Consider the following 132,501-nt stretch of genomic DNA (forward strand, 5'->3'; position numbering starts at 1 on the left):
CAGCCCTGAATATGGGGAGAGCTGACTTCAGGCTGCTCAGGAACTAGTCAGCAAGGTTCCCTGGGAAACTGCTTTTGAAAACATTGGTGTCCATCAGTGCTGGTCAGTCTTTAAGCGCTGCCTCCTAACAGCACAGGATCAGGCAATTCCAGAATCCCAGAAGTCAAGCGGGCAGGGCAGAAGGCTGGCTTGGCTGACCAGGGATCTTCTTCTGGAGTTTAGGCATAAAAAGAAAGTGTATGGCTGCTAAAAGCAGCATCAGGCAACGGGGAAGGAATACAGGGACACCGTTCACATTTACAGGGAGAAAATTTGTGTGCCCAAAGCCCAATTAGAGTTGAAGCTGGCCAGCTCTGAGGGAGACAATAAGAAGTTTGCTTGTTTGGTTGTTTGTTTAGTTTGTCAACAGAAAATGGAGGACCAGAGAAAACATAGGTCCGCTATTGATGAGGAAGGTCACCTCACAGACAAGCACATGGGCAAAGCAGAGATGTTTAATGCCTTCTTTGCCTCTGTCTTCAACGCTGAAGATGGCCTTTGGGACCCCGCGTGCCCTGATCTGGAGGACCATGACAGTGGGAATGACAAACTCCCAACCAACCCTGAACGTGTGAGGGGTTTGCTGTTCAAACCTGGATCCACACAAGTCCATGGGTCTGGATGGGATTCATCCCAGGGTGCTTAGAGAGTTGGCTGACATCATTGCGGGACCTCTCTCCATTATTTTTCAATGGTCTTGGGAATCGGGAGAGGTCCCAGTACACTGGAAGCTGGCAAATGTTGTACCAATTTTCAGGAAGGGTTAGAAAGAGGACCCTGGCAACTACATGCCTGTCAGTCTCATGTCAGTGCCTGGTAAGATTATGGAGAAGATTATCCTTGAAGTTACCGAAGCGCACTTGAGGGACAATGCAGTCATTGGTCCCAGCCAACGTGGTTTCACGATGGGTAGGTCCTGTTTGACTAACTTGATTTCCTTTTATGATGAGATCACCCACCCAGTTGATCAAGGCAAACCAGCTGATGGGATCTTCTTGAATTTCAGCAGAGTTTTTGACACAGTTTCCCACAGGATCCTACTGGACAAAATGTCCAGCACACAGCTAAACAAAAACATCACACGATAGGTGAACGATTGGCTGACAAATACGGCTCAAAGGGTTGTGGCAAATGGGTCCACATCAGGCTGGCACCCAGTCACTAGTGGGGTCTTCCAAGGCTCCATTTTAAGGACAATTCTCCTCCAGATCTTTAGAAATGATTTGGATGTAGAACTAGAAGGTGTTTTGAGCAAATGTGCTGATGCTACTAAGCTTGGAGGAGCTGTTGACTCTCTTGAGGGTGGAAAGGCCTCACAGAGGGATCTGGACAGACTGGAGAGCTGGGCAATCACCAGCCGCATGTAGTTTAACAAGAGCAAGTGCCGGGGCCTGCACCTGCAAAGGGGCAACCCTGCCTATACGTACAGACTGGGCAACAAGACACAGGGCAGCAGCCCCACAGAGAGGGATCTGGAGGTTGTGGTTGGCAGCAAGCTGAATATGAGCCAGCATGGCAGCCAGGAGGGTCAACTGTATCCTGGGGTGCATCAGGCCCGGCATTGCCAGTCAGTCCAGGGATGTGTTGTCCCTGTCTGCTCTGCACCAGTGCAGCCTCACTTGGAGTACTGTGTGCAGTTCTGGGCATCACAGTACAAAAAGGACATGAAACTACTGGAGAGTGTCTGGAGGTGGGCTACAAAGATGGTGAAGGGCCTAGAGGGGAAGATGTATGAGGAGCAGCTGAGGTCACTTGGCCTGTTCAGCCTGGAAAAGAGGGGAGACCTCATTGTGGCCTACAGCTTCCTCACGAGGAGGAGTGCAGGCGCACGCACTGATCTATTCTCTTTAGTGACCCGATCTATTCTCTTATAGGACCCGAGGGAATGGTGTCAAGCTGTGACAGGGGAGGTTTAGGCTAGGCATCACGAAGAGGTTCTTCACCAAGAGGGTTGTCACACACTGGAGCAGGCACCCCACAGGGACATAGTCACAGCACCAAGCCTGTCGCAGTTTAAGAAGTGTTCGGACTGTGGACAGAGTCACATGGTCTGAATCTTTGGGTAGACCTATGTGGAGCCAGGAGTTGGACTCGATGGTCCTTGCGGGTCCCTTCCAACTTGGAATATTCTATGATTCTTTACTGTGGGGGTGACTGAGCAACAGAACAACTTGCCCACAGGGACTTTCCCACCAGCAACAAGGGATGAGCCCTTCTGGTGAGTCCCATTGACAGCCCTCAGAGGAGCCGAGTCAGTGCGCTCTGTTTGCACCCAGGACATCACCAGGGTTCCCTGCCTGCATTGCTGGAGCATGGAGCTCCGCAGCCTGCCACCACAGGACCCGACATGTCGGAGGTTAGACAACGCCCCTAGGCTGTGACAAGATGGCAAATGCCCAGCAAAGCAGCAGGCTTTCCCCTTTGGAGGGGCTGCTGTCCTCACTGGGCAGCGTTTGGGGGCAGCCCCAGAGGCCTCTGTGATGTCACAGAGCAGCATCTGTGACTGCTCCAACCTCACCGCTCTGCCGCGAGGTGCATTTGGTTCAGGACTCCTAAGAATTCAGACGCGTGGCGTGCAGGCTCCAGGAGCATCCCGGGCTATTCTGAGTTGCGCCTTTGTGCATTCTCGTGTGGTGGGGTACTGCAGGTCCCCACAGCACCTGTCCCGGAGCTGCGGGCACAGCGAAGGTGCCAGGGTCCTTGGCACCATCGACAGCGCCCAGACAGCTCCTCTGCGTTCTTGGACCTCCTCCTTCAGGTACCATCTGCTAACTCCAGCCGTGCTGCTGGCCTGGGAGAGTGAATGGGGGGCTGAGATTAGGGAGCCAAGGCAGGTGCCGAGAGCAGCCCTTGTGACGGCTGGCCCACGTGGCTGAACCTGGTGATGATGATGATGAGGAAGAAGAATTTCAGCCCACAAGAAGGCCCTTCAGGAGGCCCTCACCTCCCTGCAACCTCCACTCTCCTGGGCTCTCTGTGCTTTCCCACTCCTCCTAGCATGACTCTCTTGACAGGCAGGACACTCCATCCCGTGCCGAGCAGGACCGGGAGCAGAGCGGCTCTACAGCAACAGCCGGCAGTGGCCAGATGCAGCAGGCGGGGCCATCCGAGGCAGCGGCAGGGGAACGGTGCCCCATCTGCCTGGGCACCACAAGAAACACCGCCTACACCTACACCTGCTTCCACGCCTTCTGCTTCCGCTGCATCCGGCGGTGGACTGCCAACAGCTCCGCGTGCCCACTCTGCAGGCAGCCCATCGACCGCATCCTGCACACGGTGCGAGCGGACGACGACTACCAGCAGTACGTGTGCAGGCCGTCCGCTCACGGCCGCAGGAACGCCGCCAGGGAGAGGGTCCGCAGCAGATCCCCTCAGCACCGCTACAACCTGCGCCCACGGCCCACCAACAACGGCCCCGCAGCTGGGAGAAGGGGGCCGCAGGGGATCGCATGAGCAGACGGGGCCGGCGCAGCTCCTGGGCCCATCAACGCCGCCCCCCAGCAGGCTGCAGGGCAGCGCCTCACCAGCCCCGCCAACGGACCCATCCTCCGCATCGGCTCGCTGCTGCTGCGGCCCCGGCGCATCCAGCTCCCTGACACCAGCGGACGATGAAAAGCAGGGCCCTCACAAGCACCCGTGTGGGCCCTGCTTTTCCCTTTCCTTCAAATATCGAGTTACCGATTTTCCCTCAAGAATTTCTTTTCCAATTACTATTCCTTTAAATAAATTATCCTTATCTCAACCCATCAGTTGTTTCTTTCCTTTTCTTCTTCCTCTCCTCTTCCTAGTGAGGTAAAACCACCCTCATTGAGTTTGCCCATGACACCAGCTTGGGCGGGACTGTTGATCTGGCTGAGGCTAGGAAGGCCCCGTAGAGGGATCTCGATAGGCTAGATCGATGAGCTGTGTCCAGCTGTATGGCATTCAACAGGGCCAAATGCTGAGTACAACACTTGGAGCATAACGACCCCTTGCAGCTGTGCAGGCTTGGGGAACAGTGGCTGGAAAGCTGTCTGGCAGAAAAGGACCTGGGGGTGCTGGTCAACTGCCCGATGGACACAAGACAGCTGTGTGTCCGGCTGGCCAAGAGAGCCAGCAGCCTCCTGGCCTGCACCAGAAGCAGTCTGGCCAGCAGGAGGAGGAAAGGGATCATCCCCTTCCTTGTCTGCAGCACTGGTGACACACAACGCACCTTGCGTTCTCTGGTCACTTTGGTGCTCCTCGCTACAGGAAGAACACTGAGTTGCTGAAATGCATTGCAAGAAGAGCAGCAAAGCTGCTGAAGGGCCTAGAAAACAAGACCAATGAGGAGAGGCTGAGGAACTGGGGTTGTCTCCTCTGCTGAAAAGAAGGCTGAGGGGGACACCTCATAGCTCTCTGCAACTACCTGAAAGGGAGTGGTAGCAAGGTGGGTGACCCTTAGGTGACAAGTGAGAGGATTTGAGGCGACAGCTTCAAGATTCTCCAGGGGAGCTTTACATTCAGTATCAGGAAGAATTTCTTGACAGACGGGCTGCTTAGGCATTGCAATGAGCTGCCCAGCAAAGTGGTGGAGTCACCATCCCTGGAAGTACTTGCAACATGTACGAGGTGGTGCTTAGGGACAAGGTTTTGCGGTGGACTTGGCAGTGTTAAGTTAATGGTTGGACTTGATGATCCTCAGCGTCTTTTCCAACATACGTCATTCTAAGAAAAGGCCGCAAAGGGGATGCAAGAACTGGAGCATATCTCCTCTGAGGAAAGGCTGAGAGAGCTGGCACTGTCCAGCCAGAAGAGCAGAAGGCTCAGGGGATCTCATCAAGGTCTACAAATATCTCAATGGAGGGCGCAAAGAGGACAGAGCCCGGCCCTTTTCAGTGGTGCCCACTGACAGAAGGAGAGCCAGTGGTCACAACTGGAACACAACACATTCTGTATGAACATCAGCAAATGCTTCTGCCCTCCTCCATCTGTTGCTGGAGAACAGAGGGAGGAAGACATAGCAATTGGCGACCGTCTTGGTCATAGTGATCATGAAGTGGTTGAGTTTAAAGTTTTTGTTGACAAGAGTTCAATTGCCACCAAATCTTCAGCCCTGAATATGGGGAGAGCTGACTTCAGGCTGCTCAGGAACTAGTCAGCAAGGTTCCCTGGGAAACTGCTTTTGAAAACATTGGTGTCCATCAGTGCTGGTCAGTCTTTAAGCGCTGCCTCCTAACAGCACAGGATCAGGCAATTCCAGAATCCCAGAAGTCAAGCGGGCAGGGCAGAAGGCTGGCTTGGCTGACCAGGGATCTTCTTCTGGAGTTTAGGCATAAAAAGAAAGTGTATGGCTGCTAAAAGCAGCATCAGGCAACGGGGAAGGAATACAGGGACACCGTTCACATTTACAGGGAGAAAATTTGTGTGCCCAAAGCCCAATTAGAGTTGAAGCTGGCCAGCTCTGAGGGAGACAATAAGAAGTTTGCTTGTTTGGTTGTTTGTTTAGTTTGTCAACAGAAAATGGAGGACCAGAGAAAACATAGGTCCGCTATTGATGAGGAAGGTCACCTCACAGACAAGCACATGGGCAAAGCAGAGATGTTTAATGCCTTCTTTGCCTCTGTCTTCAACGCTGAAGATGGCCTTTGGGACCCCGCGTGCCCTGATCTGGAGGACCATGACAGTGGGAATGACAAACTCCCAACCAACCCTGAACGTGTGAGGGGTTTGCTGTTCAAACCTGGATCCACACAAGTCCATGGGTCTGGATGGGATTCATCCCAGGGTGCTTAGAGAGTTGGCTGACATCATTGCGGGACCTCTCTCCATTATTTTTCAATGGTCTTGGGAATCGGGAGAGGTCCCAGTACACTGGAAGCTGGCAAATGTTGTACCAATTTTCAGGAAGGGTTAGAAAGAGGACCCTGGCAACTACATGCCTGTCAGTCTCATGTCAGTGCCTGGTAAGATTATGGAGAAGATTATCCTTGAAGTTACCGAAGCGCACTTGAGGGACAATGCAGTCATTGGTCCCAGCCAACGTGGTTTCACGATGGGTAGGTCCTGTTTGACTAACTTGATTTCCTTTTATGATGAGATCACCCACCCAGTTGATCAAGGCAAACCAGCTGATGGGATCTTCTTGAATTTCAGCAGAGTTTTTGACACAGTTTCCCACAGGATCCTACTGGACAAAATGTCCAGCACACAGCTAAACAAAAACATCACACGATAGGTGAACGATTGGCTGACAAATACGGCTCAAAGGGTTGTGGCAAATGGGTCCACATCAGGCTGGCACCCAGTCACTAGTGGGGTCTTCCAAGGCTCCATTTTAAGGACAATTCTCCTCCAGATCTTTAGAAATGATTTGGATGTAGAACTAGAAGGTGTTTTGAGCAAATGTGCTGATGCTACTAAGCTTGGAGGAGCTGTTGACTCTCTTGAGGGTGGAAAGGCCTCACAGAGGGATCTGGACAGACTGGAGAGCTGGGCAATCACCAGCCGCATGTAGTTTAACAAGAGCAAGTGCCGGGGCCTGCACCTGCAAAGGGGCAACCCTGCCTATACGTACAGACTGGGCAACAAGACACAGGGCAGCAGCCCCACAGAGAGGGATCTGGAGGTTGTGGTTGGCAGCAAGCTGAATATGAGCCAGCATGGCAGCCAGGAGGGTCAACTGTATCCTGGGGTGCATCAGGCCCGGCATTGCCAGTCAGTCCAGGGATGTGTTGTCCCTGTCTGCTCTGCACCAGTGCAGCCTCACTTGGAGTACTGTGTGCAGTTCTGGGCATCACAGTACAAAAAGGACATGAAACTACTGGAGAGTGTCTGGAGGTGGGCTACAAAGATGGTGAAGGGCCTAGAGGGGAAGATGTATGAGGAGCAGCTGAGGTCACTTGGCCTGTTCAGCCTGGAAAAGAGGGGAGACCTCATTGTGGCCTACAGCTTCCTCACGAGGAGGAGTGCAGGCGCACGCACTGATCTATTCTCTTTAGTGACCCGATCTATTCTCTTATAGGACCCGAGGGAATGGTGTCAAGCTGTGACAGGGGAGGTTTAGGCTAGGCATCACGAAGAGGTTCTTCACCAAGAGGGTTGTCACACACTGGAGCAGGCACCCCACAGGGACATAGTCACAGCACCAAGCCTGTCGCAGTTTAAGAAGTGTTCGGACTGTGGACAGAGTCACATGGTCTGAATCTTTGGGTAGACCTATGTGGAGCCAGGAGTTGGACTCGATGGTCCTTGCGGGTCCCTTCCAACTTGGAATATTCTATGATTCTTTACTGTGGGGGTGACTGAGCAACAGAACAACTTGCCCACAGGGACTTTCCCACCAGCAACAAGGGATGAGCCCTTCTGGTGAGTCCCATTGACAGCCCTCAGAGGAGCCGAGTCAGTGCGCTCTGTTTGCACCCAGGACATCACCAGGGTTCCCTGCCTGCATTGCTGGAGCATGGAGCTCCGCAGCCTGCCACCACAGGACCCGACATGTCGGAGGTTAGACAACGCCCCTAGGCTGTGACAAGATGGCAAATGCCCAGCAAAGCAGCAGGCTTTCCCCTTTGGAGGGGCTGCTGTCCTCACTGGGCAGCGTTTGGGGGCAGCCCCAGAGGCCTCTGTGATGTCACAGAGCAGCATCTGTGACTGCTCCAACCTCACCGCTCTGCCGCGAGGTGCATTTGGTTCAGGACTCCTAAGAATTCAGACGCGTGGCGTGCAGGCTCCAGGAGCATCCCGGGCTATTCTGAGTTGCGCCTTTGTGCATTCTCGTGTGGTGGGGTACTGCAGGTCCCCACAGCACCTGTCCCGGAGCTGCGGGCACAGCGAAGGTGCCAGGGTCCTTGGCACCATCGACAGCGCCCAGACAGCTCCTCTGCGTTCTTGGACCTCCTCCTTCAGGTACCATCTGCTAACTCCAGCCGTGCTGCTGGCCTGGGAGAGTGAATGGGGGGCTGAGATTAGGGAGCCAAGGCAGGTGCCGAGAGCAGCCCTTGTGACGGCTGGCCCACGTGGCTGAACCTGGTGATGATGATGATGAGGAAGAAGAATTTCAGCCCACAAGAAGGCCCTTCAGGAGGCCCTCACCTCCCTGCAACCTCCACTCTCCTGGGCTCTCTGTGCTTTCCCACTCCTCCTAGCATGACTCTCTTGACAGGCAGGACACTCCATCCCGTGCCGAGCAGGACCGGGAGCAGAGCGGCTCTACAGCAACAGCCGGCAGTGGCCAGATGCAGCAGGCGGGGCCATCCGAGGCAGCGGCAGGGGAACGGTGCCCCATCTGCCTGGGCACCACAAGAAACACCGCCTACACCTACACCTGCTTCCACGCCTTCTGCTTCCGCTGCATCCGGCGGTGGACTGCCAACAGCTCCGCGTGCCCACTCTGCAGGCAGCCCATCGACCGCATCCTGCACACGGTGCGAGCGGACGACGACTACCAGCAGTACGTGTGCAGGCCGTCCGCTCACGGCCGCAGGAACGCCGCCAGGGAGAGGGTCCGCAGCAGATCCCCTCAGCACCGCTACAACCTGCGCCCACGGCCCACCAACAACGGCCCCGCAGCTGGGAGAAGGGGGCCGCAGGGGATCGCATGAGCAGACGGGGCCGGCGCAGCTCCTGGGCCCATCAACGCCGCCCCCCAGCAGGCTGCAGGGCAGCGCCTCACCAGCCCCGCCAACGGACCCATCCTCCGCATCGGCTCGCTGCTGCTGCGGCCCCGGCGCATCCAGCTCCCTGACACCAGCGGACGATGAAAAGCAGGGCCCTCACAAGCACCCGTGTGGGCCCTGCTTTTCCCTTTCCTTCAAATATCGAGTTACCGATTTTCCCTCAAGAATTTCTTTTCCAATTACTATTCCTTTAAATAAATTATCCTTATCTCAACCCATCAGTTGTTTCTTTCCTTTTCTTCTTCCTCTCCTCTTCCTAGTGAGGTAAAACCACCCTCATTGAGTTTGCCCATGACACCAGCTTGGGCGGGACTGTTGATCTGGCTGAGGCTAGGAAGGCCCCGTAGAGGGATCTCGATAGGCTAGATCGATGAGCTGTGTCCAGCTGTATGGCATTCAACAGGGCCAAATGCTGAGTACAACACTTGGAGCATAACGACCCCTTGCAGCTGTGCAGGCTTGGGGAACAGTGGCTGGAAAGCTGTCTGGCAGAAAAGGACCTGGGGGTGCTGGTCAACTGCCCGATGGACACAAGACAGCTGTGTGTCCGGCTGGCCAAGAGAGCCAGCAGCCTCCTGGCCTGCACCAGAAGCAGTCTGGCCAGCAGGAGGAGGAAAGGGATCATCCCCTTCCTTGTCTGCAGCACTGGTGACACACAACGCACCTTGCGTTCTCTGGTCACTTTGGTGCTCCTCGCTACAGGAAGAACACTGAGTTGCTGAAATGCATTGCAAGAAGAGCAGCAAAGCTGCTGAAGGGCCTAGAAAACAAGACCAATGAGGAGAGGCTGAGGAACTGGGGTTGTCTCCTCTGCTGAAAAGAAGGCTGAGGGGGACACCTCATAGCTCTCTGCAACTACCTGAAAGGGAGTGGTAGCAAGGTGGGTGACCCTTAGGTGACAAGTGAGAGGATTTGAGGCGACAGCTTCAAGATTCTCCAGGGGAGCTTTACATTCAGTATCAGGAAGAATTTCTTGACAGACGGGCTGCTTAGGCATTGCAATGAGCTGCCCAGCAAAGTGGTGGAGTCACCATCCCTGGAAGTACTTGCAACATGTACGAGGTGGTGCTTAGGGACAAGGTTTTGCGGTGGACTTGGCAGTGTTAAGTTAATGGTTGGACTTGATGATCCTCAGCGTCTTTTCCAACATACGTCATTCTAAGAAAAGGCCGCAAAGGGGATGCAAGAACTGGAGCATATCTCCTCTGAGGAAAGGCTGAGAGAGCTGGCACTGTCCAGCCAGAAGAGCAGAAGGCTCAGGGGATCTCATCAAGGTCTACAAATATCTCAATGGAGGGCGCAAAGAGGACAGAGCCCGGCCCTTTTCAGTGGTGCCCACTGACAGAAGGAGAGCCAGTGGTCACAACTGGAACACAACACATTCTGTATGAACATCAGCAAATGCTTCTGCCCTCCTCCATCTGTTGCTGGAGAACAGAGGGAGGAAGACATAGCAATTGGCGACCGTCTTGGTCATAGTGATCATGAAGTGGTTGAGTTTAAAGTTTTTGTTGACAAGAGTTCAATTGCCACCAAATCTTCAGCCCTGAATATGGGGAGAGCTGACTTCAGGCTGCTCAGGAACTAGTCAGCAAGGTTCCCTGGGAAACTGCTTTTGAAAACATTGGTGTCCATCAGTGCTGGTCAGTCTTTAAGCGCTGCCTCCTAACAGCACAGGATCAGGCAATTCCAGAATCCCAGAAGTCAAGCGGGCAGGGCAGAAGGCTGGCTTGGCTGACCAGGGATCTTCTTCTGGAGTTTAGGCATAAAAAGAAAGTGTATGGCTGCTAAAAGCAGCATCAGGCAACGGGGAAGGAATACAGGGACACCGTTCACATTTACAGGGAGAAAATTTGTGTGCCCAAAGCCCAATTAGAGTTGAAGCTGGCCAGCTCTGAGGGAGACAATAAGAAGTTTGCTTGTTTGGTTGTTTGTTTAGTTTGTCAACAGAAAATGGAGGACCAGAGAAAACATAGGTCCGCTATTGATGAGGAAGGTCACCTCACAGACAAGCACATGGGCAAAGCAGAGATGTTTAATGCCTTCTTTGCCTCTGTCTTCAACGCTGAAGATGGCCTTTGGGACCCCGCGTGCCCTGATCTGGAGGACCATGACAGTGGGAATGACAAACTCCCAACCAACCCTGAACGTGTGAGGGGTTTGCTGTTCAAACCTGGATCCACACAAGTCCATGGGTCTGGATGGGATTCATCCCAGGGTGCTTAGAGAGTTGGCTGACATCATTGCGGGACCTCTCTCCATTATTTTTCAATGGTCTTGGGAATCGGGAGAGGTCCCAGTACACTGGAAGCTGGCAAATGTTGTACCAATTTTCAGGAAGGGTTAGAAAGAGGACCCTGGCAACTACATGCCTGTCAGTCTCATGTCAGTGCCTGGTAAGATTATGGAGAAGATTATCCTTGAAGTTACCGAAGCGCACTTGAGGGACAATGCAGTCATTGGTCCCAGCCAACGTGGTTTCACGATGGGTAGGTCCTGTTTGACTAACTTGATTTCCTTTTATGATGAGATCACCCACCCAGTTGATCAAGGCAAACCAGCTGATGGGATCTTCTTGAATTTCAGCAGAGTTTTTGACACAGTTTCCCACAGGATCCTACTGGACAAAATGTCCAGCACACAGCTAAACAAAAACATCACACGATAGGTGAACGATTGGCTGACAAATACGGCTCAAAGGGTTGTGGCAAATGGGTCCACATCAGGCTGGCACCCAGTCACTAGTGGGGTCTTCCAAGGCTCCATTTTAAGGACAATTCTCCTCCAGATCTTTAGAAATGATTTGGATGTAGAACTAGAAGGTGTTTTGAGCAAATGTGCTGATGCTACTAAGCTTGGAGGAGCTGTTGACTCTCTTGAGGGTGGAAAGGCCTCACAGAGGGATCTGGACAGACTGGAGAGCTGGGCAATCACCAGCCGCATGTAGTTTAACAAGAGCAAGTGCCGGGGCCTGCACCTGCAAAGGGGCAACCCTGCCTATACGTACAGACTGGGCAACAAGACACAGGGCAGCAGCCCCACAGAGAGGGATCTGGAGGTTGTGGTTGGCAGCAAGCTGAATATGAGCCAGCATGGCAGCCAGGAGGGTCAACTGTATCCTGGGGTGCATCAGGCCCGGCATTGCCAGTCAGTCCAGGGATGTGTTGTCCCTGTCTGCTCTGCACCAGTGCAGCCTCACTTGGAGTACTGTGTGCAGTTCTGGGCATCACAGTACAAAAAGGACATGAAACTACTGGAGAGTGTCTGGAGGTGGGCTACAAAGATGGTGAAGGGCCTAGAGGGGAAGATGTATGAGGAGCAGCTGAGGTCACTTGGCCTGTTCAGCCTGGAAAAGAGGGGAGACCTCATTGTGGCCTACAGCTTCCTCACGAGGAGGAGTGCAGGCGCACGCACTGATCTATTCTCTTTAGTGACCCGATCTATTCTCTTATAGGACCCGAGGGAATGGTGTCAAGCTGTGACAGGGGAGGTTTAGGCTAGGCATCACGAAGAGGTTCTTCACCAAGAGGGTTGTCACACACTGGAGCAGGCACCCCACAGGGACATAGTCACAGCACCAAGCCTGTCGCAGTTTAAGAAGTGTTCGGACTGTGGACAGAGTCACATGGTCTGAATCTTTGGGTAGACCTATGTGGAGCCAGGAGTTGGACTCGATGGTCCTTGCGGGTCCCTTCCAACTTGGAATATTCTATGATTCTTTACTGTGGGGGTGACTGAGCAACAGAACAACTTGCCCACAGGGACTTTCCCACCAGCAACAAGGGATGAGCCCTTCTGGTGAGTCCCATTGACAGCCCTCAGAGGAGCCGAGTCAGTGCGCTCTGTTTGCACCCAGGACATCACCAGGGTTCCCTGCCTGCATTGCTGGAGCATGGAGCTCCGCAGCCTGCCACCACAGGACCCGACATGTCGGAGGTTAGACAACGCCCCTAGGCTGTGACAAGATGGCAAATGCCCAGCAAAGCAGCAGGCTTTCCCCTTTGGAGGGGCTGCTGTCCTCACTGGGCAGCGTTTGGGGGCAGCCCCAGAGGCCTCTGTGATGTCACAGAGCAGCATCTGTGACTGCTCCAACCTCACCGCTCTGCCGCGAGGTGCATTTGGTTCAGGACTCCTAAGAATTCAGACGCGTGGCGTGCAGGCTCCAGGAGCATCCCGGGCTATTCTGAGTTGCGCCTTTGTGCATTCTCGTGTGGTGGGGTACTGCAGGTCCCCACAGCACCTGTCCCGGAGCTGCGGGCACAGCGAAGGTGCCAGGGTCCTTGGCACCATCGACAGCGCCCAGACAGCTCCTCTGCGTTCTTGGACCTCCTCCTTCAGGTACCATCTGCTAACTCCAGCCGTGCTGCTGGCCTGGGAGAGTGAATGGGGGGCTGAGATTAGGGAGCCAAGGCAGGTGCCGAGAGCAGCCCTTGTGACGGCTGGCCCACGTGGCTGAACCTGGTGATGATGATGATGAGGAAGAAGAATTTCAGCCCACAAGAAGGCCCTTCAGGAGGCCCTCACCTCCCTGCAACCTCCACTCTCCTGGGCTCTCTGTGCTTTCCCACTCCTCCTAGCATGACTCTCTTGACAGGCAGGACACTCCATCCCGTGCCGAGCAGGACCGGGAGCAGAGCGGCTCTACAGCAACAGCCGGCAGTGGCCAGATGCAGCAGGCGGGGCCATCCGAGGCAGCGGCAGGGGAACGGTGCCCCATCTGCCTGGGCACCACAAGAAACACCGCCTACACCTACACCTGCTTCCACGCCTTCTGCTTCCGCTGCATCCGGCGGTGGGCTGCCAACAGCTCCGCGTGCCCACTCTGCAGGCAGCCCATCGACCGCATCCTGCACACGGTGCGAGCGGACGACGACTACCAGCAGTACGTGTGCAGGCCGTCCGCTCACGGCCGCAGGAACGCCGCCAGGGAGAGGGTCCGCAGCAGATCCCCTCAGCACCGCTACAACCTGCGCCCACGGCCCACCAACAACGGCCCCGCAGCTGGGAGAAGGGGGCCGCAGGGGATCGCATGAGCAGACGGGGCCGGCGCAGCTCCTGGGCCCATCAACGCCGCCCCCCAGCAGGCTGCAGGGCAGCGCCTCACCAGCCCCGCCAACGGACCCATCCTCCGCATCGGCTCGCTGCTGCTGCGGCCCCGGCGCATCCAGCTCCCTGACACCAGCGGACGATGAAAAGCAGGGCCCTCACAAGCACCCGTGTGGGCCCTGCTTTTCCCTTTCCTTCAAATATCGAGTTACCGATTTTCCCTCAAGAATTTCTTTTCCAATTACTATTCCTTTAAATAAATTATCCTTATCTCAACCCATCAGTTGTTTCTTTCCTTTTCTTCTTCCTCTCCTCTTCCTAGTGAGGTAAAACCACCCTCATTGAGTTTGCCCGTGACACCAGCTTGGGCGGGACTGTTGATCTGGCTGAGGCTAGGAAGGCCCCGTAGAGGGATCTCGATAGGCTAGATCGATGAGCTGTGTCCAGCTGTATGGCATTCAACAGGGCCAAATGCTGAGTACAACACTTGGAGCATAACGACCCCTTGCAGCTGTGCAGGCTTGGGGAACAGTGGCTGGAAAGCTGTCTGGCAGAAAAGGACCTGGGGGTGCTGGTCAACTGCCCGATGGACACAAGACAGCTGTGTGTCCGGCTGGCCAAGAGAGCCAGCAGCCTCCTGGCCTGCACCAGAAGCAGTCTGGCCAGCAGGAGGAGGAAAGGGATCATCCCCTTCCTTGTCTGCAGCACTGGTGACACACAACGCACCTTGCGTTCTCTGGTCACTTTGGTGCTCCTCGCTACAGGAAGAACACTGAGTTGCTGAAATGCATTGCAAGAAGAGCAGCAAAGCTGCTGAAGGGCCTAGAAAACAAGACCAATGAGGAGAGGCTGAGGAACTGGGGTTGTCTCCTCTGCTGAAAAGAAGGCTGAGGGGGACACCTCATAGCTCTCTGCAACTACCTGAAAGGGAGTGGTAGCAAGGTGGGTGACCCTTAGGTGACAAGTGAGAGGATTTGAGGCGACAGCTTCAAGATTCTCCAGGGGAGCTTTACATTCAGTATCAGGAAGAATTTCTTGACAGACGGGCTGCTTAGGCATTGCAATGAGCTGCCCAGCAAAGTGGTGGAGTCACCATCCCTGGAAGTACTTGCAACATGTACGAGGTGGTGCTTAGGGACAAGGTTTTGCGGTGGACTTGGCAGTGTTAAGTTAATGGTTGGACTTGATGATCCTCAGCGTCTTTTCCAACATACGTCATTCTAAGAAAAGGCCGCAAAGGGGATGCAAGAACTGGAGCATATCTCCTCTGAGGAAAGGCTGAGAGAGCTGGCACTGTCCAGCCAGAAGAGCAGAAGGCTCAGGGGATCTCATCAAGGTCTACAAATATCTCAATGGAGGGCGCAAAGAGGACAGAGCCCGGCCCTTTTCAGTGGTGCCCACTGACAGAAGGAGAGCCAGTGGTCACAACTGGAACACAACACATTCTGTATGAACATCAGCAAATGCTTCTGCCCTCCTCCATCTGTTGCTGGAGAACAGAGGGAGGAAGACATAGCAATTGGCGACCGTCTTGGTCATAGTGATCATGAAGTGGTTGAGTTTAAAGTTTTTGTTGACAAGAGTTCAATTGCCACCAAATCTTCAGCCCTGAATATGGGGAGAGCTGACTTCAGGCTGCTCAGGAACTAGTCAGCAAGGTTCCCTGGGAAACTGCTTTTGAAAACATTGGTGTCCATCAGTGCTGGTCAGTCTTTAAGCGCTGCCTCCTAACAGCACAGGATCAGGCAATTCCAGAATCCCAGAAGTCAAGCGGGCAGGGCAGAAGGCTGGCTTGGCTGACCAGGGATCTTCTTCTGGAGTTTAGGCATAAAAAGAAAGTGTATGGCTGCTAAAAGCAGCATCAGGCAACGGGGAAGGAATACAGGGACACCGTTCACATTTACAGGGAGAAAATTTGTGTGCCCAAAGCCCAATTAGAGTTGAAGCTGGCCAGCTCTGAGGGAGACAATAAGAAGTTTGCTTGTTTGGTTGTTTGTTTAGTTTGTCAACAGAAAATGGAGGACCAGAGAAAACATAGGTCCGCTATTGATGAGGAAGGTCACCTCACAGACAAGCACATGGGCAAAGCAGAGATGTTTAATGCCTTCTTTGCCTCTGTCTTCAACGCTGAAGATGGCCTTTGGGACCCCGCGTGCCCTGATCTGGAGGACCATGACAGTGGGAATGACAAACTCCCAACCAACCCTGAACGTGTGAGGGGTTTGCTGTTCAAACCTGGATCCACACAAGTCCATGGGTCTGGATGGGATTCATCCCAGGGTGCTTAGAGAGTTGGCTGACATCATTGCGGGACCTCTCTCCATTATTTTTCAATGGTCTTGGGAATCGGGAGAGGTCCCAGTACACTGGAAGCTGGCAAATGTTGTACCAATTTTCAGGAAGGGTTAGAAAGAGGACCCTGGCAACTACATGCCTGTCAGTCTCATGTCAGTGCCTGGTAAGATTATGGAGAAGATTATCCTTGAAGTTACCGAAGCGCACTTGAGGGACAATGCAGTCATTGGTCCCAGCCAACGTGGTTTCACGATGGGTAGGTCCTGTTTGACTAACTTGATTTCCTTTTATGATGAGATCACCCACCCAGTTGATCAAGGCAAACCAGCTGATGGGATCTTCTTGAATTTCAGCAGAGTTTTTGACACAGTTTCCCACAGGATCCTACTGGACAAAATGTCCAGCACACAGCTAAACAAAAACATCACACGATAGGTGAACGATTGGCTGACAAATACGGCTCAAAGGGTTGTGGCAAATGGGTCCACATCAGGCTGGCACCCAGTCACTAGTGGGGTCTTCCAAGGCTCCATTTTAAGGACAATTCTCCTCCAGATCTTTAGAAATGATTTGGATGTAGAACTAGAAGGTGTTTTGAGCAAATGTGCTGATGCTACTAAGCTTGGAGGAGCTGTTGACTCTCTTGAGGGTGGAAAGGCCTCACAGAGGGATCTGGACAGACTGGAGAGCTGGGCAATCACCAGCCGCATGTAGTTTAACAAGAGCAAGTGCCGGGGCCTGCACCTGCAAAGGGGCAACCCTGCCTATACGTACAGACTGGGCAACAAGACACAGGGCAGCAGCCCCACAGAGAGGGATCTGGAGGTTGTGGTTGGCAGCAAGCTGAATATGAGCCAGCATGGCAGCCAGGAGGGTCAACTGTATCCTGGGGTGCATCAGGCCCGGCATTGCCAGTCAGTCCAGGGATGTGTTGTCCCTGTCTGCTCTGCACCAGTGCAGCCTCACTTGGAGTACTGTGTGCAGTTCTGGGCATCACAGTACAAAAAGGACATGAAACTACTGGAGAGTGTCTGGAGGTGGGCTACAAAGATGGTGAAGGGCCTAGAGGGGAAGATGTACGAGGAGCAGCTGAGGTCACTTGGCCTGTTCAGCCTGGAAAAGAGGGGAGACCTCATTGTGGCCTACAGCTTCCTCACGAGGAGGAGTGCAGGCGCACGCACTGATCTATTCTCTTTAGTGACCCGATCTATTCTCTTATAGGACCCGAGGGAATGGTGTCAAGCTGTGACAGGGGAGGTTTAGGCTAGGCATCACGAAGAGGTTCTTCACCAAGAGGGTTGTCACACACTGGAGCAGGCACCCCACAGGGACATAGTCACAGCACCAAGCCTGTCGCAGTTTAAGAAGTGTTCGGACTGTGGACAGAGTCACATGGTCTGAATCTTTGGGTAGACCTATGTGGAGCCAGGAGTTGGACTCGATGGTCCTTGCGGGTCCCTTCCAACTTGGAATATTCTATGATTCTTTACTGTGGGGGTGACTGAGCAACAGAACAACTTGCCCACAGGGACTTTCCCACCAGCAACAAGGGATGAGCCCTTCTGGTGAGTCCCATTGACAGCCCTCAGAGGAGCCGAGTCAGTGCGCTCTGTTTGCACCCAGGACATCACCAGGGTTCCCTGCCTGCATTGCTGGAGCATGGAGCTCCGCAGCCTGCCACCACAGGACCCGACATGTCGGAGGTTAGACAACGCCCCTAGGCTGTGACAAGATGGCAAATGCCCAGCAAAGCAGCAGGCTTTCCCCTTTGGAGGGGCTGCTGTCCTCACTGGGCAGCGTTTGGGGGCAGCCCCAGAGGCCTCTGTGATGTCACAGAGCAGCATCTGTGACTGCTCCAACCTCACCGCTCTGCCGCGAGGTGCATTTGGTTCAGGACTCCTAAGAGTTCAGACACGTGGCGTGCAGGCTCCAGGAGCATCCCGGGCTATTCTGAGTTGCGCCTTTGTGCATTCTCGTGTGGTGGGGTACTGCAGGTCCCCACAGCACCTGTCCCGGAGCTGCGGGCACAGCGAAGGTGCCAGGGTCCTTGGCACCATCGACAGCGCCCAGACAGCTCCTCTGCGTTCTTGGACCTCCTCCTTCAGGTACCATCTGCTAACTCCAGCCGTGCTGCTGGCCTGGGAGAGTGAATGGGGGGCTGAGATTAGGGAGCCAAGGCAGGTGCCGAGAGCAGCCCTTGTGACGGCTGGCCCACGTGGCTGAACCTGGTGATGATGATGATGAGGAAGAAGAATTTCAGCCCACAAGAAGGCCCTTCAGGAGGCCCTCACCTCCCTGCAACCTCCACTCTCCTGGGCTCTCTGTGCTTTCCCACTCCTCCTAGCATGACTCTCTTGACAGGCAGGACACTCCATCCCGTGCCGAGCAGGACCGGGAGCAGAGCGGCTCTACAGCAACAGCCGGCAGTGGCCAGATGCAGCAGGCGGGGCCATCCGAGGCAGCGGCAGGGGAACGGTGCCCCATCTGCCTGGGCACCACAAGAAACACCGCCTACACCTACACCTGCTTCCACGCCTTCTGCTTCCGCTGCATCCGGCGGTGGACTGCCAACAGCTCCGCGTGCCCACTCTGCAGGCAGCCCATCGACCGCATCCTGCACACGGTGCGAGCGGACGATGACTACCAGCAGTACGTGTGCAGGCCGTCCGCTCACGGCCGCAGGAACGCCGCCAGGGAGAGGGTCCGCAGCAGATCCCCTCAGCGCCGCTACAACCTGCGCCCACGGCCCACCAACAACGGCCCCGCAGCTGGGAGAAGGGGGCCGCAGGGGATCGCATGAGCAGACGGGGCCGGCGCAGCTCCTGGGCCCATCAACGCCGCCCCCCAGCAGGCTGCAGGGCAGCGCCTCACCAGCCCCGCCAACGGACCCATCCTCCGCATCGGCTCGCTGCTGCTGCGGCCCCGGCGCATCCAGCTCCCTGACACCAGCGGACGATGAAAAGCAGGGCCCTCACAAGCACCCGTGTGGGCCCTGCTTTTCCCTTTCCTTCAAATATCGAGTTACCGATTTTCCCTCAAGAATTTCTTTTCCAATTACTATTCCTTTAAATAAATTATCCTTATCTCAACCCATCAGTTGTTTCTTTCCTTTTCTTCTTCCTCTCCTCTTCCTAGTGAGGTAAAACCACCCTCATTGAGTTTGCCCATGACACCAGCTTGGGCGGGACTGTTGATCTGGCTGAGGCTAGGAAGGCCCCGCAGAGGGATCTCGATAGGCTAGATCGATGAGCTGTGTCCAGCTGTATGGCATTCAACAGGGCCAAATGCTGAGTACAACACTTGGAGCATAACGACCCCTTGCAGCTGTGCAGGCTTGGGGAACAGTGGCTGGAAAGCTGTCTGGCAGAAAAGGACCTGGGGGTGCTGGTCAACTGCCCGATGGACACAAGACAGCTGTGTGTCCGGCTGGCCAAGAGAGCCAGCAGCCTCCTGGCCTGCACCAGAAGCAGTCTGGCCAGCAGGAGGAGGAAAGGGATCATCCCCTTCCTTGTCTGCAGCACTGGTGACACACAACGCACCTTGCGTTCTCTGGTCACTTTGGTGCTCCTCGCTACAGGAAGAACACTGAGTTGCTGAAATGCATTGCAAGAAGAGCAGCAAAGCTGCTGAAGGGCCTAGAAAACAAGACCAATGAGGAGAGGCTGAGGAACTGGGGTTGTCTCCTCTGCTGATAAGAAATTTTATAATAATTTATCTACTATTTTAATAGATTTTTTTTTTCCCCATTGACTCTTAGGTTTAGATCTCTGTTCTTTTGCATAATGAAATATCTATACAAAGGACATATGAAGGCTTATTTGGAAATTACAAATGCTAACAGCTGTGCAATACACAAACATTCAATAAAGGAAGAACAACAAAAGTGAAGAACAAAGTAGGGTAGGCAGTTCCCACACTCCACCATAGGTAAATATCCAAGTATTTACCGCTACATTCTTCTCAATATGGCAATGTGTATTATGTGTATTTTTACTATAGAAGTACATACAAAGATCTGCAGAGCTTTTATCTTTTGGTCAACAAATAGGGAGTCTGCTCATTCTAGAGATACAAGGTTTAATGAAAATAACCTTTACTCTACAAGCTGTTTGGGGATAAACTCAGACACATACTATTTTTCTTTCCTGTTTGACCCAGCTTTTACTGGCTGGAGTGAAGACATCCTTGTTATTTGTTCTAAAACACCTTATTTTGTAGGCATAGTGCTTCTCAGCCCTGTGTGTTTGTGATAATTGAGCAAGCCCAGACATACTTCTGTTTTTTCCAAACTTATTTCCAACAGAATTTTCCAACTTTATCGTATCCATAGCCTGAGAGATTTTTATCCTTCTCTATTATAAGGAACTTTTTTTTTTCTTTTTCCTTTTTTTTTTTTTTTTTTTTTTTTTTAAAGGCACAATCATCTGGAAAAATATTTTTCCACCAAGGGAATTATCTCTGTCAAACAGAGAATGGTAGGCACTTTCTTAAGTTGCTTGTCTTAAATGGGGAAAATAATAGAAAAACAGGGGACGAAAATAATAGAAAAAAATGGGGATGATAATAGAAAAACAGTAAAAGACACTAAGGAAAGTATTCAGAAACATTATTAGACTGACTTGGCATGGTCCTGGACAAGCTGCTCTACGTGACCTTCCTTTGAGCAGGTTAGACCAGATGACCTCTAGAGGTCCCTTCCAAACATAACATTCTGTGATTCTATCTACTGTAATTAAAAGGAAACAGAGGATTGTTAGACACAGAATATGGTCTTTTTTCCTGAATTTAAATTGCACATAATACTTTCTCGTATCATAAGGGCTGGTCAGATGTTCAACAACAGAGATATTCTCTTAAGCATTTAAAAGAACTCTGTCTTTGTTTAACTAAACTATTCTGTTGTCTTTCACCATACACATGGTACTGAAGCAGGATATAAAAAAATATTCCATGTTTTTTTCTTAGCTTATTTTTAAACAAACATAAACTAATTCAAATTCAATAAAAAAATAATTTCAAATTGAAATATCAAATTAATAGTACTTAACATTTACATAATTTCCATAACATTACCTTAAGAAATCTGGTGTAATAATGCCCTAAACCTTCCATTTTCTCTGAAATACTTGTCCAAAGTCTTGCAAAATGCTTTAAATACACATCTGAATAGGAAGAACCATGTTTTTATTTGAGCTTTTCCAGCAAATCTCTAAAACAAAACCTAGATTTAAAAAAAAATTACACGTTACACAGTTTAAACTTTAAAACTTTAAAACTTTTTTAAACTTTACACAGGTAAAACGTTGTTCTTTGTACAGAATCTGCTCTGTACATATCAGCAACATATTTCTCCAAAAATGGGATTAAAATCAGAGTGTGAAGCAGAGGGGAATTCTAAGCCTTATTTGGAAAGAATCATAGAGAAATTCAGGGTCCAGATGGTCAGCTGTATCTCAATCCAGGCTAATGCTGGTGGTACACAGATGTGCTTTTTCAGATGACAACACACCTGTAGTGGTTTAGGGGCAAACATGTAAACCAGCTCCCATCTACAAGAGCAAGTGAAGCACAGAGGCCATCATTTCATCACCCTGAAACTGGCCAACAAGCCTAGCACCATCATGTCTGAGTGATGCCAGGTCCTCCTCTTCTCAAAGGTCTCTGAAGTGAGCACCTGTCTCATTGTCCTTGCAGAAAAATGGCACATCGGATAAAGGCTACTAGGTACCCTCAAACTACACCTCTTAGATAAAGTTTCTTTACCACTCCTCTTATGTGAATCTATTTTATTCTGCTGATAAATTTTGCCAAACGTAATCTGTTTGGAGTGAAATTTCGCTTAACAGATTGTTACTTCAAACTGAATTTTGGGATACAGGTTGGCCATAGTGTTTAGCGAATCTGGAAAATGCAATGAAAGGAAAATTTGGATAAATTAAACACATCAGAGATGTGCTTTCAGCTAGCCCTGTAAATATTTCAAAGTAATAAAACCTTGTGGCAGGTCAGGGAGGAACAACAGATAACTTGACATATGCACTATAGAGACCAAGTCCTGCTGCTGAGTTTTCAGAAGACTTGGATTAAGTGATCATCTTCTGTCCTATCTCAACTTCTGTAGACATGATATCACTGTATCACACAAAGACTGAGAAGGATATGCAGTTGACACATGTACAGACAGAGTTATAATGGACTGACATCCCAAATACAGACCAGGTATATATTTCCATAACCACCAGGACTCTCCTCTGCAAGACTGATACTGATTTTGAGACATGGTGAGTACTAAGGCATAAGCAGCCACAGCAATGCATCAGGGAGTCAAAGTGCCTGCAGAGAAGAGAGAAGGACTGACACAGAGAAGTTAACAGGAAGGGGAAATGGAAGACAGTCAGAATGGAAATTGGCATGGCTATTGAGATAAGAGAGTGCAAAAGCTGTGGTAGGTTGACACAAGGAAGTATAGGAGATGTTGCCAAAGGTGAGGACTGGATTAGAGTACAGGAAGAAGAGAGATACATGGACAGAGATAGCTATAACCGGCAGATTAAAATCCCATAGAAAAAGATAAAATTAAACCCAGAATTCTGCAGGGGACTGCCCTTGAGTCACAAAATGCAGCTGAAACTGCTGCCCAGGCCTGTACTCTTTCCCTTACTGAGTCATCTGCACAGTAGGGACTGGCAGTACTAGCTCTAAAATCTTCCCACAGTTGCACATTTTCTGTGACCTGCACTTTGGTTTCAGAGATCCAAACCAAAATCAGGGACCAGGTGCACAACACATGTCACAACACAATGGTGATTTATATTTGTTTCCTTTGAATTTAGTATGGTGTAAATTCTTACCATTGCTTTAAATCTAGGGCTCTTGGAATGATCAAGCTTAAAATGCAATTTCATGAATGGATTAATATTATAAATGCTTTTAGCACTATGCTGCTTTTAAAATAAGCTATTTGCAGCTTGATTTACATGGTTTTATATAAGCTATTTCACTGACTTTTATTAATAAAAAGTGTAATTGAATTCCAAAATTACTGTTTGACAGCTGATCACTTACAAATCTGATGAGAAAATGAATTTAAGTAGCAACTAGGAGGGAAAAAAGGAATAATGATAAAACCAATACTTTATTATAAATTGCCATTCTATCATAATTGTATGATTTGCTTCTCAGTTCAGCTGTCTTAGTTCAGTCATTAGTCAATATCTGATCATCACAGAGTATAGCACACTAAAATATTTAGTGCATGTATCAGCAAGATTTTACACACAAAGCAGCACCTGTAAATCTTTACTGTTCAATAGTAGCTTCAGGGCCAGAATTATTTTGCCTGGTGACATGTATATACGTAATGCATATTATATATGTATAATACATTTTATCAGTCAGAAACAATTTTCTATTCACAGAATGTCTGTTCATGGACTAACTCCCAGAAGCAACACCAATATGTTACTTCAGATTTCTCGAGGAAACTGTTCGAAAATTTGGACATCTGACTTTATATGCATATCAATTAACTCCCTGAAGCAGCACAATAAGATTTTTATTTTTATTTTTTTGACCAAGAAGGCAGAAACTTGACCCAAATTAAAGTACATGTGTACTACTGGATATACTGATGTTAGACATACTGCAGTGTAAAGCAAATCAATGAAAATACTCTACACAAATACAAAATGCTTAAAAAAAATCCCTGCCTTTTAAGCTGGCTATGGATTATCCTGATCAACAGCAAAAACTAGCGAGCTTTAATATAGAAAGAGTGCAAACTACAACGTAGGGGAAAATTACATTCTCAGCCTTTTCATTTTGAATCTGTGAAATGCATTTTTAACAGAAGACAACAAGGCGTTGCACTATTGCCTGATTTCAAGTACATGCTTCCACTGAAATCATTAGCTTATTTCTTCCATGCTTTAAAACATTGTGTTCTTTCTTTGGGATGGCAATACACTGTAAATATAAACTTCTCAATGAGCCTAGACACAAACACCTGTGGAAAAGTCTCAATTTGTGTTGTTCAACTTGAAGTTTTCTCAAGTCTTTTTGTGAAAAAAAAAAAAAAAAAAAAAAAAAACTCCCAGAGTACTTGACAGCAATACAACTGAATCAGGAAAGGGAAGCTGGTCTAGAGCTGCACCCCCAGGGTCATTTAGTGACCCCATTTGAATGCTACAGTCACAAAGCCACTGTCACTGGGTGCTGCAGAGAGCATGCATCCAACAAGAGGGAAAGCACACACAGTCCCTAATCTGGAAAGAGGAATTCCTCTTACCTGCCAGGTTTTCTTTGTGGAACTGCATTAGGCAAACAGAGGTCAGTTGGTTGGTGAGAGCAGAGAGCCTGTCAGGGAGCCAGTCAGTTAGTATAGGCTGAGAAGTTACCCAAACAAAATATGACTGTAAAATGAAGAGGAAACACAGCTAATAGACCTGTACTCCTGAAAGCCAAACAAAATGTGGCTGGGGTGTAAGCTTGAATCCTGGGCCACTCATCTTCCATGGGAACAGCAAACAGTTTGCTGGCATGGTAATGACTGTGCCAGCTTGCATGGTGGGATGACAGCCAGGCTCAACTGGAAGGGTGGCACGTCACAGGAGTCATTTCCATCAGGAGGAAAGGACAAGGGTTCACCAGGTCTGTCTCCCTTAACCTTTCAGCTGGCTTCATACCCTCAGATATGCCCATCAAGTGCTCCTGCCAGACTCCGGAGCACAGTGGACACATCACATTTTGTACTACAAAAATTTCACCTGCAGGAAATTTTCTGCAAGAAATCATAATTTTATCATCATTTCATATGTTTTCCTCCAGAGACAGAGAGAGGTATATATATATATTTTACCCTAAAAAAAGCCTGAATTATATTTTAGAGCCATGGGACCTAGAGCCGCATAAGATGAGTGCATAGACTCAGGACCAGTGTGTAGTTCATCTCTACTTTATTAAGGATTCTGACACAGCAGTCTTGCAAACAGCTACCTTATCAAATAAATAAATAAATAAATCCCAATAACAACACAGACTTTGCTTACTATCGGAAAAGCACATTCACCTTGCAGTGAATTTTGATCTCAGAAATATCATGAAAAACAAACAAAACAAAAAAAAGAAAAAAGAAAAAAGAAAAAAGAAAAAAAAGAAAAAAAAAAAAAAAAACAGATTTGAGGGAGGACAAATATAGAAGAAAATAAGTGCTTTTTTTTTTTTTTTTTTTCCCAGAACAGACCATCCTAACACTTACACAGACACATGGTAAATTGCTTAATATCTCTGAATGTGACAACTGCGATGAGCCATGAAAACCTTCTGAGGTTGAAAAGCTTCAAATGAAGAGAGAATTTTTAAAGAAATGCTTCACATAGCTGAGACGGATCAAGACTATCTGAAACCAGGGATTATGTTAAAAACCTTAGAATCTTAGCCAGCACTGGAAAATATTTATAATGATTTTATCAGACATTAATAACAGACTTAGAAGGTGATATTTTGCTCTTAAGCTGCAGTAAGACTCACTAAGAGATAGAATTAAGAGACAGTAGCTGAAGCTAGGGGAAAATAAAAGCCAAAACTATGAAATTCTTCTTCTGTTAAAAACAGCACGTAAGTGCAGCATTTCAGAAAGAAGCCAGAACAAGACATCCAGAAAAATCTTCAGGCCATAAAGCATTGCCTTCAAATCTCTCAGTCCAATTGGTAAATGCATTCTTAAGTGAGGAAGACATTTCCTGGCTCTTCAATTAATGGCTTCTGAAAGGGTTGTTGTATGCATTTTTCCAGACTCTTTTCCCCATACTACCAACTACACCAACAAATGTTGCTAAATGCCCTGCAGAAAAATAGTATTGTTGTTGTTGCTGTTTTTCCTTCTTTCCGCTATTGCTGTTTTTTCCTATTACACTCCAAAGCTGGAAATAGAAGGCCCTATAGCCCCATTGTATTGATGAAACTATTTTCTAGTGCTACTTTTTTTTGTGTGTGTGAATTTTAAATGCTATCTTTCATAATTTCTCTTGCACAGAAATATTACTAGAAGATTGCTGCTTTGAGGGGAATGCCAGCAGTATCACTCTCTTCCTGTGGGTTATCCTATATATCAATATCCCCACAGCTCGACACATGACCAGGCAATTGAATGTGAATGTTTTCATAAAGAACCCTAATATTATTTCTGTGAGAACACTTCAGGAAATGGCTATAATGACTGAGGTTTATGTTCTCAAACTCTGTTTTGCCATCAGGAGTAGCTGGCTTCATCCAAATAAACTTGGACAGATGATTCAGAGCAACAGATGTTTTTCAAACAGTCTTATGTTTAAATGTTTAAAAAATAAAAATAAAAAATGTTGATTAGTAAGGCATCAGATAGATGATCTGATACCTTTTCATTTTAATTAAATACACAGCTTATCAATAACTGGTCATTTCAGGTCTCAGCTAATTGTTTTATTTACTATATACACACATGCTGTGCTATATCCACTGTATCAGAATCCCTCATAAAACAAGTCAGTAATTAACAAATACCCCCCTGTCCATAATTAAATGTCTTCATAGGAAACACCAATGTGGAGATAACAGAGGCAAATAACAGATTTCACGTCCCTCAAGTCTAAGGGAAGCATGCAGCTAGAAATTTCATATACCAAATGGCTGGAACAAGGCCAGACTTTTTAATGGCCAAAGATAGGTAGATGTATAAACACACTTTTGCCAGACGCTGCAAATGCCTGGGACATCACAGATCTTGCCATCTGTTTAAATGGATGGGCCACAGATGTTCAAGCCTCCATGTGAGTTCACTCCAGAAGCTGTATAAAGTATTCAGACTCCGAAAAGTGGAATATTAAAAAGCAAGCCCTCAATTTAATTTTAAGACCAGTTACGCATCTAATTTGGATTTTATAGTGTTTCTCTGTGTAATGAAGATTTATACACATAGGGATCTAACAGTAATTTTATGTCTGCGTATGCATCACAGGCTGTTGTGGTTTGGCCCTGACTCAGCACCACCCAGCCACTTGCTCACCCTCCCCAGATGGGATGGGGGAGAGAATCAGAAAAGTAAAAATGCAAGAACTCATGGGTTGAGATAAAGACAGCTTGTGAGGTAAAGCAAAATTGATGTGTGCAAGCAAAGCAAAACAAGGAATCCATTTACTACTTCCCACCGGCAGGCAGGTGTTTAGCCACTCCCAGGAAAGTAGGGCTCATCACATGTGATGGTTTCTTGGGAAGACAAATGCCATCACCCCTCCTTCTTTTTTAACCACAGTTCTTATTGCTGATCACAGCACCACACAGTGTGGGACATCCCTTTGGCCAGCCTGGGCCAGCTGTCCTGGCTGTGTCCCCTCCCAGCTCCTGGGGCACCCCCAGCCTCACTGGCAGGGCAGCACGAGGAGCTCAAACATCCTGGGCTCTGTGCAAGCACAACTCTGCAACAATTAAATACATCAAGGTGTTATCACCAATATTTTCATCAAATGTCCAAAACACAGCATCAGACAGGCCTTTAGGAAGAAAATTAACTCTATCTCTGCCAAAACCATGACAGACTAAAGGAAAAAAACACTTTCTCATACACATATATCTTATCTTCCATATTGCTATACTCATGAGGCAGGAAAGAAGAGGCAGAAGGTTAGAAATTAACACAGACTTGTTATCTGTAAATTAATGAATCTACAACCCTTCACATCAATACCCAGATCTCAAAGAGCTTGGGAAGGATCAGACTCCTAGATAGTGAAATAAAGAATAGAAAGATTACATTTCAACTTCTTAACTATTAAAGATTAATTTAAAAATACCAAAACATTTTGGTATGGATTGAATGAAATCTTACATTTAAAAACATTAAACAAAGTCAGCATCAAAATTCAATTTTAAGCTGTGCATGTATCCTTTTGTATGTGTACAACACCACACTAACTCTGTTTTGTGTGTGTGTCATTATAAATAACACATGCAAAATAAAACATTTATGCTGTAGAAATAACTATGCTAAGGAGCTTAATGTTAAGTAAGGGCCTACATTTTCAAAATTGTAAGACAATATGCAACTAGGGGAAATACAACTCACCGAAAACTTCTTGGGTCACATATCAAAATTCAGCTATTTGAGCAAGATCAATTGTATTCCTCTCTCCTATTGAGTAAGTTATCTACATACAGTGGCCAATTGCAATTATTTTCCCTTTTTTATTATTTTTATTTTCTTTTATTTATTTTTTTTTTTAACAATGACCATAACATTTAAGATATAAGATAGTTGTTTGGGATAAAGTAACAATCTACACAGAGAAGTGTAGATTTGATTAATTTGGTTTTGTTGCATTCACATCCCTTACATTCTCTAAACTCTGTTTTTCTGATGAAACTGAGTACTAAATATTTTTCAGGCTGTGCCGGCTCAGTTTAGCAAACAGTTCAGCAGCCCTGCAGGTCCATCTAGATCCTTTTCTGTTGCAGGCCATAAAGCCACCTTTCTTTTTGTCCTCCACTTCAGCTTCTAACTTGCCCTCTGGCAACTTCCAAACACACATCAACCCTTCATGCATCAATCCACAGCTGGTTGTATACACAACAAATTCTATACAGATAATGCACAAAGCAATTTCTCTTCTTTCATCATCTTTCCAAATCTATTGCTGAGGTTGAATCATTTCATTTTTGAGTTTGGCAGCCTCCATACATTATGCTTGCAGAGTGACTCTAATAATGAAAATTCAAGAAAAGTTTTGGTTTGTATTGGTTTGGCAGAACTGGAGAGAGAAATGAGAACACGATGCATCAAGAAAGTTAACAGAATATGTGTGTCCTATAATTTAGATCCTAGCCTATAGCACGCCTGATCTTTGATAGCTATCCAAGCCATTCTGGCAGGTAAAGCTCCTCAGCAGGTTATTTAATGCAGAAGACACTCATTTCTAATATGGTGAACAACAAGATCCAGTGAGCCCCTGAAGGAACAGCAAGTTCTCTGCACAACAGCCAGGAGCACTGGTACTTGGGGAGAATATTTGTGTTGCTGCCTGAAAACTGAAATATATCTGTATTCTCCTTTGTGCAGCAATACTTTCATTCAGGAAAAGCAAGCTGGGACACAAGAACAGATTATTACTCTTCCAGGTACACGAAAGGAAGCTAAAGCAACCCTAACCTTGACCCTGAGACTGTAAATACATGCAGAGAACCTGTACCCCTTTTGCTTAAGGCATTTTCCTCATATATAAAAACCGTAAATGCTCACCTGTTATGAACACCCAGCCATGCAACTTTGAATTGTATTTTGGTACATGCACTGCATGACTGTTTACAGAAAGCAACTGTAATGATAAAATTATACAAGGTTGCCAAGAGCTGCCTCATTAATAATACTCCTGAAGATTTTCTTATTCCCCTCTGGGCTAAATTGCATCACATGCTTCATTTAAGAGTATATAATTTATTTATTTATTTATTTTTGAGATGCTTTGGAGATCTTCATTTGAACAGCTAATTTTATCTTTAACTTTCCCACTTCTTCCCTTCTGTTTCCTCCTATCAAACTCTTTTTTTTCCTTGTAGATTTTCTTCTCCTCTCCTCTCTTAACATGCTCAATAGCTTTGAATACGACAAGAGATCTCTCAACAGACACATACCACAAATACATATTTATGCTGTCTAAAGAGGATATAATATATTATTGTACTAATGTTATTACATTTTTTTCTTTTCCAATATTGTTGTAAATCTAAATGATCAGCCAGGAAGGAAGCAATACTTGTCCCATTTAAAAAGAAAAAAAAATGTTCCTGTTAATTTTCAGCTATTTATTTTTTTTTCAAGCTCTAGAATAATCTTATATTATGCAGAGGTAATTCAGAAATGTATACTGGCCACCACAAACAAATGAGAAGTGCAGTACACTTTGGACAACATTTTTTTTCCTGTGAACTTTGTGTGTTTTGCACAAAAGGTTAGCACATGAAACCACAACAACCCAGCCATGTCAATATGTTTCTTCTGTGAAACCAAAGTATTTTAAATCTCTAAAACTGAGGAACACCGGAGTATTTCCAGCACAAGCAGTGCCAGACTTAAAGTTCCTTAATGTTGTAATTCAAGCGATACTAGATAGCCACAGTGGCATAAGGCCCTGTCAGATCCTCTGCTTAAGCAAACCTCTGCTTAATTCCCAAAGCTGCCATGAATTATTAGCAGAAGCAAGGGCTTGCACTAACTGCCCTACTAAGCAATGTTCATGCCTTCCTGTGATTTTGTAGGATCACTTCTGTCAGTTGTTTATATGAAGGGCAGTGGCTAAGTTGGGCACATTGTTTTTGGAAGACAAAAGGAAGGTTTTTGTTTTGTTTTGTTTTGGATTGGTTTGATTTTAATTTGGGGGTGGGGGTTTCTTCCCACAGCTGACATCTGGCACAGAGGCACAACTGGAAGAAATGCTTCTACTGGCTGCAAATGGCTTAGAATTAACTGCCCATCAGGAGGCTTTGACACAGAAGCAGAGCAGGACTCTAGCGCAGGACTGAGCAGATAGTTCTGAAAATTCATAACCAAAATGTTTAGCAGAGTATTTTCCAAAGCATACCAGAGTTTTCACATAAATTATGCTGCTGCAGTGGGCACCTGAGCTTTACACTGATAGTTCACTAGCAAAGTGTGAGACCTTCAAGTTTTAAAGAGGATTTTAGTTCTTTTTATAAGCTCATCCAAATTATGTATAAAAGTGTTTATTCGTATCAATCTTACATTTAAGCAGACAAACATGCATGAATTTTATCCACTTAGGTCAAATACCAATGCATACAACACAACCAGTAGGGCTCAAGGTAGGGGCTGTACACAAGCTATAACTTGGGCCACCTTTCCTTTAATTTACACAGAAAGCCTCTGGCTAGTTCTAAATATGAATGCAAATCTGAGCTTCTACTAAAGAATTGTGGAAAACTTAGAAAATTTCTGAAAAATCCATCTGTCCAGATTTCCTAAAGTGGATGCAAAATATTGGAATATTTAATGTAATAGGGTACAAAAAGTTTCCTTTGAGAAATGTCTGTTTAGTCCAGGAGGCACTGAACTCTGAATTAAGGAAACCTCTTTGTAGGAAGTAGTACAGTGTTCGGTCCTAGTCCAGAAAAAGCCCTAATTACCCTTCTCACAACATACCTTTGCTGCTTCTAGGATCAAGCAGATGTTCTGTTGCGGACCCCCCAGTGCCCCGCTTCTTTGCTACAGGTATGTCTAATACAACATGATATTGCAGATATATCCCAGGATTTCATTCCTTCTTGAGTTACTGACCTGCCATGACTTGCCCAAGGTTATGTTTAAACTGTGTGTACTTCCATCCTGTGCCTACCATCCTGTTTGGTTTATAATCTCACAGGGGCAGGGACAACCTTTTAATACTTGTTTGAACAGCATCCAGCACAATAGGGCTTTGATCCAGGCTCTAGGCACTGCTTGCAGTACATTAGATTCCAAATCTCACCTATAGAATTCTGTATCAGTAAAGGTCCAGTTCCTGGAAACATGGTATTAACAGTATTGAAACAGCTACAGCAGAAGACTGATTTTCCACCTTACTCCTCTTGAGATCACAGCATACATGTTGCTTTAAGAAACTCACTCTAAAACTTGCATTTTTTATCCATAAGTTCATGTCTCTCACTTTTCTGAGCTCAAATAAAGTAACAATACTCAGAGTTAAATAAGCAGACTAGGTTTGAAAAAAAATAAATAAAACGTTCATGGCAGAGATAACATTCATTCAAACGAGAAGTGACAAGTCACGTGGCCGTTCAGACCACAGCACCACATTCTCCAAGTTAAATGCCTCACCAAGTTGTTTCCCTCTGTTTTGCATATGTCACAGAGAAACTATGCTGGTCCAGCTTTTCCCTTCTGAAAGAACTACTTCAGATTTCTTATTTTAGAAATATACATAGCAAGTGGTAATTCATGCTACAATTCGTTGACTCACTAAATGAATACCGTTTCAGCCAAATGAATTTCACTGTGGTTTAGGTTTTATATTACATATATAAATAGCGTATATATTTACTATACCTGACCACTACAGCAGAGCTGGCAGAAGTTATCTCAAATATTACCTGCATGAACAAAACATGTTTTTGTTCAACTTCATAAAGCAACTTAGAGGAACTAAACAGTTTGTTTTGCTGATCCACTTCTAACAAAAATACTTTCAACAGTATCACAGCAGAATTAACTTTCATTTTGTGATCGTCTGCTTGATTATATGCATTACAATGCAAGAGGTACAAACAGCAATATTGCATTCACCCCAGGACACAATATGTGTAACTGACCCTTTGAAGTAACACACACAAACACACATTCTTTACAAAAAAGAAGTTCAATAAGCATAAAGACACTAATAAATTGTTTTACTTCAATGTTAAACATAAATTAAACAGTTAATTCTTTTCTAACTGTTTTGAAAGTCGAAAATGTAGCCAAACACTACGTGAAATTATAAATTTACAATAAGGATAAATGAAATTTCAAAACTGCATTCTTATTTTTCATGTTCAAAAGATAATATCTTTGCTGATGAAATGCATTTACAGAAGTTTTGCAAATGCATTTTATACCCCTGGAAGCTATAATATTCAGTGCAAAGAGCAAGTCACCTGTCTGAAGAACTTTTACTATTTTAAAATTTTTTACTCACACAAATCCATCTGAAAAGCTACAGCTTCAAGAAGGAAAGCTATTAAGAAACAGTGTAGGCTTATATCCTGCTTGCAGAAAGTATGCACTTCTTAGTATAACCCAAGCTATTTACCCACAAACGCTAGCTTTATTACACCACACAATGAAATGATGTTTCCAGTGGAAAAACAAGCAATGTGGAAAGTCCTTTGCATGAACTAATGCATTTGTAGCAACGAATATGACCTTGTAGCATTTACCAGAGAGGTGTAGTGCACTAGCTTGGTAGCTTTCTGATTTCTGATTTCAATCTGCTGCTCCATTGTTTTAAACCCCAGTCGCACAGAGGTAACACCCGGCTATCTCAGGAAACCAACAAGGGAGTCACTGTGATAACTCCATCTGATTAAACTGCAGATCTTGAACAGCATTTCCCACTGGTTTCTAATTCACTGTGAGTAGTTTTTTGTTTTCAAAATGTGTGAACTCTAACATGCTGGCATTTAGCTGGCTACAGAAACAACCCCTACAGATTAGGAAAAGTGCTATAGCACCATGTGAAAAAGGGGTTAATTAAGCTATACAGTTGTTTAATATACTGGCTGTTAACACAGCTTTTTTATTTTTTTACCAGTATGTCTGTTCTTATTTAGAGAATTTTTTCTTTTTTGGGGGGGGAGAGAAGGGGGTATTTATATAGTATGCTGAGAATATTGTGCATTCCTTCAATAGTTCGACTACAATTGCTCCTGTACAACATACAAACAGTATAGAAGCATGACAGCAGCAGAAGACACGCAATATGCATTGATTAGGTAAAGCAACATCATTATATTTGACTACAGGAGCACAAAAACATGAAGATTAAACACAGCTGGTTTCAGAAATGAATGAACCCCAACACAGCATCGTGAAGCTGCATTAGCCCTGGCAGGAGAAGAGCTACAAAGTTAACTGTACCTGAGCTGATACAGCACAGAGTCTCAAAGGTTAGCTACTAATGAACTACTTCCCAAACACAAGCATTCTTGTTTACAGTACTTAATTAACAAAGTTGAGAAAGTCAAAATTACTCACAGAGTCCTGAAGATGCAATAGCAAGCTATCTAAGACAGGAAATTCCAGGGCAATATTATAAAACAAGTAGAAATAAACATGCATAAAGTCAGGAACTGACAGGCCTCTGGATTACTGCAACTGTAGGAATCATGCTCATGCATGCTGGGCTATAATTTATGAAACGGAGCCCAGGAAACAACCAATCAGTTAGCTCCTCCTAACAAGTCCAACTGGCTACAAAAAGCTGGAAGTGCGGCACAGAACAATGAAGAGGAGCTATCCCACGTATTAATCTGCTTATCTGGGATTGCTTTCTGTGTAGAGAGAGGGGAGCATGAAACAAGGGGTGGGGGGGGAAGAGCAAAATCACAGTTTTGCTGTGGAAACAACAGGATAAATTTCAATCAATGGGAAAATCTTCCGTTAAATTCAGATGTCTAGTATTATATTCAGACACGTGTGATATCGGCTAAAGCTTTTCAGAAGAGAACCATCCTCCTTATGAGCTGACTTTTTTTTTTCTTTTCTAACATTATTGACAGAAAGCTATGCAAACAGAATTCATATTTCCTATGCAATTGTTTCAGTGCTCTCCTGCTCTTAATTTAAATATAATGTTACTGCTTAATATGAAATGTCCTTCCACAAAATCTGATTACAGTAGGGTTTTTTTTCAGACCACAGGTGGCTGTTCATTGCATTAATGAGCAGCCCTTACCGGAAAGCCATCTGCATGCTCCTAGTTTAAAGAAATGAAGGGCTTAAGATTTAAAAGAACATCATTTTCCAGAGAGATAAGGAAAGGAACAAGAATGTCTTCAATAAATAACCAAAACCAGAAACACTTGAAGCAATCTAGGACAGGACAGGATTTACACACTACAGCATATGCAGACCAAGTTGTCCCTCCTGGGAAATTCCATGGTTTTGAATTTCAAAACTGGGGGGCTGACCAATGTGAAATAAAACACACAACACTTTGACATTTTCTACTGAATAACTTTTCTTGAGTGTTTCAAGCTAACATAAAACATTTCACTTTCAATTTCAATTTTATAAAAATAAAAATTATATATATATATATATATATGTATATGGTTTCACCTAAGGAAAAATACTTAGGGATCTGACAAGACAGAATCAAATTTTGTTCTTACAGAACTATCTTCCTGTACACAAGCCCACTGAATTCTTCAAGTTGATTAATTTCTACTTACTCTCAAAAGACGCACGAGACATATTTTAATACAGGGAAAGCTACATTTTTTTAAAGGAGCTGTCAGGCTGTTTACACAGAAATCCTAATGTTGAATGAAAACAGAGATACTTTGGGATGAGTTAGCATGAACTTTACAGGGGTAGAAGTCGTATATGTTTGCTTGTTTCATCTTTAAATCCTTTTTATGTACAGTTATTCTCCACATTTCTTCCCTTTTCTCCTTCTTCTTGTAATCCGTGCTTTAGAATCATTTCAGAAATCTACTAGGCAAAACATCTTTGATAAAATCCACTCCAGTGTTTGCACTCATGACATTCAAATTTGACAGTTTCTACAGATATTTTGCAGCTTTAGATATCTACCCAGGAAACAGCTAGTAGCTGCAGATGACCATCTGGACCCCCTTGTCCTGCTGGGCATCATTACTTGAATTAGAGAAATGGAAGCCTTTAATCTCATGAATCAGGTCTTTTTGCATACCTAAGCAGTCTCCTCCCCAGGTCTCCAGTATATCACTACATGTAATAATCATGAGCTATTTTAGCACTGCATCCTTTTAAATAGCTCTTGATGAAAAATTACTATAAAAAACACATACACACACACAAGGTAAAATTCAACATTTAACAAATTAAACAAGTATTAAAAATTTATAAAGGCTTCTCAGATTTGGAATTTGAGATGACCACCTTTGCAAGCCAGGTATCTAATTGGAAAAGGAAAAGAAAAAAAGAAAAAGAAAGAAATAAAAAATGAAACAGAAACATTAAGTTTCAGTATCAGCGTACTGGTGCCATAACATGAGGAAAACAAAGCAATTACCATCTGGTTTCTTTCCACAATAACTGAGGAACAGCCTTTTCCAAAGAAAAGGATTCAGTAACCAAAGGGATAGGTGAATATAGAGAGACATATGCAAAGGTGTTTTTTGTTTGTTTGTTTGTTTTTCAGGCTAATTCAAATAGAGCACTGCCTTTCTCACACATATAGACTTTATAGTCCCCCTTCTATCTTACTGTCCACTGAGACCACAGCAGGGAGGAGGGACAGTTCTTCCCACACCTCTCTGCTGAAAACACCCCTCTTACACCTTCTGCTTCCTTTTATGAGCCCCCCCCCACTTCAAAAGGGAAGGTGCTAGCTGCAGTTCCCTATCTCAAAAAAGAAAAAAAAAAAAAAAAAACAACTCTCACCTACACCTTAAGAGGATGGCAGTCTTTGGATTTTCTTCTCAAGTTCACAAAAAGCATTACCTCCATTTCCACCAGTGCAGGAGATGTACAGCCTGACACCCACACTCAGTGTTTTGAAAACAAAATCACTGCAGTACCAAAATAAATTGGTACCGATCCCTTATTTACTCTGTAACTCTACAGAGTATCACATTGCCAGTTTTCTGTAGTTACATTTATAACCAAATAATTTACTGAAATGAAATCTGCAGCAAAGAAAAAACTTTCACTGAATAACTGGAATGTGAGAGCTAGGGCAATAAAGTTAATCCTTCACTACTTAAGATATCGTATCCTTGGCATTTCATTTTTTCCTATCTTGTTAAATTATTCACCTCCATAATAGGCACTTTCTGTGTGTAATTCTTCCTGTCTGTCAGAACTCCCTGATTTATTGGTCTTCTGGGCCTGCCACACTGGCATTAATGTCATATCTACTTGGAAAGTCAGCAACCTTAAAAATAATGCATGCCTCTGCCTTTTTTTTTTTTTTTAATAGTTCACCCATAAACCATTTCTCTTTGTCAATATTTGAAATACTTCTGTTAGCTGAAAACTTTTTAAACACTATAGCACGCAGCTTGAAAGGAAAGCATATCAAGTAGGAGCTTCAACACTTATCTGCCTGGAGGTTAGTCTTTCTGGCAGACTGAAGGGAAATCCCATTTTCATACATGGAAGTGTCTAGGCACAGTAGACTTTGAATGCTTAACTGATTGGAAGAGGCAGGCACACCTAGGCATGCATGAGGCAGCCTGGCAATTGCAGCTGGCTGCATGGGAAAGTGTTCACTGTGTCTGCTTCCTTCCTCCTCTCTCCTCAGCTAAGCTGGAACCCATGAAGAAAAGGCTACTCATGTCAGTGGCTATTAGGTTGTCTAGGAGAAGAGTGCAAAATTATATATTATATATACTGTGTTTTAGTTTTCTCAACATACTTCCAACTTCACTGTTGGTCATGCTGCTCATCCTTTACGTTTCACATTCCATTATCCCTGCAGTTCCAAGAGTGTCTGAACTTTAGGCGAACTGGTACATACAAGCTGGAACACCCACAGCATTCACTTGGTTCTGCAGAAAATATTTGTGCTTAGCTTTGCTTAGCTAGGGTTACTTGCAGTCCACGAAGTTCATATGGATGTGATGGTAATTATTTCTCTGCATGACGTAGCTATACACACAGTAACCATATAGGAAGTAAGGTAGGTAACTATAAAGTCATCCCTTGCCATTCAAACTTAAAAAATATATGGAGAAAAAAGCATATTATGAGTATACCCAGCTCTAAAAATGGCAGGGAGATTCTACAAAATACAACAGCATTGAAAACAGAAGGTATGAACAATGCAAGCAGTGATCTGCAGCCAGTCTACAAAAGAAACTGTTTACTCATCTGATTAATCATCAGGTATAATACACTACTGAACATAATTTGAAGAGTAAGGTTACTCTGATAATATTATGAAACAAGTGTGACTTGAGGTATAAACAAGCATACAATAGTTTAATAAACAAAACTTATTCACATCTACAGACACTTATTTTACTTAAAACAGCAGCAACGTCAACAAATAGATCATAAAAGATAATTGTACTCTATATGGTAGTTTTGTGCAGGAAATCTTTTGAACAGTGCACAAAAAACATGGAAAATATGCAAGGAATGGAACATATGATCCATGAATACACTTCCTACGTCAGAAGGAGAAGGACCTCATCCAACATGTAATTGCGATGATTTAGCAAAACAGTGTGTAAAAGAATTTGAAACTCCTGCTTACAGTAAGCAAAAGTAACCTCTAGTTAAGATTACACTGTGTAGCTACAAAAACAAGTAGAAGAGAGAATTCACTTGGCAGATTTTTTTTTTTTTTTTTTTTTGGGGGGGGGGGGGGGAATCCTATATGCATACAGTCATTTGTATCTCAGGCAGTCATTTTTACTAGTTGTTCAGAGGAATATTAACAAGCCAAACCAGTACTAAACTCACTATTAGTTGCAGAGTTAACTGACAACTTTAACACAGAAGTAATGCAAGCAATTTTCATAGATAATCAGCTTTGCATAGAGGAAGAACAGTGTTGTACAGTTTGTCTGTACCACTGGTACCTTAGTATGTAAGCCTGCTCAATATTTCGCTGTATTGTATGGACTTCATACATACTTCATGGTACTGTGCTTCAGATGGAGACGCTTAAAAACACCAAGGAACTTCTAAGACAACACAATATTTAGTAATGATTTTTATTTTTTGCAGTTAAAATAACTACCTATTATTGATTTTGTTAACAGAACTGCTGTATCTAGTAAGAGTGCAAATTAATTCAACCCAGAGTCCCCACTTTAAAAGTAAATTGAACTGGATGCTTAGTGGGAAACATTCCCACCAAAAAACAAATAGGAGGTCGGGGGAGGAAGAAGAAGGAATAGAAAATGAATAGAAAAAATAGTCTTTCTTATTAGCATTTATTTTTTTTTAAATAAAGCTTAGATCTCAATCAGACTCTCTAGGACTCATTTTGTTTATAAAGAAGGGAAAAACCTATGCAGCACTTACTAAAAAAAAAAAAAAAAGATGGGAGTGAAGAATTAGATAATACAATATTAAGCAACTTTCCCATGATCACTGACTATGGAAAGGAATCCATTTCTTCCAGGACTCACTCCAGGATTTAAGCCACAGGCTGCCCATCTCCATCACTATTTACTGCAGTGAGTTATAGCTTTTAAACTACCTGTGAAGACAGGAGGTTATTTAAACTGCTACTGTATGACTGAGCATCCTGCATTTCTACAATCAGCTTACTGCTAAGTTGTATTACCTAGATCCCAGGCCAGCAGTGATGGAGAATTGTTAAATCTCAGTGGTCTTCTACAAAACAAAGTCGTGTTCAGACCAAGGAAAGTCCAAAGTCAAGGGAAATCAGTCTGCCCACATTGTCTGGTCCATAAATGGAGAAAGAGAATTATTCTAGAAATAGAACAAGATACTGGGACATCACTAGGAGTCTCATTAACAAGAGAAATATACAAAGGAAGCTTGATCCAAGGGATGGAATCACAGGAGACAAACATATCAAAATACAACATGTATTGTCTCTCCCAGAGAAGTAAGAAATTCAGATGAATAGCAGGAAGAGAGATTCCTTGATCTGGATAAGTCTTCATAAGAAGGGGTTCCTTTTCTCCATAGGAACCACTGACACCTGATCAGGAATGAAACAATCTCTGAGAGCCTAAGACAGCATGCCTTTAAAAGGATGATAAACCTCATGTTCAGACATGCCAGATAAAGAAAGGAACCATCAAGTTCAGAAGCTATAAACCCGACGCATTTACAACCCTATCAATAACCCTACTAAGCGCCTAGCTGGGGAAGCCTTACAAAGCTTACAGCTTTGTTCCTAGACAAATCTGATTCAATTAAAAATATAAAAATAAAAATAAAAATAAAAATAAAAAATAAAAAATAAAAATAAAAAAGTTGTTTGCATTGTGAACACAAGCATTAGAAAGTTTAAAAATGCTAGCTCTGTAGTTGCACACAAAATTGATGCATTCAGTCACAGCAGTAAGTTTGGAGTTCTTTGAGCATAGACAGCAACTCTGGTAGAAACCATCTATAAAGCCTGGCATTTCCAAATTCTGAACACTAGATTTCAGAAACAGTGTAGCATTTTGCAGAGGATTTGCAGGGGAAGTTTTTCTGGAGGGGAAATTGGTGATACACGTTGAGATACATATTGAGAAAAAGGGTATGCATGGTATCTGCCACTCGAAGGCTTCAGTGTTGGCTGGGAGGATCTGATGCCTGCTGGCCCATAAAACAGATTAAGCACTGGCACATACAGTCACTATTTAAACATGTTACTGACAAGCCCACAGACTTGGTAGCCTGCTGGTGTGGATCACTGGGGCCAAGCACTGGCTCCCAAGAAGAGAGAATAAATGGATCCTCCTGTTACCTCTCTCCCCATCCTAACTTGGGAATCTCAGGCTCTTCTTTCATTGCTCCCAGTTGCAAAAAGTAGACATATTCAAACTATTTATTGGATCTTGGTCTCCTATAAATAGAACTAGGTACAAAACAGAGAAAACAGAGTGGGGAAGATTAAAACAACACGTTTCCTGCCTAGTGCAATTCTCAGAGGTGCTGTGAGTCAAGAGATCTGTGCAGAGTGATATTAACAGCAGAAAAAAAAACAAGGCATTTGGTGAGACATGCACACACACCAAGTTACTAGGAAAGGGAGAAGAGTGCAAGGCTGTTAGGAAGAGGAGCATTAAAAAACAAAACCAAACAACAACAAACAAAGAGCAATTAAAAAAAAAAAAAAAAAAAAAAAAACACCACTGAGCCTGCACTTTACCTTTTTTGGGGATCTCCATAAGTTCAATGGTACTGATGGATCTGCGTGGGGCTGGACTCTTGCCCCGATCTTCCCTCTCACCCCCTCTGGCAGTCTCAGATGTTCTTAGTGAAGCAGCAGCTGTCACGCTGGCAGCAGCAGTGTGAGCCCAGCTGAGTTCATATGTGCAGTTATTTTAGCACATTGCCTTTTTCTTTCTTCTCAGAAAAAAAAATCTGGCAATTTAATACTTTGGATAGTTCAGCTAGAACTGGATAGGACCTCACTCAGTAGAGAAAAAAAAAAAAAAAAAAAAAAAAAAGCCCTAAACAGGACAGCTCTTTCAGACCTGAAATTCTTTTTCTCAAACTGTTGTGAACAAAGGCACAAGAGATTTAAGAGGGAAGAGGTTTTTTTTTTTTTTTTTTTTTTTTGGGGGGGGGGGGGGCGGGGAGGTGGTGAAGGGGGATGGTGGTAGAGGGAAGGGGGTGTTTCTTTTCTTTTCCTCTGGTAAGAATTGTTAAGCAACCAAGTTGTAAGCAGAGCTGGTCACAATTTTGGTTGCAAAATGCCAACTGAAATACTCTTAAGAATATGAAATAACCATTTAAGAACTGTCAGTGTCATCTCTAGACCACAACCAACTTGTATAATGTTGCTACAGGAAAAACCACGTTAACTCTTCCTTTTACACTCTCTTCCCTGTTGCTCTTCTCGTAGTAAGCAGTAGCCTGGAAGCTGAGCCATCGTTTGAGTCACATTTCTGTCCAATTCATTTTCTCTAAAGTCACAGTCTATGCACAGGTTATCAACAGCCATTTCTTGTCACAGGTCTTCCACTCTTTACATTCTATTCTATTCTTTACATTCTATTTTAGAATAGGAACAGTTCGGAGTGGACTCTTGATCAGCCTATGTCTTCTTACTACAGGGGCCATACCTTTCTGTCTTCATAAGTAGTGTCATAACAAATTAATAAATATTCTTGTATTGTACTGAAATATCACCAACAATGGGCAACCACATGGTAAAAATGACCACACAGGTGAAATCTAAGCTTCGCAGGCTCTAGGATTCTCTCACATTGGCAACCAGAAGATCCCAATCAAAGAGCAAATGCATAAAAAAATGCCTTGCAAACTTCAAAGAGCTGTGGGGATCAGCAACATACTGAGACAAAGTTGGTATCTTAATTTATAACAACTCCCAACTAACTCTTTTCTTCCATTAATTTCCAGTCACTTCTTGAACCCATCTAAGGCTTCAACATTCATAGCAAGTTGCTAGAAAGAAATCCACATCTCAACTAGAAAGACGATAAAAACCATATCTTTTAGTTCCAAACCTGAAACCTGTCCTAGGTTCAACTGATGATTCCAAGATTTTGTATTTGATAATACAAGTAACAGATTCCGTTTTTTGTTGGTTTTTTTTTTTTGTTTGTTCTCATTATATCACAGACATCAATTTTCCCCTCTATTACATTTTCTCCAGGCTGCAGATTCTTCGTCTATTTATTCATTTCTTATGTGGAAGCCTTTCCAGTATGCTGTATACAGCTACCAAACTAACATCTACTCTGGCATAAAAACGTAACCTTGACATTGTAACATAATCTATGTAATTTCTATATATTCTATAGTGACAGTAAGAACCCTACATCTCAAACAACTGTCATCTCATTATTGAACTCTGTGCAGAACTGGAAAAGTTTCTAGCACTGTCCGTTCTCCTTCTCTTCTACCACACTGCAGAAAGGGACAGATTCAAGATTCTCCTACAGTAATGCAATAATGCAAAAGCCTCTAGCTGCATTGTATGATTAAGGACTTTCTATGTGCTTTAGAAGACCAAAAATGTGCATCATATATGATTTTAATCTCTGCTGAAGGTAGTTTCTTTCAGTAATTCTTTTTAGCTCCTTTTTTTTTTTTTAAGCTTACATTTGTTAAGTCCTTTAAAAGCTACATTGTGTTGTTAATACTGTTGCTGAATCTGATATTTAAGTATTTAAGTATTGTTTAAGTAATTTCCAGTATTTTTTATTATTTTTCCTATTAGCAAAAGTTGCTTTGGCAGGCAAGGCAATCGGTATAACAGTTATCTTCCTTCTGCTATCTATTTCTCAACCACTCACATGCACCATTTTGTTTTTAAATGTTATTAAAGTTATCAAAGGCTATTAGCTCCTGGCTCCAGCATTGTTCATTTTGAGATATTGCACTTGCTAAACTTCTGGAAAATATATATTCCCTGAGATTTACTTACCTCATTGTTGGAAATGAAATTTGTTCATACCGTTTGAGATGCAGAATAATGACTGGTTTTGTTTTACTGTCACATACAATGAGAACTTGACCTTTTGCTTTTAAGCACATGTTGAGTAGAAGAAATTATTCTTCAGGGCATCTGTGTATTCAGGCCCTTAATGAAATCTGAAGCTTTAGTAGTAAGGGAGACTATTGTTTAAGTCTAGTGCTAAATAATTAACCCTATTTCACATCCACATGCATGATAAGCTCTTTGGCAGCAGGCATTAAAAGAGCAGACACCAGTTTGACCTTTAAAAGTTGGTACAAATGAAAGAATTGCTAGTTCAGTTTCCCTTACTGGAAGAGTAAACAAGTTGAGACGTGATGAAAACCTTTTCAATTTCACATAATTAACACAAGGCTTACAGCTCAATTTATGAAAATACCATAAATCCACACATATTCATTAAAAACTACATTGGTTTCTAAGAATTATCTGTTGTTTAAATAATCATTTTTTCTTTAAAGTATATCTGCCTGACTTGTTCAAAATGGCCTCTCTCCATTGCAACTTCTCTCTCCTAGGTAAATATGTGAAAATAGCTCTTATTCCTTGAGAAAATTATGATACTTTTGGAATTGGTACCATTTTCTTATGCACATTTTTAGCTTCATGAAAGTGTTTGAGAAATTCCTGTGAAATTATTTCTTATTATGCTATGCCAGATCTATGAAGCAAAAGTGATCAAACACGTTAGGAGACAAAGCAGCCATTCTAATTTAATCATATCATGTTTGCCTGCAGTATTGTTACAGCTGGAGAAGAGGAAGAAATATTTATTTTCATTTATTATCATAATGCCAATAGAATTTCCTTTTTCTTCCCCCCACCTTCTCCCCTCTTTTTTTTTTTTTTTCTCCCATTTTTAAATAATTTCATACTGGGACAGTCCTCTCTATCCAATTTATATCTAAAGAACTGGGGATGGTGTAGTCAATAAATATTGTATTGGAAAAGTAAAATGACCTGACTTCCAGGCTGAAAATATATTTCAATATCAAATGAAGCATTTCAGATTTAAAAGTTCTGCAGAGTCGGGCAGCTGGTATTCATATATTTAGCTATTTAGTCAATGAATGTGGAGCAGCAATCAACTTAACTCAGACCCTCGGTAAAGTTGCAAAAAAACTAAAATTTATAGTGACCTTTTAGGTGTTGTGAAGTTTTTGGCGAACTATCTACAAAGGGTGAAGCAACAGAGGGTGAAGATTATGTACATAAACTGAACAGCCATTCGGTCTCATTACAAAATACCACCTCCTAATCTTTCCTCCTAGCAGAAAACATCGTGCTACACAAACACAGAAATATTAAACAATATTGTAATTTCTAAGGTCTTAATATGAGCTGAAATACTCACACTGTTCTATCAGTGTTAATTATCATATACTACTAAAACATCAATTTCAGCAATCACCAGCATCATCAACCATCTTTCTGTGACTTGTTTATGTTATGGCAAGAGAAAACAGAAGAGCACTACCGTAGTCTCCTTAATACTAAATGGGTACAGAGTGGAGAATGTCACCTGAGTACCCTCAGGCAGTGCTTCAAGCACTTCAGCTACAATACCTACAGTTTCTCTGTGACTTGGTAAAAAGTAAGAGTCCTTCCTAGTCTGACTACTCAAATTGAATACTTAAATTAAATGCAGAATTCATAATACTTTTTAATCCACTATCTGCAGCAATGAAAGCTACTGATATTTGGAACATATGTTCAAAAGCCCAGACAGTATTTCCTTCCTGTCTTCAGGCATTCATATTTTTTGAGCTACAAAGCAAACAGGTTCCAATCACTCCTGAGAAATGCCTCAGAGATCTGTCATCTGGTAATTATTTTTTCAGTTTTCTTTCCATTAACTCACACATATTAGTGCAGACACAGAGCACAACTTGTAAGTAGCTAGACAGTTATTTAGGTTGACTAAACACATCAAGCTGCATATAATAGTAGTCTGTAGTCATTCAGTCATTTTTGTTACATCACTAATGAACATTTTCAGGGAATCCTTGGGAAGAAGCCCACTGAGGAGGGCTGGAGTGGAAAAGTATAAGAGAAGATTACAGAAGTTCTGCATTAAAAAAAAAAAAAAAAAAAAAAAAAAAAAAAAAAAAAGCATGATCTAGATTTTTATTTTTAAAGCAGATTCACTTGTCATGTAGATTCATTTGAACAGTCAAGAAGTGATGAATGGATAGCCTAGGACAACCAGTACTCACCCCGAGCTAACAGGAACAAAGCCATATATTTTTTAAAAGTGAAAAATACTAGGACAAGTTTTGAAAAGTTTTCCAAAAAAATAAACTGTTCTGTGTTTCTAAGAAAGCTGTATTTCCATGGCACCAAGCTGGGATAAATACTAGTAAAACACTGCAAGCCAAGTTAAGTTTTGTGGTAGTTAGCTAAAAATAAATAATAATAATAATAAAAAAATCAAGTAAGGTTTAAAGTTACATGATAAATTTCATGTGATAGTTCAAAATGTTTCAGTTCACTCAGGCCCACATTGCCCATGCAGTATATTACAAGTTGCAGGTGAGGACTTGCAGGGAGAAATAACTGGGTAGTCCTTGTATCTGTTTTGCAAGGAAAGTTAACAAAATCATCTCGTTCCAACAGAACTGGTCCAGCTAGAGTCTGTAGGCTCAGCCTGTCAGGAAGAATTTCATGGTCACATCTGTGTATTCTAAAAAGCTAACATTGTGACAACTTAATGAAATAATTGGCACAAAACAGGTAAGCTGTCAAGTAGCAGAAAGTTGCTTTTAGAAAAGGACAGGGTAAGAACTGAAAATGTTATAACACCATTATGCTTACTCATCTCTTAATTGTGGTCACTTGTTACCCAGGAGAACAGAGGATAAATAAGAAATGGGAAAGGGCTAACAAAGAGTTCAGAAGTACCAGAAAAAAAAAAAAAAAAGAAAAAAAAAAGTGATTCAGAGAAATCACGACAAGAATTCTCCTTAGAAAACAGAAGACACTTAATTTGTCTCAAAAACACCAGAAGCAGTGGACATGCACTGAAATTAAAGGGCAATAAAGTGACAAAAGTGGTTTTAGTATTTTATTAATACATATTCTAATTTAATAAATATCAGTAAAGTTATTGTATGCCCAAAGTAAAAATGTACACTACTTGCCATTTTTTATATTCAGGAAAATGACTTTTCAAGTCAATTGATTACCCAAGTAAGGAAGAGATTCCCTTTAATACATACCTCAATATATGAATCATACTGGCAGCCTATTTGAAAATACCTTTCATTTCTGGTATAGAGAAGTAGTTTTTTGGTTTGTTTTGTTTTGTTTTTCATTGGCATCAACTATTACTTTAAAAAAAAAAGTATGGTAGAGCAGCAGCATTCAATATGCTTCTGAGTATTTACATGAGATGAATACTGTAACCTTTTTAGGTGTCGCAATGGAACAGCACTAATTCTTTTCCTCTTAAAAAAAAAGTTGTTCAAGTCAGTTGACAACAAAAAAGTTAGTCTCTATTCTAGCTAACTGACCTTTAGAGTATTTGTTTGGCTATCAAGCAGTTTTTAATAAGTATGGATCTGGCACTGGTCACATTCTTGCATAATTCCTATTTTCATAATGCATATGATGGAGTTCAAAGACCTATTAAAGAGGAAAAAAAAATCAACAACATACAAAGTAGCTTTTGTCAATAGCTGAACCACAACTTTCCAGTTACTGAGTTTCCTGTGTCCCACCTTAATGCCAGCAAACATCAACACAAAGGAGTCCTTCATTCCACCAGGCTAACAAAGAGCTGGTACCACTCTTTTGAACCTGCTATGCATGTCTGTTCCCTCAAAAGGATTTAATAGCTCAAACTGGTCTTGCCCTACGAAGCCAGTGTCAGAGTATGCATTGCAGGGAGAGTTTGGGAAGTCAGTAACACTGAAAGGGTTAATATTGTAGGTGGTCTAAATAAAGAGGCACTTACTTCACTTTGTAAATAAAAACAATCTCTGAAAGTGGTTGTTCATAAACTTTGTAGGCAAACATTTAAATGCTTATATATCAAGTATATTTATTGATGTATTGATTGCTGTAGAGTCTGTAATATGAAATGTCTCTCATATTAGACCATTGAATTATAGTAATAAGCCATGCAAAAGGCTGTTAGACAGTCCTGAATAGAAAACAATGTCTAATTTGAATAAAACAAATCTTGTTTTAGTAAGGGAGAATGGTCACCTGTCTCCTGAACAGTAGAGAGGAATTTGAGGTATGAAGACTAAAACTCCAAAGACTTTTCAAATGCTATTCCACACAAATTTTAATATTCTGACTGAAAATCCACTGTAAGAACTTTGTAAGCAGTTTTAAATTATTTTTTCTGCTACTATAATAAATAAGTGGCTCATAATTTCTGATTCAGATTTGTCAGAATTCAGTTTCTAGTTGCTTTTGTCTGTTGTGTTTCATCCAGTAGACAATGAAGTTTCTATTAATAAATTTTCTCTCTTCATATTGACAGAGTAATGTCTTAAAATCCTCTGAACATTATGCAACTCTTTTGCTGGGGACATCATTACTAACTATGGCAACAAATTGAAAGATGTGTCCTGTCTGAAGCCATAATAATTAGGCACAGTAAAAGAAAATACCAACCCTCACATAATACAGAAAATAAGCATTTTTTGATGTTTTAGCTCAAAGAACAAATGCTTCAAGTTCTTGGACAAGCTACCTAGGCTGAAGTCAGAGAATCTGAAACTCTGTAAACATGCCCGACCTTATCTATGTCAGTTTGTTGGCATTCTTAAGACTGCTTGCCAAGAAAGGTGTTAAACTAGGCAGCAATTAGGAAACAGCTATCAAGAAATACAGTAGCTGAAGACAAAAGTGTTCATGGAAAAACAGAAAGGATGAAATAATTCAAGAAACTGCAGTCAGAGAAGCAAAGATGGTTTTGGCTTTTAAGATGGTGGAGGTGAGGAATCTGTGGGCTGGCAGGTCAACATTGGACACTGCAAGGTGAGTGGTGTGGCACACAAAAGTTAGTGATGAATAACTGCAGCTGGTGTAAGCTATGATGCCTGAACACTTGCCTAGAAGCTTGGACCATACTGAGTGTAAGGCTCTGGTGAAAAGTTCACTTATTAACTGAAAGAAATGTAGTAGAAAGCAGAACCTGGAAGCGCATTCGTGTGGTTTCAAGAGGTGTGGCTGATTGGCAAGCCTGTCACATACTGGAGGGCTGGCAGCCCTGCAAAGGCAACTGCAGCATGGTGAATCGTGCCAATTTAGTGAGATTCATGGACAACTGTTCCAAGCAGAGGAAAACTAATTTCTCAGTGGAAACCCAAAGGATGATTAATGTGAGGCTTTTCAAGCATTACTAGTAATGTGTATAAGATAAAAACATTATGCTTCTTCACCATCTGGGGCAATGCCTCAGAAGAACTTTCTGCAGCATAAGGACAACATGCAGCGCAGCAAAATTACAGCTTTCCTGTCCCTTTATCCAAGTACCAGGCTCCAGACACAGGGGCCCTCTAGAAGGGGGCATCATATCTTCAAAGTTACCCTAAAGGAAGGAGACTCGATGAAAGGGAATTCCAAACATAATGTATTCCAGCAACATCAAAGAGACTAGAGCTGCACTAAGCATCAGAAGCTTTGCATGGTCCTCCCAAAGCACAGGCAGTGAAACTGGCTCACTGACAGAGGGAAAGAGAAGGTGCAAGAGGGTGTGTTTAAAAAAATTAAAATCTTCAATGCTAACAGATTGCACTAGTGTAGTAAAGTAGTATACTACTACTATGTACTAAAGTAGTATGCTACTATAGCAAGATAGCATACTTTAAAGAATGACAAAAGTACTAAAGCACAAAACGCATGCAATTTATTACATATATATATACACACAGATCATTCTAGCGATAATTTTTTTACATAAAAAAGGAAAAAATACTGCTATGTCATATAGTTTGGACTCCTACCAGTAATAAAACATCCTCACATGTTCTTTGCAAAGGAATGGCAATTAGAGATTGGATTGATTTTTGTTTGCTTACAAGAATTTGTAATCACCAGCTACAATTACAGGTCTCAACACCTTAAAGCTTTTTAAACAAAGACTATAATGACCTTGTTTAGACCTTAGGAATGTGCCTTGCATTATCTACATGATAGAGTATTCAGTCTCCATACTTTTTTTCATGCAACTATGCAGTAACACCAAAACAAGCCTGCCCACATACTCCCCAGACACCAACAGGCAGCTATGAGTAAATAAATGGTGACAGAGATCCTAATTTAACCTACCAGTTTGTACCTCCCAAGGATATAATCAAAAAATAACTTAACATAAATAATCAACACTAAGATTACAATTAACACCTGTTAAGTTTTTAAGGCAATATAAGGAAATGTCAGTCCTACTACTCTGAAGAGTCCTATGCTTATCAGGGACCAAGATAAAAGAGCATCTCTGTGCTTATGGAAGTGCTGCAGATGCAGAAGCTTACCCATCAGTCTCTTCTTGAAACCCATAGCAGTTAACTGCAGTTTAAACTACAGCACTGTACTATGAAGCAAGCATCCATATGGAAAAAATATTGTCTGGAACACACAGAGAGGAAAATACTAAGAGGCTAAAAGCATTCTTGATGACATATTTCAAGTTTCCTCATGTTATTTAGTTAGGAAAATGTCTGTAATTTATGCTTTTATTGTAATTTATGCTATTAATAATGCTTTGGTGAGACCAAAGCAAAGTGGCAACAGTGGAGATATGCCTCTCACTCCAAAAGACGATATACATGTATAACCATTCACAGTTTCATTCTTTGCTCCCGAAGCTGCTTAGTGGTATTTCTGTTTCTCTCTTCCAGTAAACTTGCAAGGGGTTTTCTGAATAAAGAACACTCTTACCATTTATTGCAAATTAACAGTCTTTTAAAAAGCTGTCTGAAAGATCCTTTCCTGCCTCCTGAGCACACATTAGCTTTCAGCATTTCTTCAGAAAGAAATGTTGAATGCCTTTTTTCTCCCGTGTTTTTATATCTCATTTTGGTGAAGATAGGAACATGTCCTCAGTGTAAAATAACTCAGCCAACTACAAGCCTTCAAAGCAGTCTCCAGAAAGTAGAAAAGGGTCTTTCCTCCTCCCTGCTAAATCCCTGCCTACCCAGAGGTAACCATCTCTAATTTTTAAGTCTTCCCTAAATTTAATTTTCCCGAAGAGAGTATCAAGCTAAGATAGTCTCATTACTGAATCATTTCGATTACCCTCCTGTGCATTATATTCCTTTCTGTTGTTTGTTTGTTCATGTACAAAGCTGAATGAAACCATATTAATTACTAATTGTGCCAGACGATTCATGGGGGGCTATAACAGGCATCTTGACAATTAGAGAAGGTTCCACCCCCCTTCCAACAACATCACTCCATTGATTTTGTCCAACCAATGCCTAATGTCATGGCTCACCATACTTCACTCATCTGCTTTTTTACCACATCCTTCTCTTTTTCTACCCTGTACTATTTAACTTCTCTTATTCTGCCAAAAATTTGCATACTGGTCTTGTGCAGGCTAACACTAACAAGGTCTTGCCGCTGTTGGATGTAATTACAAGTGTAATTATGACCCTAGATGGGGAACAGGGTTCATGAGTCATGTGTGGAGCTAGGTTTGTAGAGGCCATATACAAAACCCAGTCCTTACTTTGGTAGCAGAACTTGTCTAAGCTTAATATATCAGCATTAGTAAAAAATGTACGAAAAGACATGCCTCTGCAGGCGTTCTGCTGAAGTAATTTCCAACAAATTGTCAACTGTGTTAGGGCAAGGACTAAAGACACAGGAAGCTGACTGTGACATCGTCTTGCTTAATGCTTACCTTGCCATAGAAAATTAACTGACAGAAACTTGTATTAATAGAGGCTGTTCTTCTCTGAGCAAAGACGTATGTTGAAAAGTCTTTCCTTCTGAAAGCAAATACCTTGGAGGATAAGTGTATAAAAACAAACAAGCAAAATGCCTTTCATGAAATGGGATTATTCAGTTTGTATCTTACTAATGTGGATAGCATTCAGCCTCAAGTTTGCTCAATGCAAGTCTCAAGAGAGATGCTATTTTGTGGTAAGCCTTTAGAACTCTATAAGTAGGCATACTTTTATCCAGTCATTGAGACAACCCATCTGTATCAGTAGCAGTAGCCATTATTTTTTTCTGCTATGCCCCATGACATCCTGCAGCATCATTATCAAGATACCTGACCCCACAAGCCGTAGGGTGATTTCTTTATCCACAGCGGATGGCAACAGACAATATTCTTCTCCGCTTTATAAATAAAAATGTAAATTAAGCACGACAGAAATTCTTCAAGTAACACACCACAGATAATGCAAAAGAGATCCACATGTCATTTTCTTATCCATTTATTGTCCACAGAGGGCTAGAAAATTAAAGTCCTTATGATTTCCCTGTCCTCTTGGGGTGACATATCCCTACCCTCTCAGGCCAAAGTGGCTCTGTCTCTGGCTTGAAAAATTCTTGAATGATGAATCAAACTGAAGGTTAGAACAATGTCTCTCCTGTCTCTTTGGCTTTTTAATGTTGCCTGTTTCAACAGAGGTGATATTCGATATTTATCCATTTTTTTATTATTATTTTTTATTTTATTCTTGTTTCTTGCCTGGGTATCCATCTTACAATGATCCTATGTCAAGTTGCTTCCCCACTAATTACCTTGAAAAAATGCGTTTCGTACATGAACTTTTTTTCATAGTTAAATACTGGAGATCGGAAAAGAAATCAGTATATGTAATTTCTTTCCAAATATAAGGTTACCACTCAGCATAACACTATTCAACAGAAGCCAGAATTTTTCATTCTTTATCTTGTAACTCATGCAAGATTATAATTGCTTTTCTTTAAATATATATTTACACTTCAGTTTTACTAACCTGTATGACACTTAACTATGCAAGTTAGCTCATTTAATCTATATTTTATACAATACTTTGTTAAACCTGTATTTGGATTCATGAGCTCTTCAGGTATTCTCCCAAACATGTATTCAACACACCTGTGTATGAGGACACAGGCATAGCTATGAATTAAGCTGGCAATAACAGTCCCAAGAAAGGTCATGAGAGTTAGGACTTCTGAGTAGGCCAGAGACCAGAGCACATCACCATGGCTTCAGGCAGGTTTGCAAGCTGCACTGAAAGCTGTTTCTTCACTATTAGCATCCATGTTACCACATCAAATTACATTCATCATGTTATAAAAAGCTGCAGTCTTACCTACGTTTGGCTTCACAAACTTTAGGAAAAAATAGCATGATCCAGTTGGGATTAATTCTTTATGTAGCTGAATTTGCGTATAACAACTCCCATCTTAAATAATAATAATAATAATAATAATAAAATAAGCTGGCCAAGCTTTCTGTATCACTCTTACAAATTTAAAATTCATTTTCAGGTTTTCATGGTTTGAGGCAATAACTGCATTCATTAATACAAACCTGAACATTTATTGACAAAATGAGGTGAGAAGTACAAAGAAGACTGCAATACTTGGTATAAGGGAATTTTTCTTGATATTTAAAGCTTGACTTCCAACCAAATCTCAAGGCAGAAAAACATATTTCATACCAATATTACAGAATTGATGTTACACCTGAGTTTCATTAAAATCTAGATTTAAATGTCTAAACAAAGATGTTTTCTTAATGCTGCAGTGTTTTTCAAAATAAATAAATAGATTATGTAAAATAAACTTCCTAAATAGTTTATAAATTGTGAAGAAATTATTTTCCTAAGTTCATTCTTGCCTTTACTCGTATATTTTGCATTGAAGACTTTAAAACTTCTCTTGCTTTGATTCTATTTCCTGACACAATGAAAATCTACCAGAAAAATAATTGGTGGTTTCAGATACCTGTGAAATGAACAAATAGGCTGTCTTGAACATATCCTTAATTATATCTTATCAGTCAATATTTTGCAGATATTTTGAGCATGTACATATACAATACTGATCATATATATAGAAAAACTTGGCAAATCATGTAGTAAAGCAGGGTGCCAGGTTCAAAGCTTCACTCTTTTTTTCTTTTATTATGTTAAGAAAACAGACACTATCGTGGTACAAACATTATTATTCTACACACAGATGAATCTACGCATCATCACAGAATAGCAGATGAACCTGGCTACAGATGAACAGAAAAACAACAGCTGTTCTGACTGAAAAGAAGTCATGAGAGGAAGTGAAGCAATTAAAATTTGAGTCTTTTTGACTCTTAAGCAATGAAAAGGAAAAAAAAAAAACTTAGTAGTCTGTCTTGTAATGAGCTTGAGTTAAAGAAACTCAGGTGGCTATTTCCCAGATGAGCCTATTAAAACACTTCACAGGTAAGCACATAGCCTAGGGAATTCAAATCTGATTTGTCTAGTTCACTCCATACTCTTAGGTTGGTTGTTTGGTTGTTTTTTTTTTTTATTTATTTATTTAAAGAAAAAAAGAAATCCAAGCCTTTATGAATTTTGAAGTGCACACTAGTTAAATATCATAGCACATGCTGTTCTCCCAGGCTGAGGTGTCTGATATCTAGTGCCCCACATTCAGGAGCATGCGGTACAGCTTCTCCATACAGATTTACACATTTACTCTTGCATTTTTTTCAAGTTATGTAAATCACTCCTCACCCCTAGCAAGGGAAAAAAAAAAGAAAGCATTACCAGAATTTTTGTTTTGCTTTTGTTTTAAATATTTATGTTGCTAATTTGCCTTATAAACCACTATCCTCAGTTTGAAAGGACAGAAATTGCCTGTTTGTTCCTGTTTAATTCAGATGTGTGGAATTCCAGGAGTAACACATCCTGGGTAAAAGCACTTAGATCTTTTAAAGACTCATGAGGTTTGTAGACAGCATCCTAGAAGAACCTGAGCATTGCTGTGTACTTCCATTTGCCCAAATTATTTCTTTGATGAAAGCTTATGCATCCTTACAGATGTAGATGTCTGAAGAGGTTTTAGCTGAGGCTTACATACCTGTGTGAAGCTTTGAAAAGCAGGTTTCTCTGCCAAAACCAGACCAGGCATTCCTGTGCTGTATTCTCAAACGCAAGTGTGGTACAGAGCACAGTGTAAACATCTCAGTGATTTTGCGCTTCAGTAGTCTATGTTCTGTTGGGTTAATAGGTTTTGGCACACCTGGACCCAAGCTGATTCAATTCAGAGTACCGGTCTCTGCACCTACTTTTGTTTCTCAGTGTTTAAGAAAGGCTTCCTATTTTGGATCAAAGAGTTGCTTACATCCCTGGGTTTTCTATATAACAAAAAGTGGCTGGCAAAAGCCAGTGTGCAGAGGACAAAATATGCTTTCAAATAAGAGATTAAGACAGAGGCAAGAATTCAAGAGATGGTGTGCATGACATAGTGACAGTTACTTGTGCAACATTCACAATATCTTTCCATTAAGTTAAGGCCTAAATACATAAGCACATACTATCAGAATCCATAGGATGCCCAAATCATACAACATTGTTTTCATTTCCATGGTATGAGTGGACAGGAACAAGAACAATAACATACACCGTGGCTGATTAACATTAAATGGGGTTCTTCATCTTCAGACCTTGGCTTTCTTATTCTCCGACTAACAAACATTAAGTGTCCTCAATAACCTGCTCAAAAAAGAACACACTACAGCATTCTGGTCACAGCACACTAATACGAGCTTCCATTTCAGGAAAAGCTTCCATTTTAACAAAGTTATTTTATAAACATGTTCTTGAAATAGAGATAAAATAATGCTCTCTGGCTGGCAGTTTCTTGGAGGGTTTGTAACCATCTATTGCAAAAGAGAAAGAAAAATGTAATAGCTGCTATTGCACCAAGCTGATCTCACCTCCTTGAAGGCAAATTAAAGAAAAAAAGGAAAAACAAGAAAGCATTAAAAAGCAGTCTCTATTCCTGAGGCTGATTTTGACTTGCAGCCTTGCTGCTGAAGAGACACTGAATGTATTTTTATTAGCTATTCCAGAAACTCAGAATATTGTTCTCTTCTCAGTGTTTTTTATGTTTAAAAACAACTCCAGAGCATTAGTAGCCCTATTTCACAGATTAAAAAAATAGTACAGTAACAATGAGGGAATAAAACATCTTTGTGACATTCAGAAGACAACCAGGATGTATGAAAAAGGCAACGTGTTTTCTCAGTTTCCAATGTCATGCTCTAGTCATTAAAGCAAGTTCCATTGCAGAAGACTCAGCTGCAGCTTTGACAAGCCTGTTATTGCATATTCACTTCTGCTGCCTAACTGGATAAAACTACTTTGGACCTCTCTCAAGTTCCACAGAAAATTGTGTTCAAGCTAGGCAGAGCAATTTTATCAGCTGTTGTTGACTTTGCCAGTTGAAACTGAACTTATAAATCACGTAGTCAGACAATTTAAGACAAGATTGCCAATTTAAGACAAGATTGCCACTACTACTGATGAGGACTAAAATGTGAATTGTCAACGCTACATGCAATTAGAGTGTTATGCTTATTAATACCAAAGAAACTACCAATGCGTATTCTAGTATTGTGATAAAAAATAGGAATGGTATTTTACAGGGTGAACAAAACCTTTATGCTTCAGAACTGGTCCTAGGGGTTGAACCCCTCCTTTTCATCCTATCTTTCCCCTAACTTTGTTTTTTAAGCATCAAAAATGAAAACAAGATTTTTTTATGGAAAGGAAAGAAAACCTTTTATTCTTATGCACTGTTAGAAAGAAGTGTCAATATCTGCCTATTCTTCCCACCTCCTTCCCCAACTTTTCTTCACATCTGCTTACACCATTAATGTTATTCAGAAATATCACTTGAAGACTTCATCATGAAGCATGCAAAATTCAAACAACAGTTCCATGTGCAGCTCAGTGAAACAATATTAAGAGGGAACACAACCAACTCTGAAAATACAATTATATTGTTTAGTCAAATCAGTAAGAAGGTATATTAGTACACTAACAAGGCTAACATTTGAGAGGTAACAATTTTACAAAATGATAGAGCCCTAGTATGTAAAGACAATTTACAATGAGGTATTTAAGAAACCATATCTAGCTACAACACAGTAACATCACTCAATTCTAATTAGCAGGAATATATTTCATAAAATTCCAAAGGCTTTTATCATACCTTTACTTATGCTCCTTTTCTGTGATTATATGCCTTGAAAAATGTCACAAGGCTGACCTCTGCTGGGTCATAAATTACCATGCATCTAGAAGGATACACAATACATTAAACTATACAGTTATCAAGGAGAAAAGAAATTTTTCATAGGATCCCCAAACAGTTTGCATAGATTCCAACATGAAAAAGACATTCTTCACACAGTTTCTTGAAACAAGAAAGCTAATATTTTGCAAGCCATTGTATCAGACAAGAGACTAGCAAACCCACTACTCATTCTCTCACCACTATTTGAACACAAAATCATCTACAGAGAGGACTGCATATCATGAGATCAAATTTAAAAGCTAGCACTGCACATCAGCTTTGAAATAACATAGCAAATCTTAGTCATGCACAAGGCCAGATCCTCATGCAGATAAGTACTTAAGCAAGGAAACAAAAGAAATATCTGCAAACATGTAAATGCATTAAATTATGCCTTTTATTCACCGTCAGAATCAGTCTAGAAGTGCCAAGGTCAGTCCATCCTCTCTTCAGCAGGCAAGCTCAGGAAACACTGCCAGAAGCTTCTCTTATATTGCTAAAGTTTCAGGGAACCTTGCAGTTATTTCAAACCACAATTATAGAAACAGTGTAAAAAAAAAAAATCATAAGAAGAGTTAGCTATAGACAGATATAGGCTAGTGTTAAGACAAAAGACACTTCAGGTTGCTTTGGATGTTCGAGAGTTGTCTTCCCTAAACATGATTTGATCAGTTCAGCACCATATAAATACCAGGCTGAAAAATAGAAGATTAAGACATACATTTTAGAATGCCTACTTAGATCACAGAGCAACAATGAGTGTATTACTGGAACTCATACCAGCCACCAGACCACATTTCTATGTATCTTATCCTCTCTCATTCCCAGTGAAAGCAACTGCAGTACAGAGACATACCTCACTCTCCCTAACCAGAGTGCTGTGCAGAGCAGAGCTGATTTTCAATATCCCCATAAGCAGCCGTGCCCCAACAACACAAAAGGTGATGCCTCTTTGCCTATATTCGCTGAGGTTTGGCTGAAAACCAAAAGTTAAAAGTACTGTTTTCTTTAGTTGCCTTAAATAAAATTTTAAAAAATAAATCAAGAGAGTTAACTGTTTTACATCATTTCCTGAACTCGGTGAAGCTGATGACTTTGAACAGATGGGGGACTCCTGTAAAAATCCTTAGCACACAAGGACTGATGAGCCCTGAGATTTTGTCTGGTCTCCCATATATTAAGTCATAATGCTTCTCCTTTGCTCACCATGCCCTCAGCTCAGTGGTTGCAGTAAACATACACCAAAAAGAATACCTCTGAGAAACCAAGCAAAAGTTAAAATCACCACATTCAATCATTCAGTACCCTCAATGTCAAAATAAAACCACAACCCCACCTCCCTATTTAAACATAGCTAGCTCCATTTTCCAACCACTGAGTATTGTTCCCTTCTCAACTCATGTCTTCATTCCTTACCAATATATGTACTTCTTTACGTGAATGTACTTCCACGAGCTAATCAAGTGACCTCTTGTTCCTGTTTCTCATGAATGGAAAAAACTGAAATAACGTAAATCCTCACTTTAAGGAAAGTTATTTTGAATTCTCATCTTGCATCATATACAGTTTTTCAAAAGCCTGCAAAAACTGCAATGTTTCAATGTCAGTCACCCAGTACTGAGCACGGAGGTCACACGAGAGATGACTCAGCTGATCTTATGTAACATCCTCCAATTTAGACCTCCAAGAATTACATTAGCCTTTTGCCTCAGTATAATGTTGGAAAGTCTTGTGCACTGGGGGATTAAACCCTTACACAGGGGTAGTTCTCCAGAACACAATCTCTACTGAACATTTTTCTTTTTTTTTTTTTTTTAAATGTCCTACATTTCCTCCTTTTAGATAATTTTGATATGACCATGCTTGAATTAATTTTTAACCTGCACTGTTCCATACTAATGCCCCTATTATTACTGCACATTCTAAAAACACCGATGAGATTACCTACAGCAGCAACAGCTTTTTTAATATATATTTTCATACCCTGTTTCCTGTCCAGTGAAAACACTGACAGAAGAACCTAGTACTGATTTCCTGCAAAAATCATTAAGAGCATCTCCATTAGTAACTATACCCTTGTACTTGTATTTATGCAGTTCTTAATCACTTAAACTATTACTGGCTCATGTCAGTATTTTATCAGATGCTACTTAGTGGCATGCCATAAAAAGCCTAATGTGCCCAAAATTTTCAGCCGTATCTGTGGCTCCATAACTACTTATGAGGAATCCATAATAAAACAAAAACTAGGTCTCTTATCAGTTTACCTAAATCTGACATACTGCTATCTTACCCCCACTGCAAAATTTTTCTGAATTAAAAGCTGAAACACACTTTAACGAACCTGCAGACCACAACCCTAATAAAACCAAATTCACCATCCAAGACAGTGTACTTTCCATCAAGAATTAAAAACAACATATTGACTAAACATTGTATTACTCAGCATTAGATTTTTGCCACTGAAATTCTGTATCAGTTTTTTCATTCTTTTACCCAGATTTGCTATCAGATGCAATCCCATGTTCTCTTGAATAACGAAGTGTATTTGGTACTCTTCTAGTCTCCTGCCAGAATGAGCAAGAAATTTCTCTATGCAGCCTTGGCTATCCAAAGTTCCACCCAAAAATCAATGAACTTGAAAATGACAGCCCCTAAAAATATTGTTTAAAAATCCTGCCTCTTTTAATTTCTTCTAGAAAGGACTTCACATCCATGTATCAGCTTCCTCTCTTCTAAAGAGATGTAAGCATATCTTTTATGTTACATAGTTATGTCAGTAAAATCACATGAGAGTCAGGCACCCAAACAGAAACTCATGAATGGGACCTAAATTCACCTGTTTATAATTAAACTTGTCAACTCCTTTTACAGACAGCAGAATGCAACACCCATTTCTCAAGTATGACTCACATCAAAAGGTAAGATAAATCCAGCCTACCTGGACTTGTGCAAAGCATTTGACACCATCCCCCATGATATCCCTGTCTCTAGATTGGAGATAAATGGGTTTAATGGATAGACCACTCAGTGGGTAAGGAATTGGCTGGATAGGCACACTAAGAACTGCAGTCAATGGCTCAGTGTCCAGGTGGAGATCAGTAACGAGTGGTGTTCCCCAGGGAGTCAGTATCAGGGCTGGCACTATACAACATCTTTGCCAGTAACACGGACTGTGGGATCAAGTGCACCCTCACCAAGTTTGCCGATGACACCAAGCTGTCAAAAACACTGGAGGGAAAGGATGCCTGGGCAGGCTTGAGAGGTGGGCCCATGTGAAGCTCATGATATTCAACAAGGCCAAGTAGATAGCGGATCTGGGTCTGGGCAATCCCAAGCACAAATACAGGCTGGGTGGAGAAGGGATTTAGAGCAGTCCTGAGGAGAAGGACCCAGGAGTCTTGGTTGACGAGAAGTTTAACATGAGCTAGCAATGTGCACTTGCAGCCCATAAAGCCAACGGTACCCTGGGATGTATCAAAAGAAGCATGGCCAGCAGGTGGAAGGAGGGAGGTGATTTTGCAGCTCTGCTTTGCTCTCAAGAGACAATACCTGGAGTTCTGCATTCAGCTGTGGTGCCCCAACAAAACAAGGACCTGGACTCATTGGAGTGAGTCCACATAGATGGCCATGAAGATGATCAGTGGACAGGAGCACCTCTCCTGTGAAGACAGGTTGAAGGAGTTGGGGTGGTTCAGCCTGGAGAAGAAAAGGCTCTCCAGGGAAACATTACAGCAGCCATCCAGTACCTACAGGAAAGGTACTAATAAAAGGGGGGCTACAGGAAAGCTGGGGAGGGACTCTTTGTCAGTGAGTGGAGTGACAGGACAAGGGGGAATGGCTTTAAACTAACAGAGGGTTGTCTTAGATTAGATATAAGAAAGAGATTCTTTACCATGAAGATGGTGAGGCCTTGGGACAGGTTGTCCAAAGCTGTAGATGCTGCATCCCTAGAAGTCTTCCAGGCCAGGCTGGATGGGGCTTTGAGCAACCTGGTCTGGTGGGATGTATCCCTGCCCATAGCAGGGGAGGTTGGAACTGGGTGGTCTTTGAGGTCCCTTCCAGACCAATCTGTTCTGTGATTAGCAGCTAACAATGGAAGCTAATACTCCAAGAGTGACTAACATCAGAGGATCAGAGCAGAAACAGAGACATGCAAAGCAGAAGATTTTTCAGATGATTTATAGTTACCTTTGGAGCTGTAGTGAGCTGTGTTTGTCAAAGGAAAGAAGCAATGTAGCAAACATCAACAAACAGGAACGTTGAGCAAAGTCCCAGCTCCCCTCCCAAGAAAGGAAGATCAATACTTTATCTCTTTTAGGAAATGGTTGAGCAGAGCTTTCACAGCTGTAGAAAGTAATAGGTTAGCAAAAAAGTTATGGTCAAGGTGATGCTGGAGGAAAAGGGATTGCTCTGCTGGGGCAAAACTTAGCATAGAAAAAAGATAGACACAAAAGCAAACCAAAATAAAATATAAAATAAAATAAAATCTTTAAACCCAAGATTTTGGTTCTTGTCCAAAAATCCTAACAGTAACTTGACACCTAATTTCCTTACAGTTTAAGGTTTAGTACTAAGGAGTTAAACAGCATTGTGCAAATCTAATGACAAATTAGCTCCTCTTTACATATGAACTTAAAATTAGATATTTAAGATAATGCTCTTAGATGACAAACATGAATTTATCATCCTTAAATAGGAAAAAAGAAGCGACTAAACCAATAACATTTACCTTTGAGTCTTCCTCCTGCTATGTTTGAAAAGGGTGCCTACTAAGACTTCATTTAGTGAGCCTCTTCAGTAAACAGCCACTGAGATAAGCAAAAGAATGTCTGGCCTCACAGTGCAAGGGAAATAAACCTAATAGATCCCAGGTTGTTCAGTATTGGCAACATCAAGACACTGAAGGTTTTAATACAGCAGTAAAAGTTAAATTCCTGAGAACGTTAATATGAAACTGAAGTTTCTATTGACTATGGTTTAGGGATATGAAGTGTTGCGTTTTTTTTCTTAGACAGTGAATCAAGGTCAGGCTTCTCTCAGCTAGCTTTCAAGAAGCCTCCTACACAAGTGCAGTTGACCCACAGAAAATGTCATATCTTCAACTTCTAACAGTGGAGACTAATGAGTGAACTCTAATTGCTGTTTAGAACAGGTTAAGGAAGGCTATATGAATAGTAGGAGTGGAACAGTGGGGAAACAATTCAATGTGACACTAGAAGGCTTATCAGCAAGCAGTGAGATTACTTCCAACAAATAAGATAGAATCCTACCCCTCCTTTGCAGAGAAGAACAAATGTCAGATGACTTAGGGTTAGCTTCCTCTTTTTTAAGCAAGACACTTTCCTAATAGCTGTTCTTATGCTTCGTGCGTTACTGTTGTAACCAAATGATTATACAAGTAGTCTAGTCAAAGATAACTGCACATAATCATATACAGCACACTATCACAAATTTGAGGTTATGTCACCTTCAGAGACCTAGAACAAAAGGTAAGAAGTGGCCTCAGTCTAATTTTAATATTAATATTTTCTTAATATCAAACAAGAACAAAGTTCTTTTGTATCACTCTTGTTTAAATAATGATTACTGATATGAAGTCCAAGTATGAAGACAGATCATGGAAAAACACACTGTTCATCAAAAGCACTATACCTGAGAAACATTGCAGTCTGCTAAGTCAGCAACCTCACAATATACATCTTAAAGCTTATTGACTGATTAGGGGGTTAGCAAAGTGAAAATGCTCACTGTTTCATTCCACGATAACCACCTTGCTGCTTATTAGAATTTCAGACATAGTTTTTGAGATGTCAGATATCTTCTCTACTGCATAAACTTTGTGACATGCAGTAAGGTATGATATATTGTTCTTTAGAACTCTTATGGATAACCTGAAACTATCACTAAGTAAATACCTGAAAACATTAATGCTTTAATTGCTCAGAGGTGCTGTCACAATCAAGGTATACACAGTACAATAGGTTTCATAATGTAAAACAAATGAAATCATTAAACATAAGAAATGTAAGGCTTCAGATTTTTCTCTGAAAATGTGTTCTATTGGACCGGCATCAAATTTTTGTCCAGCAATATTTAGTAAGAGTTATGGAAAAGAGTTAAAAGACTGGGTTGATTAACAGACTAGGTCTGCAATAGTGAAATCCATGGAACTTCAACAGGAGTTGGGTCAAGCTATAATGCATCATAAGAATTAAAATTGAGTCTTTACAGTTTTCTGAAATAAACCTTACATATTAAGAACACTAGGCTAGCGTACACATTATCAAAAAATCCAGTGTTTCATACTTATTCACTTCTGTACATAATATGAATTTCTCAAGCTACTCGTGAATAAAGGCCAACTAGTTTACATAAGAGATTCATCTTCAGAAAAAAATGCTGCTCACTAACAACAATATTACACAAATACATTTAGACCTTGAAATAGACTACTGAAAGTGTACCTTATCACCCATGTAAGTTAATCATCGAGTTTTTAAAAAAATACAAAACATTTTAAAAGTGTTTTACAAAAATACTGATATTGGTTCACATTTATAACTCCTCAATACTTTCCTCTTCTTTTGACCTTTTTTTTTTTTTTAATACAGTCTCAACAATATCCCCAATACTCTTTTTTTTTTTTTAGTGAGTTAATTACATGTTGCTTAGGCTCCTTTTGCATAAGATTGCCTGATATGTTCTGACTCAGTTCGATGATGTATTACAAACCGTTCACATCCGAAAGCTTCTGGTTCTGTGAAATGGTTGAAAAGGCTTTTTTAAGGCCCACATCAAAATTGGTGGTTTCTGTTTAGATTTTTCAGGAAATAGTACTGCTTCAGTTTCAGGGGTAGGAAATCGTTCTTTATACACTTCAGGGTAAGATTTCTGAAACTAGAAAAACACATTAATTTAAAATGAAAAATTCACTAACACTTGGCTTATTAAACAATGTCACCTCCATTTACAGAGCAAGAAAATTCCTCTATCAGACTCTCTATACAGAAAATTAACTGATATTTTCCAATATGGCTTGATTCATTACAGTACCTCTATTAAAAACAATTAAACAGCAGTTTAATTGCCCAAATATCTATTATTTTCAACCTCTATATTTGCCTTCAATACTTTACACCTAAGTCCTCATAAAGAAGTTTTAAAAAGTCAGTAAAGACTGAGGAAGAATTATTTACTTGTTTGAGCTTCTTCTTCTTGTCTTTCACAGATATTTCTTTGTTCATTGCTATTTCTTCCAATAAAGCTGCCAGTGGTTCTTGAGAGCCAGTAGCCCTTTGGTATTCAAACTCATCTGTGCTGATTTGGTGACAAAAAGATGGAGCAGGAAAAGTTGCATCAGTGTCAGCCCCAGTATATTTTATCTGTAAAAAGAGGAAAAAGAGCTGTTCTCTGCAAATTTGCAAAAACCGGCCTAATCAAGTTGTCCATCATTTATGGATTAATAAAGTCATTTTGGTCATTAAAGTCATTAAATGTTATTCACAGACATTAAATGGAAAAGGACAAGACACAACAAATTCTACTTATCTCCTGCACTACTTGAGCGAGTGCTAGCAAGTCAAAAAAAATAACAACATACAACAGAAGTCCATGTAACTCTGAAAAAGTCACAAATGACTTACTATTTCAGTAAAAAAAAATGGCTGAACTAGAAAGCAGATTTAAACAAAACAAAATATGGCACCAGGAAAAAGAAATAAAGTTATAAAAAAGTTGAGCAAGTATGGATGGCTCTACAAGATTGGGATTCCATTCCTGGAGAAGATGATGCAGACCAAGAAGACCAAGATAGCAACATATTTAAGAGTTTTTGTCTTTTAGTCATTGCGTCATTCAGGATCAGCATAGTTTCATTTAAACATGTTGTTATGATTGAGTATCAGCATTCTGAATTAATTAGCTCTTCAAATGCTAGCAGAGACAGAACAAAGCGTTAGATCTGTCTTGTTGATATATAAGATCAACTGAAGACCAGAAAGCATAAGCACAGAGACAAGATTTTTTTTCTACTTGACACCTACTTGGACTCTTTGGACATGTACAACATGTTCCTCTATAGATGATTTCAAGGAAGAAGGAACACTTAAGATCTCCTGATAATTGTCCATGAGAAAAGATACTAGTTTAGCAGCAAGCAGTTCATCCAAGTCCATTTCATCTTTAGAGCAAAGAATGCAACGGGAAAATGCCTGAACCATCTGGAAAAAAACATCATTATTGTATATTTTTCTGTTTACGGAGAAAAATAAGTTGTCTTAAAAAAGAGATATTAAAAAAAAAAATTAAAAGCACTATGCTTACCATACTTTTAATGCATCAGTTAAAAAAGTGCATTATGTATTGAGACGCTGTGTGGACTGAAAATGGCTCTTGCCCCATAAACATAATCTAACTCTTGATTTTTGGCATAAAATGGCTGAATTCCATTTTATTCTCAAGACTTCATCAAATAGGCATTCCACACTGCTTTTCCATTTAGACAGAGCAAATATATTTGCAAGATTTTAACACAGCAATTGAACAAAAGTTGCACACCATAAGGAAAACCTGATGCCATTATTTTCAAATCCAAACTTCATATCCAGCTTAGTACATGTAATCTCATACCAAAGTGTTCAGTTACAAGTCTTCTGGCTATGCACCAGTCACTTGACCTTTTAAGCACTGCCAGCACACAAGTTGTTCTGTATTGTGTCATAGATTACACCACTAAATTAAAACTTAATACAAAGTACTTGTAAAGGATTGTAAAGGATTCACTTCTAAAAATAACATTTAGATTATAATGTAATTATTTTAATCAAGTACAATTTAAAGTTAATTAAATTATAACTTTAGCAGTCAATAATTTAATTATTTTAATCAAATACCATTCATTATTAAACTCTTAATTGCTATGAAGCAAATTTGGATTTCTGAATGCTACTATAGGATTTTTATGGACTGGCTCTCCAGCCAAGTTTTCTGTTGTCCTACTCCATGTAGAAGACTTGAAAGTTAGCAAAAAGACTAGAAAAATTATTCATCAAATAAGCAAGCTGTCCTTTGTACATACTCTCTAGTAAGAATATTTTATCTGTTCTATTTCAAAAGCCTTTTCCAACTTTCTGCCTTCCACTATACTTACCAAGGTTCTGGTCCTCACTGATTCAGAAAGAGGTGGCAAATCTTGGTTAAAGCTAATTCTTGCCATCATCCTCACCAACAGCTGTAGTTTCCTCCGATTTTCCGGTGGCAGCAGGAGACAAGATATTTGGAGAGCTTCTACAGCCTTGCTGTGTTTTTGCAACAGACCTGGTTTATTCAAGATCAGGAAATATGGAAACATTTCTCAATTACGATTTTCCTTAAAATTTAATACAGCACTTTCAAATCCATCTCTAAATTCCTTCCCCACATACTCACAACTCCATTCCCCAAATAGTCTAGAAATATATTCCTAGAACTGGACTCACTTCACACTACTCACTTTAAGTATTTACAAGACTACATTCCGATACATTAGAAAATATTAATTATCATAACCCAAAGCTGCAGATACTAGCAAATATGAGCTACAATGTTTTAGTTCATCCTTTGCTTATTTATGACACTGAGATCTGAATATGGCTGAGATGTATGCACAGATGTAGCAACTGTATAAAAATAGTTGTCTGGTGCAACAACCTGCAAAGCCAAACAAAACATGTTTTCATACTTCATTAACAACAATGATGATACTGGCATGTCCCTCAGACCTGTATAAGTTGAATTTGTGTTCTAATTCTACTTAAACTCTTGTGAAAATTGTGAAAAAAATAGTGTAAGCACACAAGATAAATTTGAAGATTGGATACACGTAGTAAAATCTGGAGGTAGTTTATGCACCTATAAATAGGTTTTAACTTCAAAATATTATCCTCTTTTGGGTTTCTAAGGCTCATTCCAAGGCTCAGTGAAGGAAGCATGTACTAGACATTTGCTTAAATAGAACTAGTATCAGATTAGAACAGCTGTCAGAAGAAAAACATCTGATTGACTGTGGTTTCACACTGATAGCTAGCTAGGCTCCACCACATGGCTCTCTCACTCCCCCTCCTCAAAGGAAGAGGAAGAGAAAATACAGTGGAAAGATAAAACTTAAAATAAGGACAGGAAGATCGCTCATGAATTACTGTCACTGGCAAAACATACTCAGCATAAGGGAGATTAATGCAATTTATTGCCTATTACTAACAGACTAGAGCAGTGAGAACTAAAAGCAAACTGAAAACATTTTCCTGCCCCTCCATCCATTCTCTTCTATGTCTTTCCCCTAAGTGGTCCAGAAGAATGGTGGCTGCAGTCAGTCCCTGATGCTTCGTCTCCTCCACTCCTTCATGGTCCCTCTCTGCCTGTGCTCCCCATGGGGTCCCCCTCCCATGGATGCTGTCCTTCCCCAGCTGAGCCTGTGGGGGCTGCCCACAGGCAGCAGCTCTTCAAGACCTGCTCCCACACAGCTCCGTCCCACGGGGTCCATCCATCCCCCAGGAGCAAACTGCTCCAGCACGGGTCCCCCACAGGTGGGGGCAGCTCCCCCCAGACCCCCTGCTCCTGCGGGGGCTCCTCTCCACGGGCTGCAGCTCTGGCCCGGGGCCTGCTCCTGCGGGGGCTCTCCATGGGCCGCAGCCTCCTCCAGGCCACATCCACCTGCTCCACCGGGGGCTCCTCCACCCATGGGGGGGCTGCAGCGTGGAGATCTGCTCCATGTGGGACCCATGGGCTGCAGGGGGACAGCCTGCTCCACCAGGGGCCTCTCCCTGCACAGCCCGCAGGGGAACTGCTGCTGCCTGCCTGCAGCACCTCCTGCCCTCCTGCTGCAATGGCCTGGGGGCTGCAGAGCTGGTTCTCAACCCTCTCTCCCAGCTTCTGTTATGCAGCAGTTGTTTTTCCTCCTTTCTTCAGCCTGATCACCGAGAGGCCCAACCAGTGTCTGGCCAGCAGCAGGTCCCTTTTGGAGCCAACTGGAGCTGACTCTGCTCTGACATGGGGTAGCTGCTGGGCTCTGCTCACAGAGGCCACCCTGGCAGCCCCTCTTGCACCAAAACCTTGCTATATAAGCCCAGACTGAAGACCAACACTAATTTTCCATAAAAAAAAAAAAAAAAGGAATAAGACAACAGAAATGCACCTTTTCCATATAGTTATGGAATAGTTGATACTGGGTGGCACATGGCACCTGTGGAGATTTTCTAGACCTCTCCTTCCACTAAAAGCAGGGTCACCTACAGCATAAAGCCAATGATTACAACCAGTCAGGTTTTGACTCGCTTCATAGCTTGAAGTTCCACAGCCTCTCGGTGAAACTTTTGCCACTTAGACACTTCTTTCAGATTAAAAAAAGCTACGTTCACAAGTATAAGTGGAATTTCCTAAATTTGCATTTGTGCCCATTGTCTAATTCTTCTATTGGATATCACTAATAAAAGCCTGGTCCCCTCTTCTTTACCCCACCCTACATCAGGGTTATATACACATTAAGAGAAGGCTTCAGGGAGGGATCTTATTCAGTCCTTGCTCTCAGCCTTCCCAGTATAACAGATGCTTCAATCCCATAATCAGTCGTCTTTGTGGACCGTCACTGGACTCACTCACCAGTGATGACTATAGAGTAAAAATCGGCTTTTTCAGCCTGATAGCAGCTCTTAATGCAGCTAATACTTTGCCACAAGGACACGTTGCTAGCTCTTGGCCACATTGATATCCACCTGGACTACCAAGTCCTTCTCTGAAAACTTGCTTGGAACCCAGTTACCCACTGCATGTATCTGGCACATAGTTAATCCTCCTCAGAAGACCACCAGGAATTTCCCTTTCTTGATCATGAGATATTTCTTCAGCCTGCTGGGCCCTTCAGAGTGACAGTACAACCTCCTGCTACATTAATTGCTCTTCCACATCATATGCAAACTTGCTTAGGGCATATGCTGTCCCAAACAGGGACATGCTGTCCCAGGTCATTAATGAAGTGTTAATAACCACTACCAGCAGTGTTCCAATTCCCTGCCCTCCCACCGCAGTGTACTGCCTAGTGACTGATCCACAGGTAGACTTCATGCCACTGATCACAATCCTTTGAGCCAAGCAATTTAGCCGGTTTCAGATCTATTCTACTGTAAACTTATTAGCCTGTACCTTGTCAATTTACTTAATGATGTGATGGGATACACTGTTGTTCAATATGAACAACGTTCACTGCTGTCCCCTCATGTACTGTGCCAATCATTTCCACACAGTGTAAGAGGAAGTTGTTCATTATTTAAAAATGAAATATACAATAGAATAAACACATTAAGCAAAACAGACAGTATTTCCAACAAAGAATGGTAAGTTAACTATAGTTAATTGCATTTTCAAAGCAACTTTTTCTAAATTCAAAGGAAGCTTTGGCATATACACTGGTGCCTACATTTAGAAGAGGAATCCAAGGAATAATAGTGATCACAATGAGATTTATACATATAGAATCATACATACAGAATCATTACAACCTATGCAGAGTAAGTTTAATCTCATTAAATTAGTTAAATACCTGATGATCACTGACAATGACCACCGACACCTTGGTCATATTTCCTTAGTTAGTTTGAATGCTATTTCAGCATTCATCTTGGAGAATTGCTCTAGACAGTCACTTCACTCAAAATGAGCAGTGAGTGAAACACGGTCACACAAGACACCTGTGACTTCTACAAAGAGTTCTCAAACTTTAACATAAAGCTTTTAAACATATACAAAAAAGTCACTTCATAGCTACATCAATGACTAAAAATCATAATCTGCTAACAGTAGTTTGGCTAGATGAAAAAGTCTTCCATTAAACAAAAAATTTACACACTGAAGGAAGAACAATAAACCTTGTAGAAAGGCTGCAATTCTATTATCAATTCCAATATCAAAAATCAACAATTTGAAGACTGAAATCCTTGCACATAGATTTCTTAAGACTGAAAATTATTGCCAGTTTTGAAAGTCATGCTACATTAAAGAATACAGTCACAAATATGGATCTGTTTTTCCATGATTTGTAAATGCACAGGTTGCTAAGCAATTACTGCTTCAGAGGCAGCACTCAATACTAGCAAGTCACCACCGACGCTTATACAGGAGAGTACTGTGCAGTGTGCATTATCCTCTACACCTTCCTACAGCTTCGTAAGGGTCCGTACCTTAGCCTCACTGCTGAGTGAGGACTGTGTTATGTAGTAGGCAGAACCCCAAACTCCCCTCTCTCTCAGCTCAGAAAGAATATCCCTCCTCACCCAACCAAGAAACCCAGCTCTAGTCTCAGAAGAATGCAAGTCATTAGAGATAACCTTGTTAGCAAGATAAATCACATATTTTCATCTTTTACTTCACAGAATGGTTTGGGTTTGAAGGGACCTTTAAAGATCCCAGTTCTGACCTACCATGGGAAGGGACACCTCCATCCACACTAGGTTGCTCAAGGCCCCATCCAGTCTGGCCTTGAACACCTCCAGGGATGGGGCATCCACAGCTTCTTGGGCAATCTGTCCCAGTATTTACCACCTTCTGAGTAAAGAATGTCTTTCTTATATCTAATCTAAGCCAACCCTCAGTTAGTTTAAAGCCATTCCCCCTTGTCCTATCACTCCACTCCCTGACAAGGAGTCCCTCCTCAGCTTTCCTGTAGGCCCTCTTCCAGGTATGGAAGCTATGATGTTTCCCTGGAGCCTTCTCTTCTCCAGGCTGAACCACCTCAACTCCCTTAGCCTGTCTTCACAGTAGAGGTGCTCCAGCCCTCTGATTATCTTCGTGGCACTCCTCCTGAGCTCACTCCAATGAGTCCATGTCCTTGTTTTGCTGGGGCCTCAAAGCTAACACAGTACTCTAGGTATGGTCTCTCAAGAGCAGAGGAAGGGGACAATCACCTGGGGCCCCTACTGGCCAGTTCTTTTGATGCAGCCCAGAAAGCCATCTGTACCCTGGGCTGCAAGCAGACATTGCTAGCTCATTCATGTTCCATTTTTCTACCAACCAACACCCCCAAGCCCTTCTCAGGGCTGCTCTCACCCCATTTTCTATCCAGCCTGTATTTGTGCTTGGGATTGCTAGGACCCAATGCAGGACCTTGCACTTGGCCTTGTTGAACCTCATGAGGTTCTCGCAGGTCCACCTCTCACATCTGTCCAGGTCCCTATGAATGACATCCACATCCCTTTCCTCCAGTGTGTTGACCACACCACACCGCTTGGTGTCATTGGCGAACCTGCTGAAGATGCCCTCCATCCCCCGTCCACATCAGTAACAAAGATAATACCAGTTCCACCACAGACCCCCGAGGAACACTATTTGTCATTGGTCTCCACTTGAATATCAAACTGTTGAGCAGAACTCAGTGTGACCATCCAGCCAATTCTTTATCCAGAGTGTTCCATCCACCAAATGCACCTCTCCCCCACGTGGAGACAAGGATGTTGTGTAAGACAGTGCCAAGTTCTTTGCACAAGTCCAGGTAGATGACATCAGTTGCTCTTCCCCTATCCACCAATGCTGTAATCCTGTCACAGAAGGTCAACAAGTTTATTAGACATGATTTGCCATTGCTGACATGAAGCCATGCTGGCTGTCCAGCAACCTCTGTTCTAAGCGTGCCTTAACAGTTTCCAGGAGGATCTACTCCATGACCTTGCCTGGCACAGAGGTGAGACTGACAGGCCTGTAGTTCCCCCAAGTCTTCTTATTTTCCCCCTTTTAAAGTGAGTTATGATTTTGCCTTTTCCAATCCCTGAGAACAACACCAGACTGCCATGACTTCTCAAATATGATAGACAGTGGCTTGGCCACTACATCCACCAGTTCCATCAGATGCATCTCATCGGGTCCCATTCACTTGTGCACCTTTAAGTTCCTAATCTGGTCTTGAACCTGAACTTCTCCTGCAGTGGGCAGTTCTTCATTCGCCCAGTCCCTGCCTGTGGATTCTGTGACTTGGGTAGTGTGGCTAGATAACCTGGAAGTGAAGATTGAGGCAAAGAAGTCATTCAGTACCTCAGCATTCTCCATATCCCAGGTAACCAAGTCCCAGGTAACCCAGTCTCCTGTTTCCTTCTTGAGGGTGCCCACATTCCCACTAGTCTTCCTTTCCTGACATACCTATAGATTTTCGTGTTACCTTTGACAGCCCTGGCCATATTTAATATCACTGCTTCATCTTTCCTAACCTGATCTCTGGCTGCTTAGATAATACCGCTGTACTCCTCCCAGACTCTGTCCTTGCTTCCACCCTGTATAAGCTTTCTTTTTGTGTTTGAGTTTGGCCAGGAGCTCCTTCTTCATCCATACAGGCTTCCTATCATTTTTACCAGACCACAGCCCAGCAATTATATGCACGCCTCCAGTTCACCTTATTTACTCCCTGTACTATGTGCATTTCGTAGAATCAAATCGCTTGGTTTAGAAGGGACCTCAAAGATCACCAAGTTTCAACTCCCCTGCCATAGGCAGGGACACCACCCACTAGATCAGGTTGCCCAGGACCTCATCTAACCTGGCCTTGCACACCTACAGGGATTGGGAATCCACAACCTTTCCAGGCAACCTGTTCCCATGCCTCACCACTCTCTGAGGGAAGAATTTCCTCTTAACCTCTAATCTAAATCTCCCCTCTTTTAGTTGCAAAGAAGTCACTCTGGAACCCTTACTTCTGTAGACTGAACAGCCCCAGCTCTCTCAGCCTTTATTTGTAGGAGAGGTTCTCCAGCCCTCTGATCATCTTTGTGGCCCTACCCTGGACCCACACTAACAGATCAACCTCCTTCTTGTGCTGGGGGCTCCAGAACATACATTTGCATAGAGGCATTTAAGTTGGGCCCCTTACTTGGTTTCTTACTGCTAGTTCCAAGCAGTTTTGAGTGCAAAAAGGAGAGTTAGGCTCCACGACAGGAAGCTGAATTGTCTTCTTGACCTCCCTCTATTGGCTAAATAAGGAGCCTAAACAAAACAAAGTAGGCTGGAAAGAATTTTTAAGGATATTACCAAGAATATCTATTGTCTAATATGAAAGTCAAACTATATTCAATTTGAAGCAAGATTGTCAACTAGATACTAATAAAGTATTAAAACGCAAACCACTTTAACAATAACTGACAAGTCTCTGTACTTACTGAAAGAGTGGTATATAACCTTAGCAGTTAGTCAACGCAATTATTCTGAATTTTTTCAACACCAAAGTTTATTAAATGCAATGTTATTCCCTGATTACTATAAAAGCTCAGAAAAATGGCATGCTACAAAGTATGTTTCCTTTTTAACTCAGAATTTGTTCTTTCCTGAAACACAAACAAAATGTAATCAAATATTTTCGTATTTACTGTGTCTCATTGGGCTACAGGGTAGGTGAATCTGCTATGTCAAGCCTTAAAAAGTTGTAGTTAAAAATTACACTGTTCTTTCTTTAAAGCACTAGAGTGAGTTAATGTCTAAATTGAAGCATTGAAGGATGCTAATTTCCCTCACGTATCACATTGCTAGGGTTAAAAACAGTCCTTATAGCCCTAATTTTTAATCTAAATTCCATCATTTAATCAATATTTATCTGTTAGGTGTGGCAGTGTTAAGCAATGACTAAAGGCCTTTAAAAATTGGTTTAAGAGTCTTTATAATGTAATCAAAAATAGAAGAATAAACAGTTTTGGGATATGAAATCACTTTAAATAGTAAACTGTTTTATATGTTGAATGGACAGGTTCTAGCGAAATAAACTGTGATGCTATTTTGATTATGGCAAATTAATCTCAGGGTGTTAATTCAAAAGAATATATTTTTTGTTAAAACCAAGACCACTTACCTAACACACAAACAAAAATATCAAAAAAATTAAATGTGAGAAGTGGTTCTTTCATCTGGCCAAAGTAGTCCACTATAGTCTTGAAGACATCTCTTTCAAATCCTGAATATGTAGGCTGCTTCAAATCTGAGCAGCTTGGCCCTAAAAAAAAGAAAGACAGTTAATTTGCAGCTACCAACCAGGTCAGTAGTTTCTATTCCAGACCATATAAATGCAAATCCTAGCAGAAAAACAAAAGCTTAAACAAGCTATTCAAGAAAACTTTTTCCTTATATTTCCAATAGATCTAGTGAAAGTACACATAAAAGAAATATGAGTAGATATGAAATAATATAAATAGAATCTTTACACATTTCACAGAAATAAACTGCATTGTCAGTAGAAAATATGCTCAATATTCTTTTCCAACTTCGCTTTCAAGGCCAGGATCAGAGCAAATACTGACTGTGAATATAAATTATATATGATAAAGTGGTAAAGGAACAGTCAGTCAGTTCAGTTGATTTTTTTAATGGGCTTTTAATATTTTTCCATTTTACTTGTAATTTTCCCATTTACTTACAATTTGCTAGGCATTTCATTGCTGACAATATCCAGTGAGGTAGGTCCTCTGCATAGGTGGAAAGACACAGAGAAATAAAAAGGTTAAAAAATCTGAGACACTTGTTAAACTCTAAGATAATAGTGAAACTGAAAATTCATTGTGTTACTCCTATACGTAGATTGATTGCAAAAGTATATTATTCCGGAATATATAAATATGTCCATCATATAGTTTGAACTGGATCTGTACTATAGCACTTTCAGTTCTCAGTATCAGTTACACTACTGCTTGTACAGCTCAATCAGCAAAACCAACCACATATTAACTCCTTACTGTGCCTTGTAAAAAGTTAGACAAACGCCTTCAAACTACATCTTCACTACTGCATTACAATAAGTTGCTTATTTAGCACTGCAGATGGTGAATAGCACTTACACATTCAGTTCTGTCATTTCTGACAAGGGGAAGATAGAGGATAATATCTTGAAGTGCTTCAATTGTTTGGAAAATGGACATGTATATGCTCTAGAGTTGTTTATTTCCACAAACCAAGTCAGGTTCCTACCTGATACTTCACTTCTCTCAAGATCTCATGGAAAACAAGGTGGTAATATTTTCAGTAACCTATCACAAAAGAAGTGCTTTCATCTCTCCCTGATGAGCAAAGTAGTTTTAAACTTGGTGCTAGTTTCAAAACACATTGAATGAAAGCTCAAAAATGAAAAGGTCTAAACTCCTCTGTGTGTATTTTGATGCTTTCTCAGTTTTTACTAAACATTGCCTTTATGTAGACACTCCAATTCAGGTTAGACTTCATACACTCCATACAAGGTCAGAGTTCTTCAGCCTAGTTTGACAAAGTTGGCTTCAGATGAAAAATATCCTTACTCTTGTAAGTGAAAACTTGCTGCTCTTTCATTCTTTCAATGCTGATGTGGTGGTTTCACACAGGTAAGTAGTTAAGCTCACCACATGACGCTCTCACTTCCCCCTCCTCAAAAGGAGAGGAGGAAAATATACAATAGAAAAGGGATCAAGGGTTGAAATAAGGACAAAGGAGATTGCTCATGGATTACCATCACAGGCAAAACAGCCTCAGATTAAGGGAGATTAATGTAATTTATTGCCTATTGCTAATAACAGACTAGAGCAGTGAAAAATGAAAAACACTTTTCCCCCCATCCACCCTTTTGTACCTCCTTTCCCCCCCACACACACAGCGGGACAGGGGAACAGGGGCAACAGACCATCGTGCTTTGTCTCTGCCACTCCTTGCCCCGACTCTCCTTCTGCTTTACCATGGGGTCTCTCACAAGGCATGCTGTCCTACTGAAACTGATCCTACATGTATGTGGGCTTCCCACAAGCAGCAGCTCTTAAAGAACTGTTTCAGTATGGGTCCATCTTTCAGTAATGAACCACTACAGCATGGGTCCCCCATAGACTGCCACTCCCACTAGACCTCATGCTCCACCAAGGGCACCTCCATGGGCTGCAGTGTGGAAATATCTTCCACTGTGGTACACCACAGTGGGCAGGAGGACAGCCTGCTCCACCATGGGCCTCTCCACTACAGGATACCAGAAAAATTCTGCTATAGCACCTGGAATACATACACCTCCTCCTTGGTGTCTGTGGGGTTGTTTCTCTGGTTCTTACTCCACTCTCCAAGTGGTGGTAGCACAGCAGGTGTTTTTTTCTCTCCTTTTCCTAAATCTGTTCTCCCAGATGCCCAACCAGTGTCACTGACTGGATCAGCTCTGGCCAGCAACAGGAACCTTTTGGAGCCAACTCTTGGCTAACATGGGGCAGCTGCTGGGCTTTGCTCTCACTGGCCACCCTGGTAGCTCCTCTGCTACCAATGCATTGCCACATAAATCTAATACAACTACTAAAGCAGGGATATGTTCAAGAGTAAATATGGAAGAATAAACACTGATCCTTATTATTTGGACAATAGCATAGTCAGTAAAAACTGACTATGTAACTCAGTAAAAAGTATGTTTGTATAACCACTTCTAAAGATGCTACATGTTAGTATAGATTAGAATTAATGTTGTTTCTTTCCTTAAACCAATAAACTACAATATAAAAGAGTGAAAGTTTCTAAAATACTCACTTGACTTGTCTTCTAAAATGACAATGCCTTGCTTATTGACATTGTATGCATTTTGGACAATATGCTTTGAATTGACAAGCTTTGTGTCCAGCACTTCATCCAGCGAATTCAAACCCAAGACCTTTTGTAGTCTGCAAAAATACATAAACACATAGTATGTACGTCTGATCTGAAAGAGGTAAACATAGTATTACAATATATGTACATCTGATCTGAAAGAGGTAAACATAGTATTACAATATATAGTTTTGAAAGGGTATTCTTTCCATTGTCTTGATCACGAACATGTAGAGGATATAGAATTTAGACATCTATTCTCCAATCACTTAAATTTCTATGCTACTGCACCAGATCAGGTTTGTTACAGAGATGGTGTGCCAGGCCTCGATAAAAAGAACACATTAGTAAAGACTCAACTGCAGTGTACAAATAATTAATGTATATTTTTGCAGGAGGAAAAATAATATTCTAAAGTAAAGCCCTCAATTTTGCATAAGATATTCATTCTGAAATGTTTAACAAATATTTGAAAGCTTTCTGTACTCAGATGCTATGTTTCTTATATTGAGTATTATATTTGTCATTAAATGGTGTCATGGTATCATACCTATACAAGAGTGTTTCAGTTGCACGAAAAAAAAAGATTAGCAAAAATGTGATTAAACAAAACAAGCCCACACAATAAAAGGACTTATATACTACAACAGGAAAGAAAAATTCAGGAAGTATTAAACAGTTTCCTTATGGAAGTTATCTGCTGAATTTGATAGACAAATAACAGGTGGTATAGTTAGTCTAGCTACTATGACTTTAATGACATTAATGAAACGTCAATGGATGAAACTATAAGTACCGCTAGAGAAGGCAAACAATATACTATACTATACAGTCGCATCCTGTACATCGCATGCTATACAGTCTTACTCTATCAGCAAATGACTAACAAGTATGCTCACCTTGACAAAGTCATAGACTTCCATATCTCTTCTATATGTGCTTGTGTTAACTCCCTACGGAGAACAAGTTTGCATGCTGGTACTTCCCCTATAGCTATACTGTGACGCTTGTACCACATTTCAGAGTTCTAAAATCAGAAGAAAAAAACACTTCTCATTAGCTGATGATTTTTCAAATATTAAACAGTATAACATTCGTGGTAGAGCATGTTTCCTATTGCAAGTGATCTAGTTATTCTTAAGTTCTAGCAAAATCTCCAGAATGCAAGTATTTAGGTTTCACTGATGTTCAACATATTTTCTCTTTTATATAAGATCTCCAAAGCGGAAAAATCACATCACTGACCATTAAAACTCAGGAGTCAATAGTGCCTAGTCCTCTCTTCAGAACCTGGCCCTGATTAAAACCAGTTCAAGTCACTTGTTTTTAACCACCATTCCACCATTATAACAGGAAAGTAAAAACAAGAATGAAAGCCTGTGCAACTCTTTACTCAGCATTCAGATCCCAGCCTGAAGCTTGAAGATTGACATCCATGCCTCATTGTGTACACACACAATACAAATTGTGTCAGCAACATACCTTAAAGCAGAGCTCTGGATCATTCCTGGTTAATGTGCTTTGACTTGCATCACAACCATCCTAGATCACATTAACAGTATTCCTTGTGATTACAACTAAGCCACAAAATGCACTCCAGGAACACGCCTAATTACTCCAACCACTAGTCGTGTCATGAAGTGACAGACAAGAGCTAGTTTGAAATAACACCCTCTGAAATTGATATCTGGATTTCCATATCAGAATTTCACTACCAAGGTCTATGTCTATCGATTCACATGTAGACAATAAGTGCTCTGATTGATGCTGCAGCAATTTATGATTTGCTTAAACCACGTCCAATTACCTGACCACTTCACCCTTCTACTGGAAACTACACCTTTTTTATAAGGCAGCCAGCAGAAGCAACCTTATTCCTCTGCCACAGTTTCTTCAAGTTATAGTCCTGTGTATTAACCAAATCTGCCAATGAATATGCTCTTTTGAGCTATGCCAGATTTCATGCTGTCATATCCGAAACAGGTGTAGATAGGCATACCTTTGCTAACTCTTATCAGGGCAATAATCCTTTTCAGGGAACAGACGTTTATTCAGGACCTCTAGATGTCCAGGAGAATAGTAGGAACTACTTTTCCAAACAGATCTCCAAGAAATCCAAAGCTAAAGCCCTGCACTGAATAGCATTAATAAAAAGGCCAAGGTTATAAAAGAAATCCCAGCAGTTTACAAAAAGGATGTGAACACTGCTTTAAACTGGAAGTTTAAAGCAAAGGTAACGCTGGAGGCCTATACTTTTAGGATGTCAAATTAGTAAGAAGTTATACAATTTTATTTTACTCATAAAAGCAAATTTTTTTCAATAACTTTGCAAAAGCTGCAAAATTTGGTTTGGATCAAACCAAATAAACACAGAGTACAATGATTCTCCAATTTCAAAAAACGCTGACAACAAAACTGTATTTCTTTTTTAAAAAAAAAGAAATTGAAGTTGTTGAATTACCAACAACTTTACAGTAGCTAGAAAGGGAGTAATACTGTATATATTCTGCTACATGAAGAATTTGAATAGGAGTTACATTGTAGATGATGTTAAAGGAACTATTTTGTTAACAGATGCTTAGATGTGTTACTGGAATTAGAGCAAACTGAGAGGTAAACATATTGGTAAATGCAACAGTGCTGAATTGAGGATGCCAAGGATATTACAGTCTGTAGCAGAAAGAAAACTTAAAACCAACATCCTGAGCAAATAATTAAGAACAACTTCATTTCACATACATTTAAAATAAAAGTATTTTACATTTAAATCTATAACCAAATAGTCTGTGCCACAATGAAGAAATCATTGGTTGAAATTGCTTTCCAAACATGCATATGACTGGGGAAATGAAAACTGAATATCTTACCATTGTGACAGATTTCACCGGGATGTGTTCTTGGGAAACGCCAACCTTCGTTTCATTCCAATCTGGAAATTTGATGACTTCCTTTCCATATGAAGGTTTCTTTGGGTATGGCTTCAGAGGTGAGGAAGGAGGAAATCTGTAATTAGAGAACACTTTTAAAGCTTCTGAACTCCACACTATTCAGTATTTATCAATGTAAAACCATGTACTAGACCTTCACATGTGTAAACACAGCAAAAGCCTTAGAGATGCACAATGCAACTTACTTGTCTCAAGACAGGTGTTGAATAAAAGTTCAGACACCTTAAGATATCTCATTTAGCCTCCCTGTGTTGCTCCAGAGTAGTTCAAGTCCTTTGTACAGCCCATGACATATCTGAAAGACTTGGGTGGACATTTGATCTCCCAGCATGTCTTAAGTAGCACCAGCTGCTTATACTTCAACAACTGACCCTGGTCTTACCTAAAAGGTGCTGATTCTGCTGAAAAAGCAGTAGATAGATTTCCCTCACATGATGTACACTGCTAGCATGTATGTCCTAAAGCACATAAGCAAGGCCCAGGCAGGATGGCACTTTCTGCAACCTGGTCTAGTGGGAGGTGTCTCTGCCCATGGCAGAGGGGTTGAAATTAAATGGTCTTTACAGTCCCTTCCAACCCAAACCATTCTGTGATGACTAAGTCATCTGATTAACACTTGGATTTAATTAGAATGCATGCAAGTGTCTATACAAAGTTTTGTCCACATTACCATGTTCTTCTATGTCTACATGCTTTCTATGCAAAGACCATATGCAGCAGTTCTGGAGTATTTTTCCAGCTGTTTGTGCAGGAAGATCATTTGCCATTAAAGGCAATTCAAGAAGTAACTTGAAATTGGCAGAAAAAAAAAATAAGCTAGCTCTTGCAGATATTGGAAAATAAACAACTCCAAATCACATTAAACTCAGCCACCATCTTCAACTTGACCAGAATTAAATTACCTCCAAAACTAGGCCAGAGCACATACAAAGGAATAAATGGCAACACATCAGAAAGAAAAATCTGTTTCATAACATTCTTTATAAGCAGATCTCATTTACCTGCACTTCTATGTTTTAGAACCTGAGTTTCCTCACGCTTCAAGAAATTGCTTCTGCCTCCCTCATTCCCTTGATCAGAATGTAAAGGATGCTTATGACAACAAGAGCCTGTATACCACTGCATAGCGTACATTCATATCCTAACAGAAAGCTTCCCATGCTCAAAATCTCTCTAAAATTTAACCCCAGTTCTCTCAAGGCAGTTCCAACATTCTATTAGTTTTCAAATTAGATTTGTCTTGTAGTTTTATTAGTCCAGTAGCAATATACTGCATGGGTTAAACTCCTTATGGTTTTAACTACACAACACTGAGCCCATTTGCTATGTTCAACAAAGCTCTTCAAGAAAATCTCTGTATCACAGGGAGGTATCACTTATGAAAAACCCAGAGGCAGGGTAGGAAGCATCTTTCCTGGAAATCTACTTTGTCTTTTAAAAGTACATTACAGAAGATGTTCAGTTGTGTTAATTTTTTTTTTTTAAACAGTTATTTGTTAGAGTTTAAGGCTATAACATCTGTTGTCTTTTTCCTTTGCTTTACAGTATTCTCAGTAGTTTCCTCTTTTCCTTCAAGTTCATTGTAACTTCTAGCTTTATCACTTGCTACCCCACTTCCTCAAAGAATCATCAGTAAAGGAATGAGTTCTTACAACCAGAAAAGTATGTGCATTCCTCTTTTTCAGGTATGACAGCAAGGTGCAGATAGAGCAAAGCTTTTGGACGCCCAGTGAAAAGCCTCTGGTTTTATGTTTAATAAAATAACATTAGCTAAGAGCTAATACCTGGGGAGCATGCCGAGATTGACATGTTTTTCATCCAGCAATACTAGTCTTATAAGTCTAGAGAAGGAAGAAATAAAGCTACTTGTTTGTGTCTAGAGTAAAGGCAATGTCAACTAACCTTGAATTGATGGCGTAACATGCCACAGATGAATTCCCAGAGGTTTACTAGTAGTGCACATGTACTGACCCGTTTGATTTTAATACAATTGCTCTGATTCCAAGAAATGTAAAGCCTGAAAGCTTCCAAAACTGTAGCGTATCATTGTTATAGACTATACTGAGCCAGTAGGTCAGACTCACAGACAGCCTTCACTTATTTTAGAAGCCATAATAATTTTCCCACTTGCATTTAATAGTTTTCTAACATTCTCAGCCAAACATTTGGCAACATCTGTTTTATGTTTTTTTTTTTTTTAATGGAGTGAATAACAAAGGACAACCACAGTTGCACAAGAAATTAAGGAAAGATTCAACTACCTTGTTTCCAATGACACATCTCTGCAGAGTACAATTGCAGCTACAGTCAATTAGCATAGAAATATAAAGAAAAGATGTTGAGTACATCAAGCTTTAAAGAGTAAGGATTACACCGACAGAACTGAAAGCTCCTTGCATTGCTACTGAGAACATGGTGAGACACGCATTTAAAAAATTAACATTGGGGATGTCCACCAGAGGGAGCTGCCAGGACATTCAATAGGTGAGTAAAAGCGTTCTGGAAGAATGATGTTTAGTTCCAAAAACAGGAAAAAAAGCATGTTTTAATACTTAAACACAGAAAGATCAAAAATATGATTAGCTTACATATTTTATTTATGCATCATGAGTGGTGGGAAAAAAAAGCTGGCTTCTATTCAAAATGCATGAAAGGTATACAAATTTATTTTTAAAATATCTTACTATTCAGTTCGTCACTTAGTTGCCTTTTGAAAGGGAAGTGGAGAAAAAAGTTAAGGTAGTTATCACCAAAGAGCTCTCTTGTCTAATAGCAGAATGTTAGGCAGAACATAGAATGAAAGGCGTAGAGATAATTCACCCAACTCCTACAGTGACCTCATAGAAGTCATGGCTGAAAATACAAAGAAGAAATAAACAAAATTTGAATAAGTCATGATTATATCACAAAAAAAAAAAAAAAAAAACACCACCATCCATTACACAGGATGTAGATATATAGCAAAATACAGTTGTATATATAAATACAATTAAATTCAGAAAAAAAATGAATTTTATCTTTTGACAAAAGGGAGTCAAAGTCTGTGAAGAAAGGAAACAATATTCAACATGTATGGCATCGTTTAAAAAAAAAAAAAAGATAAAACAACAGACACAACACCTCTGTGCAGATAAAGATGCCCTAAAAAGAGCAGAGAGCAGGACTGGGCTAGGAAATACACGGAACCAGTAACAGATCTATCAGAATGAGCTCAACCAATGACTAATCATTTTAATAATATTTCAGAACACACACTGCTTTTCTGTCCTTCAAAGACTGGGGGATGGGAGAAAGAAAAGGAAGTGATGGTCAGTGAAAACCCTGAGTCTGTGTTTGCAGGACACCTTAATATTCAAAATGTCAGACTGCCACCTTTTCAATTTTGAATGAAGAGCTAGTAATGTACAACACAAGTACGAGAATGTTCTGTTTGTGTCACATTTATCAGTTTACAGAATCAGACACAGAACACTGGTAGAAAGAATAAAATACTTCACACCAGAACATAAGCTATCAGTGGATGAAACCTATGCTGTGGTAAAAAGATCAAAGGAAGCCACCAGGTCTACAAAAGCTATATTTGCATCCCCCACGTGGTACAACCCTTAGGTTCACAATCTCTAAACTTTCTCCTCACAACTTACTTGTCCCTGATTTGCTCAGGGCAGCAAAAACAAGTAGAAACAGAACCCTCAAAAGTTTCAAAAAAAAAAATGGAAGGTACATTGTACTGCATTAGAAGTTTTTTTCCCTGCACAGCTTTCATAAAGACCTAATCTTGGAAGCAGGCATGCAAGAATACTAGCATAAACAGACTAAATAAGTAGTTCTTTTATTTCTTTATCTGCAAGCAGACTTATATCTGAATGTTTTTAAGTTTTATTTGTACACTGCTTTACCTGAGCTTCTTCCAATTTGAGGACAGTTTGAATGTTGGTGGCTAATCAACAGTCCTCACCTGGAGGATAAAATCCATAAGGAATATGGATCCTACAGAGAATAGACTGGAGGACACTGAAAGGATTAGAGTGCATCTTCACAGATTCTGTCATTACTTGGGAGCAAGTATTAGAAGTAACAGAAGACTGACAAGTCCAGTGAAGCAAAGCTTGTGAAAGCTCTCTAAGAAAATAAAAGCTAAAGCTAGAATTCGTAAGATCTAAGATAAGCTTGGAATCAGTCTATTGCCCAGTACTAACATGAAACACCAGAGGACATCAATTATTATTCATTTGTCCTACTGTTTCCACATCAAATGTTGCTTTAAATGAAAGCATTCCATTCTTCTTCTAAAGGATTGTTTGTGCAACCAGTAAGAATTGTTTGTACAAACAACCAAAGGATTGTTTGTATAAGCAATAAAGGTTGTTTGTACAAGCAGCAACCTGTGCCCTCCCCTTACTCTCCCCCTCTTCTTCCTCAGTACTACTGCTCAAATACACACCTGAAATTATCCATACAACCAAGTTTGCAGTCTTTCTATTTCATTTCATGAACATAACCCCTAGAACCACCAAACCAGTACAATGAGAAATGTGATATCAATCTCTATCTCTGTCCTCTGTCCCTCTGAGGATTTTTATGTTACTATCCTCTGCTCATCTTCCCAGCAGAAGGTGATCTGTAGCTTAAGAGGCAGCTGCTTTTCCATTTCTGTTTAAACCAGCAAGATGCCCACATCACACCCTCACATTTAACCTTAGATCTTAACTTCAAGCTGGAGTCAGAATCCCTACAGCTTGTTCTCTATGCCTGTCTTCCAACCTCAACCAGTCAATGATTACCTGAACTATCCCCTCCTACGGGAGCCATAAACAGATGGCAAGAGGAGAGTTTAAGAGGACAACACACAATACTTAACAGAGTCCCCACCCAGCTTGCAGTCATTCTCAGCTCATAAACTTCATGAGCAGCATATCATTTGTAAATGGAAAATATTTTGACAAGTTCATCCAAGAAAGTCTCTTCCTAAGTATCTACATGGTCCTTAGAAGTTGAGTGTCAAATTTCAGAATTTAACATTTCCCTTTACTATTGATTACATTGAATTCCCCTTTATGGAGCTAAATGAATGATGTCACAGTACAGGTGCACAGCAAAGCAAAAAAGCTCCGGCATCATTTTGCAAACAGATTAGTTAAAATCGCAAATCAAAACAAAAATCTGTGTTTACATGAAATGAAAGACTTGCTTTTCCATGTATTAGGTTAAAAGAAGTAGGTATAAAAAATCATTACAAACTATTAATACAAAAAAATCTGTAAGAATAGGACTAGCAAGTAGAAGTGTACCATTATTGTTTACCTATTTTCCTTACAGATCTGCATGAAGAGAGCTCCTGCTACCTCAAAAGAAGACTCATCACAATATAAGTGACACACCCATGCTTGGGCTAATGCTAATTTTAACACTACTGAACAGAACAACAACAGAAAGTACAAATTTGGAACCTGCAACTTCTTAACACCCAAGCCTTAACTGAAGTAGTAAGAGGTCAGAGAACAGCCTCCAACGCTGAGCTTTCATCACAAATAAAATTGTTTTTCTCTGTTGACAAACAACAAGTAAGAAGGTTAAACAATCTCCTTTAAACATGAGCAAATAACAATTTCTCAGTTTCAAAAAATATCTAAATGATACATTGATGACCCAAGGTATACAAAAAAAACAAACATTGTTATGAATAACTTTTAACTTCAGATGTCTCTCTCTTCTCTCAGAAGGAATAGAAACTTAGTACAAAGTAGCTATGGGTGGGGTTGGGTGCTCAGTGCCATCCTGACTTTCATCAGTACCTTTTTCACACAGAGTTTCAGTCACCAACAAACCTGATGTTTATCAGCAGCAAACACAAGTCACCACCTTCTAAAAGCTGCGAAAGCTTTTGCTAGTATTCATCACATGAAATCAAGTTAAAAGTCCCCTAAAAGTATTTTTTAAATAGAAATCAAACATTAAATCTGACCCTTGTCATCACTAGGGAGACAAATACCTTTAAGAGGAAAGAAAGGAAATAAAACACTGATAGCATTGCAACAGCATTTCTCAAAAAATATTTGCAAGACTAATAACGTAAGTTATTAATGTATTCATAAAACCTATGTTTTGCAGAATCATCATCTATAGGCTTACCTGTACAAATGGCCATCATCTTGGAAGTCCTCTTTGCCCCATCTTCCTTTGATGTCTTCAATAACGTGGTTTTTCAGGAACTTTTTAAGCAGCTTAACCGTCTGACTGCGAGTCACTTCGGGGCCGAAGTTCTGGTTGGAGCCGAGCAGCTCGTGCAAGCAGTCCACGGCCTCCGAGGCTTTGAAGCAACGCTCGTAGCTTTTGAAGCGGCACCGGTGCTTCCGCAGGGGCATCGCGGCGCGGAAGAGCTCGATGATCTCGTTCCACTGCGAGAGGAGAACAAAGCAGCCCGTTAAGGGGGGTGCTGCACGGGAAACACTTGGGCTGCTGGAAGGAGCTGAGGTTGCAGGCGGGTGTGAATGGGGCAGCGCCTGCTTTTGGATCATCTGTGCTGGCAAGCGCTCCGAAACGCGAAGCCCTGCTTTAAATAGCCGAGATGTAGGAACGTAAGAGGGGCAACAGGGGAACCCACAGCCCCGTGCTGCCCACAGCCGCACCTTTAAACCCCCCCTCCGCCATTTTCCCATTTTAGGGCTTTAAATCTCCTCCCGGGAGACCCCCACACACCCCTGGGCGGGGAGAGGGACCCCCCAGAGCCCGCAGCGGATCCCGGGGGGCGCCCACTCACCAGCCGCGTAGCGCGGTAGGGCCCGGGTCCCACCAGCCGCGCCGACATGCTGAGGCTGGGTGTGGGGGTGAGGGGGGGTGCGGCCGGGCCGGGCAGCGCCGTCCCCTGGGGAGCCACCGGCCGCACGCGCCGCGCCCGCCGGCCGTTTGAATCCCGGCCTGCCGGCAGCCGCCTTTTCTCATTGGGCGGCCGCCGCCCCACGTGACACACGCACCGCCGCCTCGGATTGGTGGAGGCGGACACCGCCGTGCCCCGCCTGGGGAGGGGGCGGGGCTGGGCGTAACGGCTCCCTCCTCCCCCCCCCCTCCGCCCTCACCACACACACACACACACTGAGGTGGAGGGGGGAAATGGCGGTTGCGGGGCAGGGCGGCTCCTGGCAGCGCCCGTTAGCGGGGCGGCTCGGCTTCCCTCAGAGCGGGCATTAGCCGCTGGTTTTCCTTGCTGTGGCTGAGCAGCCAAGGGTTGAGGACAGGGGGACCAGGCGTTGGCTTGGCAACCGCGCAAACCGCGCTGTGTGATTAGCGCCTGGGTGATAACGTACCGCAGCGCTTTCACTAAGTCACAGAAAAAAAGTGGTAATTTCAGCGCTCGGTTTCTCAGGAGTAGCTGGTACGATGAGCGTTCCTCCTGCACCAAACCTAAGGAACACAGCATCCCAACACACTTCCCCTCGTTCTCCATGTTCACTGTACACTTCGTGGTTTAACTGAATGAGGCACTCCACTTCCCACTGTCACCCAGGTGTATAACACAATTTTTAAGTACAAAAAAAATGTAATTGCATGATTCTCACAAGCTACAACACAAACCTTTTGTGTTGAAGCCACTAAGGTAGCTACTATATGCAGCCTCTTGCCATACACCCATACAGCACACTGGAAGAACACATTTTCTTCCTTCAAATGCTTCATAACGCGCAGACTTATGTTTCTTTGTGCAAGAAACATAAGCAGGATTCCGAAGTGGTAGTTACTGACAGCCCGCAGACTGATCAGCATCTCCAGTTTCTGCTCCTGCTTATTAAAACATAATCTCAAATTGTGGAAGCAGTTGGCTGCTGCACAAGTGCTGGATTTGGAGGTTTTTCCTGGCTCCTTACAGGAGGCCTGAGCAGCTCAGTTTTGTCCATGTGTATTCTCAGACCCTACTTAAGCTTCAGTGAGTTTGAAGAAGTAGGTGCTGATCTAGGTCCTAGACCAACAAACTACTGTCTGGCCCCTCACAGCAGTAGGATGCATTCCTTTTAGAATGCAGCTGCATACTCAATTTCTCTTACTTTTGCTAAGACTTACAAGTGGTTCTGACCTCTGCATTTTCTATTGCTGCAGTGAGTGGAATAACTACAAAATGGTGGGCCAAAACTAGGACTTTCACACCAGCAATAGGTTTCCTGCAAGCCTACAGCGTAGTCTCTCTTCATCAGTACCTAGTTTTAAGGAAAAAAAAAAAAAAAAAGCAAAAATAGGCACCACTCAGGCTTTAAAAAGAGACAAACCCTTTTCCACTGCTTGGAAAAAAAAAAAAAACAACCAGTACTAGACCCCTATTGACAAGAAACGACCCCCCTCCTTTGGAAGTTAAGGGTGTGCACACAGGTTGGAGGATTGGAGTCAGTGATCAGATTTCCCACTGAAAATGGTTGTGGCCCCCAGTCAGCACCCTGGCTGTTCTGCATTCTGTGCTAAAGTACCTCTGTCACTCCCTCAGGGAGCTAAAACACAGAGCTGAGGATTCCATGATTAAGCACCTAAAACACGCAAAAGTCATGATAATCTGATTTCAATCAGCCATGAGAGTTGATGGCTGTGTGGATTAAATGGTGGAAAGATAAAATATAAATTTTTTATTTGTTTTATAAAGATGACTTGTATGTAATTTCGTAAGAATTATTTGCAACACATATCCACGATAAAGTTTAAATTCTTTTAGCATTAACAGTACACAATAAACGTTTCTATACCTATAAATTTATTGAGGTAACAACCTATTTTCTTGGAGTTTTACAACAGGGAAGCAATTGAAACCTGCACCAACATTTTGGATATTTGAAAATCCTGTAGATCAGGTCAAGCACAAAGCAAAAACAACAAGCTTCTTCTGTTAGTAGTGAACATAATAGAAAACAATACATTTAAAGGTAACATGTTAATTTAAACACCTCTACCTCCTGAGTTACAAGTCTGATGCATAAACTTAATAAGCTGCATTTGTATTGTATGAGTTTATGTGCAAATAGCTAGGCTCTTTAATTTCTCTGCGTGTGTGCCCTTAACAATGAGCCATGTTTCCAAAAAAAACACACTGATCAATCTGATACGGACTCCACACGTGCCCTACCACCTCTGCCAGCCCCAGTCTCAGGAGTTCAGAGAATGTCTTGTACATTTTTTTTTCCTCATTTGACAGAACAGAGGCAAGGTAACCAGTGCTACTTAACAGAGAAATCTTTACTTTAAACTTGAGTTGTTGAAAACAAATAATAATAATAATAATAATAAACAATAAGAAAAACCCAGAAAGTCTTTTGAGGCATGTATTTCAGTAGGTAATGGAAATGGAAGAAAACAGATCACAGTACAGTCATGGTAGCTAACATTTACACTTCAATCAAAGATGTTTCTTTAAAAGATATATAAGGACTAAGATTTTGACTGCTGAATTACATATTTATCCCCACGAAGCAGTCTATCCTACATATCTGAAAATATACTGATAGATTAAGATTACTATAACACTTTGGTGAACAAATCACTAGGCTGTTTTGATCATTATACTACAAGACAGTTTGGTTAACCCTCAAATTAGTAGGCTTCCTGCATTTAGGATAACTTTTAAATGAATACAAGTTTCCTACATAAATGAATTAAGTTATCTCAATCAAAGAGGGTAGGCATAAAAATTTATCTTCAAATTAAATGCCATACTTTGACAGATTAACATACATTCCTTTCTTTAAAGTAATATTGTTTTTAAATGCATAATGCTTATATGTATTAGTTATATTAATAAGCTTTATATTCAAATACAGTATTTATTGAAGATTCATTCTTTTAATAAATTGTAGCTGACATTCTCAACAACTTATAACAATTAAGGTCTTTTTTTTCCCCCTCAATGTTCAAAGTACTTTGTACTTGTCATACACACTAATTTTCTCAATAAGTATCTTTATTTTCCTGCATCTTCTAGATAGAGATCATCTATCCATTCATTTCTTGCAGGAAAGACATAAGCAAGTTGTTGAAAACACTTTTTTTTTTTTTAATTCAGAGATACATGCTGTTCTACCCCACCCCCCAAATTCAGAAACCCAAATAACTTATGGTAAAAATACAAGTTCTGCTTTGGAAGAAAACATACAAAATATACACAGTGTAGTGTGTGCACCTAAATGTCTTGATTGTCAAGTAGCTCAAGTTTTCACTCTGATGTATACATTTTTTCTTCTTTCTTGTAGACAAGAGTTTGTTTCACTGATCTTTGCTGGTGCCATTTCTTGTCGTCTTTGGTAGTCGTTGTCCCTTTGTGTAAGCATGGTACCAGAAGTGCAGAAACAAGACTAAAAACATAGAACCATATAGCCAAATAATAAACATGAAAATCGGATACTGGTACGGACAATCATCCATGATGTAGATTTGCCCTATATGGACTGTAATCATAATGAACTGGACCTGCAAGAAAAAGGTAAGGAAAAATATTCATTTTAAAAGAAAGACAAACTTCCTACAGACATTTAAAAAGATTTAGCAGAACTTGCATTCATAAAAAGTTGGGGGCAGGGGCTTTCTCAGCTACAGATAGGGTCACCATTATTGACCCTCTCCCAAATTGTTACTGCATTGAAAAGCACTTCCACAGAGTAAAGAAAGACGTATTGTCCAAGGACAATACGAATTACAAGCAGCAATGAGGAACCTGTACTAGAAGAAAGGGAGTCTGCCAGTTCAGTAAAGAAATAAGTAATTTGACTCGTTTGACCAGTGACAAATGAGATATTGCTCTGAAAAAAAAAAAAAGGCCAGAAAAAAATACACATCAGGATCTGTGAACATGATAGTATACAGGTCAGAGGTGAGGGGAAATTCATGTAACATAGAGGTCTGCAGGTCCCAAAAAAGCAATTTAAGGGAGGATTTAAAGAAATTCGACATGTACATTAAGTTAATAATCCACAGGTAATACCGCCAAGACAAAAAGCCTCTAAACTTATAAATATTCAAGCTAAGTCATTCCTAGTTACACAGGGTTACGTAAACAAAGACCAGACCTGGTGCAAGCAGTTACAGCCATGGCTGCTTCTCCCTGCTTCTTTTGCTCCTCTGTGAACACGCCAAATTGATTGTGTAGCCAGAAGATGCATTTTCTAAATTTCTATTAAAGAAGCTGGGTGTGAAAAAGCACCCATAGCAATAACCACTTCAGAGTGATCTAATGCTAATAAAACACTTAATGTAAATTCTCTACACATAATTTCTATGAAAGAAGGGACATGACATTAGGAAATACTTATTTTTCCATGCAGTCATTACTATTTACATGTAGACTCTGTACATTAGTTATGTTTTCTTGGTGTAAATTTATATTCTAATCATTTTTTTACAGCAGATGAGTTTTGCATATAGTATTCAGTGAATACATTTAACTGAAAAGCTTGTGTCTATGATTTAATGGTGAATGTTGAAGTCAGCAGATTTAAGTAAATAACTCAACTGGGGCTCATGACTTTTGTTTTAGTCATTTAAAACATGAGTAAAAACTGTACCAACTGTACTGACCGTACAGATCAACATTAAAGAATACAAATTTATTGCACTGTCTGCATTAGGCACAATCAGCTTTGGGAGATGTTCAAGTCAAAGAGAAAATTACTCACAAGTTGTATAGTTGTCATGTATTTTTTCCACCACAAGTATTTATGATAGGCTGGTCCCAGAGAACAGATGCCGTAGTAAGTGTACATGACAACGTGTACAATGCAGTTCAACAAAGCATGAAACGTCCCTAAACCACCTGTAGAAGGAATATAATAAAGTAGTATTATTGCATCAGGTTTATTTAGGTCATTTAAAAGCCACCTCAGGTCCTGGTAGTTTGTTTTGATTGAGGAAAACAAACAAAGACCACAACAAATATAGACTTAAATTAACCGAAGTATTTAACCAGAATTGGGTTGACACCAATTCTGAAGGATCTTATTACACAGGTTTATCTAAGCTATTCCAAAACAGCAGTATTGATCTGAGCTAATGATCTTTAAAAAAAAAAAAATCACTGTGACTTCTCAAAGTGACATATACACATGACGTATACACATGAAGGAAGCAGAAAGAATTTTGTGGAAGCAGCATTCCTCCTGTTTTACACCTACTTTCTGAGCTACATGATGAACTTTGCAAAGTTTTAGAGGATAAGTAATTCCCCAACAGAGATTTCCAGGGAACGAATCAGTTTCAGACAGTAAGTTTCTGGAATCATGATGTAAGCGAAGGCCTCACAAATCCACATTCCATCTCAAAAGCACACATACAGTGGAAAGGAAATTTAAGGCCAACTAATAACCCACCTTGGGGCAAACTCATGACTGAAACTAGTAAGATATTAAACAAAGCAAGTGAGGAATTGTTTTTCACTGATCAACAAGAGAGTTAGATGATGCTGCTCAAGGTAATTTTGTTTTAAAGAACATAATAAATTATAGGTTAAAATGATACAAGGGGTGGCTGATAAAGTATTTTTAAGATAAATATGAACATGAAAATATCGAGCTTCAGGAAGAAAACAAAATGTTATGAAAAGCAGTCACTTAGTGAGAAATATTTCTTATACAAAAGCCAATTTGCCATTAAGAATCACTTCAGTTAAAAATAAAGCTTATTTTGTGATTCTAGTAGCTCACACTAGTCTTCCAGCTTGATAGATCATAACTCTTCCAGCTGTGATCGCAAACTTTCTTTGAAACTTAGTTATTTGTATTTTTGAAAGTAATTCATGTTCTCACAGTCCAAAAAGTACATACTTTTTTTGGCCTGCACAGTGAATATTCAAAAAAAAAAAAAATAGTTAAAGCAGAGAGAGAGAGAGAAGCAATAGTACAAGAATATGCTCCAAAAAGCAACACCACATGTAAACAACATCTTACAGTTCTCTATTTATCAGAAGAAAAATCAGTATCTCCTTTCACAACCCCTTTTCTTTTTTTTTAAACACAGGTTCCAAAGCTTGGTCAGTAGAGACCGTAGTGCCACTATTTAGAAGGAAGTACAAGCAGTGATGAAACTGAATACAAGATAATCATCAGCAGGATTGAAATTCTTGGGGGAAAAAAAAGTTGTCAAATAGAACAATATTTGGAAAGATCAGTATAAAGATAAGCAAAAGAGCTGCAAGAATAAATACAACTCTTCAAGGTTGAGTATGACTATTATGAGCAGAGGATAAAACAGACCTTGCATAATTTGTTGAAATATATGTCAGATTATCACATGGGAAATTTGAATCTGATGCAAAATCAGAAGCCTGTGTCTAGTATACTGATCCAATGTCCAGATAAAAGGCAGGAAGTTAATCACCTATAAGTGGAAACTTTTCAAGGTTGAAGAGGAGAGAGTGCTAGTTGCTGGGATTCTTTGCAGATCTGTAAACAAACTGAACTGCATGCTGAAAAATCTATTTACAGTTTCCTCATTAACTTAAAATATCAGTTTTTCATCAACATTTGAGAAAGACATGATCAAGCTTCCTAATAACAGGAACTCAACAAAAGCAGCAGAAGTATAGCCTTTCATACACTAGCAAAATCTGCACACTGGACTTGTTCAAAAGACACAATCTACAGATATCCTGGTCTGTTTTTAGGGCTTATTTTCAGATTCATAAAAAAGAACTAACAGATCAGATGTAACTACCATGTGCTTACCAGGCTATTCTCATGGCATGCTCTATTTATTAGTGTTGTACACTAATTCTATCGCATAGAAAGATGCATGCACATAGAGCAGGAAAGGAGAAAAGTGAAGCTATTCTGGAGTGGACAGAAGCTCTTACTTGAACACAATTCAAATACAGGTAGAGCCTAACTTTCTATAATAAATAAGGTCAAAAAAAAACATGTCTGTGGTTTTCTGAAAACTAAAGTATTAGATGTAAGTAATTCCCACTTGTTCTGTGGCTTAAAGACAATAAAAATGACTGCTGAAACAGCACTTTAAGGATAGTAAAAAAAAAAAAAAAAGATGAGAATGTAGTCCTCCCCTCCAATTCAATTCTTATGGTTTGAAGGAAAAGTGTTTGAAGGAAGAAGTTTCAGAGTATCTACCTTACACCACTTTTAATTTTTCAATCACATTTTTTTCATGTAATATTGCTCTTTGTTTATGGTTTTCTCCTGCACACCTTGTTCCCTCAACTCTGCACAAAATGATGTCTAAGAAAAATGAGTAACCCCCACCCATTTAGATAGTTGTCTTGTATGGTGATTTCAGATGTTACAAAAACTTCTGAATACATCCAAATTTAAAAATGTTGGTGTTTGCAGGAATTTTTAATCTGTTCTTCATATATTTGTCTAGCATGTTTTTGGTACCAGAGGATATGTAAAAGTTGAACTGTCTCTTCACTACCTGCAGCAAATTTGACTCCAAACCACCAGGTCCATGGCATGATGGAATGATGAAAGACATGCAGGAATGTAACTTGGCTGTTTTTCTTACGTAGCACAAAAAATATCTGAAACAGATTTTAACAAACAGAATGTTATAGAATACTCAAGCCCAACATACTAAAAGAAAACTGTATGCATCTGTGCTGGTTACTCACTACTATACACTTAAAAATTCTTCACAGCTGCAGTTTAGGGAGAAGATGGGAAACATCTGACTAATTTTTGAGAAAAAATTAAACCAGTATTAAAACCCACCTGTGGAGTGAAGCCAAAGCAAGCTTCAAAAGCAACTGCCCACAGCTGAGCAATGAGTGCAATGGACAAAGTAAAATGGACTTGCTTGGGCTGAGAAGTATTTAGAAGCATCAGATTTTAAGTCTGCTGAACTACTACTAAAGGAAAGACATTTGAGAAAACTAACTGAAGGACTAACGAGATACAGACAGGAGTAAATATTAATTTAGAGAAGTAGCCTTTATTATTACTACTGACTTAGCTACCCTTGGAAAAAGACAACATCGGGAAGTATAAATGTAACTGTTCTTAATTAATATTGACAGGCCACACTTAAAAATACAAATATTGTGAGATATGTTAAGGGAAGACAGAGCAAGAAAATTGTATAAGAAGTCAGGTCACGAGAAGGGTGGTATCAGATGGCAAAGAAAGTAATACAGAAGAGAAGTCTGGCATGCTATGGAAAACATTTGGAAACAGATTACTTAAATGCAGTCAATAAATAACTTCTGCAATAATACCAAAAAGCTGCTGAGAAACAGGTACCTGATTGGATAGATTCAAATAAATAATAATAAACAAAAATTTCAAGCCCAGGGCTAATTAAAAATGGGCAGTCTAACAAGAGGGTAGTACAGAGGACTAAGCCAGTCAGGCTTTTCCAGTTTTAGCATTCCTGGCATTTACATTACCATTCCATTTGGCCCAGTCAGTAAGATGTTGAATCATGACTGTTTGTAGATGAAAGTTAGATGGCTAACTTCTCTTGCGGGGTATAGAACATCCCAGCTGCTCATGAGTCAGCTCCTGAATCACTGCTCTTGTGCCCGACACAGTAAGATAAACGAAATCACAGCTGACTCCAACATCCAGAAGCCTGTTTGAGAACAGCTCCACCATCCCTAGTAGGTGCCAGCTTCAGGAAGAGGGGAAGGCAGATGGCTAGTGGTGGTGAGCAAGGTCTACATTCTGCTTTAATGCACTGCAGCTCAGATTTCCTTTGAAACTGCTCAGAGTGCAGGCCAAGTACCAAACAAATATATGGTCACGGCCAGCAAGGTATTCACAGGAATTTAGAGCAGGTAGTTATGACAAATTATGCTGTATTCAATTCGGTTGATACAAATATTCCAAAAAAAAAAAAAAAAAAAAAGAAAGAAAATCTGAAGATGACATGGAAAAAAGCTTCAATGCAATCAACACTGATTTTTTTTTTTTTAACTTGACACGTTGAGACAAGCATTGCTGCAGCACAACAGGTTAGTGTATTTGGCTTATAAATAGCCAAGTTATCAAGGCTTCCTTTTTTTTTTTTTTTTTAAGATATATTCTCTAATACTTTCCCTGATAAATAAGGAGTGACAGTGCAATGGGAGAATAAGATAGTAAGGGTAAACAACCTGCTGGTATTCTAACAGTGAAGGTTGGAGGAATAATGAAAAAGCAATTTATGCTCTCAGCCCTCAACAGCAGTGGTTCTTCTACTGTGAAAGGAAAACATCACTACATTGTTTATTAGGCTACAAATACTTACGGTGTCTAATAGTTCAATGAATTTGGAAAAGTAGTACAGCCAACAAGTTCGTACCATCTGCAAGATTGAAAAACAGAAATTGTTAAATCCTAATAGTCAAATTTAAGAAGCTGCAGGAAAAGTAAGAGTATAAAATGAAAATAGAGAGAGAAGTGGTGTCTTGGTGATGTGTAGGTAGTTTGGTGTTGCTTTCTTTTTCCTTAAAAAAATAATTAAAAATTCTTTAATCGATAGAGAATTTTAAAACAAAAAGGAACAAGCCAACAAATAGGTTGCCTTCTTTGGCAAACAGTGAACCCCTACAGTTAAACTCTAAGTACATTAATGCTTTATATTTTACAGTAAGGCATTTTCCTTTAGAGCATTCCACTCAACAGCAATACATTTGGTTGTTCAAAAAGCATTTCCAAAAATAAAGTCAGTTTAGCATAACAATTTGACCACGCATTTGGCAACTTACTCTTAGAGCTGTAGGTGACCTCGAGTAGTCAACAATATCACAGCGGAATGAGTACCCAGTGGCCCAACCTGACATAAGAAACTAGAGCAAAGAAAAAGGATTACTTTGTATCTTATGAAAAATTCATTAAATTCAGATTATTACTGCAATCACTAAGCATGAGGGGAAAACAACATTATAAACTTGTTGGATCAGCAACTTTGTCAATCATTAGCCTCTGTGTTGACTAGCTACCACAAGATCATTTGCTGCTACAGATTGATTAATTTATAATTCCATGACCACACCTATGGACAAGAAGCTTCTTTCTACACCCATTATGTCAGCATTAGTAAATGAAGAGGAGAAACAGCTGCATCTCAACAGACATGCTGGCTAAGCAACTTGTTGTGTAAATCAGAACACAAAAACAAGTAAACCTTTTAGAAATTTTTGAAAGTTATCACAGTCAAATACCTTAGTACTCAAGAAAACCATCACAACAACATAGAAGTAGAACTTAATACTTTAAAGACAAAGAACAAATCAATATGCGCTATATTTTTAGTATCCTAGTCCCTAAAATCTTGCTTAGTTGAACGGCATGATTCAATGAGTCTTTCACTAATACGATGGATGAGAAGCTACTGTTTTTACAATCAAGAGCATATGTACAGTGCAGGACTATATGTATCATCATTTAATAATTTCTCTTGATCATTTGATCTTTTCTCTTGGACTATATTAGAAATCAAGACAAGAGCGACATTGTTAATATTGCACTTGGCTCATTCTCCTACCAGCCATTAGGACAACTGTGTCTTATATCAGTTAAAGAAAAGGAAACCCTTGTCATCAATTGATCATAACCCACTCATGCATGATATGAGGTTCAGCTCGTAACAGATGAAGGTTTTTAGTCTATGACATGTTAAATGTTTTAACTTCTTAAAGAATCAGTTGCTTAAATAAAACAAGATTATAACGCCATCAAGATATCTTAACACTAGAACACCCACAAAATGGCTTGGATCCAAAGATGGAAAGAATCAGCTTTTTGCTGAGAGTCTGAATCTCTGCTATTGTCTCCCTGTTATACAGCATCTATGCACCCTTTCATGAAATTTTAAAATAGAAGTCTTGACAGCAGATTAATTGAGTACTGTGTTAGTATCAGACACTGCTACAAGTTTAATTTAATTTAAGTTTCTTAGGGCTTATAATCAAACCAAGCTTATCACCAAATTACAAACAGATGTGTTTGGTGAATTTAAAAAAAAGGAACAAAATGTAAGCATTTTGTCCCAACACTTAGAACATTCGGCACAGCTATTACATGAAGTAGCTGCTGCTGCACTGTCATTTAAGTGCTGTTAAAAGAAATGTCAAGCAGTTCACTGTAACTCATGATGAAATTTATGCAATTTGAGCTAACAAAAACATTGCCAATTTTACAGGATTATATTGCAACATTACCAATTGACCAAACATAACCACATAACCAGACTCAGTATGAAAAGCATCAGTACTGGCATAGGGATATTTAACCAGGCAAATGTAGACAGCTATCATGCACATAATACTATTGTTATATAAATATATTTTCCACTGAAGCAGGCATCATGTATCTTAAGGTTTAAAAACTGGTTCTAAAGCTTCTACATGGTCTACGCCATTCATTCTTATGGATTTTTAGCTCTATCAACCCATAATCCTACACAATGCCAGGCTTTACTGTTTTAAAGTCTAACATTTGCTTCAACACTTGCTACGGACTAGAGCAAAATCTCAACATTCTCTCAGAGAAAAAAAATACTTCCTGTTTCTGAAAAAACAGGCTGAAATTGTTCACTTTAATTTTTTTTTTTAGAGGATGAAGGTCCCCTAAGTAGATATCATTAACATTTGCAATTTATAAGGCTGACCTAACTGAAGATTATTATTTAGTAAACACACAGTGTTTGAAACATCAGAGCTGACTATGAAGTAGTAGGGTAAAAACAATTACAACAGACTAAGAAAAACATATAGTCTACTTTACCTGCTACAACCCAGCGAAATTAAATAAGCTAAAAATCTTTAATTTTGTGCATTATATATAATGGCACATTAAGTATTTTACCATCTTTCTTTCTAAGTATGACTTACTCCTTTTTATCAAGTATCAGCTCAATTTTGTCATACTGATCACAGAAATATATATTACAACAATCAGAATAACAGTTTTGAGAATTGAAAAGTAGAAAATGCATTAGTAAATTTAATAAAATTTATGAGGGTTTTTAGAGACAAAATATGTGTGTGCTGCCTATAAAAGTAATACTTACTTCGTAAGTCATGTACAAAGAGAGGATTACCACACTAAAGTTATAAAATGCCATTATCTGCCTGAGTTCAAAAGGTTTTTTGTTTTCCATGAGTTTGGGTCCCAGAGAAGTTACAAAATAGATGTAGGTTCCAATGATAAATGTTGTTGGAAAAGGCGAAGACATGAGTGGCCAGCCTTCCAGTCTTGGATCTAGAGAAAGGGAGGGGAAAAAAAAAAATCAGATCTTTTGAGTACTCATTAAATCCTAAAGACGCCACTGAAAAGTACTTAATTCCTAACAGTTTGGGTTTTGTTTTCACTGATCAAGAGAACATTTACCTCAAATCTGTGCTGACTGGATAACAACATTTAGCACCTGTCAGATTACTTCTTCCTGCATCATATAGGTTTGAAAAGACCTAGAAGATGACCAAGTTCATCCATCGACCTGACCTACTGAGTCCAATCACTAAACTATGCCCCTGAGCAACACATCCACAGGGATATTGACCCCACCTCTTCTCTGGGCAGTGTGTTGCAATGCCTAATCACCCTCACCATAAAGAAATTCTTTATGGTTTTACCATAAAGTACCTAAACCTCTGTTGGCACAACTTGAGGCCATGTCCTCACATCCTGTCACCCGAGAAAAGAGGTTGACACCCACCCCACTACAACCTCCCTTCAGGTAGTTGTACACAGCAATGAGTTCTGCCCTCAGGCTCCTCATCTCCAGACTAAACAACCCCAATTCCTTCAGCTGCTCCTCAGAACTCATTAGTTCTTCAACATAGAATCACAGGAAATGCAATTTTCAGTCCTGACCCCTCCTCCATGAAAAGCCTGCGTCTTCGTACACTGCTGTGGCTCAGAAGGCACAGGTAGGAAAGCAATGCACAAGCAGGTCACAGAGCCTGCATGTCCTAGTGAGACTTCATTATCCTGAAAAAGCATTTATTTTGTCTCACAGTTTAAGGCACAGACAGGCAGTAGCCCCACTTTTCAAGATCCTCAAGCCTTATAAGCAGTATTGTGTTAGATGCAATAACTGTGGGGAATTCAGACTGAGAAAACATCCTCTCATCAGTTGGTATTCAAAGATTGTTCCTAAGAAGTCCTGACACGTCACCCTCACAGTACCTTAAAACTCATAATTTTATATTGAAGATCTCTGAACAGCAAATATGTTGCAAGTTCCTCTCCAGTTATCCCATACTGATTTCAGCTACTGCACAGAGTCCTTCCCCTGCTCATGCTGTCGTTACCTCTCTTCACAGCTGGGACTGACAGACCTACCCTTAAACTTCACCTTGATCCCACTGCACCAATTTGTCATTCATCACCAAGCCTCAGCTCAAAAAGCTTCAACATTTCTCCATAACCAGGATAAACGGAACAAACTTTTTTCTAAACTGACTTTTGGAAGTTTCGTTTCTGAAAGACCCCTAACCTTCCTGTTGAGTCAGCAAACGGCTGCTTTCATGGTCTGCTGCTGGATGCTGGGCATGAAATTACATCACTGCAATTTTCGTTAAGTGTTAAAATCATGGCCAAATGTCTTAAGTCAGTGATGTTCAACCCATGGCATTCAAGCAACATGTCTTGAGGCACTCTGGTGCTGTTTACAGCTACAGGTTTTTGTTGTTGTTGTTTGTTTGTTTAAAAAAAAAAAAAAGGTTGAGGAAAGCAAATTATAATGCCTTTTGCAGCCTGTTATGCACCCCATGCTGCTGCCCATGAGCCAACAAGTATTGTGAAACGCTGCACGTTAGATTTAAAAAAAAATTACATCTGTCTGCATAGCACTGCAAGAGAAGCACCCGCTCTTCACAACTGACTACTTTCTTGCATTCACCACTTGCACTGATACAACCAAAACCTTCCCGCTGGTTTTCCCAGCTTGATTCTGAGAAAAAACATATCCGGGCACTAATGGTACAATATGCTGTACCAAACGCAGGCACTGGTAGGCAGAGAGATGAGCAACTGAAATTGTGGATTCATGAACAGGGCAGCAGCAATGTTCCATCACCCATCCTAATCCACTTCATCCACTGAGTCGTACTCAAAAAGCTCCCTTTTCATGTGCATGATCTGATGCTACAGAACAAGAGAAATGGTTTTCAGCTATACTGGAAAAGATAAGCTACTCATTGTAGTGATCAAACCTTAACTGCTTCTTAAGCTTTCCCTAGGAATCAACTAATCCTGTTCATGATGTGGCTACCATGATGAGGAACATTTTAACATTACATTAAAGCAAATCATGTTCTATGTCCTCCTTGTATGAGGTGCACCAAGAGACTGCAATTCTTTGCTGAAACAGGGCTGTGAGAGTGAATTACTCTGAGGGCAAATTTCAATATACTATAACTCACCAGGGTTTGTATTTCCTTTTACTTTGCAAGGGGAAAATAAAGCAACACCATACACCTGACTCAATTAACTGATAACACAACATTATTAGTTAATGAAAAAAATAGAGCTTTACATTCAGTAGAACAGAAAAAATAATTAAACTATATATTCAAGGTGAGCCAGAAACTCTTACAAAGTAATCACTGTTGGCACTTTATTAGTCTGGGGTTATAGCCCTAAGTTACCTGAGTGGTTTTTTTTTTTTTCCTTTTTTAAAATTCAGACAACAATTTGTTATTTATAATTTAAAATGTCAGTAGGTAGCCTGGAAAGTCTATTAAACATGTACAGGAAGACAAGGCTACTTGAAGCTGATATTAGTACATCTACACTAACTACATGCTGCTTTTCAAACTTATTGAAAGTTAGTAAGTTTAGACTTCAATGACTCACCAGCATCTTTGATCCATTCATCATACAGTAGCACAGCCTTTGATGTCAGATTGCTGAAGGCCATTTTCACTTGATTAAGATTTTATGATGTTGCCTGCAGGAGAAAAAACAAAACAAAACAGAAATATGGATTTCAGTAATTAATAAAACAAAGGTGAATGAAGTGTTTTGGAAAAAAAAAATCAATAAGCAGAATGGAAAGAAATGGAGGAGGTTAACAGAGAAATACAGATCAGGTAGTGTCAGCTGGACAGATCACACTACACTTGATGGTGATTTATAGCTGAGCTGTTATGCAAAACAATACAATTTCGTAATCTTTCCATGCCAAACAAGGTACTTCCATGCCATAAGGCGTTATCTCAAGAAACCATGCTGTGGTTAACCGTTACAGTTAAGGGAAAAATATAAATAAAGAGCAGCTGCTAAAATTGCTTTTTATTGTCATCTCCTTTAAAAGTCCACACTGATAATGTAAAGTTCAGCTTTGCAGCATTCACTACTGAAAATGTAATTTTCTAACTAAGAAGTATTTCTAAGGTAGGTGGGAGGGAGAAGAGGTGCCAATATGTCTGCACACTTGTTTTAAATACAATAATTAGCTATGTTATAATTAGTATGCAAATCACACTCTGATGAATCAACTGTTTCCACACCAGGATTATGAAGCATCATAGTACCACCGGTAATACCATTAACTCACAAAAAATTTCCAGCACTTCCAGTTTGCCTGCAGCACCACCCGTATATGTAAAACAAAGAAGTATGCTTGTATGAATACTGATTTTTGCTTTGACATCAAGTACTCACCAGCCCTTTGCTTTACCACATTTCCCCCAGAAAAGAATTCAAAGGAAAAAAAAAAAGTTTTGAATGGTGCCTCTCCTTTTCCTATTCAGTGTTTCATTGTGCCATATGATTTTTCTCAATACCTTCACATAATCTTCACACAATAGTCACCTTAGTTCAGGCTACACACCTTGACAATCAGCTCCTTTCCTCTGGATAAAAGGACAGTCTTTTCAGAGAGCCATCTCAGCCTCCTTCAATATAAGCCAGCTGCAGCTTTTGGGAACCAGTTCTGTACCCCATGATACTGTAATGCATCTCTGCTCACTCCACAGATCTCCCTGTTTTCTCATTTATGCTCACCTTAGCAAGCCTACACAACAATTTCCCCCATATTTCTAGTTCTAAATCTGTTCACTGCCATTGCATAGTATTTAGACAGCTCAAAGTACAATATATCCCACCCTTCCTCACAAAATGCAACACTGACAAGCCTGCCCTCATTAGTTTTCACATGATTTACCTCTTCAGTTCTCATTTTGCTACACTTCTTTTCCTGCCTGCACTTCTGCTATATACACCTGTACATCTCAAACTATTTCTTGTTCAGAAAATGAATGTTCCTTCAGCTCACATCTTCCAGAAATACCATCTTCCAGCATCAGCACTTCCCAGTTCAATGTCAGTGCCTTTCTGCTGACCATCCTCACATGCCCAATACTACCTTGATTTAGACAGCACCACATCAATGCTAATTGCTGCACAAAGCATCATCAGTACAACAAAGAGGGAGAGCTTCCTATTTCTTCATAGCCATCTTTTTCAAGATGTATCATCATAATTACATCTTCCTATCTACAGATGCTGCAAAGCTATTTTTGTGGATACCAAAAAGTCAACATTAATCCAGCAAGCCTGTCATCTTTCACCAAATGATTTCTAGGCAACCATCACTCACATCATTGTAACTCAAGCAATACACTAGGCTAACAAACATTTTACATAAATGCAGAATTACTTCCTCATGATCAACAACAGAAAAAGATACACACAGCCACTAAAAAGGAGAGGACAATCCCATAATCCTCCACACAATCTTTTAACTGCAATGCTCACTTCACAGAAGTGCTATTTCTCTATTATGCTGTACTGAACTCTTCCTGCTAAGTCGGTCTCTCTACCACATACCCAGTGGATACAGGGTGCTGCTGAGACAGCTCTAAACATTCATTGACATTCAAAGTCTTACTGAAAGCCAGAGTATTTCCGATTCTAATATGCAAGTGTACAACAGTCAATTTCTACCTACATACATTAATTTGATTGGTCTGAATTACTAACCATACAATTCCAACATCATGAGTGCGGTTCAGACACATGCGCAGTGAAATCCACAGTGCAGCAACCAATTTCAAGTGATCAAATACTTCTTTTTAATATAAATTAAGTATGAAAATCCCCTTTCTACTCCCTTTTCCATTTAAACTGGCAAACGTAGTTCAATCTATCTAGCTCCTGATGTGTTATTCTAAGCTATATTTCTGTAGAGGTTTTGGTTTCTTCATTTTTTTATTTTATTAAATCCAGTTGCGCCTTGCTCTATCCATCTCACTTTGATGAAGATCAAGTGCACTTACTGTAACCGACAAACCATTGCCCACACGTTCCTCAGCAATAGCTGTGGCCATAGACCCATAGCAGTTGCGTTTACTAACACCCCCCCCAAACCCACAATCACATTGGAGGTCAGCGAGCACACATAGGCACATGCACACTTTTAACAAAGCTCAATGTGAAGGAAGTCCATGTCTATTCTTATTTAAGTATTGTGGCATTTGATAAAAAGGGCAACGTGTTATAAAACTCCGTGTTTGTATAGGTTTATAAAGGAAAAAACGGTGCATACAGGGAACATCTCCTTCCTTTTCTAATGGAAACCGGAGTGGCCTCTTTTTTGACAGTAGCTGAAAGTGGTTAGAGACAGATGAGTATCACTGGCAACTTGCTCAATAAACCAAACCATGGATGATGTCAAATGAAGGTAAACCCCACCCTGTCTTGAACACCACCTGCTTTAGATTGTGCTACAGTGACAAGTGAGAAACCCAGCTGAAGGTAGCTGGTGCTAGGGGGGGGGGGAGGGGAAGTATTATAAATCTGTATTTTATAAATAATTATTAAAATAGATTGATTACAATAAGTTATCCTTAAAATGCAGGATTCTTCCTATTTCAGTCTCCCGAGAATAGTAAATCAAGAGAAAATGCATATCAGACAAGATACTTTGTTCAAGAGTTCAAACAATATTCCACCAAAAACCTACAAACAACTTGTGCGCACAAAGGCTCGATAGTTCAATAATACACACACACACACACAGATTCACTGAAGAAAAGTAACCATGTTACATTTAATCACCACTTCAATAAGAAGTAGCTTATTGAATTCACTGTCAGAGTCTTCCTTCTCACAACCTGATGAAGATCTTAATACAACTCAGACTGGCTAGTTCAACACGCTGAACAAGACCCATGCCAAATGAGCAGCCTACTATTTCAAAACATTCTGTACAAAAACCAGAAATGCTGTGGACGTTGCCATTTATTACAGGTTTGGGGGTGTTGATTGACTTATCCTTTTCCTTATGCTCAGCCTGCAGATTGCAACCTCACAAATTCACAGTTCATAGAATCATAGAATATCCTGAGTTGGAAGGGACCGTTAAGGATCATCAAGTCCAACTCTTGACACCGCACAGGTCTACCCAAAAGTTCAGACCATGTGACTAAGTGCACAGTCCAATCTCTTCTTAAATTCAGACAGGCTCGGTGCAGTGACCAGTTCCCTGGGGAGCCCGTTCCAGTGTGCAACCACCCTCTCTGTGAAGAACCCCCTCCTGATGTCAAGCCTAAACTTCCCCTGCTTCAGCTTAACCCCGTTCCCGCGGGTCCTGTCGCTGGTGTTAATGGAGAAAAGGTCTCCTGCCTCTCGACACCCCCTTACGAGGAAGTTGTAGACAGTTCTTTGCATTTATCCATTTGACATGTCAACACCAGTTCAGTTTTGTATTAGGAGTCAGATAAATGTGCTGTTGGTATTTAATTAGCAACTCTTAACGCTAGCTGGCCACTGGGACCAAACAATATCTTTATATCTGGTACCAGACTACTTCCAATATGTTGCTGTTGCCCATGGTAGAAATGCAGCAGACAAAATGGCATGTCCTCACTTTTCCCATGCTGCTAGAAAAACACTTCTCTTACCCCTCCTGACCCCAGCACTCACAGTTCTTCTCCATTTAAAACATTTCATAAGAACTGATGCATCAGAGCCCCTTAGTCTTCAGAGTTTTTATGTTCAAGTCCACAACAGCTGCTAAACTTATTTTGAAAGTTTTGCAGTTCTCTCATCCTTGAGAGAAGGATGCACCAGTCACAGCAGCCATCTTAGCTCAGCCTAAGGACACAAAGACACTGACTGAGAAATTACTGCTAATCTGAAAGTAAGCAAAGTACAATATACAAAACTTACTATTGTAAGAGCAGGAGTAATGTCAGGAAAGACAAAGCCATTTACAACTTTTCTACAGTTGAAAGACTTAATATCAACTTTTGCATAGAACACATACTTTATTTTCAAAGTGTTTTTACAGTTTTACTTTTTTTTTTTGTACTTAACTAGCTACCTAATTATTTCTTTGCAAGTCTACTTTTATAAACAATTTTTTTGCATTTACTTGACTATGTCAGGATTTTTTGTTCATTTGTTAACTATCTACAAGTAGAATTTGTGACTGCATAGGAGGTTATTTTGTCTTATCCCATTACATTTACTTCACACACAAGGTCTCATATACAGGAAAAATACATTCAAGGCCTCTTGTGTTTTGTTATTGTTGATTTTGCGGGTTTCTTTTGTTTGTTTTTAATACAAGACTGCAAAAACAAAACAAAACAAAAAAACACACCACATAGCCACACACAAGAGAAGCAACTAGATTGTGCTTCAGAAAAAAAAAAAAAAACATTTTGAAAGACTGCTCTTTCACAGTACAACCATATCATTGGGAAATAACCCAGAGATGCTGTGGCTTAATGGAGTTTTCCATAGTGTTTGGCAGTTTTGAGGCCTACAGAACTTATCCTCTAAACAAGAAGTTGGAAATGTTTAGCCTGAAGGCACAAAGACCTGTGGGCAGAGAAAGCCATTTGTTAATACACAGCTTTAGTTCTTCATGCTATAAAGCCATCTACACATGAAGCATTTGTTTAGCCACAATTCAGTCAGGATAATGTATATTTAATATACATAAATGTTAATATATTTACAGAATCAGCACATCAGCACTTCTTTTTCCAATGTTCTACTTTCTGCTTGTAATAGCATTACAAAAAGCAACTAGAATGTGCTAGCAACAGGGAAATTTATTTTTAAAATAGCATCTAGGTTGTAGTAAACTCTCCCAAAATTACAGAAGGAACACTAGCAGACTGATTTTCAAAATTGGGTTATTTTAAATGATGCATGAGAAGAAATTTACATAAATTAAAAAAAAAAAAAGTAATTTATGTTCAGTCTGCCCTGTGCAAAAAGTTCTAAAGAACATATATGCAGCTCTCTGAAGCACATGCATTTGGAAAACAAGAACTGAAATTATGTCTATGAAACCTGTGAAATCACCTATGAAAAACTTAGGCAAGGTACTCAGGTCTTAGAAAGAAATGAGCGCTATTTTTCTTTTTATTTAAAAATGTCAGTGGGAGTCATCCTGTGCACCTCAGGTCAGGCCAGCTGCACTAATATTTCTAAAGACACCCTTAAACAAATGTGCCTCCATCATTATAAGGATAGGGGTGTAAGGGAGCCAAATGATGGAACGGGCTGTGTCAAAAGAGTAAAGCCATTTGCCGGCCCCTGGTTCCCTACACCTCAGCAGACAGCTGAAATAGGTGCAGCTGAGTTAAGGCACACAGCTTTGCAGAACCAATTTCAAGTGTGACCATTACCTTTACTGGAGAGGGAGGGGTACATAAGATCACTTACACCAGCCAAGAATGTGCATTTTCCATCCAAAAATGCCACATACCTCAGCAAACCATATGAGAATGCCACAAGATGACAAGTGGTAGTTATTAAGTTGTTACAAGTTCTGTTACTATGCAAAAAACATTAGTGATTCTTGTAATAGGAATTACTGGTATGCCTCACACATTCTTTATTTTTAAATGAGAACAACAAGCTTCTAGCATTCCTTGGCTTAACCCACATGAAAGATATTTGCCATTCTTTCTGCTTATTTATTCCCCCTACGTAGTTTTTAAATATTAAAACGTATTGAGATTTGCTTTGAAACGGTAATTTTACAAGCAATGCTTTACACGGATGGCTACTAAACAAATGCAGCAAGCAGAAAAGCTTGACAGAACCAAGCAAAATGAAATAATACCACTGGGAATCCAACCTCAGCTTTGTCACTCCATAAACCATCTTCTTAATTAATTTAATTAATTAATATTAAGGCAAGACTTTCTCTTCACAGAGAAAAACTTGCTATTAGAAAGACAGAGATACTACTTAGAATCACAGAATGGTTTGGGTTGGAAGGGACCTTAAAGACAAACCAGTTCCAACCCCCTGCCATGGGCAGGGACACCTCCCACCAGACCAGGTTGCCCAAAGCCCCATCCAGCCTGGCCTTGAGCACCTCCAGGGATGGGGCATCCACAGCTTCTGCGAGCAACCTGTGCCAGGGCCTTACCACCCTCTGAGTGAAGAATTTCCTCCTTATATCTAATCTAAACCTATCCTCTTCTAGTTTAAAGCCCCTTGTCCTACAGGCTCTGGTAAAAAGGGCCCTAGTTTTACAGGGACCTCTTAGCAAAAGAAAAATCAGGAAAATCTGATAAAGTACAAGCTTCAGTGGGGTAATTTTCACCCAAGTCAGATTTTAGAAACAAAGTTTCTGGAGTGTTACCCCCTTGACACATCCAGCAGGTAATGATGGCAGGACCCCCTGTCCCACAGACCCTGCAGGAAGATGGGAAGAACACTGACCCACGCTGGTCTGATTTCAAAATGATAGCACAAGAAGTGACAGTAATACTGGGTGACACATTCAGGCATAATTATGAAACACTAATGCTTCAGAATCATTTAATATACCATTGTTAATTTTGCTTTTGAAGTTCACAGGGTAATTAAACCAGAACATTTCACAGATCATATCTTTGGCTTTACCTGGGAAATATCAGCTCTGCCCTTCCTATTTCCCAAGGTTGTGTTGTTACATAATTGCAGTTATTTTAACTGCTTCACTCCCTTATGCCGGGCTGCAAACAAGTACAAAATGCCTATTACATCAGATTGGTTACTCACCTATATTCTGCCACAAAGTTGTATATCACCTGATGTTACAGATTTCCCCAAGAAAAGTTTTGTGACCTTCCTGATTCTTTATGCCTGTTCTCAACTAAAGAGGGCATTTTGGGGAAGTTTCATCTCCCAGGTAGTCTGGCAACATCCTGCTTAGCATTAAGTGGCCTTTTTGTTGTCATTAATATTGCTTGTAAGCACTGTTCCTGTCAGATGGCAGTGCTCAAGTGAGTTACAACTCTGTGTAACAGAGAGATTTAAGGAAATTTCCAGGTTTTTGGAGATGTATTAGTTAAATGTTTCCTTGATTAAATTTCAAGCTTTGTCTCTGAAGCCAGTCCATTGTAAAATAAAAATTACTCCTTAGTGTGCATCAACCACCTCCAGTAGACATTGGTGAGGGAATAGCATATTTTCCAAAGGGATTTACATGTATTTGGAATAATGTGGACATCTTAAAAATAGATGAAAGAGGTTTAGAAACTGCATTAGAATGTCTGCTTGTAAATTCCCACACCAGCCATATTCAGTAAGAGATCTAATACTTAACCTGTATTGTCACCCTTATTGAATTCGTTGTATGGCACCTCTTTATTTAATGCTTTCCTTTTTAAACTAGCATCAAAACTACCATTTACCTACACAAGTAAAGTAGTCTGTAGGCAGCAGAACTAGTGAAAACAGTTCATTTCAACCACATTACATACTGGTGTTTTTTTGTTTTTTCTTCCTGTCAGCCTACTGGATTTCCCATTCTGATGCTGGGTAAAATAAAAACCAGTTTGTATTTCCTTCCATGCCCGCACGCAATGTGTTAAAAGAATGGATACTGCAGGCTTCATGCAAGGCTAATAGGCACAATAAAGCTTCTCCCTATGAGAATTGTTTCAGGTTCTTCACTGGGAATGATAACAGCCCCATTTTGTGCCCTGCTCCCAGCTGATATCAAACAGGAATCCTCCTGGTCCACATACACTGATCCAATGACCAGTGACTGCTGAATATGGAACCCCCAGCGTGCAGTCCCATGGCAACCCTACTGATGGGCCTAGTCCCCAGGCAGCTGCAGGATAAGCCACAGTAGCTCACTGACCATAATGAAATCACAATCTTAGGGAAAAAGTTCCTTTTTCGGTCAGCACAGTGGCTGCACCTGAGGGAGCTCATGCAAAGGAAGCAGCAAGACACCTGAGCTGGGATGCTGCAGGAAGGTGGAAAGGTGGGAGCTGCAGCCCTGTCACAGACATTTAAGCTGATGATGAAATCACCGGATCATCATGTCTGGTCCTGCCTGCAAAACCATAGACAATCATGTGCCAGATCGTTAGTTAAGATGTGCACACACCGCACCTCGGCAAGCCGTCACTCTGTCCATCACATGCACAAGGAGTACTTCACAACACAAGAACTGAAGCAACAACAACGACTTTGTGCTACACCATGGCAGCAAAGGATTGGGCATCACAGATATGTTAAATTACCTGGTGATGCAACTGAAAGCAATCCTAGGAATTAATCCTAGGCCCTCTAGGACCAAACAGTCCATGCAAATGTAGCCTGGGAGGAAGTTTCCTTACAAGTCTGAACTCGGTTATCAATTTAACTCAAGTATGAGAAAGGCACTGGTCTGGATTCTGAAAGGATTTCCAGTTTCACTTGTGAAACAATCACCATAAACCACACACCAGTATATCTACCTCAGTTTTTAATCCTCATATTCCCACTGTTTCAGAGAAAGGCAAAAACATAAACTGGGTCAAAGATGCTAGAATTTTAACTAGTTATCGGTGGTCCCCTGGCTTTACCAAAATCCTTTGAGCACTGGTATGTCAGCCACTCTGCCTTCAGCTAGCCTCACCTGCCTACCTGCATGCTGCTGAGAGGCTCCTGCGCCTGGATTACTGCAGGAGCTCTTTTTGTTGGTCTGCCAGTATATGACTTGCACTTGGCTCCCTTGGATTTCATGCCAGCGGGGTGACAGCAGCTCACAAAGTCACCTAATCCCGCCTGCACAGTGAGCACCATGACACGCATCCCATGACAACTTTCACCTAGAAGTCAAAATAAGGTTTGCCTGTGACGTAATATTTGTATTAATGCAACCGCATTTCCATTAGATAATGGCACACCATTACCCTTATCAAAAACCTCTGGCAAATTATTCATTTAGTATTTGGGCCATATCCGACTCAGGTTAATCTCCTGCTTATGCAAAGGTCTTAATAGCTCCTCCTTTTTCCTCCTTGCTAATTACTACAGAAAGTTTTCTGGTTGTATGTTTTAATTTTTATTTGAAGATCAGCTAGGCTTAGTGTCATGTTAAGCAGGCTTTCACAAAGCGAGAACCAGGGGACAAGGCAGCGGTAAGGCAATCTGTCATGTTCAGATGGGCAGCACAGGCACATGTGCCCTGTGCAGCCCATTAATTCCTCTACAAGTTGGTGTCTTCATAACCCACAGCTTTTACCCCTTCTGGGCTTCTTTGTTCTGGAGTAGGGATAATTCTGACAGATACATGAAAGTATTTGTAACTGTGGTATTTCTAAAGCATGTACACATTGTTAGTAACCAAGCAAACTACAATACAGATCAGCACAGTTTGAGGGCTAAGAAGTGATATTTAAGCTGCAGTGGGTTTTTGTTTGTTTTTAGCCTGTATAAGAAATACTTTACTTTCAATAAACAATTTATAGATGAGTTCTATACAGGTAGTGGGAGTGGAAGTGCTACTTAAATACCAAGAATGAAAATGGTGTCTCATGACATCAAAAGTTCACATTTTAGAAGACTAAGAACGAAAGGACTTTGTGGATGCATCCACAAAACAGGGTTAATGGTATTTAATTTTCTCTCATTGTGATGATGGAAATCTCTTGTTTTGAGTATACACCACAGTTATTTGATTGCTTTGATAAGAACGTTTTCAGCTTTCTACCAGACACCCATTCTTAGGGCAAAGCATTCAGAACGTAGGTAGAAGCATCCTCGTAACAGTCCTCAATACCTTATTATCGTACCCTGGGAATGGGCAGGCCACAAGCAAAACAGACTCAGCTAATGTTGCCACATTTGTGTTCAGTCTAAAGCTCTCCCTACTTCTCCTGTGTTATACCATTGCACAAAGTCTGCATCAGTCTTAAACCTCCATGTAGGATGGTTTAGAATTTGGTCCTGTTATGAGCAACATTGCCTGTACCTACCTCAAAAGTTACTTGTGAAAATATGAAGAGAGATAAGAGTGAGACCATTCCCTTCCTTCAGCTGCAAGCTAAGCCACTGGGTTGGCTCCACCCTATCTTCTATCCTCATTAAGAGTTAACAGGTGAATTGCATGAGAATCTTGTGTCCAATTAATTACAATATAAGCAGTTTGCTACCAAGAATGGGTAGAAAACTTAGTTTATGTTCACCCATTATTTCACAGTACCATGACATACATGTATATTGTCATTAAGTAGTCATTGTGAGGAGCACTCCACCAAAGCTGATCAAATAGAGGCAAGAGATGTAGTACTAGAGTTCATCTTGCAGAGCAGACTCCTTAAAACATCTGGGAATGAGATTTGTTACACAGGTAACATATTGTGAATCCAGCTAATACTGATGGAAAATAAAAGCAGACAAGCCTTGTTTCCATTGACATTTTGTAACCAAATAATCAATGGCAATGTACCTGTAGCTATTCAACAATGCAGAAATTGAAAATCAATGGAGAAGAAAAACAGACTATAAATTTCCATCCATGGTAGGCAAAGATGGGGACACTGTACTGCCTTTTGTAATACGAAAATACAGCAGAAAGGAGATTCATGGGAAGAGGAGACAAATATATATGTGTGTATATATATAGTTACCTTAAAAACATAGTACTTAAGAAAGAAGCAAGCAAATAAAGTGAAAAATGTTCATCAATACTGAATGAAGAAGTATTTTTCTACAGTCATATCTTGCCTATAGTACACACTCAGCTCAGTTACTGTCACCTCAGATGACATGATGCAGAGTCACTGCCGATTTATGGAACTTCTATTGCACCGCCTGCAATCTTGCTGGGTTCAGAATATTAGTAAGCAGCAACACTGATAACACCAGTGTGGAATTGCAACACATTATTTTGTTCACCCTTTAATGCAGCAATTCTCAGAAGCCGAGTTGCTCCCACACCACTCTTTCATGCTGACATGGGCTAATTTTCTTTACCATTGTTTCCCACTGCCTTGCACTTGCTCAACTTACCCACTCTCGAGTCCTAAGCTGATATCCTCGGCAGGAAAATAATGCATTCCTTCTGCTCCAATGTTGCTTGCACTGCACTAGGCAGGCATAAATTTTAAAGGCGTATGACCTAGAACTGACACCCTCCCTATCCACCCCCCCTTTTTAAAAAAAAAAAAAAAAAAAAAAAAAAGAACACTATGCAGCATAGCGGACACGCTGTTGCACATTGTAAACATCAGCAACTGCATCCTCCCTAGCAGGCTCTTCCAAAAGAAAGCTGGGACCAGCTGTGTCCACAACCTTCTGCTGCGATGCACGCAGCACAGCCGCCAGCCCTGGGAAGCATGACACAGGCTACTGAGCACTGAGAGGAGATGGCAGGGATTTTAGGGCCATTTTTGGAGGAGCCACTTTAAAGGAAATCTGTGCTCGGCATTGTTTTTAAACTAAAGTATCGGAACACGGAAGTCTGCTGTCATTGTCATTAAAAAAGAGCTGCTGCTCACAAGTTCAGTCTTGGCACATCAGCTGATGTTGTGAATGTACTTTCTGGAGTGCTCCAGGAAGTTACTGTATGGCCACATCCTAAATCTTTCCAGTGCAGAGGTGATGATTTACAGAGATGCAGTCCCAAATCATCAAGGGATGTGCAATGAGATATAAAGGCCTTCTCTTTTGTTCATTTGTTTTTTAAATCAACATTCTTCAGCATGATGAAAGGTCTAGTTAATCAGCACAAAACATAATCAGGAGTATTAGTGTCAGGCAACCCATGAAGCCACATTATGCTGTTGCTTGGATATTCAGGCCTCTCAGTCAGAATAACCAAGCAAAGCAGTAAGAACATGAACAGACTTCTAGTTTCTCCTAGCAGCCCTGTTTTTCATCTACACCCCAAAGATCTCCACTTTGAAAAAAAAAAAAAAAGGTAAAGAATTGGTTTACACTTGATCAGAGTTCACGCAGAAGTGCAATACAGCTTTAGAAATTGATTTGATGTGGAAATGCCTTACAAAACAGCCAGATGTTTCCCAGCCAGCACTTGCTGTATTCTGTCCTCAAGGGAGGAATCACAGAGGGGTGGAGAACAGAAGGCAAAGGGATGCCCAAACGTCAGGGACAGCTGGAGGAAGTGACCCTGCAGACTCACCCTATAGTCAAGAAAGACACTGTCGAGATAGTACCGTGCTTATTATACTTTTAGTCCAGGGGTGAAAAGACGGAAACAAGTATTTTTATAAACTCCCACTTGATACCGTTTGAAATCTGAATAAGCTTCTGGGTTCCACCCAGGCAGTCTTGGATGCTGCTTGCAGTACGGCTTGGTCAATAGCTTTCCACAGCACCTTTCCCTTTTGAGGTGACTGCACCCCTTACAATGTTATCCAGTTTCCCAGAGCTTGGACACAGGACATGCATAAAAGAAAGGGAGCACCTTCATTTTGGCTTGGCATTAAGAGCAATTCTAGAAAAACTTCTGCATTTGCTGTGCAGGTAACTTTCAAAGGACTACAGATGTGCTGGGCATCCAAAGGGTTCCTGTGAAAGAGCTGTTGGTCAGGACTCAATTAGAAGTATGGAGCAGAGGCATTCACAGCTGCCTACTAGTATTACAAAGAGGAAACATCCAGTCCAGATGAATCAGAGAAGTGGACAGCTTATGGAGAAAAAAGGAAAAGGGCAAAGCAATGCTGTATGGGACAGTAGCCAGAAGACAACCTACCCTCAAAAGTTTACATGGAAACAAGTCTCTCCATCAGCTAAAACTATTAACTGGCTTCTTAGCAAAGGGAATCTTAAAACATTTTTAGAAATCAGATATTTTGAATAAGATTCAGGTTCAAATGGATATGAGCTTTTTGTTCTACTTCCGAGAAAAAAAGTGTTTGCACAACACCAAATGTCAAGTAGAGGCTGATATTATGGGCAAAATATGTTAATGACATGACAGACTTGTGACGGGTGACTTTTGCCCCAGATCTAGTTACTTAGATCTTAGTTGCTGTGCTAATAGGAACTTTAAAGTCTTCAGTATATTGCACTTTCAGGAAGAGTGTATGAAACAGCACTGTTCAGGCTGGAGTGTCTTCAAATTAGTTTAACACTGACTAATAACTTCACAAAAGAACAGAATGAAAAACCACATTACCGGACAGGTTTATCACAGGTGTGCTGTAATGCACAATTCCACCTGGGAGAGATACTGAATATTTTCCACCTTCTATCAGCATTTTCCACTACCACAGCAGAATGCAGTTTTTATCATCTTCCCAAACACTCAGAGACCACCCAGGACCACGACACATGGCTGGAGTTTAAAATAGATCAGCTCAGCTAGACAGTGGGTAGGGATGATCCAGGCCATATCAACCACACTTATTTTTCCCCTGTTTCTGATCCTGAAAGATTGCCAAATACAAATAGCTCAAGAAAAAAAAAAATTAAAAAAAGGCCATCAACAAAGTGCATTAGGCAGTGGACGTGCCACATTAGAATAACGCAGGAGACAATAATACTTTCAGTGCAGAAGCTTGGCAAGAAGCAGAGTACTCAGACTAATACTGACGTTCCTGTAAAACAACAGCACATGAGAAACACTCAGCATGCAACAGCAGGAAAGGAGAGGAAAGCTGGAACGTCTCCAGTAGAAAGAATGAGCTTATATCTACACATTTCTGTTACCAAAAAAAGTCTGAAATGGCATTTTTCAGGTAGAGGTTTCAGCGTTCTGTGGAGGAGGTCAGCGTGTTTGGTTTATTCTCTGTGCAGAGCAGAGGGCAGGTCACTAGAGAAAAAGCAGCACTTTTTTTCACTCGTTGGCACAGCAAAGCTGTGAACAAAACTGAAGTGTTGGTGCCGGCTCAGTATTCCAGTCACCATGCAAAACTACCAGGCCACACACCACTGCCTGAACCTAGAGCAACACCACAACCCTCGTCACCCAAGCAGGTTTCTAAAGACAGTGGTTTGTCTCTTCTACCTCACCTCCAGATGATTTCACTGTTAACACTCAAACCAAGGAATTTGCTTTCACCCACGCTCACTGCGCTCCACACACACGATGCAGCTGCAGGTTCATCCAGCTGACTGGGTCCGCACAGCGAGATGCCTTCCCTCTGATGGGTGGAGGACTGGACCTCTTCCCACAGCTGTTTTCTCAACAGATGAACCAAGGTCACACAACTTCACCATCTGTAAAAGCAGCTCCCTTTCTTACCACAAGCCCGTTTCAGTTCAGTTAAGCTTTGTCTGATGCTCCAACACCTTGGGTGACATGAAAGTACACTCCTCAAGGACACAAATGAAGTGTCTACAGAACACCAAACTGCACAATCCCCACAGGTCCAGAGGCAGTTTTCCATTCAATAACTTTAAATGTAGGTCAAACGGAGCACCTAAGCTGTTTAGTTTTAAAATACAGTAGCAGCTTCCTTTCAATGAATCGGGAAGAACTCCAGATCAACTCAGAACTCCCTCAGGCCAATGGACTGATTAGATTTTGGGGAGCAGTTTCAGGATAACATGAAAGCGGATGGGAAACTTCTTACTCCATGACATTTCAGGCATTCATGAAAGGAGTTGTTGAAGGGAGGTAAGGAGACCTTTAACAGCTTATAACTTCTGCACTCCCTCCTCTCAGCTTTCTCCCTCCTCCAAAATATAGCAGTTGTGCTTTTGGTTAGAACTTAAAATGAGCGGACTTCTTGACCACCAGAGCTACGTGTGAAACGATTTACAGCCTTTCTTTACAGTTTTATTACTTCTTCATGGAAAAACAAACTCAGCCTCCTGTAACAACTCAGCTTATTGCAGAACAAAAGGTGCTACAGAAACGAAGTTGTTGGCACCACAGTAGTAATACAAGAGGCAGAGGGAATTAGCATCTATAATAAAGTCCCATGAAACATGGCTCAAAAACAGTTTTGTGAAAGGCTTAATTTCAAAGTTGGTGATCAACACCTCACTTACAACATCACTCTTTTAGCTTTTGTACATAGTCTTTCATATATCTTGTCATGAGTGATAAGGGTGGACAGGGCACTTCCTAAATGCATTACAGTAATTTAATTAAAAGCTTGTCAGGCCCATTCTGTACAGTTAAAAGTCTCAAAAATGAGCCTTTTATTTCAGTACAGAAAGACAAGCCACAGAACTCTGAGTACAAAAGCGATTAAAGAATGTAATTCAATCCAGATATTTCCAACTGTACATCCAAGCAAATAAAAAAGGGATTGTCATGGATGATGTAAATGTAAACACTGTGAAATACACTATTCTATTGCTATGTATCTGGACGTAAGTAATTTTCACCTTTACAGGAGAAGGCAACATTATGAGCTACTACTGCTTTGAACAGACAATAGACATTTCTATGTAGTCCATCCCTATCTATTCATAACACCACAGGGCAAACAAATACCACAGTATTTGCTTAACAGAATAAATGAGCGTATCTGACCTACAGCTCTGATACTCTTGACACTTCAGCCAATACCTTTTAATTAAAAAGAAAACTGGAAACATTTTATCAAAAGAAAACAAGTGAAAATACTGCCTGTTAAGTCCTTACCACAAAAGGACAGACATATGAAAAAAGATTGTATTTCAAAACTTTACTGAGCAGAAACATTTTTCCCCACTCCAAAAGATATTTTCTCCTCCAACAGCAGCAGCGGCGGCTCTAAATCAAGGAGTTTCTACTTTCCGGTCACCTTGCACTCTGCTCTGGTACACATCACAAAACATCAGCTTCAAACACTAGTAACATGTTCCAGGCACCTAACCTTGCAACTGATCAGGCAAAAAAAAAAAAAAAAAAAAAAAAAAAAAAATACTTGTCACCTCAGATAACTTTCCTAAAAGAAAGGGAAGAGTACCAACGTTAAATGGACCCATACTCTAAGAGCATACAGAGAAGCATTGAATCAGGCTTTTGTGACTTTGTTTTAAGCCATTTTGGGATTGATGATACAATGCAAATTATTTCCAAATCAACAGACAGATCTTTGTGTTTCAAACCCCAGCAGAAGTTGTCTCCTCCTTTTGCTGGGCAACAAAAGAATAAAAGGAACAGAGTTATTCTTGGTGAGCTATGTTTTTATCTCAGACATACCCGTCCAGCCTACAGCCCCTGGGAGAGCAGGGGTTTCTTCAGCTTCCATCCAGGAGAAGCATAGAGAAAGTTACTAACTTTTTGCACTGTACATAGTACTTGTTTGCATGTGTTTTAAAAGCACACCATGCAGATTTATAACCACATTCACACCCCTTTGGTGAGGTACTGCTTTAAAAAAAAAAAAAAAAAAAAAAGATTTTGAATAGAGGCTCCAGGCACCGGGCCCAGTGTGCAAGGCACCGTATCAATATAAAAGATAATCCCGACTACAAAGAATTCACAATACAATTAAACGCCCACAGGGAACACACAGGAATTCAGAAAGCTGTGACAAGAAGCCTCTCTTGAGCACAGCAACTCTGGCTGTTTACAGGGTAAGTTTTCAATTAAAGAGTGGTTTTAATGGGACCAATGTCAGCTTAATCAACTTCTACCCCCATTACTCACTCCTAATCCCATGTCACTCTTTACTCACACGGAACAACTGTTTTTCTCACTGCGTAATAAAACAGATTGGGAAGCACATCAAGGGCAGGGGGGGGACAAGGCCACAGGAAAAGAAAGAAAAAAAAAGAAAGGTATTTTTAACCCAGAAGAGTTCATCAGAATAGTTCAGCACCGTTCCTCTCCAAGGGTCAAAACACTTAGGATAGAAGAACGGATGGTGCAACTGCAGCAGGAGGTGGAGGTGGCATGGTTAGGTGAGGGGAGATAAGAGTCAGCGTTCGCTGCTTTTACCATGATGAGTAACGCGGCCCTGACACGGCGGAGAGGAGCAATCCGAATACCATTGCTCCTGGCAGATACGATGACTCACTGAGTTTATTTATTGCCACCTGAATTCATCCTCCCTGTGACATCCGTGCTACTCTGTGAGTGGCACCCGGAGCTTACTTTGGGCTGGATAGGCTCTATGAGTGGTAGTTTACAAGAGATGAGTGTTGTGTGCAAGCTCTGGATTTCAAAGCTAAAAACCTGGTTCCTCTGATTATCCCACAGTACCAAGATAACAAGGCCCTGTTTACACCTGTGCTGCTCTAAATTCAGTATTCTGGTCATATTATCCAATCTATGAACTGCTTACAGGTCTTCTCTAGTCAACATCTTAAGTAATAAAGAGTTTTCTGTAACCACCATAAACAGAGCGTAAGTAGCAAAAGACACAAAGAAAAAAGAATCAATACACACTGACAAACACACGGTAAGCATTTTACTACATGATTTTTTTGGGGGGGGTGGAACCCTGCACTATTCAATGGCCAACATTTAACACTGAAACCAAAGACAGGCAAAGAAAAGAGACATCTGAGTTCCGCTGGTGTCTCTCCTTAGGCTAAACTTTCATATTTAATATCAGCTGAAGTAATCCCTATTACTTCTGAGATTTCACCCAAGTATCAGAAAGATAGAAAAACTCTTAACTGCTACATCATCTGCTACTTCGCAAAACTTCTTGTAAATTGAACATGGCAATTGAACAGGCTCTGCAGGACAAAATTGCACTGTGCGTCTCTTTTTAGCTTTCATTTTCTTGCCTTTTAAAGGAACTACTTAAAAAAAAAGTACAATCAAGCCTACAAAAAAATGAATTATTTATTTTGTTAATGTTTTTGTTCAAATATTTCAATATTTTCAAGTAGGAAAATGTTCATTTTTCACCATTTAGGCTGCATTTGCCCTCTGTAGCTGCAGCACTTAGCCCGGGTACCACAGAAAAGCACCTGCAGGGGCTGCATAGCCCTGCACAACCACCCACCTCTGAAATAGTGTTTAAAGTAAATTTAAGCAAACAGAAAGGGATGAGTATTAAATCTCAAAGCAAACCATGAAGGTTTTTCTTTTCTTATATACTTTAACTCTTTTTAAGCTATAGGTTCTCTGCAAGTCTCTTGGTGCTGGGCTCCCAAACAGATCAGCTTCCTCCTTAATGTTCAGAACTGCTTTTTGAATAGAGAAAGTTACTAAGAATAATAGAGAGAAAGGTAACCAAGTATGTCAGCCCTTCAAACTTAAAGTGTTCTCGGGGAACGGGGAAAGAGATGAAAAAGCGCACCTGTGATTATCACCTGCTGTGAGTTCAGAGAAGAGCAGGACAAAAGCTGCTGCAAGGGACAGGGGTATGAGGGACTGGTAGCAAGAGGGAAGGGGCACTTCTCCCTTCCAAGCTGCACAGGATTTGGGAAGTGGCTCAGTGCTGCAGACATCCCCTAGCCTGAAACCGATACCAACGCCATGCTGTGAAATTATCTTTGCAGAATCAGGCTGCACCTCTGAGGACGACGCCAGCCCTTCCATTCATCCCCGCCTGCCACAGGCACTCGCCATACGTGTTTTACGAGAGGTCCTGTCCTCCGTCTGCTCCGGGACAAGCCGGCGGGGAGCTGGCACAGACCCTGCCCTGGCACGGCCGGGATTTGGGGATTTGGCCGGCAGATGGGGAAGGGGAGATGGGGAAGGTGCAGGGCAGGATCCGGCTCCCTTTGCCTCCCCGCCGCTGGGCGTGGGAGCGGCGCAGCAGAAGTACAGGGTAGGAGGAAAAAAAAAAAAAAAAAAAAAGAGACAAAAAAAAAAGTTTCCCAGTTTCCTGGTTTGCTGCGGGTGAGAGAAACAAAGCCAGGAAGGGCACGGCACAGTCAGCAAAGGCAGCCGAGTCACGTCAGGATAGAGAAACGTACCTGATTAGCTCTTTTGCCGGTATGCAATTAGTTGATAGACATTTTGTGGCATTAGGGAGCCGCATAACGAGTCAAATCCTATTTGTCACGCGTTTTCCTTGACTAACGCCGCGGCACCTTCCCTGGCACATCCCGGGAAGGTGACTATCTCTTCCTGCACCCTAACCTGCCTCCCTCCTCCCGAAAACGAGCCTGTAATGGAAGGGCACCCCGCAACGAGACGCCGCAAAAAGCCCTGCTGTTCCCCGCTCGGGCGGCAGAGGGGCTGCCCAGGAGGACTTTAAGCCGGGTTTTCCCACCTCGGGTCTTTCCTTGCACTTTCTCCAAGCCACCAAGCAAGTGCAAGGCGCTCCCGCCCCCCAGGAGCACCTCGCACACGCAAACGAGCGGCGGCCGTGCCCCGGCAGCCAGAAAAACCCGCCCGGGCTTCTCCCACGGGGGGAGCCGCTCCCGGGTCTGGGGCGCAAAGCGGGGAGGAAGATTCCCGGTTTACCCAAACAGCCTCAGCCGCGACGGGGGGGGTCCGAAACCCGGCCGAAATGCCGCCCACCCCACAGAGCCAGGAGGTGGCAGCCCCCTGCCCCGCTCCCTCACCGCCCGGAGAGCCCCCTCCGCCGGGGGAAGGCAGCGGGACAGGCGGACAGACAGACAGACAGAGCCGCCCCACTCCCAAGCGACGGGACGCCGTCCTCCCAGCCCCACATTTTGGGATCCTCCCAAGCACGTGGAGCACACCTCTCCCCCGGGGCTGCTCCTGCGGAGCGGGGGTCCTCAATTCCTTGATGCCCGGCACCGCTCGTGGCTCCGGGGGTTGGGAAAAGGGCACTTTTTGGGGAAAAACAGCCCCGGAGCAGCCTCCTGAGCAAGGCGGAGGCCGTGCCCCTGCCTCACCTCCGGCGCGGCTCCTTCCTCAAGACGGGGCGACGAGCTCGGAGCGGGGGGCACGGCCGGGAAGTTTGGAGGGCTGGGGGCTCGGGTGAGCCTCAGGGGGGCACCGGCACCGCGGAGCGAAGCCGGAGGAGAAGGCACAGCGCGGGGAGAGGCTGGGGAGAGAGCCGGGACGGACACACAGAGGGAGAGAGGGAACGAGAGGAGCAAGCAGTGATTTGGGGGCAGGGCGGGTAGGAGCCACCCCGTGTCCCGTCCCACCCTCAGCACAGAGCCGGTGGGACTCCCCGCAAGCCCCTCAAACCTCCCCAAAGCCCCGAGCCCCCCGCACTCACTCACACGGCAGCGGCGCGGCCACACCTGTCCCCGCACCGCCGGACGGGACTGCGGGGCGCCGCCGCGCACGGGCCTCCACAGGGCGCGCGGGGGGGGGGCACGCCCCGAGCCACGCCCCGAGCCACGCCCCGAGCCGCCCCCCCTCGCCCCCGGCAGCCCCCGACTCCTCCCGCTCCGATCCTGCAGGCAGCGGGGTGCCGAAAGAAGAGTAGGAGGTCTGGGGAGACAGGGCAGTTGCCTGCATTAAACATAACAAAATAATAATAATAATAATAATAATAATAATAATTAAGCCAAACCGCCCAGCTCCAGCCCAATACCTCAAGCCACATCTTCCTCCCCAAAATATTGCGGGACACAGAGATTTTCCTCTCTCGGGACCTAATTGGGATGAAGGGGATGTTCCCCGATGACTTCCATCCGCAGATGTGAAGGGCAGAATGGGGGGTGATGAGGAATTTCCAGATTTCCAGGGTGTAAGTAGGTGATCCTTTTTTTTTTTTTTTCTGTCATTCAGCCCACAAATATGTAACTGACAGGTTTTGAGATGGATAGCAAGGAGGTAAAAGCTTGAGTCAAAATAAGAGGCAAAATCTAGGAGGAAGGAGAGGGTATAATGGCAAAACTGAAGGAAAGAGGCAAACACCTCTTGCAACTTGTGGAGAAGCATAAAAGGAAGGGGCTGAGAGTGGATGGTGTTAAACGAGTACAATGTATAAATGCAGAAGTGGCCTCTGAGTTGGGGGACACCAAAGAACTCAAAACCGGGAGTCTGAGGCAGCAAAAGGCAGAATAACCATAGGAAGCCTTTTGCAATTGTGGAAACGTTAAGGCTAAAACCAGGTGCTGAGGTGGAGATGGAGAAACAGCTCGTAACAAATCCTACAAAAGCTCTGCATTGCTGAGCAGTGGATTAGGCTGGAGATTAAGAGGAAGACCCTGAGATTTTGGGTTTACTTCATGCTCCTATTGGAATTGTTAAGATTATGACAAGTGAGGAAATCCTGGCACTTTTGAGAGGGCATCATAATAAGATTGGGTTTGGCCAAAAGGGATATGTAGAAATATGACAGTCCATTGAGCAATACTGCATGTCTCACCTAGGAGGGGAAAATCACAAAACCAAATTAAACAACTCCATTCCTCCCTCCATCCCTTAATGTTCAGAACTTGGAAAGTTTTCCTTGATTTTTTGGTTCAAATTTTTTCTTCTTTTTTTTTAGACATCAGCCAAGAAAAACTACAAACAGACCTTAGGAACTATACATCCCTGCTCAGGTGGAGCTTTTGGGAGCGCTGCGACTAGTAAGTCTTGACTTGTCCAGAGGGATGCGGCTATATGGCTCAGCAAGCAACTAATATTCCTCATGTGTTGTAATATCTATTTTCCCATGCCTGATAGGGCTGCCCTGGCTGTGGCAAAATGGGACACTGTGGTACATAATAATAAAAAGTAAGTAGGTCACCCGGAGACTTCCAGATACAAGGTTGCTGCCATTAATGGAAAAAAAAATATTAATATATTGACAGCAATTACGAGATACAAACAAGAAGCTCCAGCACTTTTGATACCAGCAGTGTTAGGAACAACTGCTACTGCTCTCTTCGGAGCCTGATAACGAGAGCAAGCGGCCTCGCCTTTGGTGAGGAGCAAAGGTAGTCCTAAACATTGGGTTGGGAAGACAGGAATAATGGTTGACCTGCTCACGGCAGGTAAATGATTAACATCCAGTTACACGGGCAGGGGAAGGGCAGCAGGAAGGAGATGGCTGTGCCCTGCACAGAGGAAGAAAGCACAGGCACGCCAGAGGTCAGAGGCATTTAATTTGCAAGAGAGGCAGCTTGCAGCAGCTCGGCTTTCTCAGCGTTTAGCACGTGAAAGCTATACACAAGATCTCCTGTCAAGATAAGTGGTGGCTCAGGTCCCCTGTGTTTGCCATCCTACAATGGGGTGAGAGGGAAATGAGAGCAGGCACCGGCAACGTCTCCATGGATGTCCTGGGGTGTTGAAGGCTCACCTCCATGCTGCACGACAAGCTGAGCTGGTCATGCATACATCTCCCCTGTGCCTTTCCCTGCTTTGTTGCCTTACCAGAATCAAAGAGCTCATACGCTACGCTTGGGTGGTCATGTTGTGGGTGAGATTGTGTTTCACCAGCCTGCTGGAGACGGGTGATCTCCAGGCCGTATTTGGAGCAGGAGGGCCCGGGGAGCAGGAGGATGGAGGAGCTCCCTCCAGCTCTCCACCAGTGCCGGGAGCCTGCTGGAGCAGGAACAGCTGTCAGGCAGCCAGGAAGTCACCCAGAGCACACCAGCAGCTATCTGCATACCTATCTTGGAGAGACGCGCAGAAGTTACCAGGTCTTGTTTGCTTTCCTAGATATCGCCTGTTCTGCCCGTGTACTCGCACGGGTGCCCTGAAACACAGCAGCCAAACCTGCCCTCAGTGGGCTCCGTAACAGCACCAGCCTGGAGCTGGAGCTACTCTCAGCTTTTCCCTGCAGTTCATTGCAGAGAAAAATGGCCTTTTCTACCCAACCCTCAGCCCAAACCACGTTTAGCCTTCCCAAATGTCCCCAGGCCGGGCCCTGGCCTGCAATGCCATGCACGTTCGGGTCTGTGCTGGGCACCAGCGCTGGCCTTCCTTACAGCTTTCCTTGCAGCACCTTACAGCTTGTCACCACTGAGATCCTGAATACAGATGCTATCTACCAACTGTTTTGTTACATGAAATGAATAGCTACTTCTTTCATTTACCTCTCTGTATGTACCTGACAGTGATGGCAGCAAATGTTTCCTTCTGCAGGAGCTTGCACGGAGGGGTCTTTTCAAGATGTGGGAGGGTTGTGGGGTCTGGTTGTTGTACCCTGGCCCTGACATCGTGCCATTTCCAAAGACCCATCCGTGAGCTGGGGGTGTAAACACATCTGGAAAAATAACTTCCCTTCGGAGAGCAGTGCTCCATGACTGCCAACACAATCTAACACCTATTTAAAAACAAACAAACAAACAAACAAACAAAAGCCTTTGACAAAAAAAATGAATGCTGATTCTGCAGAATACCTGCCCAGTGCTCAATAGGCTTTTGCTGACCAAAATATGCAGGTGCAGAAACATCACCTTGGAATACACCAGAAGGATGCAGAGCAGCAGGAAGATTGATAACAAAGTACTGTTAGCACAGACATTGCCATCTCCAAATGAAAGTGAGAATTTTTGCCTGATGTAAAGTTTGCTTTGTACTATTAGAAGCAAATGAGTTGATTAGGCAACCTGAAGATGAAACGGTGCAGCCTAGGGAAATTCTTGGTGCTAGTGAGGACTTAGCTGTGCACATGACTGTGGCATGCCATGTCCTGCGCAACATCCGCAAGGATAAGAGCAAAATCTTTGCCAGGAGTGGGCTTGAGTAATTGCTGATTTGCATTTTGCCTGAACACAAAAGCGGCAGCTCCTTCACCCACGTCCCAGCAGCGTGTGATGACATGGAGCTGTGCAAAGAGCTGTGCCTCTCTGGTCATTTTGGCCATAAGGCTGTGCTCTGTGAGTTTCTGTCTTCTCTGGCCAGGAGGGACAGAGATGCCAATGAAAAGTGCTCCTTTTTATATTATGTCCATGCAGAAGCTTCAAATAATTTTTCCAGTTCCAAGACATTTTGTTGTATACATGCACTACACAGGAGGTACACCTGGGTTCAGGACTAAAAGAAGACCTTGGAACCAGAGGCCTTGGGTTACCCCATTTGTGTCACACGCAGGAGATGTCAAGGCTCAGGAGGTGTTGTATCAGGGTACTGAGCAGCAGAGAAATGGGCATCCACAAAACTTCTGGGGTAGTAACTGAAACCTCACCTGCCCCCTCTCCCAAAGACCAGCCATTTATTTTTTTCCTGTCTGTTCTCATATTTCTCCTGCCTGTGTTCACACAGTTTTGCATGAACATTGCTAAATAGCAGTCTTTCTAACAGCAGAGCAGCTTGTCTTCCCCTTCTCTGCCTGTCTCTGAGGCATGGACAAAACCTAAGGACCAGAAAAGGGAGCTTAACCATTAATTACAACAAATACACAGTCCATTCTGCCTTGACAAGTGTTCCAGTACTCACAGGATGCAAAACTACAGTCAAATCATAGAAAGAAATTACTCTCAAAAATTCAGGCTAGATGTCCTTAACAATGGATTGTGTAAAGTGGATTTTTTTCTTCCTTAATAAAACTTTCTGCAGACAGGGAGTTGGGAAGAAGAACAGGAAAATAAAACCAGAGAAAGAGAGAAGGAAAGAGAAAAAGAGAAAAAGGTATTCAACACCAGTTCTGTGAAAACATTGTAGCTTCTCCTGGCTGGGGTTCCTGTCTGATTTCAGACAGTGGCTATTCTCATCTCCATACTGCCCAACACAGTAATGTCACCTGTGCTTGATGCATAGGCCACAGATCAATAAGTTACTTTGAAGTTGAATGTACCCAGTCACTATTCATGGAAAGGTAAACCATGGAAAAGTGTCCTTCATGCCTTCTAAGAGGCACAGAAAAGGAGACGTAGGCGAGATATATTTCAAATGGATTAGAATCAGTACCACAAGTTTCCTAATGAGGGCTGCAATACATTCAGAATAAACAAACTGATGAAGTTTAAAACTTGCTAGCTGAGATGAATAAAGTGAGATTCTAAGAATAACCTTGGAATTTGAATGTCTAATCTTGCTGCAGATTAGAGGAGTCTTTGTAGTTCATGTGATGTTGTCAGAGCCAGGTTACACAAATAAACAAGTTGTTTTTGAAACTGAGCCTCTCCACTGGCAATGCTAGACCTGAGAGGCAGCAGTTCCTGAAAATGAAATCCCATAACCTAATTACCAATCAATTTTTTATTTATGTAACTGTTGCATCTGAAGCCATTAGGTTGCAATCAGCTATACCATAGGGTCTCTAAAACTGCTGACTCTTTTCACATGACTGTAGTCAATAAATAGAAATCTGGATTACATTTCATAGCTAATTACGCTTCTTCTGTGGTCTCTCATACCTTTAATACAATCACAGATCATGTAGCTTAAAATAAGTCTTCTGAGATTAAAATGAAAATGCAAAAAAAAAAAAAAAAAAGCAAAAAAGCAAAAAAGCCAACTCTTCATATATATATATATATATATATACATATTTATTTATTTATTTATTTTCTAGAAATATTTGCAAAAGGTGTTAAGGACATCTTCCTACATGTACTATCTAAGTACATCATACTCTTATAAGTCGTCTTTTAGGAGAGGATGCACTCTGCTTCTTTCTTGCACCTCCTCTCCTTTGTGCCTTTTACACCATCTGGAAGGGGTAGCAGTTAGCATCATAGAATCAACTCAATTGTATGAGCAAAAAAGGTTGGCAGAGACCTTCAAGGTCATCAAGTCCAACCATCAACCTGTCCTACCGAGTCCCATCTCTAAACCATGTCCATTAGTGCCCCATCCACACATCTCTTAAATACCTCCAGACTGTGGACTCCACTGCTTCCCTGGCATCTGGTTCCGGTGCCTGACCATCCTCTGCATGAAGAGTCCATGGAGTCCATTCTAAGCCTTCCCTGGCACAACCTGAGACCTGAAACAGCCCACAGTCTGAGTTATAAGACCACAATGAAACAAAATGAAAATAAAATGACATGTGCAGATAGACAACCTGTGCTCAGTAGTTCCCATTCACTTACATGGGTCTATTCCTAGTGCTCTCCAGACAAGTCTGATCCTTTCTACACACCCCTGGCCAGCTAGCACAGACACGCATACTCATCACCATCTTTTCCTCCATGAGAGAAGCAGACAGTCTTGGATTATAGCAGAGACTTTTATTCAAAACATTACTCTTTTCCCTTTTTTATTTAACCTTTGCAATCAAATGTGAGGTTTTCACAGGAAGCACGTGGACCACCACCAGCCCCAAGCAAGACAACACATGCCTGCCAATCGTCATTAAAGATCTTCTTCTAAAGGAAGACACACACTTGCAGCATTATCAATTGCAACAATTCACATAAACATAGCTGGACTCCTCGTATTCATGCCAGCTCAAGTGTCTGTAAGTAGCATAACAACATCAACAGCAAGCACAGAGCAAGGAATGAATGTTTCCTTGAGGGCTCAGCAAGCACTTGTCAGGCTGCTGAGGCTGACAGAGCTGGCTGTGCTCGGTAGGAACCATGGCAAGAGAGGAGAGGAGAGCAGAGCAGAGCAGAGCAGAGCAGAGGAGCTGACTCCATCAGCTAATCCAGCAGTTGCTTGTGCTGCTACCGGGCTGAGCATTGCCTCCTTTGGGAGGTTTTACTGGCCTGGCTTTGTTAGTGCCTCATGGAAAAAATCCTGTGCAGCCCATGGCAGACAAGCAGATGATTCAAAATTAACCGGCCAGCACAAATGCATTTTTATTCCCATAATGTCATTGATCTTCAAGGCAGGTTTTTCCATGAGAGTGGTATTTTAAGTAGGCAATACTAACACACATCACTGCTGCTGGTCAGGTGGGAGATGTGCTTCCAGAAGTGTTCTGAGTACTCTGTTTTTGTTTGTACTCTGTTTGTTTGTTTGTTTGCTTTTTTCCAAAGTGCTAAAAGTTCTAGAATTTCTACTCTGTGAAAAAGTCACTGCTAACAGTTCAGAGCAATGTGTTTTTGCAAATAAACCATCTCCTTCATGTGCTTGAAGGAGTGCAGCAGAGCTATCAAATACAGACACTCAAGGTGAGGGTTAAAGATATGAGTAGAAGTGTGACTTTAAAAATTCATTCTGCCTTGGAGAATCTGCCCTAAAACCCAAAATGTTCTGTAGAGGAGTCTGGGGCCAGTGTGGAAGGAAAGTGGGAAAAAAAATCTCCAAACAAACCAGTGAAACTTTTAGTATGAACTGAGTAAACCAAATGTTTTCTTCAAAAAACAGGTCTCAGTCTTCCTAGTTTAGCTGAGAAATGAGAGTTGTCAGTAAGAGCCTTGAAATGCAATGGGGCTGCTGCTGGGGTGGCTGCTGTGGGGGCTGTGCTGGCCCTGAGGATGATCTCCCAGGAGAACTTTGGCTGCTGCATCTGGGGACACGTTGGGCAACAGCAAGCGACTCACAGCAGGAGCTGTCATTCCTCCTCTCCTGCAATTTCTTTACTGTTGGGCTGAGAATTTAAATAGGTCAAGAATAACAGGTGGAATTGGGAATGTGGCTTCATATCAGATGGCAGAGCATTATCTGACTCTTATGTGTAGGTGGGAGCTGAGAAAAAATCCTTTTAAGTGGACTTGTTTTCATATCTCCACCCATTTTGACATGCCTTGACACTCACTCTAGTGTAGCTACAGGCAAAATAATGAGTTATAAGAACAGCTCAAACAGAGATTAATGCAATTCTTTACAGCATGTTGAATCTTATATAAAAAAATCCTAGTCTTTCAAAACAAAGCTTACACTTTCTTTGTTGTTATGGTTCAATGAATTACTCTAGTGTTAATCAACAGCATAGTACTACTGAGTAACAGAGCCTGATGTTCTTCGGTTGGATACATTTTGGGAGTCAAATTTTCAGGGAGGTTTGCAAGAGCTACATTCTTAGACTGTTTTTGCAGCAGAGGTACTGCTTTCTCTGTGCATGTGATACACACACACAGATGATTTTTAGAGGGAGGGAGATGGGGATGAGCTCTGTAATCTTATAAGCCAGCAGTTTCTCTTCAAAGCTTAGACACTGGATATTAGAAAACTGTTAAATAAGGCTGCCAGTTCTTTTCTGTCATTATAACAAGGCTTCTCAAGTATTTCTAAAGGACATTCTGAAGCTTTCTCCCTTTTCTGCTTCCTTCCTGACTATTGTCTTATCCAGAGGATTTACTGTGGTTGAAGTAAACCGTTATTGTATTTATCGTGCCCACCTTTGCTTACTGAGAGATGCTGTAAGAGGACAGAATGGAAATTTTGAACTTAATAGCAGCATTTTTAGAGACATCTCATGCTCTTGTCTGCTAGGCTTCCCTCAGCTTGATCTTGGTCTTTATTGCTTATAATGAGTTCTACATACATCTCATAGTCTCAGAGGCTACACAAGCTCATACATATGAATGCAGATGAAATCTCTCTCTGCAGATATAATGTCACTGTGACACACAGAAAGGTCTAAATTACTGTTCTTACTATTCTCTCTCAGCCATTTTTAAGGCACTTTGTCTCTTCATCAAGTTCTCGAGACAAACAAAAAGAAGTTGTTTCCATGCACCTTTGCTTCTTCTGGTGGCAGCATTTTCGTATATGAGACCATGCAGGAATTAGGGCTCTTTGTCAGGACATGCACCCTGATCCTTCAGGTCTAAGGCCTTGAACATGGAAGAGAATACTGAAGTCATCCTAAATACTACCAGATGGTGTAATAGCAATGAACAAATAACCATACAAAAATAAAATAGTAATTAAAAATAAAGAACTATGAAAAGCCAGCATCATTCCATTTCTCCCATGCTCTGGTTGTCAGTTTGGTCAGTTCTTGTCCCAGGTCTTTGATTCTGCAAGAAGATCCAGGTGAATTTATAGCAGAATTTGTGACAGAAAAAATTGTTTTTCTTTTTAAGACAGAAATTGAAAGGCCATTTGAAATTTTGCTGAAATTCCTGAAAGCAAAATGATCTCACAGTTCAGTCTGCCTCCTACTCTTCATTTAAAAAAGAGTTTAGCTATTTCAGCCTAAATGATGAAACAGCTTCTCCGGTGACTTAAAGCTAAAACAAATATTTCAGTGTCACTAAAGAAGGATTAAGCAAAATACTGTGCAGGAAAACTCTCACTGACAGTGACAACTAATTTTGTTCATCTTGTGTGAGGGAAAGGTTCAAATATCTCTATCTCTTAATCTTGCAGGGAAGTCTAGGTGAAGTTGTAAAGTTCTGAGCATTTAGGTCAAGTTTGAACTCCCAGATTCAACTTGAGCATAAACACCATTTAGAAAACTCTCTCACAGCCTCAAGTTGCACCAGGGGCAGTTTAGATTGCACATTGAGAAGAATTTCTTCATGCAGAGGGTGGCCAAGCACTGGAGTGGGCTGATAGGGAAGTGCTGGAGTCACCATCCCTGGAAGTATTCAAGAAAAGTTGGGACATGGCTCCCAATCCATAAGGGATATGTTTTGGTGATGGGATTTGATAAGTCAGGTTGATGGCTGGACTTGGTGGTCCTGAAGGTCTTTTCCAGGATAAATGACTCTATCTGCTACCAGTGCTTTAGTTTTGGGTTTTCTTATCTGTATCATATTAGGCCTAATGGGGTCATTTCAGAGCTTTGCTTTTCCAGCCAGACATGCCTTTCATCCTCTCCAAAAGGCCCTTTCATGTCTGAACTCCTCCACCTGGGCCTGATTCACTGCATTCATCCATCTGTCTCTGTGTGGGCATGTGTGCAGCCCTCCTGCCCTCCGCACTGCAAGTGCCCAGGCCTTGCAGAATCAAGGAGCTCACTAGAAAGCTTCATCAAAATCGAGATCTCCGGCAAATAGTGCCACTGAAAGACAGGTCTCACACTGGCTCATTCACTGTCAGCAGCTTTTGTGCCTCCCCAGGTGGGTATACTCCTTTAGCCTGTGTTTGGTTGTTTTCCACATAAGATTTGAGCGTGTCTTGCTACCAGCCTGTGAAGTGTGATTGAGCCATTGAAGCATTGCTAATAGCAGAGTTTCAGAATGTGGCAGGCAAGAGTCAAGTGTCAGGGAAACGTGTGCTTTTCCACAGATGTTTTAATGGTTAATCTTTAACAGTTAAAAAGCTTTTAGATTAGAGTTCCTAAGGAAACACCTTGTTCCCCCTTCACCCCCTCAACAGGCCACAAAGGAAGGTGGGGAGGCTGAGAATGGTCAAAAAATGTGAAAGGAAGATGGATTAGATAGAAAAGAGAGAGAGACAGAGAGAGAGAAATAACCTGAGCAGACAAAGCAGAGCAGTTTCCATACAAATTCTTTCCATTACGCCGGATTTCTTTTAAGGACTCTGCCAAGACAGCAGGATTTTTGTGCATGGAGGCTGAAGAAGCAATCTAGTCCTGCACAAAGAGCTTTCCTTCTTGCCACCTGAGGTGGGGCAAACTTAATTTTAACTGCTTTGAACTCCCTCGCCCAAACTGCCAGGACGTCCCTGTGCCTGTTCAGCCTGTCTTGAGCTGAACAGCCCCGAGGGGCTCCAGCGCTGCAGACTCTGGTGGCTGCTGCGGTGCAGACCTGGCAGGCAGTGGCGGTGGAGGTGGTGGAGCAGGGCTCTTCCTGCTGACTCTGCCTGACCTTGCCATCTCCAGGAATGACTTTGTCTCCTGCAAAAGGTGGTAGTGCTGAGGGAGATAATGTGGGGTGGGTTTGGGATAATATCTACACACTTGCAGATTTCTGCAGTGCCAGTCCGGGACGTCTTCTTGGCTGCTTTGTGCAGCATGGACTCAGGTTGTATCAGCTCTGGGACAGCTATCATTTTCTTCAAAGCATTTCTGACAACAGATCATCAATCATTAGCAGCATCAAGCATCTCTGTATAGGCACTCTATGCGATGTTCTGTAGATATCCTCTGTATTTATTTGTTAATTATCTTTTAAAACCTTAGAATATATCAATAAATGTAATCAAAGACTACTTGGTTTTGCTGCTAATCTTAGGTGAAGGTTTACCTACTATATTAAATCATTCACTTGTTTACCGTACCTGTACTCTAGGACCAAGAATATATGAATCTTAATACAAAGAAGGGGTAAAAGCTTTTGGACAGGAGAAATGAAGAGTGGATGATGTGATCATGCAGGAGAAGCAAGGTATGTTTGTTGGCTACAGCCAGTTTTCCATTCTCTAGGTTACTGATGGTTTTAGACACCCAGGACAATGTGAAAGCATGTGATGCAGCTGAGAGCACAGTGCAGAAAAATCTCATGAATATTTAAGATGTAACCATAAACAAATGTCTGACTCATTTTCTAGGCCATAATGACAGAAGTGGGTCTTGAAATCTGATAAGAATGAGAAGTTATAACCTGGGTAGACCAGCTTGGTGTAAGGTCATAAAAAGGGTGGAGATACTTGCTGGAAGAGTAAATGAACAAAAATTGCTCACACAGGTTAGGTCAGAATTATGGACTGTATTGAAAGGAAAGAAAAGTGGCTGAAAGAGGAAGTGACATAGTGTAAGAATAAAAGCGAATATATACATTAAAAAAAGGTAAAACAAACAAACAAACAAACAAAACAAACAAGCAAGCAACCAACCAAACAAAAAAACAAGGTAAAAACGATTAGCTAGATCTTAGTACAGGAACGATCTAATGACTGTAAAATTTGTGGCACCTTTCATTAAATAGGTGGTAGGCATGGGAAGTAAAGAGGAAGTCATCAGGATGGGAGGTGAGGGAATGAAAGTTAATGGACTCTTAGACATTGAACACAAAAACAAACAAACAAACAAAAAGATGAGATTTTATGAATAGTTATACGGGAAAAAGTGGTAAAATCTCAATAATGGATGGAGCAGAGCTTACAGCTTTGTGTCGTGGGGGCTGCTGGTCTTAGATATGAAGAAGGAAGACAAGACAATGGAGAACACTTTAAAAGAAATTAAGAACTCAATTTGAACTTGCCTAAGATTAAGGTGAAATGGCGTTTAGAAAACCATGGGAGAAAGCCAAAAATGTGAAATTTTGGTAGAGAAATTTGAGTACA

General features: G+C 41.5%; 3 protein-coding genes across 5 annotated transcripts in view; all 3 read right to left on the reverse strand.

Moving 5' to 3' along the window:
- PDE4D (phosphodiesterase 4D) overlaps window positions 1–33,900 on the reverse strand; it is a 674,141-nt gene extending 640,241 nt beyond the window's left edge. Inside the window, exon 1 of the mRNA XM_038170325.2 lies at window positions 33,790–33,900. The gene's annotated coding sequence lies outside the window, so the exon portion shown is untranslated. The remainder of the gene's footprint in view (window positions 1–33,789) is intronic.
- A 17,375-nt stretch (window positions 33,901–51,275) lies between these two features.
- Window positions 51,276–85,590, reverse strand: DEPDC1B (DEP domain containing 1B). Its single transcript, XM_038170762.2, has 11 exons — window positions 85,418–85,590; window positions 84,790–85,055; window positions 78,577–78,712; window positions 76,609–76,736; window positions 75,653–75,783; window positions 73,552–73,599; window positions 72,990–73,130; window positions 65,289–65,455; window positions 64,183–64,359; window positions 63,337–63,522; window positions 51,276–63,037 (listed from the first exon to the last, which is right to left on the reverse strand). Exons 1-11 carry the CDS (start codon window positions 85,463–85,465, stop codon window positions 62,876–62,878), a joined length of 1,590 nt encoding a protein of 529 aa, XP_038026690.1. The 5' UTR covers window positions 85,466–85,590; the 3' UTR covers window positions 51,276–62,875.
- A 1,658-nt stretch (window positions 85,591–87,248) lies between these two features.
- On the reverse strand, window positions 87,249–120,958 carry ELOVL7 (ELOVL fatty acid elongase 7). 3 transcript variants are annotated; one of them, XM_038171017.2, is made up of 8 exons: window positions 120,810–120,958; window positions 100,413–100,506; window positions 97,621–97,811; window positions 95,315–95,395; window positions 94,855–94,911; window positions 93,043–93,148; window positions 90,297–90,433; window positions 87,249–89,094 (listed from the first exon to the last, which is right to left on the reverse strand). In XM_038171017.2, the coding sequence occupies exons 2-8, from the start codon at window positions 100,474–100,476 to the stop codon at window positions 88,891–88,893; spliced, it is 840 nt and encodes a 279-aa protein (XP_038026945.1). In that variant the 5' UTR covers window positions 100,477–100,506; window positions 120,810–120,958; the 3' UTR covers window positions 87,249–88,890. The 3 variants fall into 3 exon arrangements, with proteins under 3 accessions (XP_038026945.1, XP_038026942.1, XP_038026944.1); XM_038171014.2 differs by having other exon boundaries at window positions 120,806–120,949; XM_038171016.2 differs by lacking the exon at window positions 120,810–120,958 and adding an exon at window positions 119,583–119,729.
- Between the last annotated feature and the right edge of the window lie 11,543 nt (window positions 120,959–132,501).

The sequence above is a fragment of the Anas platyrhynchos genome, chromosome Z (genome assembly GCF_047663525.1).
Source record: "Anas platyrhynchos isolate ZD024472 breed Pekin duck chromosome Z, IASCAAS_PekinDuck_T2T, whole genome shotgun sequence".
Classification (NCBI taxonomy): Eukaryota; Metazoa; Chordata; class Aves; order Anseriformes; family Anatidae; genus Anas; species Anas platyrhynchos.

Coding starts and splice junctions, on each gene's coding strand:
- ELOVL7 (XM_038171017.2), bottom strand. CDS start 100,476: ATGGCCTTCAGCAATCTGACATCAAAGGCTGTGCTACTGTATGATGAA. Junction 94,912..95,314: donor GGTCACCTACAGCTCTAAGA/GTAAGTTGCCAA, acceptor TCAATCTTGCAG/ATGGTACGAACTTGTTGGCT. Junction 90,434..93,042: donor TGGAGTCAAATTTGCTGCAG/GTAGTGAAGAGA, acceptor TTCCTTCTACAG/GTGGTTTAGGGACGTTTCAT.
- DEPDC1B (XM_038170762.2), bottom strand. CDS start 85,465: ATGTCGGCGCGGCTGGTGGGACCCGGGCCCTACCGCGCTACGCGGCTG. Junction 65,456..72,989: donor TATTTTTGTTTGTGTGTTAG/GTAAGTGGTCTT, acceptor TGAATAAACCAG/GTCTGTTGCAAAAACACAGC. Junction 64,360..65,288: donor CAGTGAGGACCAGAACCTTG/GTAAGTATAGTG, acceptor GTTTTTTTCCAG/ATGGTTCAGGCATTTTCCCG.